The 144,179-nt window shown below is 35.7% G+C and overlaps 1 pseudogene; it reads left to right on the plus strand.

Annotated features, from left to right (window-relative positions):
• Positions 1-37,201: 37,201 nt before the first annotated feature.
• On the plus strand, positions 37,202-94,682 carry LOC140512103 (telomeric repeat-binding factor 1-like; annotated as a pseudogene).
• The last annotated feature ends 49,497 nt before the right edge of the window (positions 94,683-144,179 follow it).

Genomic DNA, 144,179 nt, shown 5'->3' on the forward strand with positions numbered 1-144,179 from the left:
ATGAGACTCTGGGTAGCTGTTAAAGAGCCCACCACTCCTCCCAGCTATGAACACCCAGATCTTGGTGCTTCTGTCTCCGGTGACTGTGTATGAATGCAGTGTCAGACAGTTGGATATGTCTGTTGATCTGTGATGTATGTGCTGCTTATGGTCAGACATTTAGAAGCCTTTTCTATTGGTATTTATTTCTCTATTTGTTTTTTTCTCTTTTGGTATATGTAATTAAAATAGATAGTTGACTGCTCAAAAGTTGCTTTCCCTTTAGAAAAGTAGATCTAAGGTCCATAAGATCTTATCTTATTGGATGTGTCCGGGTGGTTGCTGCTACAGCATCATACATACATATATATGTACATACATACATACATACATACATACATACATACATACATACATAGTAGAATAAAGGCAATTCCCCTCACTTGGCAGGAATTAGAAATGATATCTTACAGAAGCAAAAATTTGAGCTGATTCATGAAAGAAGTCAAAATAAATATAAAGTAGAGGTCATAAAGGAGAGCATTTCTGGCAAAAGGGCAGCCAGGACAAAATACTGTCTGAAAATGGCACATCATGTGGGAGAAACAGAAAATAGGCTGGTGCAACTGATTTATAGAGTGCTTGGATGGGAGTGAGTGTGAGACAGGAAAAGGAAGTGAAAAGCCAGATTACAAGGATTTAATCAATCAATCACTAAACATTTATTAAATGCCTATGATGTGCCAGGCACTGTGAAGAATACTGACACTCTAATGGGGGGAGGGGAAAGGAAGAAAAAAAACACAAAATGAATCTGAAAAGAGGAGGAGTGAAGTGCAAGAGGAAGTACCTTTCTCAGCAGTATAGTGGAAAAATCGGTCAAAAAAGGAAATGATACAGACATGAAAGTACAGTCATTGAAATCCGTAGTTTGGGAAGGCTGTTAAATATCAAGCAGTCACTTTTCAGAAGAAGAACCAGTCTGTTTGGTGACAAAATTCTGATTTGTCTTTGTATTATGGGAAAGAGTTGGGGAGGAAAACAAATTTACTGCTCTCAAATTTCTTAATTTAGTATCATCAAGCAATGCATTATCGTGCTATCTCATAAAAATGATCAGTACTTGATTAAAACCTAAGTATTTTATGGAGTTACATTTATAGTTCATTCCAAGTAGAGGTACCAATAAACTTAGACATTTTAATTCATTATCCTTCCAACTCAAAGCACTGGAAAATTTTTAAATGGACATTTATAGAGGCTTGAGTCAATTACCATTTTTGTATTTGATGCTCTAAGCCATGGATTTTTAACATTGTTTGTGTCATAGACCCTTTGGCAGTCTTATGAAGCTTAACCACCCATTCTCTTTGCTTTCAAATTCATAAAATACATAGAATTGTAAACAGCTACAATGAAATAAAAATTATAATTTTCCCATCCAAGTTTACAGACCCTCTGTAATCTATCCATGAACCGTTATGAACTCCTGTTCTAGGCATTTGAATTTATTTTGGATAGATGCCTTGGTAGCAGTTTTTTTTTTTTAATAATAAATTCTAGATAAGGGGGAAATAACGACTAAAAAATCCTGATAAATTGGAAATCTTTTATTACTTAACAATGAAATTGTGTGTGTGTGTGTGTGTGTGTAAGTACACAAAAATCACAGTGAGAGGGAGGAAGTTGAAACAGCAAGTAGAGTTAATTTTCTGAAGGAATTTAGCTTAGGAGAAAAAAAGTCAGCAAACCATAACTGGTGAGGACAGTACAATTAAGTGAGGGTATTTAAAAACATAGGTGCATTTGTGGACAGCAGGGAAGGAGTGAAGATTAGAGATATATTGAAGATGTGCAGTGAAAGAGGGAGAGAGACAAGGAAAAAACCTGTGAGGTTTCATGGGAAATTGATAGGAAAAATCCATGTAGATACCTCCTCCTTCTTTTTCAAGAAAACTCGTTAATATTTGGTTCCTGGTTTTTCTCAAAGCCAGTTCATTCTCACAGCTGTTCATTATATCAGGAAAGATGCCTTTTCTTTCTTCTGTATGAGAAGAATTGCTTTTTGCTTCATGAGGAACGAAAAAAAAAATCTGCTTGGTAAAGAAACAAAAAAGAAATGATAGAAAATCATAACGTCAAAAAGAAATAAAAAGAAAAAAGAAAAAGAAAAGAAATATGAGATAAGATGATATGAATGTATGAAATGATCATACCATAACAAGGTGAATATTTCCTATTGGAAACCTTCTGTGACACCGAGAAACATTTGAGAGGTAAAAAGTATCTTTCATAGTGGATGGTGTGTTGACCTTGAAGTCAGGTAGACTTAAAGTTCCACGTCAGACATTTACCAGCCTTGTGACTCCAGGCAAGACACTCCTCAGCCTCAGTTTTCTCATGTACAGATGAGGAAAATAATGACATCTACCTGAGGATTTCATGAGGATCATATGAGATCATATGTAAAGGACTTTGTAATCCTTAAAGCATTATATAAATGTTAGACATAAATATTATAATCTCATTTCCATTAAAAACAGCACAAAAAAGTTATATTGCTTATGTCACTGTATATTTATCTAAATCTTTTAAGGGCTATTTATATATCACTCTACCAAATCTCAGGGAGAAAAAAAAGGTCACAAATTCTATAACAGTATTCATATGGAAAAATGAATGTCTTTTACTTTTCATAAAAATATGTAAAGTCCTAAAATGTATTGGCCTTCTTGATGATTAAGTGCAAATTCATTCTATACGTAAGCCTATACGTATTCTATACATAAATGTATTATATACACTTCAGTACCATTATCTCTTTGTTTTACCTGCCCTGAATAAAGAATTCTAAAATTTTAGCCTTTTCACTTATCAGGGCTTCTTAATCTCTTGGGTCGTAGTAATTACATTTCTTTGAATTTTATTTTTTAGTTATGAATATTTTCCCTTAAGGGAAATGGCCAAATCTCAGCATGCAACTTTATGCATGTAAAGCAATGGATACTGTCTTCATAAAGCAGACCACAATGACTTCAAGATTCCTTTCTGGAGTTACATGTGATCATTTGTTCATGATCTTCTAAGTAAAGTTGGATATGTTCCCTCTAAGTATATTATCTTAATTCTCCTAAAGGAAGACCTATTTTGATATGTCCAAATATAGAGGCAATTTTGGCTTCTTAAAAATTATGCCATGTTTTTTGTGACTTCACAAATATAATTGATATCAAATTGCTTTCCTTTTCAAGAACGGGAGAGAGGAGGGAGAAAAAAGAAATTTAAACTTGGAATTTTTAGAAAATTAATGTTAATTTTTTTTTACCTATAATTGGGAAATATATTTATATTTTAATATATTTAAATAATAAAATACATTAAATAAAATATATTCAATTAAAAAGAGAAAATTATTCTAGCATCACACAAATCCTGGTAGATTATATCAAGCTAAAAAGGCTTGAAGCATAGGTCTACAGACTTATGTCAGTCTTCTGAGAGTCACCTTAGCTAAATTAAAAAAAAAACAAAAAACTAATTGCCAGAAAAGTGACCTCTAGTTGACTCTAGCTGGCTATTAAGATGGGGAGTGTTTGTGATATGCGTGATTTACCCTTAGTATGAATATTAGTATTATCTTTTTATTATCTTTTCTTATAGGTTTGTGATGCCTTTTCACAGTTCTCTGCTCTACATTCCCCCAGTTCCCAATATTAAGCTAGGCATTTAAAAAAAATGATTTAGTGTCTTTTGCAAACATGAAGAATTAACTTTTTACTCATCCCTTCTTCCAAGTATATGGATATATGTTTGTGTACATGTATATTAGGATTTTTTTAACTTATATACCCATAAACATATGCATATATTTATTTACATTTATGTATCTACTTTTAATAAAGTTTACCTTTGAGATTCTATTGGAATAAGCACTCATGTATCATGATTCCTTATTTTGTTTGGTCATGTGTTTGATTTTCTTTTTTCTACTTGTGACAAAATATTAGCCTCAAACCTGTGGCGACTAAAAGAGCACCAGCTATGTTTGCATGTGTCTATTGAAACAAAGTGAATTATAGCCAGTCATCTGAAATACTAATTGCTGAGACCTTGATTAATCATGTTGTAATTTACCTTAGATTTAGAAAATTGGTTATGCCCACAGTCCATTATATTCATTTTCATCAAGAAATAGCTTTATTTTTAGCCTCTGATTCAAACTTCTTCCTGTGGCTTAAAAAACAGAACAAAATAAAATCTTCGATTTCCTCCACTATTTTCAGGATGTTAACATATATTGGGGAAGAATATATTCCTGCTAATTATTTTCTGAAAGAATCAGAATCAAAGGATTTTTTGCATTGTAGACTGAGATCACTGCAGTAGATGTTGGGGGGAGGGTGATGGGGTCATGGAAGAGAGCTCTTAGTCTAGGTGGTACTACCAAAGAGAAGAAAGTTACTCTGGGACAATTGGGATATTTCCAAACTATTACAGGGAAAGGAAAGTCAGGCCATTGCTGGATGGTACAGGGGGAGGCTGGATACTGCTACTGGGTTAGAGTATGCCTCCTCTGGTACTATTACTGACACCTCACAAATTCTACATGCTAATTCAAATATCTAGTCACTGTGAACTAAACAGCTCTTTTCCAGGAATTTTCCAGTTCAAGCCACTATTTCTATATCAGGTCTAAGAACCCTCATTTTAAATAGGTTTTTTAGTATCCTCTCATTATTCGCATTCTCTCCTCCAACACTTCAAGGTACTATGACTTTGAATCTATGGGTAATGCTTTCACTGACATAGACTGTAAAACTTATCCTTAGAATATCTTCTGGAGTTAGTAAGGCCACAAATGAGCTTCAAATGATGGCCAGCTTTCCAGTGATAAAACTACTGACTAAGTTAAACTAATCTCTCTGTGACACATACAAAAATAATTGCTAGGCATATTTGGGGTTTAGGGTTTGGGATCAGATATAATGAGGAAGGTCCCTCTACAAGTTAAAAGGTTATGCTACAGATATAGCCTTCTAGTCTTAAAGAGTTGCCTGGGGAACCGAGAGAGCTAGAGCTCACTGCCATGACATCATTAGATATTAAAACAATTCGTTTTTACCATATAGTATGATTGATTGCATCTTATATGAAAGATAATCCAGAGTTGATTTCCTATGTCTTAACAACACTTCTTTCTTGTTTTTGCCTTTCAGAATACCTGGTTTATTCCAAGGCATCGCTTAAGTGCCACTTGCTGTATGAGGCATTTCCTGATTTCACATTGATTGGTATTGTCTTCAGATTTCTTCATATATACTTTATATTCACTTACTTGTGTGCATGTTATAGCCACCAGTAGAATATAAGCCTCTTGAAGGTAGGAAATCTTGATTGTGAGTAGATGGCATAATGTCAGGATTTAGAAGAACTCAGATCTTCAACAAATATCCAAGAACAGTAAATGTACTTCAAAGAAAAATAATAAACAAAAAGATAATTAGTTATAAATTCCTGCAGCCAATCCAAGAGGTTTCAAAAGGATGGTAAGAATTTTGCGTAAGAATGGAGAGAAAACAAACTAGGGTAGGTTTTGAAACACAAGTGGAGAAAAGCCCAGTTCTACAGCAGAAAGCAAGGCTACATAGTTAGGAGAGATTCAGAGACAGGAAAACTCCAAGAGCTTAGTGATCCAGTGGTTTCATTTATAGCCAATGGAACAACTAGAGTAGTACCTAGGCAATCTAAACTTGACCAAATCTTCAGGTAACCCCACCTCAATATAATGTCTGGGCAGCTCAATATAACGTTGATCTTAATCCATAGTAGAAGATAAAGTCAGACAATTCCTACAGAATCCAGGACTTATGCTCAGTCACTGAACTCCAGGATCAAGCTATATTTACCCATACCATCCTGAAGTATAAAAAATGTTGTTTGACCTAACTATGAGCTAACCTATCTAGAGACTGAGGCTAGAGATATGAGTAAACAAAGGAAAACACTGACTATAACAAAGAAATGTATTAGACTGAGAGAAGCCCCAGGGTTAAAACCTACATAGGGAAGGGAACGTTTCATTCTTTTTCCTCACTAGTGCCTTGTATATTGCAAGTGCTTAATATAGGTTTACTGAAGGTTTGGAAAATGAATTAGGTTGTCTTCAACTTCAAACTCATATTGTCTATAATTCAAATTAAATTACTCTTTTAGCATTGTGCTAAGCTCATTATTCTTGTTATTTTTCTAAAATCATCTCTTTATTCGTTAATGAAATTTTTCATATTTTCATTACCAAGAAAGTTATCTTCCATTTCCTCAATTAGATTATATTACATTCTTTTTTATTGGTATGATTTCTTTATGTTGAAGAAGGACAGTGTTTTATTGTGAAAAGAAAAGTGAATGCTTACGAAAACTACAAGAAGCACTTTGAGAAAACTAGACTTTAAATATTTCTTTTGAAATATAGACATTTATATATCTTCTATAGGTTGTGTTACAATTACAGCTAATGGATTTTTTTTTTCTAGTTCAGCCCTTAAAACCTCATCAGGCTAATGTGATTTGTATACTTAAAGTATATGCATTTCATCTAAATTTCTGTTATCTGCCAAAGAGTAAACTATGTAATGAGATAGAAGGCTTTATTCTACCCTACCAGATAAATCATAGCCATTTTGACAAGCATTTCCATAATATGCATGAGTACTGTATTAAATACACTGGAAGCCAAGGAGCCTTGCATTGGGTGACTTTGATTGTGGCTACCTATCCTTTGTTGATTGATAAAAGTTTTATTCCGGCATTTATTAACTTAATTTTTGTCCTAATGATGAGCTAAAGTAATATTTAAGCATGAAGGAACTACAAATTTCAAAGATACTTTGATGAAAGCTATTCAAATTGTCATCCAGGGGACAGATACCTTGTAGTAATATTGAAAGACTTCATATAGTATAGGAGATGAGGGTGACTCAGACTTGTCATCTCTGCTACCAAGCAAGATGTGAATGGTATATTGCTTAAGCATGGAAGTTCTGAGCTACAGTAGGGCTAAAGCCAAGCAAATGTATGGACTGAGTTTAGCATTAACATAGTGAATCCCTGGATATGGGAGTCACCTGGCTCCCTAAGGAGGAGTAAATTAACCCAGTTAAGAAACAAAGCAGGTCAAAAACAAACAAAAAACCTCTAATCCAGATCTTTGGCAAGTGGCTGTTGCACTTCAAAAATGTTTGAAAAAGAGACAGTCTGAAAAAGGAATTGCCACAAGGTAGCTTATGTTTTTTGTTTTTGTTTTGCTTTAAATGGTATTTTATTTTTTCCCATAATTATATATAAAAATAGCATACATTTTTTACAAAATTTTTGGTTCCAAATTTTTTATCCTTCCCTCCCTCCCTTCTTCTGAAAATGGTAGGTAGTTTGATATAGTTTACTCATTTAAAACACATTTCCATATGCATCACAGTTGTGGAAGAAGAAACAGATCAAAAGGACAAAAAAAAAAAAGAAAGATAAGAATAAAGTAAGTGAAAAATATGCTATGTTCTGAATTCTATTGTTTACCTAGATATGAATGACATTTTTCTTTGTGAGTCTTTTGTACTTGTCTAGGATCATTATATGGTTGAGAAAAGTTGAGTCACTCATAGTTGATCGTCACAGAATGTTGCTGAAACTGTGTACAATGTTTTCCTGGTTCTGCTCATTTCACTTTGTGTCAGTTTATACAAATATTTCAAGGCTGTTTTTTTACTGTTTTTCTGAAATGAGCAGATTTATCATTTCTTATTACATAATAGTATTCCATTACATTCATATACCGTAAGTTGTTCAGCCATTCTCCAATTGATAAACATTCCCTCAATTTCCAACTCTTTGAGGCCACAAATAGGACAACCTATAAATATTTTGTTTTTCACATGTAAGTCCTTTTCCCTTCGTTATTATCTCTTTGAGATACAGACCCTGTACTGGTATTGCTAAGTCAAAGAGAATGTACAGCTTGGTTGCCCTTTAGTTATAGTTCTAAACTGTTCTACAAAATGGTTGGATCAATTATCAACTCCACCAGCAGTCCATTAGTATCTGAATTTTCACACATCTTCTCCAACATTTATCATTTTCCTTTTTTGTAATGTACGACATCCAGATTGATGGGATGTGGTATTTCAGAGCAGTTTTATTTTGCATTTATCTAATCAAAATATATTTAGAGCACTTCTTCATATATTTCTAGATATCTTTGATTGCTTCACCTGAAAACTGGCTGTTCATATCCTTTGACCATTATCTCATAAATTTGACTCAGTTCTCTATATATTTGAGAGATATCAGAGACTCTTGCTATAAAGATTGTTCCTCATATTTCTGCTTTCTTTCTTGTCTTGCCTGCTTTGGTTTTGTTAGTGCAAAAAGCTTTCCAAATTAATAGGATCAAAATTATCTGTTCTCCATTTAGTAATGCTCTCTATCTCTTCTTTGGTCAGGAATTCTTAACCTCTCCATAGATCTGCTTTTTTTTTTTTTTTAAGCAAGATGCAGTTTCCTCCCTTATATCTTTTAATTAGGTCTGTTTTTGCTTTTACCTTCTCTAAGATCAGGATTGCTACTTCTGTTTGTTTTTTTTTTTTTTAAATTTCAATTAAAGTATAAGAGATTCTTCTTCAGTCACTTACCTTTACTCTGTGTGTGTCTTTGTTTCAAGTATGTTTCTTACACCCAATATGTCGTAGGATTCCAGTTTTTGACTCACTCAGCTATCCACTTCCATTATGTGGGAGAGTTTTCTGGGATGGCAAGCAAAGTAGGATCTTTTGCTGTTTTTGTTTTAGTATAATCAAGTGTCTCTGATTGAACCTTGCCTTTATCAACCAAGAGTCTTTACTAGGAGTAAAATACAAAAGAAGAGTTTCTTTAATTAGAAACAGTATATGTATTTATATTGTTAATTGTTTTAATGTGATTAAAGAAGATCTTCCCCACCCATTAATGAGCCTGGGAAGATGTGTAGGAAGGCCCACACCTTTAATTAAGAAACTTTAATTAAGTTTCTAAATGAGGCAATGGTTCTCAAGAGTTGTGATGCCCTCTGGCTCTAAAAAAAGATGTATAAATGCTCTGAGGGTGAGGTTTTATTTTGAGGCTTAGCTTTGGAAGAAAGTTTGTGTGCTGGATGAGACTCTAGGAAGCCACTGAAGAGCCCTTGGCTTTAAAAATCCAGATATTGGTGCTTCCTTCTCTAGTAACTATGTATGTATGTAATGGTCAGACAGTTGGACCTGTCTGTTAACTTTTGATTTCTCTGTATTTTTTCTGAAGTTCAGGGTGCTGACATTTTCCCCCTGAACTGAGTGATACATATACATGATTAAAGTGATTGTTGACCCCTCAAAAGTTGCCTTTCCCTGTAGAAAAGCAGATGTAAGAACCTGTGATAGCAGGCCTTACTATGTCAGGATGCTTGCTTTTGTATTATCCCATTCACATTTATAGCTATGATTACTGCCTATGTATTTCCCTCTATCCCGTTTGTTCTCTGTCTCCTTTCACCCTTTCCAACTTTACCAGTGTTTTGCTTCTGCAAATACCTCCCATGTTCTGTCCTCCTTGGGTCAGTCTCCACCCACCACCTCCATTTAATTAATCTCCTCCTCTCTTACTTCCTTGTTAGGTACGTTAGATTTCTATATTCAGATGATCACGTATATTATTCTCTCTTTGAGCCAGTACTGATGAGAGTAATGTTTGAGCAATGCCCATTGCTCCCCCCTCCCATTCCGCCCTCCACTGTAAAAGGTTTTTCTCACCTCTTCATGTGAAAAATGTAGTCCTTCCTACCTGTCCATTCCTTCTGGACCTATTATTCTCCTCTTAGTATTTTTGCTTGACCTGATAGTTCTGAAAATTGGCTATAATCTTCTTTGGCGTTTTTATTTTGGGGATCTGTTTCCTGAAGTGCTCAGTGGTTTCTTTCAATGGTTATTTTGTCCTCAGGTTCCTGGTTCCTGAACCTCCAGGTTCATCACTTTGGTTCTTGATCATTTTTTCAAAGATATTATCTAGGACCTTTTGAATATGGCTTTAAGGTAGTCTGATGATTCTGACATTGTCTGGGATTTATTTTCCAGGTCAGTTGTTTTACCATGAGGTATTTTACATCTTTTTGCATTTTGTTGTACTTTTGAAGTTGTTTGATCAGTTCATGGTGTCTCATAGCATCTTTAGCTTCTACTTGATCAACTCTGAATTTTAAGGTGTCATTTTCCTTAATGAGTTTGTACTTTCTTTTCCATTTGCCCGATTGTACTTTTTTAAGTAGTTGGTCCCCCACCCCAGTGGATTTTTGTATCTCCTTTCCTACTTGACCAATTGCACTTTTTTAACCAGTTTTCCAAACTGTTGAGTTTTTTTCATAATTCTCTTGTATCACTCTCATATCTTTTCCCAATTTTTCTTCCACCTTTCTTATATGATTTTTAAACTATTTTTGGAGCATGAGTCCTTTCTGGGCTTGAGACTACTTCCCATTTTTCTTTGGGGTTTTGCCCTTAGGGGTTTTTGACATTATTTTCTTATTCTGAGTTTGTGTCTTGGTCTTCCCTGTCACCATGTAACTTTCTATAGTCAGATTATTTTTCTTTTTCGGTTTTTTTTTTGCTCATCTCTTTTAAAATACTTTTTTCTTTCTCTTAAACTTGATCTCTGCTGTCAGGATGAAAGGGGCTATATCTCAAGCTTCTTGTGCAAATGACTGCAGGCCCTGACTATTTACCTGGTGCTGTTCTGATTTTGCTCTGAAGCCCATGGGGCACCCTTTTGTCTCATGCCATGTTGCAGAGGTGTTTTGTGGCATGGCTGGCTCTGCTGAAAGTTGTAGGAGTCTTGCAGCTCACCTGGTGCTGAGTTGGGGTGTCCAGTGTGCTGAGGCCAGTTGGATTTTTTCTGTGTTTCCCTGTGGGGTAAACCGAAGCACATGGAGGTTCAGCTGCTGGGGGATGTCTGCTCTCCTGGAGCTACACTGAAGCAAGTAGTGGTTCTCAGAGTTGGAGTCTACTTGTTTCTCTGACCATGCTAAAGGTGTTGGTATTTACCTGAACTCCATACCGGATTTCAGGGTCTCCTACTGGTTTGCTGAGGTGACGCTTGCTCCTGGCTTGCTGGGTTGCTTCATGTTCTTGAATGCACTCCTTGTTTATTTAATTAGGAAATACTTTTCTTGCCAATCCTTCAGTTCTCCCAGACTCAAAGACTGCTTGCTCCATCCCATCTTTTCACTGTCTCTGTTACTCTAGGATTTGATATGAAGCACTGTGTTATGGTTGTTTGGAGGTGAATATGGGAAAGCTACAGCAGGTTACTGCTTACTCCACCATCTTGGCTAGTAAAAGTCCTCAAAAAATTTTTTGTATATTGGTTTCTTTTTTGTTTACTACATTCTACTGACTTCTTCCTGGGTACTGTGTTAAGAAGTCAAAGAGATAAACTAGGTTAAATTTTAAAGGTTAAAAACGAATGCTTATAGGCAGTAGCTCTGATTATTACTTTTAATTCGATATTTTCTTTTAAAGTATGTAATCCTATATTAATTTTGTTCACATCAGTAAAAGTATGTCTATGATTTCTAAAAGATTTCACACAAATGAAAAATGAGGTTTTGCTGTACTTATTATATCTATATTTAATTTCTTAATTATAAGTAATTTCCTATCTTTGAGAATTTTATTTTGGGAATCTGGGGACTAGACCTATGATTTCTTCAGTTTTATGAGCTCCCAGTTTCAGTGTATAAAATTTCCTCCTCTGATTCAGATCTGCAACTGGACTATAATATAGAGCCTTAGAGGTATTTCTTGGAATGGAGAGAGGTCAAGTGACTTGCCATGGGTCACATAGATGGTATATTTCAGAGGTAAGGGCACAAATCCATGCCATCCTAACTCCATGGCTATACCACACTCTCCTGGGAAAAAAATGCTGCCATTAAATGCTCTCTTTGGATCATTTTCTGCCTCTTACAACTTAGGAGAATTCAAACTTGACTATTTCCCCAAGGAAACATTTACAGACTATGGTCACCTTAGTTCTGATGTGTCCATTCATCTACTAAGCTAGATTTATTTCCTTCAGTTAAATACTGTTGAGTGACTATAAGTTAAATGTTTAGTGGGTGCATTATGATTTTCATCTCCCTAGGGTAAGATTGAGAACATTATTCCTTTCTTTTTTAAAGTTATGAGTAGGAACTAGAACTCCCACTGTGGTTATTCTCCACAAACTGCACTATATAATTTACCTCCAAATATTTGTTCTCTGAAACCTCCCAGGATACTCCTTGCCCTTTCACCCTTCCTCCATTTTCCATATTATTTTTTTTCTGTATAGAATTCAGGCAGAGTATGAACTTCAGTCACTGACAACTCATCAAGAGATCTTCTGTTTTCTAGAAAAAGTCATTTTAATGTATCAGTAATTAGGAGTCTGAGATGCTATAAGAAATAAAGATGAAAAGGTAAGAGTGTGCTGATAATTCTCACATCAATAAAAACTAACTTCTATATAGCTTTTTCTCATTTGCAAAGAAGTGTAATACATGATTTATTGTGATCCCATAACAACCTTCTGACAGAAACATTGCATATATTGTCAGCACCCTTTCAAAGCTGATGAAACTGAGTCTCAGAGAGATCCAATAACTTATCTTTGTTCACAAAGCTAAAAATTGGCAGAACCCGATTTATCCGGTTTTTTTTCTGATTTTAAGTCCAGTATTTTTTAATTATGCATCAAGTTTTCTTACAAGATCCTGAAACTTATCACTTCATGCCTTGATTAGTTCCAAGACTTAAATAATTTCGATAATATGCAGTTTAATTCTGCTTGATTGAACAAAGATTTGTTCAGCATTACTGTAAAATTGACAACCAAAAAAAAAATATCTGTGTTACTTCTGGACTGGATTAGCAATAGTCCTTCTGGAATATGGAGTGAAATAATTAGTATCACCATAGAAAATGTGTGAATAACGATGATGATGATGATGGTGGTGAAAGAAGAAAAATTATAGCACTTTAAAGTTTGGAAAGAGTTTTCAATATATTATCTCATTTAATTCACACATGATTATGACTCTCCATAAAAGCCTGCTACATACACATCAGCTTTGTTTCAAGTCTCTTCACCACTGTTGACCTCAGTTTCTTCATATGGAAAATGGAGATAATTATTTTACCCACCTCCTAGGTTTATTGTGAGGCTCAAATGAGATGATAGTTGCAAAGTTCTTGGCACAGTGCCTGGCACATTGTGAATACTGTTAAAAATATTGTTATTATTGTTGTTGTCTTTATTAATTAGACATGGAATCTATCAGGTACTGGAAAAAATTTTTCCTCTTGATACTAATTTCATCTCAGGGCTATGCTTTGCCATTCTTCCTCTTTCCCTCCTTTTTATTTTCTTTCCTTTTTTTATGGAATCCATATGCCTTCCCTGAATCTGTTCCTTCTACAGTCTATATGTTAGAACTGGAAACAAACCTCACCCTCTGCCTCCATCTCTAATAGCCCAGCATAAATCCTTCTCACAGTGCTTTCTGAACTTTTCTTCTTACACAACATGTAAGCAGGACTTAACTTTTCCCTCTATAGTCCTGACAAATCCTGACAAAAAATGGAGACCATACTGACTTCAGATCTTCTGAAGGACACTGGGATGCTTTTTCCTTATTTCCATCTCTTGAATTCACTTGTCAGCTACCAAATATTGGAGTCTATGCTGGTTTCAGGTTTCGTGTTCTGCCCTTTCCCTAGCCCTGCCTGCCCAAGTGATGCCCTGTAAAGTTTTCCCAGCAGTTCCCTTTTGGAAGCTGACTTTGGCCCCTGGGGCAACCCCAACACATCAGGGCAAAGAAACAGTAGGAAATAGTGTCATGTGGATGAATCATAGCAAAGCTTCAAAGATATATCAAGTGAAATATTTTCCTTCAGCAAGCTGGTTGCAAATTAATTAGAAAATAGTAGCACTGCCCTTGAAGAAAAATTGGCTAAGATTTCTGGCTCAAATAATGCATACGCAAAGATCCTCTCACATTCCAAAGGAAGAAGGACACTTGAATATAATGTTGATGGGCAAACAAAGCAAAAAATAAAGTGTGATTGAATCATATTTTCCCATTGATTTCTCCTCTCTTATCCATCATTCGCAATGTTGCCATATTAATCTTCTTACAATACTGCTTTCAATGCATCACATCTCCCCCCAGTTCAAAATGCTTTAATTATTCCTCATTACGTCTGAACTCTTCGGCCTGGCATCCTAAGCCTTTCACTTTCTTTTGCTGTCCTTGCTTCCAGACTTATTTTCCATTGTTACTCTACATTGACCGCTCAGTTCAAACTAGAGTGTCTAGGAATTGGTTATTAGCTGACTAACCAGATACGCAAGGCACTGTGTGGAACCAAAGGAGAAAAGCCCCAGAGACTGGTTCCAGTTTCAGAGAAGCTGGCCTCAAATACCTCCTCTGCCACTTACGCCTTGTGGCTTTGGCCAAGTCATTTAATCTTGCTGGGCTTTAATGTCTTTGTTTATAAAATAAGGGGTTGTGATATGTGGCCCCTGATGTCCTTTTTTCTAAACCCATAATTATATAATTCTGTAACATCTGAGCAGCAGCAATGGTTCTGAAAGAACATTAGAGAAATATATATATATATATATGTATGTATATATGTGTATGTATATATATATGTATGTGTGTGTGTGTGTGTGTGTATGTATATATATAAGGTGTAAGTTGGTGCCTGAGTGGCATAGAGTTTGGAATATAGGACTTGGGTTCAGGAAACACTGAGTTTAAATCCTGCCTCCAATGCTTCTTAGTTTTGTGATTCTTGGCAAGCCACTTAAATTCTCTGAGTCTTTTCTTCCTTTTCCATAAGAAGGGGATTATTATAGCAATCCGACAAAGTTGTGAGGATCAAATGAGACAAAAGAACTTTGTACTCCTTAAAATGCTGTATAAATATTAATTCTAATATGAAATACTTTATAAATACTAGTACTTGGCAACCTTTGGCAGTAGAGTGATAGATTTTGACAGCAAAGTCTGACTACCATTCATGAGAAGAAAAAGAAGTAGATGGGTATACACAGGGACTGGGATGGGCTGTAAAGCAGAACATGAAGGCCTAGGGCCAAGGGCAGAAGAAAAAGACCACAGAAAAAGGGGAGGGGAGCATTGCAGGTTCCAGTGGGAGTCAAGTAGACATAGACTGACTGTATTTTTTTTTGGTACTATGGAAGATCCTGCTATCCATCATGAATATGCATGTTGCTACTCACTCTCTGTTGCTTCATTCAGTGATTATTTTTATTCATGATCTAGAATTCCTCCATAATCACTCAGTGTTCATTAGCCTACTTCATCTACTATAAACATTAATGACTTGTCAGCAAGAATGCTGAACTCCTTTTGATACCTGTGTGTGTGTTTGTGTGTGTCCATGCAAATAAGAAAAACTCCCCCTATAGATAACTCTACTCCAGTCAATTTAATGTCTCCCAAGTATAAAACTGTGGAGCTGATTTTTTGGTGACTTTATGGAGTATAAGTGCTCCAACTAGTAGTCCTAAAGAACATTTGAGCATAAGTCCCATGTCCTACTGTTCATCTTCAAAGAAAGGCCCAAAAAGTGGCTTGTGATGAAAAGCCCCTGGTTAGACTTGGTAACACCAAGTGTTAGTATTGAGATCAATGATTTCCCCAGTCTGCTCCAATTAACGGAATCCTTCTAGTATTTGAAGAACAACTGCAATTCTCAGCTTTTTCACTGAATAAATCAGATTTCATCGATATTTCCCTCTTCATAAATCAGAAAACTAGACTTTTTTTTTATATTTGCTCATTCATTCCCATGGGACGTATTTTATATTGGTGAAATATATTATTGCTTCACTTTTTTTTCTGTTTTGTTTTTTAATTTTCCTAATTCCATTTTAAGATGCTTAAGGCCAGGACTATAAATGACCTAAAAGATTCTTAATAGTTCTGAATTTATAATATTTCTTAAAATCTTCCATAATGTTTGGCAGAATTCTATGATGGCTATAATTATTATTAAATATTTATTGAATGAAATGAAAAGAAAGCAGGTTAAACAATACAATGTACTGTATTGCTGATGTCCCTACTCCATGTATGTAGACAAATGTTCAATAAATTAAATGGATACACTTTTAGACCAAACAACAAGCTAGGGTTATATTAGGTCATTAATATGATACTTATGACTTAATAAAATGTAGCACATGAAAGTAATTTATAAAAAGTATCATCAACAGAGTTATAAGTAGTTACTTTCTCCATTGAATGAGCAATTGTAATGTCAAGCAAAGTAGGATTTTTTGCTGTTTTTTCTGAATTGAATTTCATCCGATCAAGTGGCTTTGATTGAGTCTTGCCCTTGATTGAATCAAGAGTCTTTCTTTGATGCAATAGTCTTTGAATTGAGTCTTTGATTAGAAACAGTACATATATGTATGTTATTATATATTATTATATTAATTATATCAATATTATATTATGATATGTATTATACAATATATTATAAATTATTATAATATAATATTATAATAATATAAAAATATATGGTATAATATAACATTTTATATATACATACATGCATATACACATACATACATACACATATATACATATATATGCATATATATATATATATATATATATATATATATATATATGATTGGTTGGAGAGAGTAGAGAGAGAAGCAGAGCTGAGAGGAATAAGCAAGCGTGAGCAAACTAGAGAACTTGCTTGTGGAGAGCCTAACAGAAAGAATATTTGTGATGTCAGGAGCCCTGTCTGTTGATGTGTGTTGATTTCTCAGACAGAAACCCTGTCTGTGGTCTTTATGAGTGAAATGAGATGATGGAATCGGTAAAGTATAAATATGGTTATCGTACTGTTAAGCTTTGCTTTCCTAGAAACAGAAGCTGCTGTCAAGAGCCCCTGGAGCCTGCTGTCAGGCAGAAGCAGGAAGAGTTTGGCGTGGAACAGTCCCCATGAGCTGAGATAAGGAGCAGGAGCAGAGAACTGCCTGCATGGGAACCCTGGAAAGAACTGAGAGTGGTCAGCCCACGAAGGAGGAGCTGGGGGGTTTGGAAGGCGTTCGCAAGTCAAGATGAGAGAGGACTTTACTTGGGCACTGTTGACAGATTAAGGAGATTGTTCTTACAGTGACCTGGGGTGGATGGCGTGGTATTTTCTGCTATCCCTTGAAGATGTTTCCTGCTAGAGAAGACCCTAGTTAGCTTAGGACCCCCTGACTTTGTGGATGCAGAGATATAACCTGTATGCCATATGACTTACTGAGTGTTATGAGATGCATATATGTATTAGATGATGCGTTTTGCTTAAGGATGTTGCTATGAATGTTATATTTGACTTTATTGAACAATGTTTAGTTTATTGCTGAATAGAGAGTTTGTTGCACTATGAGATTATACCCTTAAAATTATTCACACCAGCAGTCCTCAGGTGTGCTGCTGTGAATGGTGTTCCAGCAACAGAGTGGAGAAGACAGGAAAGATGCTATAGGAATATTGGTGGTGAAGTATGAAAGAAGGAAACTTGAGATGGCATTGATAGCTCAATATATATCAACATAGATATGCATAAATATGCATATATACATACATATATATGCACAAATACATATATACATACATACATACACACATGTATGTAAACACAAATCTACCTATCTGTCTTTCTATCTATCTATCTATCTATCTATCTATCTATCTATCTATCTATCTAGGACAAAGATCCTATGGCATTACCATAGTTATGGCTCTGCTTGTTGATTATTGTCCAAGTTAAAACACGTATATTGTATGTATGTATGTATGTATATATATGTATATATATATATATATATATATATATATATGTATATATATATATATATATATATATATATATATATATATATATATATATATATATACAGTGAGAGAGAGAGAGAGAGAGAGAGAGAGAGAGAGAGATTCTTCTATTCCCGATTTAGAACTGCTTTTATCCACATTTATACTTATAACTTGAGAGGTAGATACTCTCGCTACCCATATCTCTATTAACTCCCTCTCTTTCAAATTCACCTGATGCTCTGAAGTTCTTTTGGCTATCATTTTATTTTATTAAAAGTACACTCATAATAGAATTCTGTATTCATAAGTGGAATTATTGCTTAAAGTGAGGGTATTTATAAGAGTGAAATGTTGCTGAGTGATTCTAAATGCTGAGTTATACATGGCTTTAATTTTTATTGCTTTTTCTTCAAATGGTCTAAAAATTTCTTCCCCTAATTTCTCCCCAAATTCTTGATCATCTATTAATGGGAATGTTCACCAATTTTGTTCTTTTCATTCCAGTCCTGAAAACAGAAATGTAAAGCAAAATGTATTAGCATCGACTTCTGGATGGTTAGTTGTCAATGAAAGCATTTTTATGCTTATCCTGTAAATATATGTGTGTATCACATAATATATAACATATAACATGTTACACACATATATGCACAATATAAATATAATGCATATAAATATGACCATGCATGTATACATGTATGTGCATATTCGTGTATATTTATTTACACAGACATACATGTATATCTCGGCCTTTAGTGTTTTGATTACTAACAGTGTGGGACAAGTTAGTTGATTTTAATACTAACCTTCAATCAAGAAGGTATAAATTTGGTAATAATTCTTTATTTTTTCTTCTGTTTGCCATCTAAAGTTTTCAAAATGTATGTAAGTGTGCATATATAATATATTCATACATTTACCCACATACCCACATACACACATGTGTATTTCCTAAGATAATAGGTTCTCAGTCCACATATATCAACTTCAAATGGAGCCAAACCTGCTCTGAAAAAACTTTTGAATACATAGGGACTTTTTATATACTACCTCTTCCTCTCACATTATTTTGTTAACTTTTACCGGGAATTCCAACTATAAAAGCAGTATTTGTTCTGTCAAAACCTGAAGTTTTATGGCAAGAATTCTTGGACCACTACAGGAAGTGTTAAAGAAATGAAACCATTTGTGAGCTGTCAACTATTTCTCAGCTGATAAAGGAATATGTAGTGGGGAAGTGCAGGGAGTTCACCCTACACCAGGGTGGTGATAGGAATTTTGGACCAAATAAAAATCAGATGTGTGACTCATTATTTTCAGGTACACTCAACTGGATTCAAATGTGCTTAAACAACAACAAACAACGAAAACAAAAATATTTTAATGATACACCAGAATTTTCTGATTATCAAGTTAATGAGGTCATAACAATCTAAATGTCTTAAATTTTGAAATGGGCAGTAGAGTTATGAGAATTGTCTGCTATCCAGAAAATGGGTAAAATAGAGTTCTTTCTGTAGTCCAAGCACCCTATGTGTATATTTCTTAAGAAAAGAGTTCCATATTACATAAATTTAAGGAAATAGTGTATTTAACTGTCACTAGAATAATGAACACCTTTTTAAAAATTCACATATCTGAAACTAACATAGAACTTTATTCTTTTGTTGCCGTAGCAAAGGTGAGACCTCCAAAGAAAGAGAATGGAAATACTCTATTCTATACCCATCTCCCCATCTCTGTTTGCCAAGTAAAGTTGTCATTGGCTTATTTGAGAGATCCACATATAAAAATAATGAAACTTTGATTTTGATTACCTTAAACTGAAAAAACCAAGATTAGGAGGGAAGCAGAAAACTAGGAAAGAATTTTTGCAACTAGTGTCTGTGATAAAGGCCTCATTTCTAAAACATATAGAGAACTGAGTCAAACGTACAAGAATACAAGTCATTCCACAATTGATAAATGGTCAAAGGATATGAACAGGCAGTTTTCAGAGGAAGAAATTAAAGGTATCTATAGTCATATGAAAAAGTGCTCTAAATCACCATTGATTATACAGATGCAAATCAAAACAACTCTGACATACCACACCACACCTATCAGATTGGCTAACATGACAGAACAGGAAGATGATGAACGCTGGAGAAGATGTGGGAGAGTTGGAACAAGAATTCATTGTTGGTGGAGCTGTGAGCTGATCCAACCATTCTGGAGAGCAATTAGGAACTATGCCCAAAGTGCTACAAAAATGTGAATACCCTTTGATCCAGAAATACCACTTCTAGGACTTTATCCCGAAGAGATCATAAAAATGGAAAAGAGTCCCACATGTACAAAAGTCTTTATAGCAGCACTCTTTGTGGTGGCCAAAAACTGGAAATCAAGGGGATGCCCATCAATTGGGCAACGGCTGAACAAGTTGTGGTATATGAACGTAATGGAACACTATTGTACTATAAGAAATGATGAACAAGAAAACTTCAGAGAAACCTGGAAAGACTTATATGATCTGATGCTGAGTGAGAGGAGCAGAACCAGGAGTACACAGCAACAACCACAGAGTGTGAGGACTTTTTTGGTAGACTTAGAACATCATTGCAGTGCAAGGACTTAAAACATTCCCAATGGTCTTTTAAGGCAAAATGCCTTCCACATCCCAAGAAAAAACTATGGATTTCAATTCCAGATGGTAGCAGATCATTTTCTTTTGTATTACGTTTTGGTTTGTTGTATGATTTCTCCCATGCATTTTAATTCTTTTATAAGACATGACCATGGTGAAAATGTATTTAATAGGAATGTATGTGTAGAACCTATATAAAATCCTATGCTGTCTTGGGCATGGTGGGGAGAGATGGGGGGGGGCTAGGGAGGGAAAGAAAAAATCTAGGCTGTATGGTAGTGATTGTGGAACACTGAAAATAAATGAAAAAAATAAAAATCATGAAACCTGCCAAATACCCCAGGTATCTCACAAAGCAGACATTTTTTTGAGTTGCTTTGCCACTTGCAATGAGAGTGGGAAATGGATGCAGCCCTTGTTGTACACCTTTGAAATAACTAGGTGTCAGTAGCTGGTTTTGAGTAGAGGTGTATGTGTTTGTGTGTCATAACTCCCTGTTCCTTAACCCACAAGAGACAATAACTTTGAGAACACAGCACCCTATTCTGTGACCTGCAGTCTAGAAAAAGCAAAACAAAACAGAAATAATAGCTCCTCTAGAAACTGCAATCCCTTCAAAATATGTTGCTCTCCTGGCTTCAAGAAATTAATATAAAATTTGAGTTCTAACACAGTTTTCCTTTCATATTAGAAAATAGACCATGATGTGTGTATATAGACTTATATGCATAAATGCATGCATATATAGATACATAGAGATATGAGTATGTATAGATATAATACACAGATATGATTAATATATATATGCATGTGTTGTGTGTATATAAGCATGTCCATGTGAATTTACATATAGTATGTTTTTTTTTTCTGTAGGTGTATATAGATTAATAGTATGGTAGTTTACAATTTTATATATAGTGTATGCAATCTATAACAAAATAATGCATACATGTGTGCATGAATGTATATACACACCTGTATACATGCACATGCACATGCATATACATATGTGTAAATATGTGTACACAGTTGCTCGTGTGCATGCATTCATATACACACGTGTGTGTATATTAGACCACACAATCCTAGGACATAGTTATTTGCATGCTATTTCCTTCATTGGATTGTGAGCTAATTGAGAACAGGAGCTGTCCTTTACCTTTCTTTGTACTCTCCAATAATTAGCACAATGTGTCTGGCACACAGTAGGGACTTGAAAATGTATAGTTACTGAATTCCTGACAATCTAGAATTGGAAAAGACAAAAAAGGTCAACTCCATTTGGTTACAGATGATGAAACTGAGGAAAGTAGAAAATGTAAGTGATTTTTCTGGGATTACATAGGTAGTGTCAGTGGCTGAATTTGAACCGTCTTCCTTGCCCAGAGTCAGTGTTCTAATATTCTATTTATTTCATTAGAGGTTTGCTTTTCTCCCCTCATCCTGAGTTTACTCATCAAGGGTGAAAGTCAAAACTCATGGAGGTGATTCTATTTCTGTCACGTCCAGGAAACCAGGAAATCAGGGTTGAACGTTAAGAGTACACCCAAGTGTTGGATTTCTTTTTCATCACCTGCCAAAGTTTGGTTAAATGCATACACAGACCTGTTGGAATGTTTGGATTCTGGTGGGATGCAGGTGGCTTGATATCTGGTTCCATTCTTGAATGCTTCAGTGATCCAGAAGCATTGGTGTAATTGAATTTTTTTCAAAGTTTTTGAGGCAAGTGTGGGAGAGTGGAGAAAGTACTCGGTATAGAGTCAGAAGACCTGGGCTCAATCACAGTTTTGCTAATTATTATATGACCTGCAACATGGCATTTACTCACTCAGTGCCTTTAATGTCTTTTTTTTTTAAAATAAATACAGGGACTTTAGTTAGGTGGAATTATTGAAGATCAATTTTATGCTTAAATATTACACACTTAGACGTTTACCTCTATGCAAAAGATAGCGTCAGAAAATGAAAAAATACATTTTATTCTCTGAAGTAATTCCTGATATAATTGGGCAATGATATTTACATTTTCTCTTTCAGTCTTACTGTTTATATTTATTTCCATTCTCGTTAGTATACTTGCTAATAATTCATCCTTAACTTTAGCATATGATTATTCAGTAGCTGTCTATGCCTCATTGGTGTCACAGACTCTTTGGTTAACCATATCCAAACAGCTGCACTGGTCCCTAATGGGTCTTTTAAATTTAAATTTTAATTGCATTTTATGGCAGGCAAGCCTGGAATAGAAGGTTTGAAGACTCCAAACAGCCTCACTTAAAATCTTACACCTAGAATTTAATTGCAAATGCAAACCAGGAAAATTTCAATTATAATATGTTTAAGTTTTACAGTAGGAGTTTGGATCATGGTGAAAGCTGTTCCCCTAGACACACTCTAAAAATGAACTATATAAATGGAAAACTATAGGTTCTTAATGTATACGGAGGGGTGAAATAAATGAGAAGTAAGAAACTGCTAGGATAGAACCCAGCTGCCATCAATAAGATTCAGGCACCAGGCTCAGAAAAGCTTCATTTAAGGGTAGTTGAAGAATTAGTAGATAGAACTGATGAGCTACCTCTCATTAATATTTGAATAATCACAAAAAATAAAAGAAGTATAGCAGGAAAACATCAACTCACTTTTCCAAAATAGGGAACATAAGAAAGTAAATTCTGGAATAATAGTTTAGTGATTTGGGCTCCAGTTCCGGGAAAAAATTCTGGAACATGCTATTAAAGAGATGATTTGTGAACATTTATACAAGGAAGCAGTAATCATTCACAGTCTGTATGGATTTATTAAGAACAGGTCATGACAGGCTGATCTTATATCTTTTCTGACAGGGTTGCTGAACTGGTAGATCAGCAGAATTTGAAAACAAAATATGATATTGTAGAAGAAATATCCAACAGGCTTTTACTGCATCGTGGCAAAGGCATAATATGGCCATTATTGATTAACACGTTCATATGGGGAAAAAAACAGAGGCAATCTTCAAGTAAATCTTGCATTTTTCTTGTGTATGGGGGGGGGAGTTCAGTGAATCTGACTAATTTTGGAACTTTATGCATTTAAAAATTAATCTGAAAAGGTGTCCATGAACTTCAGGTTCCATGAGACATAAAAAAATAAGAATCATTGGTTTAGAGTAAGGGGGAGAAAAGAGGCACAGTTCCATTTATGCTCTGTCCCTATCATTGCTTAGCTATAATATTACATTACATACACCAGTTTTCTGTATTGTAGTGGCATACTAGAGCACAGTATTTTTCTTTTTCACCTAGTTTCCAGTTTCTTTATTTTGTAGGCCACCATTTTTGTAAGTGTTGACTTAGTCTCTTGGAACCTGTTTATTTTTCTTTTTTAAATTAATTAATTTATTTTCAGTTTTCAATACTCATTTCCACAAGATTTTGCATTCCAAATTCTCTCCCTGTCTCTCCCCTTCCCTCAACCCAAGACAGCAGGCATTCTGATTACTCCTTCCACCAGTCTGACCTCCCTTCTATTACTTCCTTTATCCTCTTCCTCCTTACTTTCTTCTAGGGCAAAATAGCTTTTGATACCTCATTGCCTATATATCTCATTTCCCTGTTTCATGGAAAAACAATTTTTAACATTTTTTTTTTAAATTTTCAGTTCCAAATTGTCTCCCTTCTTCCCTCCCCTTCATTGAGAAGGCAAGCAATTCAAAATAGGTTATACGTATGTAGTTATGTAAAACACTTCCATAATAGTCATGTTTTGAAAGACTAACTATATTTCCCTCCATCCTATCTCACTCCCCCCACTTATTCTATTTTCTCCTTTGACCCTAGCCCTTTTCAAAAGTGTTTGCTTCTGAATAGCTGCTCTCTCAATCTATCCTCTCTTCTATCATCTTCCCCTCCCCCTTATTTCCTTCCCTCTTACTCTTCTGTAGGATGATACCCAGTTGACTGTATGTTATTCCCTCGTCAAGTCTAATCTTATAAGAGTTATAGGAATCTTTGTTCACTCATTTCCTCTCACCTCCCCCCTCTTGCCTCCATTGTGAAACATTTTTCTTGCCTCTTTTATGTGAAATAATTACCCCATTCTGTCTATCCCTTTCTTCTTCCAGTATATTACTTTCACTCCTTAATTTTATTTTAAAGATATTATCCCTTAATATTCAACTCACCCTGTGCCATCCATCTATGTATCTATGTACCTATCTGGCTTTATGTATTTCCTCCAGCTACATTAATACTGAGAAAGGTATCATGAGTTATAAATATCCTCATTCCATGTAGGAATGAAAATGGTTTGACTTTAATAAGTCCCTTTATGATTTCTTTTTTCCTATTAACTTTTTATGCTTCTCTTGATTCTTATATTTGAGAGTCAGATTTTCTGTTCAGCTCTGCTCTTTTCATCAAGGATGATTGAAAGTCTTCTATTTCATCGAATGTTCGTCTCCCCCCACCCCCAGCAAAGTATTATACTCAGTTTTGCTGGGTAAGTGATTCTTGGTTTTAATCCTAGCTCCTATGATCTCTGGAATATCATATTCCAAACCCTTTGATTCCTTAATGTAGAAACTGCTAGATATTTTGTTATCCTGTGTCTCCACAATATTTGAATTGTTACTTTCTGGATGCTTGTAACATATACCCCTTATCCTGAGAACTCTGGAATTCAGTTCTAGGAGTTTTTCTTTTGGGATCTCTTCCAAGAGGCAATTGGTAGATTCTTAAATTTCTATTTTATCCTTTGGCTCTAGAACATCAGCATAGTTTTCCTTGATAATTTCTTGAAAGATGATATCTGCACTCTTTTTGTAATTATGTCTTTCAGGTATTCTAATAATTTTTAAATTATCTGTCCTGGCTCTATTTTCCAGGTGAGTGGTTTTTCCATTGAGGTATTTCACTTTGTCTTCTATTTTTTTATTCATTTGGTTCTGTTTTATAATTTCTTGATTTCTCATAAAGTTATTAGCTTCTATCTCCTCTATTCTAATTTTTCAGGAATTATTTTCTTCAGTAAGCTTTTGAACCTCTTTTGTATTTGGTCAGTTCTACTTTTTAAGACATTCTTCTCCTCATTGGCTTTTTTGACCTCTTTAACCATTTGGGTTAGTCTACTTTTTTAAGTGTTATTTTCTTCAAAAATTTTTGGGGTCTCCTATAGCAAGCTGTTGACTCATTTTTCATGACTTTCTTGCATCACTCTAATTTTTCTTCCCAATTTTCCCTCTACTTTTCTCATTTGATTTTCAAAATCCTTTTTGGACTCTTCCATGGCCTGATGACAATATTTTTCTTGGAGGCTTTTGATGTGGAGCTTTGGCTTTTTGTCTTCTGGTTGTATGTTTTAATCATCTTTGTCACCAAAGTAAGATTCTATAGTCTAAGATATTTTTGTATACTGTCTGCTCATTTTCCCAGACAAATACTTGACTTTTTAACTCTTTGTCAAAGTAGGACTCTACTTGCAGTGAGAGTGGGTGTACTCTCTGAGACTTCAGGAGTTTTGTATCAGCTGCACAATTCCCCAGAGTCTGTGGGCCCAGCACTCTAGAAACAACTGTTGCTGCTGCTGCTGCCATTTTCCCCATAGCCACACTCCCCTGCCCCCCACACCAGGGCTGAGGCCAGACCACCTCTGGACCATATGCTCCTCTTTCACCCAGGTTCCACAGTTTTCCCACTGACCTTCTACATCATTGGTTGAGAAGTCTGAATACTTGCACAGTTGAAGTGATTCAGTCCCCTGGCATCTGCTGTAGCCCTGTCTGTTCCAGTGCAGCCCACACTCCTTGCCTTGTGTGATACATCCTTCCTGTTGACCCTCCAGGTTGTCTTGGGCTAGAGATTTGTTTCCCTCTGTCATTTTGTAGATTCTGAAGCTATAGAATTTGTTTAGAGTCATTTTAACAGGTATTTTGAGGAGTTTGAGGGGAGAGCTTAAACTAATCCCTGCTTTTATTTTAACATCTTGGCCCTGTCCCCTACATTGCAGAACATTTTCAAGGGTACAACTAGTATGTTGAGGAGACTGGAAGTTATAGGAAAAGCAATTGTACAACATGGTATGTTTAATTCAGAAAAGACAAGAAATAAGGTGAGGAGAGAGAAGAGTCGATGGACTCTGGGGTTTGCATGATTCTACTCAGCCAGAGATGACAAAGTCAGGGGCAGTATGTAGGGAAAATGTGTAGAAAGAGAAATTTCAGTTGAGTATGAGGGGTAAAACATGATGGCTTTCCAATAATTTGATTGTTCCAAAGTTAGAATGGAATGTTTTGGAAAATAGTAATTTCTCCATCACTGGAAGTCTTTAAGTGGAAGCCTACATCAACTGTGTAAGAGATGTTCATTAAGATACGTATAATAATAGATTACTGCTGTGAATCTTTCTAACTGAGATTTCGTGATGCTGACATTCATATGGTAAATCATGACAAGAACATTTTGGTTGCATCATATTTTATTCTCCCTATGTCATACATATAATATTTGTCTGAATAGAAGGAAAATATAGATAATAATATGGCATGGAAAGAGAACATGTGGAATGTATCCATGTCAAGTGTTTATGTAAGGTTTTGCATCATCCCTACCTTCAGGTTGAGTAGATGCCTCTGGGCTATGTTTTCATCTGAATAAGTACCTCCATTTCCTTAGCTTAGCTTGGGTGGCCAGGCAACAGAATGAGGTTATGAGGTAGGGAATACACAATGATGCATTTAATTCCAGCAAAATAAGACTCTAATGCAACGTCTTAGAAGTTCATGAGTATAACACTGTGCAAATCCAAGAGTAGAAGAAAACATGCAGAGGGCAAAGCAGTAAATAAAAACAAACAAACAAACAACATTTTAAAGCATCTACTATATGTCAGACACTATGCTAAGACCTGGAGATGAAAACACAATAAATGAAATAATTCATCCTGAGCTTGAATTTTAATGAGAGGAAAAAATAAGGATATATATAAGCATGTAGAAAATGAACATACAAAGAAGTGAATTCCAAGATGGGGATGGCACTAGTAGTTGAATGCTTGAGAAAATTAATCACACTGAAGGTGATGGTTTTGGTGCATTTTAAATGCATAGTTATGCTATGTAGGCAAAGTAAGATATGAGTGCTTCCAAAGAATGGAAGATGGCTAGTGAAATTAAGGAAAAGGCATAATGAGTCTGTGGGGCAAAATTTTACCTCAAAAAAAAAAAAAAAAAGGAATAGCAAGTGTCAGTGTGTCACTACCTATTCCAGCCTCCAGGTGAGAAAATCACAAGATTCTGGAACTGAAGGAATAATGAAAACTTCTTTAAGGGAAAAAATCCCAACAACTCACCCATATCATATTCATTTAATCTGGAAAATATTTTAAGCTTTTATCCTTCGATTTTGGTTGCCTAGGAACAAAGCTCCAAGTTACAATATTTTCCTACAAAATTAAGTGGCCCATAAATTACTGTCTCATCTAATGTCAATTTCTCATCAAACCAATTAATGTTGTTATATATTATATGCCCGTATACCCCAGCAAATTGTACACAGGACTGTATCACTCATTCAGTCAAAAGAATTACAGGTTATTAGGTGGGTAAACTTTCTAGGCCCTGACTATGTAGTTGCACCAAGTAGTTTAGGTCAATTCAGATTAAATAGAATTTATAATTGCAATCCTATTTTTAAAGGTTGTTAAATGATTTTTAAAAAAAGGAATACTTCACAAAGATGTCATATAGTTCAATAAATATTTTATTTCATTTTAGTTCTCCCCTATGCCCTGCTATAGATTCCAACTTCCCAACCTTCAACATCTATAGTTTAGTAAAGTCTTGATGTGTTTCTATGATCCATAGTATTAGTAGTCACATGCAGATGATGTTTCTCATCACCATAGAGGATGCAACATTATTTTATATAAAAAAAATCAATTTTAACTTACATTAAAACATTTTAATTTAGTGTACGTTTCAAAAATACTGTACACTTCTTCTTGAGGACAGTGAAAGGGAGTTACTTTTAAAAGAACTAGCTCACTGATCAATGTATAATAAGTGCTCAAAAAACGGAATTAAATTGAGCTAGGAAGCTATTTCCTTACCCCCCCGCCCCTTACATGAAGATGTTCTACTGACCCAAGGGCCTTTTTGGTAATGCTTCAATGTTCAATACATTGGAATAGTTGAATATTTTTTTTTAATTTAAAAATATTGTTTATATTCAGTGTTCTACAGTCACTACCATATAACTTAGATTTTTGTCTCCTTCCCTCCCTTTCCTTCCTCCCTCCCTCCCTCCCTAAGATGGCATACAATTTTATATAGGTTCTACACATACATTCCCATTAAATACATTGTCACCATAGTCATGTTGCATAGAAGAATTAAAATGAAAGGGAGGAATCATACAACAAACTAAAACGTAATACAAAAGAAAATGATCTGCTACATTTTTCAGTTGAATTCCATAGTTCCTTCTCTAGATGTGGAAGACATTTTGCCTTAAAAGATCATTGGGAATTTTTTAAGTCCTTTCATTGCAGTGAAGTTCTAAGTCTACCAAAAAAAATTCTCCCACACTATGGTTATTGCTGTATACAGAGTTTTCCTGGTTCTGATCCTTTCCCTCAGCATCAGATCATATAAGTCTTTCCAGGCCTCTATGAAATTTTCTTGTTCATCATTTCTTATGGCTCAATAGTATTCCATTAAAATCATATTCCACAGTTTTTTCAGCCATTCCCCAATTGATGGGCATCCTCTTGATTTCCAGTTTTGGGCCACCACAAAGAGTGCTGCTATAAATATTTTTGTTCATGTGGGACCCTTTCTCATTTTTATGATCTTTTGGGCATATGTGCTGAGAAACTGTATTGCTGGGTCAAAGAGTATGCAGATTTTTGTAGCCCTTTGGACATAGTTCCAAACTGCTCTCCAGAATGGTTGGATCAGCTCACAGCACCAACAACAATGAATTAGTGTTCCAATTCTCTCACATCTTCTTCAACATTTATCCTCTTCCTGTTTTGTCATGTTAGCCAATCTGATAGGTGTGATGTGGTATGTCAGAGCTGTTTTTATTTGCATCTCTCTAATCAATAGTTATTTAGAGCATTTTTTCATATGACTATAAATATCTTTAATTTCTTCCTCAGAAAATTGCCTGTTCATATCCTTTGACCATTTATCAATTGGGGAATGATTTGTATTCTTGTACATCTGACTCAGTTCTCTATAAATTTTAAAAATGAGGCCTTTATCACAGATACTTGTAGCAAAAATTCTTTCCCAGTTTTCTGCTTCCCTCTTAATCTTGATTGCATTGGGTTTGATTGTGCAAAAGTTTTTCAGTTTAATGTAATCCAAACTATCTATTTTGTACTTCATAATGATTTCTATCTCTTGTTAAGTCAAAACTTCTTCCCTTCTCCATAAATCTGATAAATACACTATTCCTTGCTCCACTAATTCATTTATAGTATTAACATTTATACTTTAGATCCTGTACCCATTTGGACTTTATTCTTGTGTATGGTGACAGGCATTGGTCTATGCCTAGTTTCCACCACATTGTTATCCAGTTTTCCCAGCAATTTTTGTCGAACAGTGAGTTCTTATCCCAGAAGCGGGGGTTTGTCAAACAGCAGATTGCTATATTCATTGACTACTGTGTCTTGAGTACCTAGTCATTGGTCTATCCTTCTGTTTTTTAATCAGTACCAAGGGGTTTTGATAATTGCTGCTTTATAATACAATTTGAGATCTGATAAAGCTAGGTCACTTTGCCTAGCATTTCTTTCCATTAGTTCCTTTGATATTCTGGACCTTTTGTCCTTCCAGAAGAATTTTGATATTATTTTTTCTAGGTGTGGAAAATAATTATCTGATAGTTTGATTGGTATGACACTAAATAAGTAAGTTAATTTAGGTAGAATTATCATTTTTATTATATTAGCTCAGCCTACTTATGATCATCTAATGTTTTCCACTTACTTCCCTTTATTTGTACTAAAAGTATCTTGTAAATGTATTCACATAGTCCCTGGATTTGCTTTGGTAGGTAGACTCCCAAATATTTTATAGGTCTACCCGAGCTTTAAATTGGATTTCTCTTTCTATCTCTTGCTGTTGAGCTTTGTTAGTAATATATAGAGATGCAAATGATTTGTGTGGGTTTATATTATAACCTGCGACTTTGCCAAAGTTGTTTACTATTCAAAGTAGATTTTTTACTTGAATCTGTGGAATTCTATAAGGATATCATCATATCATCTGCAGAGAGTAATAATTTAGCTTCTTCTTTGCTTATTCTAATTTTTTCAATTTCTTTTGCTTCTCTTATTGTTACAGGTAACATTTCTAATATCGTATTGAATAATAGTGGTCATGATGAACATCCTTGTTTCACCCCTGATCTTATTGGAAATGCATCTAACTCATTATCTCCATTGTGTATAATGCTTGTTGAAGGTTTCAGGTAGATACTGCTTATTATTTTATGGAAAGTTCCCTTTATTTCTATGCTCTCCAGTGTGTTTAATAGGAATGGGTGGTGTATTTTCTCAGAAACTTTTTCTGCATCTACTGAGGTAATTATGTGGTTTCTGTTAGGTTTATTGATGATATGATCAACAATGCTAATAGTTTTCTTAATACTGAACTAGCCCTGCATTCCTGGCATGAATCCTACCTGATCATAATGCATTATCCTCGTGATAAGTTGCTGTGTTCTTTTTTGCTAAAATCTTGTTTAAAGTTTTTGCATCTATATTCAATAGAGAAATTGGTCTATAGTTTTCTTCCTCTGTTTTGGCTCTTCCTGGTTTAGGTATCAAAACCATATTTGTATCATAAAGAGAATTTGGGAGAACTCCTTCTTCCCCAATCTTCCCAAATAGTCTATATAGTATTGGAGTTAACTGTTCTTTAAATGTTTGATAGAATTAGCTTGTAAATCCATCAGGTCCTGGAGATTTTTTCCTAGGGAGTTCATTGATGGTTTATTCAAATTGTTTTTCTGAGATGGGATTATCTAAGTATTCAGTTTCCTCTTCTGTTAATCTAAGCAATTTATATTTTTTAAAATAACCATATATCTAATTTAGATTGTCAAATTTATGGACTTAAAGTTGGGTAAAGTAATTTCTAATTATTGTTTTAATTTCCTCTTTATTGGAGGTGAGGTCATCCCTTTCATTTTTGATACTGGTAATTTGGTTTTCTTCTTTATTTTTGTAATCAAATTGACCAAAGATTTATCAATTTTATTGTTTTTTTCATTAAACCAATTCTTACTTTTATGTATTAGTTCAATAGTTTTCTTAATTTCAATTTTATTCATCTCTCCTTTGGTTTTCAGTATTTCTAATTTGATATTTACTAGGGGATTTTCAACTGGTTCTTTTTCAAATTTTTTCAGATGCATGCCCAATTCATTGATCTCCTCTTTCTCTATTTTACTCATGTATGCATTTAAAGATATAAAGCTTCCTCTAAGAAGTGCTTTTGCAGTATCCCATTAGATTTGGTAGGTTGTCTCATTATTGTCATTCTCTTGAATGAAGTTGTTGATTTTTTCTATGATTTGTTGTTTAACCCACCCAATATTTAGGAGTAGATTATTTAGTCTCCAATTAATTTTAGGTCTTTCTTTCCATGGCCTTTACTGCATATAATTTTTATTGCATTATAATCTGAGAAGGATGCTTTGACTGTCTCTGCCTTTCTGCACTGGATTGTGACATTCTTATGGCCTAATACATCGTCAATTTTAGTACATGTGCCATGTACATCTGAGAAAAAGGTATATTTCTTCCTATCACCATTCAGTTTTACCCTGGTGATCTGTCATATCTACCTTTCCCAGAGTTTTATTCACCTCCTTAATTTCTTTCTTGGTTATTTTAAAGTTAGATTTCTCTAGTTCAGAAAGAGGGAAGTTGAGGTCCCCCACTAGTATAGTTTGCTATCTCTTTCTTCGTGTCACCCCCTTATCTTCTCCTCTAAGAATTTGGATGCTATACCACTTGGAGCATATATGTTTAGTAATGATATTGCTTCGTGGTCTATGGTACCTTTTAGAGGATGTAGTTTCCTTCCTTATGTCATTTGATTAGATCTATTTCTGCTTTTGCTTTGTCTGAGGTTAGGATTGCTATCCTTGCTTTTTTTATATCAGCTGAAGCACAATATATTCTGCTCCAATCTTTTACCTTTACCCTGTTTGTATCCCCACATTTCAAATCAAATAGTGAGATTGTGGTTTTTTATCCATTCTGCTATCAGTCTTCATTTTATGAGAGAGTTCATCCCATTCACATTCACTGTTATGGTTACTATCCATGCCTTTCCCTCCATCTTTTTTCCCACTGCTTGTGTTTTTAGTTCTCCCTTCTCCCTTCCCCTCCACAGTAGAGTTTAAATTTTTGACCACCACCTCTGTCAGCCTTCTCTTCCTTCTTTCAGGCCCACTCCTTTTTATTCCTCTTTTCCCTTACTACTTCTTCCCTCCCTTTTAGCCTTCCCTCCCCTTTCTTTCTCTCTTCCCCTCCTACCGCCAATAGAGCTAGTTACATTTATGTACTTAATCAAGTTTGTTTTTCCCTCCATGAATCAAATCAGATGAGAGTACCTCTCAAACAATGCTCATCTCTCTCCTCTCTTTTCCTCTGCTCTAATATAATTTTGTACTTTTTCCTGTGATGTAATTTGTCTTTTTCTGCTTCCTCCTTTTCACAACAACTGATACGATCCTTTTGCATGCTTAAATTACATTTTTATCATCACATCATTTACTTTATATCTTTTCCCTCTATCTATGTATATCCCTTTTATATTGCATAATTGATGTACAGTTCTCAAGATTAAGGAGTATCATCTTCCCTTATAGGGAGGTAAACAGTTGCCCACATTGGATAACAAGTTTTTATTTTCCCCTATTTACCTTTGTATGCCTTTCTTGAGACCTCTGTTTGAAGATTAAATTTTCTATTGAGTTCTGGCCTTTTTATCAGGAAGGTCTGGAAATCCCTTATTTCATTGAATGTCCATCTCCTTGACTGAAATATTATGCTAAACTTTGCTGAGTAATTGATCCATGTTTGTCCCAGTTCCTTTTCCTTATGGAATATCATATTTCACTTCCTTAGATCTTTTAATGTATAAGCTGAAAGGTCCTATGTGATCCTGATGGAAGTTCCTCAATATTTGAATGGTCTCTTATTGGCTTCCAGTAGTATTTTCTCCTTCACTTCATAGTTCTGGAATTCAGCAACAATATTTCCTGGTGTTTTGAGTTTGGGATCCCTTTCAGGAGGTGAACAGTGCATTCTTTCAATGACTATTTTGCTCTCTTGATCTAGCAATTCTGGGAAGTTTTCCTTTATAATTTCTTGGAAGATATTTTCCAGGATCTTTTTTATCATGTCTTTATTGTAGGCAATAATTCTTAAATTTTCTCTCCTTGATCTACTTTCCAGATCAGTTGTTTCTCCAGTTAGATATTGTACATTTTCTTCTATCTTTTCATTGTTTAGATTTTGTTTGACTGATTCTTGATGTCTCATTGAGTCATTTTCTTCCACTTGCCCTATTCTAATTTTTATCAAATTGTTTTCTTCAGTTAACTTTTGCATCTCCTTTTCCATTCATCCAATTACTCCTTTCAAGGAATTATTTTCTCCAGTTCATTTTTGTAGTTCCTTTTCCATTTGTTCAATTTTCCTTTGTAAAGAGCTGTTCTTTTCAATGAATTCTTTTTTCATACTTTTAAAATCATTGGCCAGTTTTTCTTCTATTTCCTTCTTCATCTTTTCCAAGATTGCTCTTTGTGCATGGGACCAGTTCATAGTCCCTTCTGAAGTTTCAGATGGGAGTACAGTCTCAATACTGATCTCTTTGGTATTCATGTTTTGATCCTTGTCCCCATAGAAAGATTCTATGATTTTTCCCTTCCTGCTTTGCTTCTTATTCATGGTGATGACACTTTGTGTATTGTGGCATCTGGTTCTTTCAGCTAGAAGCAAAGAACCTGATGCTGAGCTCACTGGTGTGAGAAAGCAAGGACCAGATGAAGTCCTTTGTGTGTTTTCCTGGATTAGCCCAGCAGCTAGCTTGTTAAATGTGAGGAACAGGTGGTTTGGTCATGGAAGGTCTCCTCAGCTGAGCTAGACCAAAGGCAAGCTCAGTAATTGGTGATCCCAGATGTCCTAGTGTCTTCTCATTTCCTGTGGATTGCTGAGGCATGCCTGGCATCCTGTTGTTGGTGGTTGTGAGGCTCCGTCCCTCTGGGGCAATGGATCTCCTCCTGGTTCAGTGAGGTAGCGCTGTCTGAAACAGTTCAAGTCCTTCACCTCAGTAAGAGGAATCCTCCTTAGTGATTTTCCTAGCCTCAGGTGCTACAAGACTATTAGTGCCTTCTGCTTATCCTGCTGATCCAGGATTTTTCTGGGGAAATATTTTATGGTTCTTTCAAGGTCAACAAGGGGAGGGGGAAAGAGAGCATTTACTGATCACTCTGCCATTTTGGTTCCTGGAAGTTCAAGTAGGTTACTAGTTGAATATTTTAAAAAACCAATGTCAAAGGAAAGGAAACTCCAAGAGATCCATGAAAATAAGTTTTTTTTTTTAATCTTATAATTTCAAGTTGATGGATTAGAGGCAGCAAGTTGAACTCTCTCAGTATCCCCCTCCAAATAATTTTAAAACAATATGTCAAATTGAATTCTAGAGTAGTACAGCCAAAAAAAAAATGTATGACGAGACATTTTTCTAATCCAAGGCAATTTAGCATATTAGTAGGAGAGTTCTGGAACACTGGAGGTGGAGGGACATACCAGGTAACACCCAGCAGCTCCATCAGTTACAGACTTGGAATGACTGTGACAGTGGTGGTAGAAGCTTCAAAAATTCTCAGACTAGAGATGGTAGAGAGATTGCAAAACTGGTTTGAAAAATATAACTGGAGACCAGAGCTGACTCTAGGCAATGGACCAGGAGTTTCAACTCCTTTGCCAAGTTCTGGATTCCACTGTCAAGGCAGAGCGGGACACTATCACTTGCAGATACAAAAGAACAGGGAGACTTATCACAGCTCCAGGGCCAAGAGGAGCACTAACACTTGTGCTGCAAGGGAGAAAAGGTTCTTTCTTGGCAAACACCAGAGAACAGACAAGGAGAACAATGACCATGTCTCTCCTCTAACTACACCAATTTAGAAGCATCAAAAGCATTCAGACTCCTAGAACTAATTTTAAAAAAGTAGCCAAAAAAAAAAAAAGAAAAAAGAAAAAGCCCAAAACCTGGGACAGTGTCTTGTCACCCCCTAAGTGAACAGAATCCAACTGTAACTTAAAGTTCAAGGTCAAGAAACAGGTTGGAAAAATGAAGTAAACAATAAAAAAAACAATAAAAAGCTACTATAATGGCAGGGACGATGAAGGCAGAAACTCAGAAGACAATGTAGTGATAAAAAGGTACAAGCAAGATCTCAAAGAATGCCAACTGGATAAAAACTAAACAAGAATTACTGGAAAAGTCTAAGAAATTGATAAGAGTTGTAGAGAAAAATTGGGAAATGAAATGAGAAGTACAAAAGCTTGCTAAATAAAATGATTTTTTAAGTATTTGAATCAAGCAAGTGGAAACTAATGGCTTCAAGAAACATTAGAAAACAATAAAACAAAGTCAAAAGAATGAGAAAATAGAAAAAAAATGTGAAATATCTCACCAGAAAGCCAGCTGACCTAGAAAAGATAAAAAGGACATAATTTAAGAACCTTAGACTGTCTAAAATTTATTACCAAAGAAAGAGCCTAGATATATATCAAGAAATTATAAAAAAATTATAAAAAACCTACCCTGGTATTTTATATCCAGAAAATAAAGTACAAATTGACAGAATCCACCAATTTCTTTCTGACAGAGATACCAAAAGGAAAGCTCTCATGAATATTATAGCCAAATTCTAGAGTTCTCATAAAAAGGAAAAAAATATTACAAGAAGTCAGAAAAACAACAGACAAGCAAAAGCAATCATTTAAATATCATGGAACCACAATTATTATCATGCAAGATCTAGTAGCTTCCACACTAAAAGAACAGAGAGGCTGAAATATATGAATATGGAAGGTCATGGAGGTATAATTCCAATAAGAATATCCTACCCACAAAACCTGACTTTGGTGCTTTGGGGGAAAAATGAATGTTTAATGAAATAAAGGATTTTTAAACATTCCTGATGAAAAAATCAGGGTCAAATAGAAAATTTGACATTCAAACATAAAACTCAAAAGAAGCATAAAAAAGCAAATATGAAAGGGAAATCATAAAGGACTAAATAAGGTTCAATTGTTTATAATCTTATATAACTCAGGGTGCTAGGAAAAAACTATTGTAGGATTTATTTCCCTTACCCATTATTATAGTTCTTAAGTCCCCAAAACTGTGATCCACATTTATATTAAGGTGTCCACTTAAAATAATGACAAGATTATATCTTAAATATAACCATTTATTTAAAATTAAGATAAAAAATCTATAATAATATATCACAGTTACTCAATATTATCAACTGTGTAGATAAGGAGTACGTTGCAGTATAGATATAAACCTGGATACACTCTCACACTAATTGTCTCATTGTCTATGAGTCAGAATGAGTACAGAATGTACAGACTTAAAGAAACCTGGCAGAGAGGTCTATAAATGGAAAGAAACAAACAACCAACCAAAAACCAAAACCATGCACACAAGAGTAAGTACCAAATCTGGCCTGATGGCCTTGATATCATTAGTCTACACAGGAACATCTACTTGACAGCAACCCACTTCTCTGACAGCTAATCTCCTTATGGTTCTTTCGATTCTGATGGGCGAATGTTCTTCCTACCAAACAGATCATGCATAAGCTTCATGAACTCATAATCACCATTAAAAAGGGTGTTAAACAGCAGTTTATAGACCAGCCCTCAAGGGCCATGATTGAAAACTTCAAAGAAAAGTACATCTCCCTGCATGTCATAAAAAGTAAAAGGGCAACTCTGCATCTGTATATCCAACACACTTAACTTTCAGATCAGTGAGGTGGAACCCAAATTCTATGCTGATGGAGAAGATGCCTATGCTAAGAGACAGAATCTGACTCAGAAGGCAGAAGAACTGAGGAAGCAACTGAAGGTAAAGGAGAAAGGCAAGTATGTGGTGCCTCCCTGGAGAACAAGATGGTCCCCAAAACGAACGATGTAAGGGACTACTGATGTGAGAAGGGCCTAGGACACACAGCCAAGGATATCAGTGATCTTAGCAAAGACCTTAACAAGGTCAGTGAGACCATGGAGAGCACTGACTTTAAGGCCTCTGACTCACTATCTTAGAGTCTCTAGGCTAGGATCCTGCTGTTCAGAAGCCGTCCCCATCTCTGTGTCCCTCTTCCCCTTGTCCCCCTTCAATTCTTCTAATTAAACTATTTGGGACCCAGGGGACAGTGGAAAAACAAAAAAAAAAGCATGCTAAAAGATTGCTATACTGTTACATTTGCTAGTGATTCCCTTTAATCCAGAGACCCTAATTCTCTTTAGTCTGCTTCTCTTTGGGCAGTGGAGAAAAACTCATTCTCTCTTTCACTAAATAGGATTCTACATCATTGAATTTGTGCTGTCGGTTAGCACACCTTTTGGCAATTCAACTCCAAAACCTATGTTTCCAGTCTGCTTTTCCCTCGCAAAAAGCAACAAGTTCCACAAAGACCTTGTAACTATTTCAAACCATAAATAGCATTGAACACCAAAATTTAAACTGCAGCAGAGTTCTATTTTCATCTAATGAGACTCAGATATTCTCTAGTCAATAAAAGAAAGGCAAGTTAAATGCTTTTTGTAAGATATCTTTCCTGCAAGTTTTTTTTGTTTTTTTTTTTTAATTTATTTATTTTTCAGTTCTCCACATTAACTTCCACAAGAATTTGAATTCAAAACTTTCTCCCCATCTCTTCTCACCCCTACCCCAGGACAGCATGCATGCCATACACCCCTTCGTCCAATCTGTCCTTCCTTCTATTACCCACCCTTCTTCCCTTCCCCTTCCCCCCTATCTTCCTGTAGGGCAAAATAGATTTCTATACTCCATTGCCTGTATAGCTTAATTTCCAGTTGCACGCTAAAACAGTTTTTAACAATCATTATTAAAGCTTTGAGTTCCATGTTCTCTCTCTCCCTCTCTCCTCACCCTCACTTATTGAAAAAGCAAGCACCTCAGTATAGGTCATTCATGTATCATAATGCAAAACACTTCCATAATAATTATGTTGTAACAGACTAACCTCATTTCCCTCTGTCCTACCCTGCCCTCCATTTATTGCAGTCTCTCCCTTCAGCTGACCTCCCACAAAAGTGTTTGCTTCCCTTTCCTCAATTTGCTGTTCCTTCTAGTATCTTCCCTCTCCTATCCCCTTCCCCCTTGCCTTGCTGCGGAGTAAAATAAATTTCCATATCCAACTGAGTGTGTGTTATTCCTCCTTAAGCCAAATCCCATGAAAGTAAGGCTCACTTTTTTCCTTTCATCTCTCCTCTTTACCCCTCCATTGTAAAAGCTCTTTCTTCTCGTTTTTATGTGAGATGATTTGCTAAATTCTACCTCTCCCTTTCTTTTACTCTTAGTTCATTCCATTCAACAGTAAACTTTATTTTTCCATGTATTCTCCCTTCATATTCAGCTCACTTTGAACCGTCTATGTGCAAGTGTATATATATATATATATATATATATATATATATATATATATATATGTGTGTGTGTGTGTGTGTGTGTGTGTATGTACACACACATACATATATACACGCATATATACATACACATACCCACACACACCCACATGCATATACACACCTACACATGTAACACACCCACATATATATGATGCATACATGTATATATGCATGTGTGTATATGCATGCATGTATAATGTGTATGTATACATGCATAATAATGCATGTATGTATAATATACATATATATTATCTCTAACTACTCTAATATTGAAAAAGGTTTCATGAGTTACAATTAGATCTTTCCATGTAGGAATGCAAAAATTCAACTTTAATGAGTGTCTTAAGGCTTCTCTTTCCTGTTTACCTTTTCATGTTTCTCTAAATTCTTTTATTTGAATGTCATATTTTCTATTCAGCTCTAGTCTTTTCAACAAGAATGCTTAGAAGTCCTCTATTTCATTGAAATTCCATTTTCCCCTCTGAAGTATTATACTCAGTTTTGCTGGGTAGATGATTCTTTGTTTTAATCCTGCCTCCTTTGGCCTCTACAATATTATATTCCAAGCCCATCAATCCCTTAGTATAGAAGTTGCCAAATCCTGTGCTATCCTGATTGTATTTCAACAATACTTGAATTGTTTCTTCCTGGTTGCTTATAATAATTTCTCCTTGACCTGAGAACTCTGGAATTTGGCTACAATATTCCTAGGAGTTTTCCTTTTGGGATGTCTTTCAGGAGGTGATTGGTGATTTTTTTTCCCGATTTCTCTTTTGCCCTCTGGTTCTAGAATATGAGGGTAGTTTTCCTTCATAATTTCTTGGAAGATGATGTCTAGACTCTTTTTTTGATCATGATTTTCAAGTAGACCAATAATTTTTAAATTATCTCTCCTATATCTATTTTCAGGTCAGTTGGTTTTCCAATGAAATTTCTCACAGTCTTCCATTTTTTCATTTTTTTGGTTTTGTTTTATAATTTCTTCATTTTTCATAAAGTCATTAGCTTCCATCTATTCCATTTTAATTTAAAAAAAAAACTGTTTTCTTCAGTGAGCTTTTGAACCTACTTTTCCATTTGGTCAGTTCTGCTTATTAAAGAATTCTTCTGCTCATTGGGGTTTTGGATCTCTTTTGTTGTTTGGGTCAGTCTATTTTCTTTTTCTTTTTTTTTCTTTTTTTCTTTTTATTAATTTATTTAACTTTTAACATTCATTTTCACAAAATTTTGGGTTCCAAATTTTCTCGCCATTTGTCCCCTCTCCTCACCCCAAAACATTAAGCATTCTAATTGCCCCTATCACCAATCTGCCTTCTCTTTTATAATCCCTCCTTTCCCTTGTTCCTGTCTTCTCTTTTGTCCTGTAGGGCCAGATAACTTTCTATACCCCTTTACCTGTATTTCTTATTCCTAGTAACAAGAATAGTACTCAACAGTTGTTCCTAAAACTTTGAGTTCCAACTTCTCTTCATCCCTCCCTCCCCACCCCTTCCCTTTGGAAGGCAAGCAATTCAATATAGGCCAAATCTGTGTAGTTTTGCAAATGACTTCCATAATAGTAGTGTTGTGTAAGAACTAATTATATTTCCCTCCATCCTATCCTGCCCCCCCATTGCTTTTATTCTCTCTTTTGATCCTGTTCCTCCCCAAGAGTGTTGACTTCAAATTGCTCCCTCCTCCCATTGCCCTCCCTTCCATCATCCCCCCCACCCTGCTTATCTCCTTCTCCCCCACTTTCCTGTATTGTAAGATAGGTTTTCATACCAAAATGAGTGTGCATTTTATTCCTTCCTTCAGTGGAATGTGATGAGAGTAAACTTCATGTTTTTCTCTCACCTCCTTTCTTTTTCCCTCCACTAAAAAGTCTTTTGCTTGCCTCTTTTATGAGAGATAATTTGCCCCACTCCATTTCTCCCTTTCTCCTCCCGATATATTTCTCTCACTGCTTAATTTCATTTTTTTCAGATATGGTCCCATCCTATTCAATTCACTCTGTGCTCTCTGTCTCTCTGTGTGTGTGCATGTGTGTGTGTGTGTGTGTGTGTGTGTGTGTGTGTGTGTGTAATCCCACTCACTACCCAGATACTGAAAAGTTTCAATAGTTAAAAATATTTTCTTTCCATGTAGGAATGTAAACAGTTCAACTTTTGTAAGTCCTTTATGACTTCTCTTTGCTGTTCACCTTTTCATGCTTCTCTTCATTCTTGTGTTTGAAAGTCAAATTTTCTTTTCAGCTCTGGTCTTTTCATCAAGAACGCTTGAAAGTCCCCAATTTCATTGAAAGACCTTTTTTCCCCTGAAGTATTATACTCAGTGTTGCTGGGTAGGTGATTCTTGGTTTTAGTCCTAGTTCCTTTGACTTCTGGAATATCCTATTCCATGCCCTTCGATCCCTTAATGTAGAAGCTGCTAGATCTTGTGTTATCCCGATTGTATGTCCACAATACTTGAATTGTTTCTTTCTAGCTGCTTATAATATTTTCTCCTTGACCAGGGAACTCTGGAATTTGGCCACAATGTTCCTAGGAGTTTCTCTTTTTGGATCTCTTTCAGGTGGTGATCAGTAGATTCCTTGAATCCTTATTTTGCCCTCTGGCTCTAGAATCTCAGGGTAGTTTTCCTTGATAATTTCATGAAAGATGATGTCTAGGCTCTTTTTTTGATCATGGCTTTCAGGTAGGCCCATAGCTTTTAAATTGTCTCTCCTGGATCCATTTTCCAGGTCAGTTATTTTTCCAATGAGATATTTCACATTATCTTCCATTTTTTCATGCTTTTGGTTTTGTTTTGTGATTTCTTGGTTTCTCATAAAGTCATTAGCCTCCATCTGTTCCATTCTAATTTTGAAAGAAGTATTTTCTTCAGTGAGCTTTTGAACCTCCTTTTCCATTTGGCTAATTCTTCTTTTGAAAGCATTCTTCTCCTCATTGAACCTCTTTTGCTAATTGAGTTAGCCTATTTTTCAAGGTGTTATTTTCTTCAGCTTTTTTTGGGTCTCCTTTAGCAAGGTGTTGACCTGCTTCTCATACTTTTCTTTCATCTCTCTCATTTCTCTTCCCAGTTTTTCCTCCACCTCTCTAACTTGATTTTCAAAATCCTTTTTGAGCTCTTCCAAGGCCTGAGCCCATGGTATATTTATTTTGGATGTGTGGGATACAGAAGCCTTGACTTCTGTGTCTTTCCCTGATGGTAAGCATTGTTCTTCCTCATCAGAAAGGAAGGGAGGAAATATCTGTTCACCAAGAAAGTAACCTTCTATAGTCTTATTTTTTTCCCTTTTCTGGACATTTTCCCAGCCAGTGACTTGACTTCTGAGTTTTCTTTCCAACCCCACCTTGCCTCCAGATCTGCCCAGCCAGTGCTTGGGTCTGAGATTCAAATGCTGCTTCCCAGCCTCGGGGCTTTGGGCCTGGGCAGGTCAGTCTATTTTCTATGGTGTTACTTTCTGCAGTATTTCTGTGAGTCTCCTTTAGCAAGCTGTTGACTCTCTTTTCATGATTTTCTTGCGTCACTCTCATTTCTCTTCCCAATTTCTCCTCAATCTCTCATACTTGATTTTCAAAATTCTTTTTGAACTCTTCCATGACTTGAGATTGTTGCATATTTTTTTGGAGTCTTTTAATGTAGAAGTCTTAACTTTGATGCCTTCCTCTGATGGTATGTTTTGTTCTTCTTCATCTGATAGGATAGAAGAATATACCTTTTTATCCAGAAAGTAACCTTCTATGGTCTTATTGTTGGGGCATTTTCTCAGCCAGTTACCTGACTTTTGAGTACTTTGCCAAATGTAGGGTTTACTGCCCTGAGGTTTAGAGGTTTTGTGCAGCTGTTCTCTGAGATATCTCAAGGGACCTGTAAGTTCTCAGTTCCTCCTAGGAGGCGCAATCAAGGGAGAGGAGTTTACATCTCTCCTGGCCTGCACTCTGCTCTGAGAGCAACCACAAGCACTCTTTTCTGCCTTCAACTGACAGTAATATTCCCTCTCAGTAGCCACCACTAGCTCCACCACTCAAGCACCAGAGCTCTTCCTCACCCCAGGATTGCCACTCACAACTGTGATCAAAGTCAACCAATTGATTCCTTCTGGTCTTTAGCCTGAGGGCTCCAAAAGTGGATTCAGCTGCTACAGTGGCTTCTGCACCCTGGGACTGGGGGTGGGACTAGACTAAGCTCTTACTCTGGTGAAAAGGTTTTCTTACTGACCTTTGAAGCTGTCTTTAGTATTTGGGGTTGAGAAATCTGATAACTGTAGCTTCTACCCATGACTCCATGTCCTGAAGCTTGCTTCAGTCCTGTCTTTGCCTTGTGCCTCAGGCTGAGTTACATGCAAATAAGTTAAAGGATCACAATGCTTGGTAGCCTCACAGATCATCAATAGTCAAAATAGATCTCAACATTCCGTGACTCTGAAAACTATTTTTTTCTGCTTGTATTTTAAAAGATTTTGGTACATATTTTTCTACTTCATTCACCCAGGAAACTATTAAATTATAAAAAGGGAATTATTATACATAATTTACAAGCTTATTTAAACCTTTTCATTCATTCAAAAAGTCATTTTCTGCTTTCTGGCAACTAGAATTCCCAAACTTTATCTGAACATTATTTCTTTACTGATGTATTTTAGCAGTTTTATTAAACAAAATAAGTTTTGTGCTGTTTTTGGCCAACAAACTGTTCTTACCTTATATTCTTAACAAGATGACTTTTTCTGTATGTAAAATTACTTTTTCTTCACTTGTCAACAACTCACTTTTTAACTAAGTACCTTACAATTTAAAAGCTGGGTTTTGGGTCTTTAATTTTTGAAGAGTAGAGTCTCTGCATTTATAGGTTAAAAATAGGTATGAACATGTATATGAAAATTTAACCAGACCACAGTTATCTCTGTACCATGGCAAAAAAAACAATAAATTTTGAAGAAGGTAACAAATTAAAAAAAATATTTCATTAGCATTTTATGTTGGCAGGTATACAAACATAGTTAAAATATTTTGTACATTTGATTATTTAGAAAGATTTACAAAAATAAGAGAAGATACTATAAATACCTCAAGAAATGCTTTCAGGTATAAGGATGCTTTCTTTTCATAACAATTCTATGGAAGCAAAACTTGATTATTTAAGTTGGAAGAAGCTTGGGATCTACTGGCATCACCTAGTTTTCTAAAGACAATTCAGCCTATACTCTTTCACCTTTTAAAATTTTGCTACAACCACAGTATCTAGCTTAGATACGTATACTAATAGTCGAATCCTGTGAGTAGTTAAACTATTAGCCATAGACTCATCAGTAAACGTTCCTCATTTATCCATTTGGCTTTTCCTGTGCTATTAAATATGATATATTCTTTATTATTTTTTAACATTCACTTCCATAAGATTTTGAATTCTAAATTTTTTCCCCCTCTTCCCTCTCCTGCTCACCCCAAGATAGCACGTAATCTGATTTAGAAATATTTTCATGTTACTCATATTGTAAGAAGAATTATAACCCCAGAGAGAGATCACTAGAAAAAAGAAACAATAACAACAAAAAAAGAGAGCAGATAGTGTGCTTGAATCTACATTCAGACTCCATAGTTCTTTGTCTGGATGTGGATATATGCTGTATCATTTGAAGTTTTAGGCATCCAATTTAGGAACCTATGTGGTTTTCATTTAATCAGTATGTCATATATAAATTGGAGCATCTAGAAGATCTCATCTATAGATAGTTTGTCTTTCATTTGGACTCTGTCTTGACCACCATTTTTATTTAAAATATGTCTTATTCTTTCATACTTCCCTTGATATTATTCATTAGAGAGCCAAAAGTAATCTCTGTTTTTACATCTTCCAAATAATCTTACATAATAGTCAAATATTCATAACAGATACAACTTTAGAAGACCACTTTTAAGGCAATGTTTAGCTCTCTGGGATCAAATCTGTAATGCCCAGAGAATAATGATGTAAAATGTATTATGATTTTGTAAATAGTAAATATAATAATCAAACGATAAACACTGTCTGGGATTTTATTTTCTCTTGTCTTCTTTGTCATTTCAATCATGTCAGAGATACAGTTTGCCAAGGAACACAATTCACATAAAGCACACATGTTCCTTAAGAGAGTTGAATTAGAAATGGGCAGTAGGAATTGGTTACTACCTGATAACAAAAACAATTTCTCTTGTTATATTATTTTGCTTTCTTAATAAAGATAAAGGAAAACTCGTTTAGGATTCAAGTTTTCAGGAAACTTTTCATTTCTAGCATCATTCTTGGTTAATGATAAGACGCACTTAGTCACTATCAGAGTTGCACTCTTACTTTGAAAATTTTGTATGACTGTTCCTCTAACTTTCAATAGCTTTCTGAAAATTTTGTTATTGTGAATTAGAGAGAAGTCTAAGTATTTAGAGTCATTAAATATCTCTAAAGATCTAGAAATGTTGTATTTGAATACAGTACATTTTTCTGATTATTTGCTTCAATTATGGAGAAGAAATGGGAATGAGAGAGAAAGAGGGGAAAGTGTGATAAATGTTTCATTTTGCTTGTATATTACCTGAAGTATCTTTTTACAAGTATTTCCCCAGCCCTGAAAAGTAATGTACCCATGTTCAAATAGTTAATTAGATAGCACATACTCAGAATCATACACCAGAAGTCATTCGTGAATTTACTGTCCAGTTAGAGAACATATTAATAGAAAATTCTATTTAGTCATATAGCCTAATGAATAATATAGCAATGAAATTCACCCATGATGGCATGAAAGTATTTTCCTCAGGTTGCCTTAACACTAGTGATAGGGAGCATATGTATAAGACATACAGAGAATATTGTGTCCAAGAGTATATGATTGACCAGAGAATTCACTTCTAAGTTAACACAGCGATATCAGTTATTCTTTGAATGCCATCATGTTTCTTTCAGCTGTTGGCCATTATATGGTGTGAATTTTATCTCTGCTTGCCATGTCAGATAATTACATTATTTCTGAGTTTCTGTCTGATACATATTTCTGGGTGTCAGTTACCCATAAGCATTTCTTAAACTCTTTCTTGTGTGATAAAATGCAGTGACTTGAAAGCCTTTTACTGGCAAAGACAAACACTTCTTTGATGCATAGCGAACAGTTATGAATCACCACCTAATTAAGGAAAAAATAAAATAAAACCTAGTCAAAATCTCCAAGGCTAAAATTACCTCTTCCTTTGGTTTCTTGCATCTAGCCCAAATTGGAATTTCATACTCCTCAACACCTATCTGATTGAAGTTTAAAAATTCCTTGTAATTACTGCTTAATTATTGACGAATCTCTCTACTCTTTGCCATATAAAATATGTGGAGACTCCAAAATTATTTTGCCCCAGATAACCTCCCCAAATGACATGTAGATAAAGTTGAATAAGTACAAAAGCTAATCAAGAAATAAAATGTCGTATTTTGCATTTTTTCCTAGTTCATATTACTGCTTTTGTTAAATATATCTGCCATCAAAAAAGAACTTGACTTTTTTTTTTTTTACTATGAACTAGCTAGAAGAAAACTTCATGCCTTCTCCACATTTTAAAGAATTGTGTGATTTTAGTATCTAGGGCCACATGATGTTTTCAAAAAATATTCATTTCTGGACTTGAAAAGGAAATCGTTCTTCCTTTGCTCCTTCACTGGATTCCCTTGATACAGTCAAGCTTATATCTAGTTACTGCCAGAGAAATGTCTTTTCACCTCCTAGAGATACACTATTGGCTTAAGGTCAGTTCCAGAAAAAAAAGAAATAAAAATAAAAAGTAACCCCTCCTCTGTGGATATCTCACCTCAGATATATTGACTGTTTGCCTTGCTCTGAGAGTAAAAGCCAGATCATAAAAAATGAGAACTTAAATAGAAACTACAGAAGTCTCTGTACAAATGACAAAGGTTCTAAGAGAAAAAAAAAAAAAAAGATTTTCCCTATCCCTCACAGTTCTGGCTTCATAACTCCTCCCTCAATTACTTAAAATAATTTGCCTACTGGCAATGTTCTATGCTAGTATATTTGGGCCTTTTGTATCTGATAAAATAGTCACAGGGAAAGATGGTTATTTTAGGAGAAGAATTTTTAACTAAGTATAGAGAAAAAGAAAAGTTGCAGATGGAAACAGAACTCGTTCTAATTTCTCAAATGATTAATTCATGGTTGAAGGCTTTAGCAATGGAAATACAGCAGAAGATGATTTTAGAGAAGTTATGGTCTGCAATGTGATGACATTTGGCAGTGATTTGTATTTTAGGGCCATATTAATCAAGTTCTGAAAGCAGGCAAAGATTTACAATAAGAAATGTCTGCAATAAAAAAACAAAATTTAATCTGTATGACATAAATAGTGTCATAACCTCTATTATAATTATGAAGTACAGCTTATTGGAGATGGAAATTTCAGTAACATCTTATTCAGCTTTTCTTTTGTTCCTTTTCATAAGCAGACAGCCCTGATTGACCCACGGTTTGGTGCTAAGCGAAACAATAAGAGGTACCTATAAAAAAGTTTTTTTTTTTTAAATTTTATTTTCCAAGTTTATGCTATTTTGGTGTCATTAGTACAGAATCATCAAGTCTTAGAAAGAGAGGGGTTCATCTAATCCAATTCACACACTTTGCAGATGAGGTAATATAGATCCAGACAGACTTCCCCTGAGCTACACAGTGAGTAGCAGAACATTAACTCAAACCCAGCTCTTCTGATTTCAAATTGTGTGTGTGTGTGTGTGTGTGTGTGTGTGTGTGTGTGTGTGTATTTTCATGCACCACGCCTTTTCATTTGTTTGGTAAAGTAAACTATTCCAAAGTCTCTTTTAGTTATAATTTTTATTTGTAAATATATTATCACTTGTTCAACAAAGAGTTCCCTGTTTGTCACAAGCATCCAGTTCTTCTGTGCAGATAGTAAAATTGCCCATTAACTCTAACTTCTCAGAGTTAACTGAATTTTGAACATAGTCCACTTATCATTTAATCAGTCCCTAGACTTCTTCAAGAGAATAACTCAGAAATTGTGGATTGGGGCATGAGTTAATGTCAAGTCAAGCTACGCCTCTCCTACAACTGTAGGTCTTTATATTCTCCAGAGCCCTCTGAATCTCCAGAACTCACTGAATTCGCATGTAATAATAACAACCAAACTAATAACTCTCCAGTAATAGGAAATGATAACTTCCTATAAATTATTTTTCAACTTCCTGTATCTTTAATTACTTGCTATTTTGTTTTTGGTTGGGAAGAAGAGGTTAGAGAAGAACATCAATGGAAGGTCTTCCTTTTTATTTACCCAGCTCTCTTTTTCTACAGAATTAAACATTTCTCAAATAATTCAGCCATAGCAGGATTTTTGTTTGTTTCTTTGATTTGGAATCTGTCTATCCTATACTTCAAAGGTAAGTGTGTTCTTTATTTTTTTCTCTCCTTTCAGTTTTAAATTTCACTAGAAGTATATGGATATCTACCAAGAAATGATAATACAATACAAAATAGGTCTTTTTCATCTAATTTCAGTCTACAATAATAGGTAGAAATTATAGTGTTTTAAAATTTACAAAACACTTCACAAATTTCTTATTATATCTTCACCAAAACAAACAGACAAACAAAAAAGCAAACTGTGGGGTTAGGCACTTTTCTTATATTCATTTCAAACATACATCAAGAAAGTGAGACAAATTGATATTAAGCAACATGCCCAGAGTCATACAGCTAGTAAGTACCAGAAGGTGAATTCAAACTCAGGACTTCCTTACTTCACATCCAGATCTCTATCTAGTATATAACCTAGTTGGACAGACATGATTCAGATTTGGAAGTGTGCAAACATGTAATTATATTCTAGATATATAGCGGATTGATATAAATTTAAATAGCCTTCATATAATATTAATTCATATATTGATCTGTTGCATATGCCATATTAAGTTGATCTTCTAGTCAAAGACTTACTCAAACACATTTTCATAACAAAGAAATGAAATATTTCTCAATAGACTGTAGGCCTGTGTTACATGAGCTCTGGAGAATCCTATTACAGTAATTTCAAGATGGAATAAGCCACCTGGTATATGTCTAGACTCTGACATGAAAATATGTTTTTTCTCATCCATTTTTCCATCCTTGCAATGTGTTGATCACCCACTTAACTCTGCCCCTTCATTGGCGCTACGAGGATTGCTGATCTTCCTCGTATCTCCTCGCTGACATTTAATATTTCTTGTCACATTAGATGGTTTTAAGAACTTGAATCATCAGGTCAATTTCATATGTGAAAAGATTCATAATTGTTGTTTTCACTTTATAAAACAGAATAGAGTAGGATAAACAATGCCACCAACACTATTTCCCCAAAAGCTCTGAGGTTTTTGACTTGTCTATATTATTTGTAAGAGGAATCTTCTTGAAATTGAAAAAGAAGCCAATTTTCATTACATGGTGTAACATATAGCTACTCACCTAATTCTGGGCAGATAATGCAATCATATAAAAAAAGAGACAGACCAATGAAGAATCAAGATTATACTTCTTTCCCAATTAATGGTTTGGATTTTTACCATTTATAGCGTTTAATCATGGAAAAGCATATATCTTTTTTAATAATTACATAAGCTTTCACACTATTGAAACTGAATGACATCCATCAAAAAGGGTGGCAAAATATGGTAAGAACAAAAAAATGAGTAAGATTATGTGCCTGTGTGACATTTTCTGTCATTTTAATGGGGAATTTTATAATCTTAGCTTCCAAAAAAAGTTCATATAGCATTCTGAACTAAACCTGGAATTAAATATCACATAAAGCCACCACTAACGATAATGAATGAAACCCAAATATTTCAAGTACCAAGACAAAAGCCAAACCAATTGTTTTGTTTTTCATTTTAATTATTTTAAATTGAAATATTAAAACTTAAATATAAAATTAGAAAAGACAAAAAAAGCATTGTCCTGTGCACAACAGAAGGCAAGAGTGGCTTCAAAATATAGAATAAATTTCCATTTCAAGAAAGGCTATATAGTAGGCTTTGTGTTCAGAGCTGTTCATCTTTGCTTCCTTACAAGTTTTCTTTTGTTCTGTCATGTACCCTTTTTACTTTGAAGTTTTTTAACCCTTCCTCCTCCAGCCTCCACTATAAAGAAGACTTGTAGAATAGATATATTTATATTCACGTACACATGTACACATGTACATACAAATACACACACATATATATACATACATAGACTTACATATACATATACTTAGATATCTATAATCATGCTCGTATGTAGACATATATATTCATATGCATCTAAGTAAGACCATATTATACTTATTTGTCCTCTTTCTCTGAAGGTGGATAACATCTTCCTTCATAAGTCTGAGTCTCTTCATATTTTTCCAAGCCCACCAACTCATCATTTCCTATACCAAAGCAATACCCCAGCTTATACTCTCTAGCTATTTTAAACAGTTCAAAACAACATGGATACATACGACTGACTTCCAAGGTAGTTTCTCTATTTTTCCCTTTTGATAAAATCTATTTTAGTATTACCATTGTCTGAGATGATTGTCATCCCTTCTCTTTGTTCCCTAACAAATTCTACTCCTAGTCTTTATTTTATGTATTATGCATATCTCTTATTTCCCATCTCTCCTGATTCCTCTACTTTACTCCTACCGACCACCTTGCCCTCCTATTATTTAACCTATTCCACTCCAAGGATCCCTCCCTTGTAGTTCCATTCCTGTTAATCCAAACAGACTTCTAGAGTCCCAATTATTCTATTCCTTTACTCTTCCCTCTAAAAAAGTATCCCTTATCTTCTCCCCCTCACTGTCATCTTAGACTTCTATTTCTTTCTGAACATAGAAAACTTTTATACTCTTCTAGATATATATGCATTTTTCCCTCTTCAAATCATTCTGGATAAAAGTAGGTTTTCAGAACTACAAGCCCTCCTCCATCTAATTCCTCTTTGTCAGTTCTTCTTCTGGCACCACGTTTGTTATTTTTTTTCACCTGTTCCTAACTGTTTTTTTTTGTTATTATTATTAAATTTATTTATTTAACTTTTAACATTCATTTTCACAAAATTTTGGGTTACAAATTTTCTCCCCTTTTCTCCCCTCCCCCCCAAACACCAAGCATTCTAATTGCCCCTATGACCAATCTGCTCTCTCTTCTATCATCCCTCTCTGCCCTTGTCTCCATCTTCTCTTTTGTCCTGTAGGGGCAGATAGCTTTCTATACCCCTTTACCTGTTTTTCTTATTTCCTAGTGGCAAGAACATTACTCGACAGTTGATCCTAACACTTTGAGTTCCAACTTCTCTTCCTCCCTCCCTCCCCACCCCTTCCCTTTGGAAGGCAAGCAATTCAATATAGGCCATATCTGTGTAGTTTTGCAAATGACTTCCATAATAGTTGTGTTGTATAGGACTAACTATATTTCCCTCCATCCTATCCTGTCCCCCATTACTTCTATTCTCTTTTGATCCTATCCCTCCCCATGAGTGTCAACCTCGAACTGCACTCTCCTCCTCATGCCCTCCCTTCTATCATCCCCCCCACCCTGCTTGTCCCCTTATCCCCCACTTTCCTGTATTGTGAGATAGGTTTTCCTACCAAAATGAGTGTGCACTTTATTCTTTTCTTTAGTGGAATGTGATGAGAGTAGACTTCATGTTTTTCTCTCACCTCCCCTCTTTATCCCTCCACTAATGAGTCTTTTGATTGCCTCTTTTATGAGAGATAATTTGCCCCATTCAATTTCTCCCTTTCTCTTCCCAATATATTTCTCTCTCACTGCTTGATTTCATTTTGTTTTAAAGATATGATCCCATCCTATTCAATTCACTCTGTGCACTCTGTCTCTATGTATGTGAGCATGTGTGCATGTGTAATCCCACCCAGTACCCAGATACTGAAATGTTTCAAGAGTGACAAATATTGTCTTTCCATGTAGGAATGTAAACAGCTCAGCTTTAGTAAGTCCCTTATGACTTCACTTTGCTGTTCACCTTTTCATGGTTCTCTTCATTCTTGTGTTTGAAAGTCAAATTTTCTTTTCAGCTCTGGTCTTTTCATCAAGAATACTTGAAAATCCTCTATTTCATTGAAAGACCATTTTTTCCCCTGAAGTATTATAGTCAGTTTTGCTGGGTAGGTGATTCTTGGTTTTAGTCCTAGTTCCTTTGACTTCTGGAATATACTGTTCCATACCCTTCGATCCCTTAATGTAGAGGCTGCTAGATCTTGTGTTATCCTGATTGTATTTCCACAATACTTGAATTGTTTCTTTCTAGCTGCCTGCAGTATTTTCTCCTTGACCTGGGAACTCTGGAATTTGGCCACAATGTTCCTAGGAGTTTCTCTTTTTGGATCTCTTTCAGGCGGTGTTCTGTGGATTCCTTGAATATTTATTTTGCCCTTTGGTTCTAGAATCCCAGGGCAGTTTTCCTTGATAATTTCATGAAGGATGATGTTTAGGCTCTTGTTTTGATCATGGCTTTCAGGTAGTCCCATAATTTTTAAATTGTCTCTCCTGGATCTATTTTCCAGGTCTGTTGTTTTTCCAATGAGATATTTCACATTATCTTCCATTTTTTCATTCTTTTGGTTTTGTTTTGTGATTTCTTGGTTTCTCATAAAGTCATTAGCCTCCATCTGTTCCATTCTAATTTTGAAAGAACTATTTTCTTCAGTGAGCTTTTGAATCTCCTTTTCCATTTGGCTAATTCTGCTTTTGAAAGCATTCTTCTCCTCATTGGCTTTTTGAACCTCTTTTGCCAATTGAGTTAGGCTAGTTTTCAAGGTGTTAATTTCTTCAACATTTTTTTGGGTCTCCCTTAGCAGGGAGCTGATCTGCTGTTCATGCTTTGACTTCATGTCTCTCATTTCTCTTCCCAGCTTTTCCTCCACCTCTCTAACTTGATTTTCAAAATTCTTTTTGAGCTCTTCCATGGCCTGAGCCCATTGGGTGGGCTGGGACACAGAAGCCTTGATTTCTGTGTCTTTGCCTGATGGTAAGCATTGTTCTTCCTCATCAGAAAGGAAGGGAGGAAATGCCTGTTCGCCAAGAGTGTAACCTTCTATAGTCTTATTTCTTTTCCCTTTTCTGGGCATTTTCCCAGCCAGTGACTTGACCTCTGAATATTTTCCTCACACCCACCTCACCTCCTGATCCTCCCAGCCAGTGTTTGTGGTCTGAGATTCAAATGCTGCTTCCAGCCTCAGGGCTTTTGGCGGGGGCAGGGCTGCTATTCAGTATGAGATTATGTTCTCGTGCTGAGGTCGGGGCAGGGCCACCTCTCAGGCTCAGTTCCCTCAGGGGGTTTATGCGCAGACCTTCCGCAATGGATTCAGGCTCCCGCCCGCTTGGGGAGCCCCTGTCTGCAGCCGCCTCTCAACTTCTACCTCCCGGGGGGGGGCTGAATTATGGGGGCACCCCACTCCCCTCTCGACCCTCCAAAGAGACTCTCTCACCCACCCCTGTCACCTGTGGGTGGAGGGACTTGTGCGGCCGCTGGAGATCCCGTCCCTGAAGCCTTCTCGGATCTTTTTCTCTCGGTGCCGCAGCCGTGGCCGCAGCAGGTCTGGGCTGGGCTTTGTGTCTGCAGCGCGACGGACCTTTTGCGGGAGGTTTGCAGATCCCTCTGTGGGTGGAGGGACCCGCGTGGCCGCTGGAAATCCTGTCTGTGAAGCCTGCTCGGATCTTTTCCTCTCGGTGCCGCGGCCGCGGCAGGGCTGCACTCAGCTCCCAGTCCCGGCGCCCAGTCCGCAGCGCGAAGGACCCCCCCGCGAGAGGTTTGCAGGTCTCTCTGGAACAGAAATCTCCCTCGCTCCAATGTTCCGTGGCCTCTGGGTGCGGAATTCGCCGTGAGTTACTTCCCTGTAGCCATTCTATGGGTTGTGGGTTCAGAGCTATGTGTATGTGCGTCTTTCTACTCCGCCATCTTGGCTCCATTTTTTTTTTTTAATCATATAATACTCAGATCTATTCCAAGGTATCTTATGAACTACCCAATTATTGTTAACAATCTTAGGCATAAATTTTACATTCCCTCATGTAAAATGTCAACAGTCTGTCTTTGTTGAGCACCTTGTAATTAGTGTTATTACATTTGTTTTGGCTCTTTTATGTCAAATCTTCTGTTACATTCAGGTGTTTTATTTTTTTTAACAAAATCCTGAGAGTCTGACAATTAATTAAAGGTTATTTTTTTTTCATTCAGGATTGTGCCTAGCTTTGATGGACATGATATGTTTGGCCATAAGCCCAGTTCTTTTGCTCTTTGTTATAGAGTGCTACAAGACCTGTGGTCTTTTAGCGTCATTGCTGCTATGTCTTGTGTGATTCTAACTGCAGCACCATTGTATTTGATTTTTTTTTCTCCTGGCTTAAAGTGTTTTGTCCTTGACCTAGGGTTTTGGAATTTACAATTTTCCTATAGATTTTTCTCATAGGATCTTTTTCAAGTATTAATCCATTTTTTTTTCTATTTCTACTTTCTCTTCTTCTAAAGCATCAAGACAGTTTTCTTTATTTCTTGTATTACTGCATCAAGATTTTCTTTTTCATTATCATATTTTTCTGGCAGTATGATTATTCTTGTTTAATCTTCTTAATTTCTTCTCCAAATCAGTTGTTTTTCTTATGGGATGTTTCACGTTGTCTTCTAATTGTTCGTTATTTATATTTTGTTTTATTATGTCTTGGCCTCTTAAAACTGTGCTGATTTTCCCTTGCTAAATTCTGATTTTCAAGGAGTTGTCTTCCCTTAAGATTTTGATTCTCCTTTCCTAATTGGTTAACTTATAATAATCTTCATGTTTTACTTGTATTGTTGTATGTCTATATCCACACACACACACAAAACATCATATATATGTATACACACACATATATATACACATATATACATATATATATATATATACATATATATCTGTTTTCCCCTCATTCTCATTTGATTTTTTAAATCTTTGTAAAATTTTTCTATGAATTCTTTTTGAGCAGGTGATCATTTGATGTTAATCTTTGGGGTAGGAGAGACCTTCTTTGCTTCAGTATCCTCTGAAAATGAACCCTGATCTTCTCTATTCACATATTATCTTTTTATGGTTGGATTCTTTCACCTTTGTCTACTTTTTAAAAAAAAAAATTTGTTGCATTTTATTTTTTCTCATCACTTCTAGTCCTGAGGTATGAGGTATGGTGTATGGGGTATGGGGAATGGTGCCTTTAGTTCTCCCTTCTAGCCTGTAAACCAAACCAAGGACCCCCACCCTCCTATAAGTGTGCTTCTGCACTCAATGGATGTGTGCTGGCTTCTTTTCACCCAGGGCATCTCCATAGCCCAGCTGGGTCTGGAGATCCTTGTCGGTAGAAATTCACTCATTCTTCCTCAGTTCTCCTTACTGTCTGAAGTTTGAATGTTTCTTTACTCCAAATTCAACTTAACCGTCTGTACCATCAACTGTCACCACCCCGCTAATTTTCTTTCAAAATTTGCAGAATCAGAAGATCTTAGTGCCCACTTAATTCAACCAATGCCTCATTAAATATTGCTTCTTACAAATGGTCAGATAGCCTGTGTTTGAAGACTATAATAGGAATGTTGGAGGGTGGATTTACTATCTCCCAAGGCAGCCCATTTCACTTAAGCATAGCTTAAATTGCTATTTTCCTGATATCGAACCTAAATTTGGCTCTGTAATTTCAATCTATAATAATTGATATGGAAACTTTGTCATTTGTAATTGGATTACTCAGTAATAATCTCCATGACAATGTTATAATTCTGTCAGGAATCAAAATTCAGATCAGTGAGAAACTTTTCTAATTAAATCATCTGACATCTCTTCTATTCTTCTATCGTTGTTGTTTAGTTTGTTCTGTTTTGTTTTTTTCCCCAGATATCAGTGACAGTCAATCAGCAATCACATCCGCCTATCATTTCTTTACTATACATAAGGATGTAACTCTTTTGGGTGAGAAGACTGTAGCTTAGCAATATTCTCTACTAAATATTTCCTTACTTATTTTACATATCAAAAACATATTTGTTATATTTCTTTTATTGCTTCCAGCTCAAAGGTAATCATTCTAGAAATTAAAATAACTTAGCAGCTGTGCTGTAATTTATGATTGTTCTATCCAATGCTGACCAAATACAACAAAACAAAGCAAGACATATTTCTCCCTTCTTTGAGCCTTCACAATTTCCCTAAAACCAATGGATATGACATTTTTAATCCTCAGTCTAAGTTTTAAATACTTATTTTAAAAAATTTAAATTTAAATTAAAATAAATTTAAATTAAAAAATGTTTATTTTAAATGTTATTTATATTATCTTATAAGAATACTGTGCTTTTAAATTCATTCTCAATTAGAAGACAATTCTAAATTCTCTATTTATTTTAAAAATATAATTACTTCTTTCATATATTTCTGAATGCTGACGCATCATGTGGTTATTACATATTAGGTGTTTCCTAACTTGAAGGAAATCCACATACATGCATGGGCTCAAGAACATATTAATTGAAAGAAAGTAATGTTTATGTTTCTAGTTCTGCTTATTTTCATGTTTTGGTTTTTTCTTCATTCCAACCTTGAAGAAACTGTTGAGTAAAAAGGAGACCAAATAAGGCATAGCATTGGTATGTTTATAAATTTGCTCTCATATCTAATAAACTACTATTCCCTCTAATCAGAAGACTATTCACATTGGTATTATTACTATTATTTTGGTGGAAGAGAGGAGATAGAGACAGAATCCACAACCAGAGAAAAAGCTAATTCAAACTTCTCTTTATCTTTCATTTTATACATTAAAAAAACAAAAACAAAACAAAACAAAACAAAAAAGCAAAACCCAAGAACCAGCAAGTTTCAAAGATTTGCCTGGAGTTACACAGCTCAGAAGAGCAGAATAGAAATTCTAACACAGCCAAAAGTTCAGAATGTTTCCTATACCAAGATTCCTTTTCTTTCCTTCCATATAATTTCTGCAACAAAAGATTATGGTGTGATTCACATATTGTGGTAAAGTTCACTTATCAACCAACTTCTTGCTACTGGAATGACTACAAATGCAAGCTGCTTTATCAGTTCCTTTAGAAATTGTTTTCTTAAATAGGTGATGATGTAGTATAAGAAACAAAAGCATTTCTTTTTTGTCATTCAGATGATTTGTAACCTGCTTCATTGTAGTCAATGACCCCTTTTATTTTTTAGGTATTTTATATAGAGACATATGCATACATGTATTTGTGTGTGTGTATTATATACATATATATATATATATACACACACACATATGAGTGTGTATGTGTAATTGAAATTTTCTCTTGATTTTCCCCTAATTTTTTGTTTTCATATATTCTTTTGACATCCTTTGTTCTCTTTTCTTCCTTTAAGTCCTCTTCCTATTCCTTATTAGAAAAGTAAATCTACTTGTGAAAGAATTATTATGATAGTACTGCAGTAACCATAGATTTCTTTAGGTTCAGGTCATTGTTGTGAGCTATCAATGAAATCAAAAATGGATTTAAATATATAGTACTTCAAACTGTAAAATAGTAATGCATTTCCATTTCTTCCTTTAAAAGTTGCTATTTTGAACAATTTCTGTCTTCATTGTCAGCTTACCCCTTGGCCTGATCAATAATGAAGTTAACAAAAATGATATATTTCTATCACAAAAATTACTAACTTTATTTTATCTTTATTAATTTAGACTACTTAATTCAGTTTTATTATCATGTTGTATGGATAAGGGACAGACTTTTTTCTATTATTTCAACAAGTAAAGCATTATTTAATCGTTTTTTTCAAAAATTCCCTTTTATCAAATAGCATTAAAACAATTCTTCCATTATAATCTCAGATATATCGTCGAATATATTGAACTTTATCTTTTTAAAAATTAAAAAAATCTAGAATTTCAAAATAGAATACCAAAACACAGTTTTGTTATCTCAATTCTCCAAATACTAAGTATAAAAAAAGAAGACATTTAAAATCTCTGGACATCATATAAATTCCTTATTCTCTCCAAGTAATCATTTACAAGTCATACAACTTTGGTTTACTCATCCAGTATGTTTATGGTATCCTTTATTCTCCCTCTAAGCATATGTATATACAAGCATTCAGGAACGGGGGCATGGATGTTTGAGATATTTTGTGAGAGAGACAGGTGCCACATTACAATTTATTACAGTATCAATGTTACACAGAGGAACACACAAATATGTAGAATTCAGAGATAAGAGTTTTGTGGCATAAACCACTTTAATCCACAGAACATGAAACCACTTGTTTTGGTTTTTGTTTTTGTTTTTGTTTTTTGTTTTTTCTCTTCATCTATACCAGAGGTTCCCAAATTTATTTGGCCTACCATTCTCTTTAAAACAAAACAAAACAAAACAAAAAACAAAAAAACATTCTCAGCATCCCTATGGAAATCTACTTTCTTAAAGCTTTTATTGCTTTTTTTTTCAAAATTCTCATCGTGGGTGTGTATATAATATAAAATTTCGTAGTTTATTTTAAATTTGTGGGATTTTTCATATATACATATATATGCATACAAATATATGTATATATGTGGGTGTATCTATCTATCTATCTATACATAAATAATTAATTTTCAGTTTTCAACATTCACTTTAACAAGATTCTGAATTCCAGATTTTCTCCCCATTTATCCCCATTCCCACTCCAAGCAGTGTGTACCCCAAACAACCTTTGCCCCAATCTGTCCTCCCTTCTATCACCCTCTTTCTCCCCTCCATTTTCAGGTAGGGCAAGATAGATTTCTGTACTCCATTACCTGTACATGCTATTTCCCAACTGAATGCTAAAACAATTTTTAACGTTCATTTTTAAAGCTTTGAGTTCCACATTCTCTCCTTTCCTCCCTCTTTCCCCAACCACCCTCATTGAGAAAGCAGGCAATTTGATATAGTTCATATATATGTAGCCATGCAAAACACTTCCATAACTGTCATGTTGTGAAAGATTAACCACATTTCCCTCTATCCTGTCCTGCCCTCCTTTATTCCTGTCTCTCTTGACCACAATAGTTATTTTCTTCACCATTTTCTTGGGTCTTCATTGGCAAAAAATGTTGATTCATTTTCTGTGATTTTCGTTCTCTTCCTTATTTTTCATGTACTTCTCTTACTTGATTTTCAAAATCCTTTTTTGAGCTTTGCCATGGTCTGAGACCACTCCATATTTTTCTTGGAGGCTTCTGATATAGGAACCTTGACCTTGCTATCTTCCTCCACTTGCATGATTTGAATTTCTTTGCGTGGAAGGGTGGGACAGGAGCACGCTGCCTTGTAACCCAAGTGAGAGAACTTTCTCACTGACCTTTGAAGATGTCTTTGGAGTTTGTGGATTGAGAAATCTGGAAACTTCACCAGCTGCCAGGGATTCAGTGCCCTGAGGCCCACTCCAGTGCTGTCTCTGCAGGTTTGGTCCACTGTGATATATGCTGTGCTCCAAACCCAATGCAGTAGACCCTTTCTGTTACCCTTCCAAATTGTCTTTGACTCAAAATCTTTCTTCACTCTGTCTTTTTGTGACTTCTGTTTCTTTATAATTTGTTTAGAATCATTTTTACATGTATTTTTAGGGGTTTGAGAGGAGAGTTCAAGCAGGTCCCTGCTTCTTCTCCACCATATTAACTCAGCCCCCTTGGTTTTTTCTTGCATTGCAATGTTGACAACAGGATATTTTGTGACATAACTATATAGTATCATATTGTAACAAGTCATTGCAAACATATTTCAGCTGATGCATGCTGGACTTCCTGACATGTGTGATACACTCACCTGTGAACATTTACTTGTTAAGATCTGTTGGCAGACTTGAACACTGATGGGTTATAATCTTCATTTTGTTTGTTTATGTGGAAAATAATGTAATCAGAAACCAAGATAGGGGACAAGAAGCAGGGACCTAAGTGATCTCTCCCCCCAAAATCCCTCAAAATACCTCTAAAAATGACTTTAAACTAATTCTAGAGTATCAGAAGCCACAAAAATGACAGAGCAAAGCATATTTCCAGCCCAATATAGTCTGAAAGTCCAACAGGAAGGATGTATTGCATCAGGCTCAGAGCGGAGTGCAACCGAGTGTTGGGTATGCCAGCAAACATAGCACTGGAACAAGCCTCAGGGCACTGAATCACTGGCAGCTTAAGTGCTTTCCAACCTTCTCAACCCACAAAAACCAAAGAGAGCTTAAAAGATCAGTGTGAAAACTCTTTCACCTGGGTGAGATAAGAATGTGGTATGTCCCTAATCCCAGCCCTAGCCACAAAGTGGCAGCAACCACTGTTGCTGAGGTATCTGCTTCTGGAGCTCTCAGCCTACAGAGGGTGGGGGAATTGAGCTTCTGATCTGGGTTGCAGTACTGAGTGGCCATCCTGGGCTAAGAGGAGCACTGACATGGCAAAACTGGTGGCACCTATGGAGAAGGAATCCTACTCACAATTCCAAGGCAGAAAAAATGCTTGTGTTTGCTCAGAGACAAGAGTGCAGGTCAGGAGAAAAGTAAACACGTCTTCTTGTGTCATATCATTTTGGAGGAACTGAGAATTTAGAGGTCCTTAGAGATATATCTGAAAGCAGCTGCACAAAACCCCTGAAACTTGGGGCAGTATACGCTTCACTTAACAAAGAACCCAAAAGTCAAGTAATTGGCTGGGGAAATGATAAAAAGGAGGAAAATAAGACTATACAAAGTTACTTACTTTGTGAAAATGAATTTTTTAATGATGAGGAAGATCAAAGCATGCAAACGAATGAAAACAACAAAGTCAAGTCTCCTACATCCACACCCTGCTAGAAAAATATGAATTTGTCTCAGGCCATGGAAAAGCTCAAAAAGGATTTTGAAAATCCATTAAGAGAAGTAGAGGAAAAATTGGAAAGAGAAATCAGAGTGATGCAAAAAAATCATGAAAATTGAATCAAAAGCTTGTTAAAGGAAATCCCCAAAATGCTGAAGAAAATAACACCTTTAAAAATAGACTAATCCAAATGGCAAAAGAGATCCAAAAAGCCAATGAGGAGAAGAATGCCTTAAAAAGCAGAATGGATCAAATGGAAAAGGAGGTCCAAATCTTACTGAAGAAAATAATTCCTTAAAAAATTAAAATGGAACAAATGGAAGCTAATGACATTATGGGAAATCAAAAAAATTATAAAACAAAACAAAAAGAATGAAAATATAGAAGACAGTGTCAAATATTCCATTTGAAAAACAATTGACCTGGAAAATGGATCTAAGAGAAATAATTAAAAAATTATTTGTCTACCTGAATACCATGATGAAAATAAGAGCCTAGACATCATTTTTCAAGAAATTATCAAGGAAAACTGTTCTGATATTCTAGAACCACAGGGTAAAATAGAAATAGAAAGAATTCATCATTCACGTCCTGAAAGAGATCCCCAAAAGAAAACTCCTAGGAATATTGTAGCCAAATTCCAGAGTTCTCAGGTCAAGGAGAAAATATTACAAACGGCCAGAAAGAAACAATTCAAGTATTGTGGAAAACGCAATCAGTATAACATAGCATTTAGCATTTTCTACACTAAGCATTGGAATATGCTATTTAAGAGGTCAAAGGAGGTAGACCTAAAACCAAGAATCACTTGCCAGCAAAATTGAATATAATATTTCAGGAGAAAAAAATGGAATATCAATGAAGTAGAGAACTTCCAAGCAATCTTGCTGAAAAAACCAGAGCTGAATAGGATATTTTCCTTTCAAATAGAAGAAGCAATTGAAATATGAAAAAGTAAACAGGAAAGAGAAGCCATAAAGGGCTCATTAAAATGGAACTGTTTACATTTCTGCTATTTGTAACTCATGAGATCTTACTCTTTATTAGGAAAGTTAGAGGGAATACACACACACACACAAACACACACACATACACATACATATATACACACAAAAATATATGTGTTTACATGTATATGTATATATGTGCTTCTCTGTGTGTATGCATGCACATATTTCTGTGTATGTTTACACATATATACAAATAAATAATGTATATATGCTTATTTGCATATGTATGTTTGTATATATATGTGTGTGTGTGTATAAGGGCATATTATATGTGTAGGTATATGTAGGTATGTGCAGGTGTGCATGTATGCAAATAGATGATAGATAGATAGATAGATAGATAGATAGATAGATAGATAGATAGATAGATAGGTAAACAGATAAGCAGAGGACACAGGATGAACTGAATATGAAGGGAGGATATGTAAAATATAAAATTAAGTGTTAAGAGAAATGTACGGGGAGAAAGAGAAAGGGAGAGGTAGAATATTGTAAATCATCTCACATAAACGAGACAGGAGCTTTTAAAATGGTGGGGAAGATGGGGGAGATGGGAGAGAAAAAGTGAACTTTACCCTTTACCTGATTTCCCTTAAGGAGGGAATCACACACATTCAATTGGGTATTGAAATCTGTCTTACCCTGCTGGATGGCAGGGGAAATGGCATAAGAGAAGGAAGATAATAGAAAGGATGGAAAATTGGGGGAAGGACTTAATCAGAAGCAAAGACTACTGTGGGGGAACAGGTCAAGGGAGAAAATGGAATAGTTGAGGGCAAGACAGGATAGAGGGAAATATGATTAGTCTTTTGATACATGACTTATAGAAGTGTTTTGCATGGTTACACATGTGTGATATATTGAATTGCTTTCTTTCTCAATAAGGGTGGGTGGGGAGGGAAGAAGGGAGAGAATATGGATGAAGCTTTAAGAATTACTGTTTTTGCATGCAACTGGGAAATAAATTCTATGAGAAATTGTGGTATAGAAATCTATTTTGCACTACAGGAAAATACAGTGGAAGAGGATTGGAAAAAGGGGGTCACAGAGGGAAGGGCAAACTGGGTCAAGGGGTGGTTGGTGTGCATGCTGTTTTAGGGTGGGGGAGGGGAGAGATGGAGAGAAAATTTGGAATTCAAAATTTTGTGGGTGTGCACATTGAAAACTGAAAATAAATAAATTGCATATAAAAAGGAGAAAAACAATCTAATCACCATGACTTTTACTGTGTTACACAACAGATAAATGTATGGATAATTTTTCAAAATTTTCTTCCCTTCTCTTTTTTCTTTATGTTTCCTTATTTCCATTGTCCCTTAATTTTTATCCAACACCTCCCAATTGCTCCCAAGGATACTACCTGTCTCAGATTGTTCTAGCACCACCACGGTGTGGTATAGCCCACTTTGGGAACCTCTGTTAAATTCCACAGTATACATAGGTTCACATTGTAAATCTTTGTAAATGTATAATGACAATTTGAATTTAAAATTCTGCTGTATTATAAAAAAAAAAATTAAATGTTCCTTTTTTTAAAATTCTAAATCATTTCCTTCCCTTTCTTTCTTGAATGACTTCTATTCCTCTGTCTAGTTTTCTAAACATTAATGAGAAATGGACAAGAAATATACCAGTTATGTCCACAAACTTGAGCCGAATGGGATATATTCATAAGTTATTTAGAAAGCAGAGGTGCCTCATTCACAAACATTTAGCCTGCTGTTCCATCAACAAATACAGTTGAATTTGCTTCCTTTAAAGAAGAAAGATCTATTGGGAGCGGGGGACTAGTGGGGGAAGCAATGCCTATTTGTTTAGTAGATGGTATGATTCTACTGTTTTCTTTTTTTCTTTATTTAGTATGTAAGTCTATCATACATATTTTTAATGTCAGTTAAATCGTTTTGATTCTTTTCTAGTGATTGGTAAGTACTCCATGCAGTCTCTTAAAAGATAAAACAATGAGACAGAGACAAGTTAATTGATTCATTCAGGTTACCAAAGAACAGTGATAATTAGATATCATATTCTTATAATTTTGTTTTAATTTTTTTTTGGGGGGTGAAACACTACTCTAGATATACTGTGTTATTCCTTAATTTAAAAATAAAGCTTCCCCATGATAGAGCTGTATCTGTGGTCATATTCTTCAGTAGCATAGAAACCAAGTTTAGGATCAAGTTAACAAGAATGATTCGTTACATTAGAAAACATTGTTAATAATACTCATCTATGAGTCATTATTATAACTCATTACCCAACCTCCTCACCTGAATTTATCTTAATCATTTCTTTTATCACTTTTACTTCATGAATTATATAGTGGTTCTGATGACTTATTTCATGCTCTTTGTCCTAGATGCAAAATTGCTTGTCTCTGTCCCAAAACATGTTTGTTTTTTATTGAGTATACTACATTTTTCCTTCTACTAGTCAAACTCTTAAAACGATATCCTGGATGAATTAAGAAAAGGCTGTATTCAAAAATTCTCTCTCTTCAACTTTTACTTTGTATTTTATTAAATCCTCTTGAATCATTGCTCCTTTCCCTTTTCCATCTTTTCGCTGTCCTCTTACCTTTATTTTCCCTCCCCTCCTTTCTTTTCTTTCACTTACCCCCTTTCTTTTCCTTCCCCTCTGCTGTTTTGTTTCTTCTTCTCTCCCTTCCCCTTGCTCCCTTCTTTAAAACCTCCCATCCTTTCCTTCCCTACTCCTCTCCTATAATGTCCTCTCTTATCTCTTTCCTTTCTTTCTTTCCCCTTTCCTCCTGTACTCTACTTTTCCTTCCTTTTCCCTCCTATTCCTTATCTTCTTTTTTCTTTTTCTTTTCTTCCTTTATTTTGAAGATGACTGTCTTTCTTTCTTACTCAGTCTAGAAACACAAAAACCACTGACACACTCATGGCCCTGATACCATTAGTAATTGACACTACAACTTTTTGATTTTTGTTTAATCTTCCAGAAAGGACTCCTTTATTCCACCTTAGTCATCCTTCTGCTGAGGTCTTCACTGTAATTTTGTAACCTAAAGGAGCTGAGAATTCCTGAACACAAATAATCCAATAGTCTCCCAGCCATCAAGGACTAATGGTGCATACCAGGACAATTGATTCTATCTATTTTTTTTTAAGAATTTCAAATTCTAAGATAGTAGAGTAAGGGAGACACTACAGCCAACTTTCCCAACATTTCCCTCCAAACAACTTCATAATAATGTCTCAAATTGAGTTTTGGGGTAACCACACCAATAAGAGGTCAGGGTGAGGCATTCTACCAACACAAGACAACTTAAGAGGTTATAAAGATATGTTAATAACACCATGGGCTGGTCCAGATCCCATGTGAAAGCAGCACTAGTTATGGGCTTTGGAGGTAACAGTGACAGTGATAATAGTAGATTCAGAAACTCTCAAACTAGAGACATTAAGGACATCAGGCAAGCTTGGAGCAGACCACTGTGCTGGTTCTTTGCGTAGAATTGTGTTTTGTTTGGCACCTCCATTGCCTATATGCACTTTTGAGTCATAACTGAAGGACAGAGACTAGTGCTTGTGCTAAGAATGGAGCAGGTGCTATGAGGAGCAGTACCATTTGTGGTCCTAAAGGAGCAAGAGCTATTGCCAGAGAGCATACCAACAAAGCAATCATCACACTGCTCCCTCAATCACACCACCTTGGAAGCACCAAAAACTTACAGTCCTTCAGAACAACAGCTAAAAAATGCCAGGAACTTGGAACAGTACACCACCTTCTAACCCCAGCACCATTTACAAAGCCTAAATTTAACATAAATTTCAAAGTCAAAAAATAGGCTAGCAAAATGAGAAAAAAAACTGATCAGAAAAAGCTACAATATTAATAGAAAAAATGGTCAAGACACAAACTCAGAAGAAGACAGCTATGTCAAAACAACTACAAACAAAGCCTCAAAGGGAAAAAAAAATAATTGAATACAAGAATTCCTAGAAGAGTAAAAAAATAATTTTAAACATCAAATAAAAATTGTAAGGGAAAAAATAGGGAAAGAAGTCAGTAATAAAAGAAAATTATGTAAGGACAATTAACAGTTTGGTTGAAGATGAACAAAAAATTACTGAAGAAAATGGTACTTAAAAAAAAGAATTGACTAAATGTTAAAAGAAGTGAAAATTTCAATGAAGAAAATAATTTCTTAGAAAAGAGAAATTGGCCAAATTGGGGAAGGGTGGAGAGATTAAAAACGCCACACTGAAGAAAATAATTCCTTAAAAATTAGAATTGGGTAAGTGGAAGCCAATAATTCCATGAAACATCAAGAAACAACAAAAGAAAGTCAAAAGAATGAAAACAAACTAGAATTATGAAATATATCTTCAGAAAAAAACAACTGACCTAGAAAGTAGACTGAAGAGGAATAATTTAAGAATTGTTGGACTACCAGAAAGCCAGGATCAAAGAAAGAGTTCTCAGGTCAAAGAGAAAATACTTCAAACAGTCAGAAAGAAGCAACTAAAATATAATGGAACCTTAAGTCAGAATCACATAAGATTGAGCAGTTTCCACATGGAAGAAGCAGAGTGTTCAGAATATATTATTTTGGGAGACAAAGGAGCTAGTGTAAGAATAACATGCCCTTTAAAATTGAGTATAATGCTTTAGGGCAAAAAAATAGATATTTAATGAAATAAAGGCCTGTCAAGCATTTCTGATGAATAAAAAAAGTGATGAATACAAATTTGACTTTGAAAAACAAGACTCAAGCTTAAAAATATCTTCTTCTACTCCTGGCTCTGATACTGATTTTCTGAACTTCAAAAATTTTAGCTCTACTGCTGTAGCATTCTGAAACTTTCTTCAGTTCCTAGGTCCTCCTTGACCTTGAACATCTAACCACCCTTGTAGCTTTCTCAACACAGAATATCCATACACCAAGTAGGCTGGCTGTCATAGCAATTTAAATGAAAAGATCTTTCTCCTTCATTAACAGACCCATGTGACCTGTTTGAATCACCTGGAAGCCTAAGCCACATATGTGAGGAGCTTGCTGGACAGACAGAACAGAAAGGGTGGAGCAGAACAGGGGGAAGAGTGAGTGTGGTCCAGCAGAAGAGAGAGGATGCAGGCAGTCATGGCAAGGCTCAGACTCATGGTGTTTGCTTGTGAGGAGGCCCGGGCTGAGGTGGGGTGACTTGAGACTGCCTGCTACGGTGATCATGTTTATTAACTTCTTGTTCACCATGACAGATTTAGCTTTCTGGTTCTAGAATTTGGCTTTCTGGTGTTTAAATCATTTTTTTTTCTTCTGCCTTCTATACGGAGAGTCTTTTGCACTTTGGGACTGAGAACTATGATGACATAGTCATAGTCACCACCAGTGCTGCAAATATTGCTTTGGCAATACACTTTTCCACCAAGGCCCGAGTGACCATCTGAAGAAACACTGCTTCCCAGATCCAAGATTAGGCAGGACCTTCTCTCTCCCATTCAAACATAAGTTTGGCCTGTTTTGAAATCAGATTGTTGCTAGAGTAAGCTGAAGCATGCAGTCAGCTTGCTCTTTTTGCAGTTTCTAAGCTACAAATATTAGAGGATTTGATGAACCTTTCCAATGTTTGAGGCAAAATGGAAAATATTTTCTAAGAGTAACTTTCAGAAATATCAATGCACCAGAAGAAGGTTTGAGGTGTTCTACTGCCCTGGAGCATTTTTTTCCTCATAAACTTGGACTCCTGTTACATTAACCTACTGAAAATTTAGCTTCTCCACCCTCCCCACACCAAGTGTGAAATTCTGGCAGAGGTCCAGGATTTGGATGTAGTCCAAAACCAGGTTTTATATGTGTTATATTCGTATGTTTTATATTAATTTTCCTTCTCTTAAAAGACAAGATCACAAGTTTAGATACCATCTAGTCCGACATTTCCATTTTACAATGGAGAGAACTAAATCCAAAGTAGTAAACTGATGTACTCACAATCACATAGATAATAAGTGGCAGTTATCATCAACCAGTCAATCAATAAGCTATTATTGTGTGCCTACTGTTTCCAGAGCACTGTGTTAAATTCTGGGAAAGCAAAAAAAGGTGAAAGTTAGTGCCTGCTCTTAAGGAACCTGTGGTCTAAAAGGGGAAATGGTATACAAACTAATATATAAGATGCAGGCTTCAGATAGGATAAATAGGGAATAATTAAGGGAGAGAGAATATTTACAGGATGTGAACCCAGACTGTCTCACTCCAAATCTAGTTCTGTTTCCACAGTGTCAAACTGTCTCAAAGCATGGTGGCTCAAATTTATGTGTGTTTTAACTATTTACTAAGCACTTTCCTCTTATCAATTCTATAAAGTACCTAATATGAGAAATATTATCCTTGAGTGAGAAAACTGATGTGGATTGGCCAAAGTTACAAAACTGATAATGGTAAAAATGGAATTTAGAACTAGTCCACCAGCACATTGTATTTTCTGAGAAACCTTAATAAAAGGTTTTGTTTGTTTGTTTAGAACCAGTCCCTAGAAATTAGTAACTAAAATCCCATACTGTACTTTGACCATGACTGGTCCTTTCTTCTTTTCCTCTATCAGGATAAATAGATGTGGGACCCATTGTATGAGTCCTTGTAAATTTGCATTGACTATAGTCTCTTCCATTGGGAAAAAATAACAATTTGCTTAGAAATAGGATTAAAACAACAAGAAGAAGATTAATATAGGGCAATTTATAATCAAGCTCTCAGTCATCTGCTGGACAATATTCAGTTCTTCGTATAGTCTTCTATTTCATTGATATTGACACTCCTTTCACTGATTTACATTATAAATTGTGTAGATATAGATATTTATATAATACAAGGCTCATGATAATTTATCACCAGATGCCCAGTGTTTAAGTGATCAGCCTCTTTAAACTTAGATAGATTGGCCTCCACTTAAGGGTCACAAGTCTATTGCTGTGCTTATGTTTGAAATGCTTCCACTTTTATTCAGCCTTTCAGAGTTTAGGCTATAATATCATTCTTCGAGAACCTACAGTCACTTCAGTGGCATGATGAGTTAATGGGGTAAGGATTTGCTGGAGTTTGGTAGAGATTATAGTTCAACACATTTCTGGAGAAAAGGTGAGGCAATAAAACCTGGAATAACCAAGAAAAAAATTATGGAGAAGTCATTCTATTTAAGGAAAACTTGTTTGTTATTTGTTTAAGGGAAGTCTGTTTATGATTTGTCTAAGGTTTGTGGGAAGCCTGGCAGTGGGAAGGCTTGGAGACCATATTGTTCTCTGCATTGTTATTGTGTATAGATTTTTGTTACTATAATGGATTTGGCTTTCTGTTGTCTGAATAAATGTTTTGGTTCTGCCTTCCATGCAGAGAGTCTGTGGTATTTTGAGATTCAGAATTGCACCAAGATATTCATGGCTACGGTAGGCACTGTGAATATCGCATTGGCGCTATAGTATGTCAGTAAAGAAATGACAGGAAATTGGATTGGATTAGGACTGTGGGCCTAGATTATGAGGAGAAGTGAATATGAGAAGTGCTCTAAAATGTATTTTTAGTGGTATTTTTTATTTCTACATCATTTACATTTAACCCAGTAATAGGTAAAAAAAATACAAAAAACAAGCTTGGTCATTATAAGTTCTCAACATTCACTTTTGATTTTGTTGCTCTTTGTTTCATTTTCTAAGTTCTACGTGCTTTGCATACATATAAGTTCATATAAAGTTTTCCATACATTGTCACACTTGCTATTATTTATAACAGAGATGTCACATCCACAGCCCTAGGCTACGTATGACCCATACTGCTAAGTATGACCCATACTACTATGATTACAATGAAACTTGGAAATATTTATTATTTACTTAGTAAAAATAAATAAAGATAAAATTAAACAGATAATATTACACTATAAAATTAAGTATGTGGTACACAAGAATGCTTAAGTATGGATTAGTGGCTCCCATTCCTATTTGACTTTGACAGCACTGATTTACAGCACAATAATATTATTCCTTTTCATTTATGTACAAAAATTTGCTTAATCATTTGACAATCAGCAAGCATTTACTTTGTTTCTAGTTCTCTGCTCCTACAACTAAATAAATAAAGTGCTGATGTAAATATTCAGGGTTATGTGAGGCCTTTCGTTTTGTAACTGGCCATCCCATCAATAGATACACAATGTAATGATGTGTGTAATTCAGGTCAACAGAATATTGCTAAAAGGCAGGATATGAAATACAGCTGCATATTCAACCTGTATTAACTAATAGAAAACAATCAGATGTGCATACATGTTGTATTACCTAGGTTTTTGTCAACAATATTTTACTATGCTGTTGATGACACAGAGCATTTACATATTTATGCAACTGATCTGCCTCCTTTCAAGAAGAAAATGTATCTAGTAACTATAGCAACTGTTCAATGGAATGCTATTTGCACTAGCACAAAACTCTGTATATTTAAATTGTCACTCTAGAGAAAGACCTAAAAGTCAGATTTTATGAAAATGAAAACAATGAAAACTGTGTGTTCTATCAAGTAGAACCTTCTATAACAAGCTGTTTTGTGACAAGGCTTTCAGTAATCCCCTCCTCCCCAATTCAGAAGGGAAGGGAAATTTAGTTGAACAAGTAAGGAGAAGATTTCTATAACCTCAAAGAGAAAAAAATTCTAGAGCAAAGGAAGGGATGAAAGGCTTAGCTGCTTTTCAGCCACTGATGGGGTATTTTCTTGGTTAGACGTGGTATGGGAAGTCATCATAGATTGCTAATTTCAGTAGCTTCTCAGAAGTAGACTCAGAAAAATGATAACTTGACTTAGGGAAGGAGGATGCTATCTATAATGGAAAGAATAATAGATTCACCAAGAGGCTGGAAGAATAGATACTTTCTCTGATCCTCAAAACCTCTCAAACATCCTCAGCAATCTTAGATGTTTTCCTGGTTTAAGACACCAAAAAAAAAATAATGAAGCAAAAAATCCTATACACCAGTGGTGGGGACCTGTGGCCTTCAGGCCACATGTAACCCTCTAGATCCTTAAGTGTGGCTCTTTGACTAAATCCATACTTCAGAGAACAAATTATCCTAATAAAAGAATTTGTTTTGTAAAATTTGAACTCAGTCAAAAAATTGCACCCAAGGTCCTAGAAGGCCTTGAGGCCACAGAAGTCCTCACCTCTGCTATAAAGTAAGAACAGAAAAGACTGTTTGCCAATTTCTAAAGTCTTTATTTAGCACTGCCTTCCCCACCAATTATCATGGTCTATCAGCGTCGTGCAGCTGAACCCAAGGGCCTGCAAAAAAAAACCAATACTCTATATTTCTCACCCTCTTATTTACTCCCACCATGGAAAACTAAAAGGTAGGAGCTACTCTGGCTGGGACTGTGGTGTGTTAGTGATCTGTGCTGGAACTATAATCAACCAACACCTCAGCCCTTTAGAGGAGGACCAAGAATATCCTTTTCCAGACTTCTGAAAAAAGAATGGGCAAAGTCTATACAGCATTTCCAGAAGAAAAGAAAAGCTGTGATATTGTTATGAAGTGGTAAGAAAAGCTAAATGTAGAGCCATGATGCTGAATAGCAAAGCTAGACCTCACCCTCCTAGTTCATGAGTTATTTGCGTGTTTCAAGTCCAATGAAAAATGCTTTTGCCATATAGCAACCACAAGTCCACATCTTTTCAAGGAGTGTCTCAACCATATAGGAAGGATAGACTCCACTGGAATAATGGAAAGTGTCTTCCATGTTTATGGAGTTCTTTAAGTGCTTTCTATTTTTGATTCTTTTTTTTTAATATAATTTATTTATTTGCAGTTTTCAGCATTCACTTCCACAATATTTTGAATTCCAAATTTTCTCCCCATCTCTCCTCCAGTCACACCCAAGAACAGTATACACCCTAATTACCTCTTTCCTCAATCTGCTCTCCCTTCTATCACCCCTACTTCTCCCATCCTCCTCCCCTCTATTTTCCTGCATGGGAACATCGATTTCTATATAACATTACCAGTACAACTTATTTCCCAGTTATATGCAAAAATAATTTTAGCATTCATTTTTGAAACTTTGTGCTCCTCCCTACCTTCCCACCCTCATTGAGAGAGAAAGCAGTTCAGTATAAGTCATACATGTGTAGCCATGCAAAACACTTCCATAACAGTCATGTCATGAAAAGTTAATCATATTTCACTCTATCCTGTCTTTTCCTCTATTTATTCCATTCTCTCCCTTGACCTTTCCCCCCACCATAGTGTTTGCTTCTGATTACCCCTTCCCCCACATTGCCATCCCTTCTATTATCCTGCCTCTCCTGTCCTTTTCCCCCTGCCTTCCAGCAGGGTAAGATAGATTTCAATACCCGATTGAATGTGTGTGATTCTCTCCTTAAGAAATAAGATTAAGAGTAAGGCTTGCTCATTTCCTCTCACCTTCCCCCTCTTCCACTTCATTGTAAAAGCTCTAACTTACCTCTTTTATATGAGAAGGTTTACTACGTTCTACCTCTCCCTCTCCCTTTCTCTTTCTCCCAGTATAGCCTGCCCCTCAACACTTAATTTTATTTTTTAGGTATCTATCTTCCCTTTATTTTCAACTTACCTTATGCCTCCTGTCCAAATAGACATACATATATGTACATATATATATATATGTGTGTGTGTGTGTGTGTGTGTGTGTGTGTGTGTATGTATGTATGAATAAATATATACACATAAATACACACACCTATATACACATACACAGATTCTTATATGTGTGTGTATGTGTATCTGTATCTGTATGTGAGTGTATATGTGTGTGTGTGTGAGTCAATTATGTTCTGTTCTTTTCAACAAGAATGTTTAGAAGTCCTCTATTTCATTGAAATTGCATTTTTGTCCCCTGAAGAATTATACTCAGTTTTGCTGGGTAGGCAATTTTTGGTTTTTAATCCTACTTCCTTTGATCTCTGGAATAGCATATTCCAAGCCTTCCAGTCCCCTACTGTAAAAGTTGCTAAATCCTGTGTTATCCTGATTGTGTCCACGATACTTAAGTTGTTTCTTTCTGACTGCTTGTAATATTTTCTCCTTGATCTGGGAACTTTGGAATTTGGCTACAATATTCCTAGGAGTTTTACTTTTGACATCACTTTCAGGAGGTGATTCTTTCCATTTCTATTTTATCCTCTGGTTTAGAATATCAGGACAGTTTTCCTTGATAATTTCTTGAAAGATGATATCTAGGCTTTTATTTTGACCATGGTTTTTAGGTAGACCAGTAATTTTCAAAATTTTTCTCCTGGATCTATTTTCCAGGTCAGTTGGTTTTCCAATGAGATATTTTCACATTATCTTCTTTTTTTCATTCTTTCGGTTTTGTTTTATAATTTCTTGATTTCCTATAAAATTATTGGCTTTCATCTCTTCATTCTAATATTTAAGGAATTATTTTCTTCAGTGAGCTTTTGAACCTCCTTTTCCATTTGACCAATTCTCCTTTTTAAGGCATTCTTCTCCTCATTGGCTTTTTGTATCTCTTTTGCCATTTGGATTAGTCTATGCTGGGGATGGAAGCTCAATTCCATGTGGACAGTCTCGGGCAGGTAAAGGTGGGAACTTCTAAATCTTAGAGTTCTCACAAGGCCCCCCAGGAAACGACTGGGAATTGAGGTGAACCGAGCTATCTCGTGTATTTCCGCCTCTTCCCGTGAGAAACGTGATGGGAGAGAGCTCTCCTCGCCCTCGAGATTGTCCCGGATCTGGGCACACCTATTGTTATCTAACAGCACAGTATTCAGGTGCAAACTATGCGGCTGGAGAGCTTAATTAGGATCAGGAAAGCCTGAAAGCGCTCTTAGCGCGGGCGGGGCTTGGACAGGACAGAAGGCTCCGCTTTTCCTCTCTCCGCTCTTCCCTCCCCCTCTCTCCCCACTTACACTTCTACTTCCAATCTCTTATTGTAAGATCTTTGCCCCCTTGGGAGATTCTTCGCTCCCTCCTAAGGAAGAATTCCCCTGCATGTGTAACCAGAACCCTGAATAAAGCTCAACCCTTGTTCGACTCTGATAGGTCTCTTCTCTCATACGCGTATCCGATTTGGCCAGCCAAAGACCTCCGATAGAGGTAAGGTAAGACTCGGGTAGCCCACAGGCCTCTAGGCCTGGCAAGTCTAATTTTACAGTCTTATTTTCTTCAGTATTTTTTGGGGGAGGGGTCTCCTTTAGGAACCTCAACTCATTTTTCATGATTTTCTTGCATCACTCTCAATTCCCTTCCTAGTTTTTCCTCTTCTTCTCTTACTTGCTTTTCAAAGTACTTTTTGAACTTTTCCATTGCCTGAGACCAATTCATATTTTTTCTTGGATGGTTTGCATGTAGGAGTCTTGACCTTGGTATCTTCTTCCATTTTTATGCTTTGATCTTCCTCCAGTTCTATGCTTTGATCTTCCTCATCATAACAAAATACATTTTCACCAAGTAAGTAACTTTCTATGGTCTTATTTATCCCCTTTTTTGTCATTTTCTCAGTCAGTTACATGACTTTTGAACCCTTTGTTAAGTGGAAGGTTTATTACCCCAAGTTTCAGAGGTTTTGTGCAACTATTTTCCAAGATATCTCTAGGGATCTGTATATTCTTAGTTCTTCCAAAGTGTTATGATCAAACGAGAGATGCTTACTCCTTTCTTGGCCTGCACTTTGGTCTGTGAGCAATGACAAATGCTCTTTTCTGCCCTGGAATTGTGAATAGGATTCCCTTTCCACAGTGGGCAACAGCTCTGCCATGCCAGTGTTCCTTCTCACCCGAAGCCCACTAGAAGCTTGATTTCCCCACAATCTGGAGGTTGAGATCTCCAGAAGCAGCCACCTCTGCAGCAGTGGCTGTTGTGACCCTAAGGCTGGGACTTGGGCCCGACCATGTTCCTTTCTCACCCAGGTGAAAGAGCTTTCTTACTGACCTTTGAAGTTATCTTTGGCATTTGTAGGTTGAGAATTTTGGAAACCACTATAGCTGCCAGTGATTCAGCTCACTGATGCCTGATTCAGTCCTGTCTGTTCCAGCGTGACCCATGCTGGGCTGCTCTCCACTCCAAATCCTGTGTAAGAGACCATTTCTCTAGGAATTTCAGACTGTCTTGGGATGGGAATCTGTTTCACTCTGTCATTTTGTGGCTTGTGCTGCTCTAGAATTCATTTAGAGTCATTTTCACAGGTATTTTGAGGGGAGAGCTCAGGAAGGTCCCTACTTCTACTCTGCCATCTTGACTCTGCCCCTCTATTTTCCACTCTTTAGGTGAGGTGAAGCAGATGTCTTTTATTCTCTATGAATTATTAGCTTTAGTACTTGCATCGATTTGTTTCTCTCTTTACAACTCTCTATATAATTATGTTACACACATATACACATATAGATGCATATACATATATGTGTCTATGACTATGTATATATGTATATGCACACATGCATATATATGCACATATACATATATATGTATATATACATAAACATACATACATAAACACACATACATATCCATGTACACAATACAACTATATATCTATACACACATGTATGTATGTATGCAGTTGTGTTCATGCATGTGTATATATGCGTGCATGTACACATATATGTCTAAATAGATATATTTATATAGGGTGCATTCATATGGAGGTATAATTATTTTTGAATGGCAGAATGTTCTATAATTTTTAGAATAGATAAGGATGCTATAACTTAGCAAAGTTAAGTACATCTCCTAAGATTACATACCTGGCTAGTGAAATAAAAAAGAATGGAAAGTGAGTCTCCTGTTTCTCCATTATTTTGTTTTCAATAGTAAAAAACATTCACACAGCCTCTTTAGTTTAATTTTCTGTTATTTATTTGAATATTCACAAAACCATTTGAGATGAAAAATATTAGGCAATGAGAAGTTTAAGTTATTGATAGAATCAGATTATACCCTAGATCCCAGAAAGGCAAACTCTCATTTTCTTTTTAGTAGGATGTCCCATTCCACGTCACTGTCTCATAGAATATAAAAGAGTCAGCAATGAACAATGAAAGCCTTTGATATATGGATTGGTCATATAAATTCATGGTATAATCACATATTTCTAGAACAGTGACTTACACATATTTCATCAACGTGTCAAGGATTTGTGATATGACTGAAGTGGAGATTTCTTGTCTGGTTAATCCTTCCACTGACACAGCTCACAATCCACTGAAGTCATATTCTTAGCTACCTGAAGATAAATGTGGTTAAATGATTTTTTTCCAGTACTTAACACCCATAATGATATTTGCAGATATTTCAATTGAAGAGAAAACAAAAGTCTCTTCTATTTCCTTCTTCTCATTAATTTAAGAGCTTTCCAAAAGCAATTTTGAAATTCTTTCTTTCCAATTCCTGTCTCCATCATTTTGACTTTGAAGGCTTCTTGTGCCACCTTTTTTAAACTTATTTATCATCTCCAAATAAAGCTTTAAATTTGTCTTCTTCATTTCTACAATGAGACTAGTGTTTCATTTATTTTGGATATAATCATGAAATTTAGCACTCTGCATGTTTAGTAACTGAGCAACATTTAATATTTCTATAAGCATCCTAACCTCCCCATCTCAGGCTACCAATATATTGCAAACTCTGGCAGTAGGAACCACATCTTTCTAACTTCCCTTTCCCTTCATCTAGTGCTTTTCAATTATTGGTATTTCAGACAAGACTGTTGAATAGAGGTAAGGGGATCTGGTAACTGTGAACAGTATTTTTATATTCTAGTAGAAGAAAATTCATTGTTGCTCTTCTATGCACAAAAATGAAGGAATCACCTTTTCCCCAGATGTACTAGCTTAATTCTAAAATTAGCACTGAGTGATGCACGCGCACACACACACACACACACACACACACACACATGTTAAAGTGGAAGTATGTCTAAAATCAAAGTAAAATCTATGACATAAAAAGTCATTTCAAGGAATCATTTGCTTTCCAGAGACATATTCAAAGAAATCTACTTAGGCAACATCTTCAGGTTAACTTGTTAAAGTATGTTAAAATTAGCCATGTCTCAATGCATTATAATTTACCCTTTGTTTAAAAAAAGAGAAAGATAAGCATCCTATTGTCAAGTAAAACTGCAAGTGTGGTACTGTTAGTTTGAATAACCAACTAAATTGATTTTTTAAAAAGGAACAAGCACATTTAAAACAATTTGAAAGCCTTTTATTCTGTTCTGGTATTTTTGTTTCCAGAGATCTCAAGTTTTCAGAGTACTGTGGGTGTGATTAATTGCCTTACCTTGAAGTGGAGTGGTTTGGGAAATTTGCATGTAAAGTAAAACAGATTATTGGTGTCTTTTTTTTTTTAACAGAAAAATATGCCTTACATTAAGAATAACAGAATTTCCTAGACTTGGAAGAAACTCAAGGGTCATATGCAATTTAGTCCTTGAAAAGAATTGCCTCTATAATACACCTGATAACTCTCTGTCCAGCTTTTCATTAAAGGATTCCAATGGAAAACCACCTATTAGTTAATTAACTAATAAATCTATAATTACCACCTATGAAGTCTTTGCATTTCAATATTAGTCTAGCTCTAAAATATTTCATTAGATATGCCTCTTTATTTGTGTATTCCCTCTCTATTTCTTTTATCATCTCTTCAAGTTCTTCCCATGTTGGCAAGTCAGGGCCCCAAGGACTGAGGTTTCTAGAACTGTTGCTCATAGATCCCTAGCAAGATGTTTCCTATTGATTATGATTCAGTATCTCCAGTGATCAAAGCAAAGTGATAGAGGAAGAGCACATGTCCAAAACATTCTGTGGGGGGAAGCAATTTAGGTTAAATGACTTGTCCAGGATAACCTAGTAAGTATAAAGGGTGAGGCCAGATTTTAACTCTGGTCCTCCTGACTTCAGGGCAGTGCTCTATCCATTGTACCACCTAGTTGTCCCTCTTAGGTATATTTTTAGACAGTTACACAGTTGGTTCACTTTAAGTTAGATGATGATGTAATTAAGATTGATATGTAGAGAAAGTTCGTGATCATAGAGTACTAACTTGTAGTTTCTTGAAGCCCTAAGTCAGTGGCTAGCCCTAATTTCTGCTAGAAAGGGTCACATACTTTGAAGTTACTTCGTGTCTCAAGATGTTGTCTTCTGCATCCAACTGTGTCTGTATTTGCTTCTTTGCCTGCGATGTGTTTCTCTTTGATCATTTTGAATGTGTTTTCTTCTACTGGTCCAGTCTTTCTTATGGTGCGAGTAGGGGTGGGAGTGGGAAGAAATTTTGATAGTCCCTCTTGGATCACTTCTTTATCCCCACTTCTTCCTTATAAGGGCACAAATTTCTGTCTCCTAAATACATTTGAACTTGAGTGCTTGGTTTGTATTCTCAACTCCTGTGATTCCTCTATTATTTATAGCAACAAGAAATATGATGAACTTTTTTGATCAGTTAATCACACTAATCCCTTGTTGACTTATTCAAAGGGAGACTAACCTCATAATGAATCCTAAAGTAAAAAGAATCACATTCACACTTTTAAAACCTCACCATATCCTTTCACTGATTACATTACAGGCCTATTCACTGAATGGGCGTTACCTCATCCTAAGTGAGTACCTAAATAGACCTTGACCTAAAGGGGCCAAGATCTCCTATTGCATCCTGGGCCATCTCCAGTCATCCTGAGGAATATTGAGTCACTGGATTCAGATGACTCTGGAGGAGAACTGAGGCTGGTGACCATGCAGCCCTTCCTCACTCAAAACAAAGTCAAGTGCAAGTCATGTCATAATTTCTCTGATGGTATGGTCTTCTTCAGCAACAAAGAACAAACACAACAACAATACAGTAAAAGAAATGGACTGTGTAACTCTATACTTTAGCTTATAAACCACACCTATATTTATCTCTTTGCAATGTCTACCCAGTACTAGTATTTCTGACCTTTATGAGTTAAAACAAATCTAATTCCATTTTATTTTATTTCATAAGATCATGGATCTAGGATTGAAAAAGACTTTTGTCTTTTTCTGACCCAACTGTATCTAAGACTTCAAGAAGTACTTTTACAATTTCTTAAAATTAAAATGCATTTTCTTTTGCTTTAAGAGGAGAGATTGGCATCCTGTTCCCTGTTTCTAATGATACAAGACATATTCTCAAATTCTAATATTGTGACTCTGATGTCACTGAATAGAGGGCACGAAGGTCCTCAGAGTACAAATCAAAGAGGTACAACTATGCCTTTATATTCACAACATAACATTGCATTTGGGGATTCTGTACATGACATCCTGTGTCAGTGTCAGGGAACTTTAAAAAGAAAGTGAACAGAAGTTATGTTTGTTCTTTGTCTTCTCTCTCAATCAGCCTCAAAAATTCACAAAAGGTACAAATGTCAAACTCATCTCCACATGGGACAATTGGAAGATGTAAGATTTGTTAAATATTCTCTGCATTTAAGATCTGTCCAAATGGAGTCAATATGATTTCTGTAAGTTTTTAATGGGTCATATAACATCAACCTTTATCTCCACTAACACAGGAGATATTCAATACCAGGATTAACCCACAACTAAAAGTACAAAAGATAAATCTCTTTCTAACTGGTTATATTTTGTTATTTTAATTAAGAAAATATGGGCAAAATATCTTGCAAAGGAGAGAACATTTAGTAAAATCAAGGAAACCACCAGTTCACTTTGCTTTTCGTAGTTTTACTTGGTTTGCTTGAAGATATGGTTCATTTGATAGAGGTCAACCCTTGGAGACAAGAAGATGGATTTAAGTTCTGTCTCTGACACTCACCACCTGTGTTAGTTATCAGGTTACTTAAACTCCTAGATGGCCAAGAGATCTCTTTGAAAATGTAAGTTACAGAAAAATTAGTGATCTATGTTAAGTTTCCATGTTTGAGAGTTTCCTACGCTGATCAAGTCACAAGTTGGCACCCCACCATGACTATGCCCCTTCCCCCAAAATTAAATGGTTATGTCATCACAGATGTGTGAATGAGAAGATGTGGACTCATTTACTGCTTCTTTGGCTTTAAGTAACTCCATCTTTCTGGGTCTGCATTTCCTCCCTATATAATGAAGAGATTTGATTCAATAAGTTTAAGGTATTCTTTTACTTTAACTATGATTCATAGCAAAATCTGCTAGTCAGATATATAAATCAAGTCAGCATTCTTCTTTTGGCTATATCCAAATTTTATACCCATATGAATTGGAAAAGGAATTTACCAAGTTGGGTTTTCATATTGGTGAAGGGTACAAATCAGATAAAAATATTCCTGTACCCAGGAAGTCCTCAAAGCATCATAAATGATTTATTTTTTCAAGTGTAAATAATTTAAAATGAGATGTTATTATATGTTGTTGAGATTAAACAAAATGACTTCATTGAGGAAAAATGCTCCCATGCAGTGTGTGGAAGATTTCCTATAGGGGACTTTTAGTTTTTGTATGTAATTTGTAACCAGTGAGACTTTAAAAAAAAAATGTTTCATTGAACTCAATTTTATGCACTAAAACTTGAATACATACATTGATCTGCAGTCTTACCAATGTGGATGCTTTCTCCAATGATACAGATTGCATATCTTCTAGGCCTTGTCATACTGTGTAATTCTCTTCCATGTTCTTCTGCAAGCCATTTACAGCAGGTCAATTTTTTTGTGCTGGGGACCTTACTCTATTTCACTTGACAGTGGCTTGATACCCATGGAACATGAAGTCCTTCCAATCTTTGCTTTCACCATTTGACAGGAAAACATTAAAATCTGTTGATGTAGGAAAGAAAACGCAGTTATTACCTACTTTTCCCCATGATAAACATTTTGTATAAGTTGTGTTTATTGTTATTTTTCTTTTGTTGTTCGTTGACAAGTTGGCTTGTTGGTTTGAAATTGCATGTGGAGATAGGGAACTGGGAAATACCTGTTAAAATATGTGACCACTCTTTGTAGTATCAACTATTTGAAACCCTTAACTACATAACCCTGTAGTCATGACCAATTTGATTATAGATCCAGGATGTAGGATTTAGAATTAGAAGAAAACAGGGATCATCTTGCCCAAGTCCCTCAGTTTTTAAATGGAAAAAAAAAAAAAAAAAAACTAATAATCAGAGATGGAAAATAATGTATTCAAGTATTCATAGATAATAAATAGCAATGAGAGACTAACCCAGACCCTCTGAATCGAGGTCCAGGTCTTTTTACACTACATTAAATTGCGAAAAGTATTAGCCTTGACATTCAAAGTTCTACATGATTATTCAGAACCTATTTGTCTTCTACTGTCTCCTTTAGTGTATACCAAATTCCTGACTGCTTGGGATATTCCAGGTTCCAAAGGGAACTTTTCTGTCTCATAAGGTTTGTTCATGTTGTTGCCTCTGATTGGCATGGCCTTCTTTTAATCTGTGTATGTGAAAATGTTAGATAATTTAAATAGTTGTTTATTCTGATTAGTAATATTTTCATGGCTATGAATAAATACAGTACATAATTAGTGCTTTCATCATGCTATGATGACCACAGCTGTATAGACACTCCCATACCAGTCTTTCAATGAGGCAGTCAGGCAGCACCAAGTCAAGAAATCTTCTATTCAAAAGAGTAGATAGTTATTATCTTGACTATCTGATTGAATAGGCTCTATCCATGCTTATCCCAGATGCATCATACCCCTTGCAACTTCCGTTTGCCTCAGTAGAATCCTTTGCTCTTAATTTTTGCCATCGTTTCTAGTCCCACAAATGTGTTTGTCTTCCTCACTTCTCATTCCATATCTTACCTCTGATGTTTACTTTCTGTGTGACTTTGGGGAAGCTATGTAACCTAATTACAAGATTACCTTTTAAAGAAATAGATGACAAAATATATGAAAGCAAGCTGAAAAATTAGGGGTAGATAGATGATGGAGGGGAAGGTACTCACAAGTGAAAAAGGTTTAGAATATATGGAGAGTCAGAAATGGAGCAGAGAGAAACTGAGAAAGAACTGGTCTGGGTAGTCAATAGATAACAGATGAATGGCAATGGGTAAAACTGCCTACAAAGAGCAACATGGTGTAGTTGACAGACAGCAGTGCCTACAGTCAGGAAAACCTGAGTTTCAATGGGCCTGACCCACCTACTTTCTGTGAGGCTCTGGACAAGTCATTTAACCTCAATTTCCTTGTCTATTAAATGGGAATAGTAATAGTACCATTAACCCCACAATTGTTGTGAGCATCAGACAAGATAATAATTTTAAAGTGCTTAACATTGTACCTAATACATTGTAAGTTTTAAATAAATGTTAGTTATTATTAAAATGAAGCATTTGCTATGTTCTCTTTATATTGGCAGTAGTTCTAGGTTTTCACATTAAGAAAGAACTGTCTCGTCACAAAAGACCAAAGAGGACATCCTTCAAAGAATGCGTCATTTTCCCATGGACAGATTTTCTTTCGAAAATTGTCTGTTGAGAACATTGATTACACCGACACTAGATTATTCAATTTTTGCTTTTTAAAATTCTGCTTTACTTCAGCATCTGTTCAACTGTAATGAAAGAATGAAGGTAACATTATCCCTGATCTGTCATTTGTGGATATCCAGTCAAAGGACTGCTGAGGTCCTCAAGCTTCTCTTGGTGATGGAGGTAGCAAGGACGAAGTGAAATAAATCATTCATGTCATCACACAGGCCATCCATGCTACCAAAGCATCTGACAGAACAGCTTGTCACTTCTCTTCATCAATATTCATATACAGTTCAGCTTCTATTATGGACACTGAAGAACACGACAGACTATTTAGTGATTTTAAATTGAAACCAAGCATGGGAATTGATTGTCAAAATGAAGTAATCACATCACAGTTTCTCATTTCAAAATTCTGACTAAACTTTGGTATCTGATTTATATCTTAGATTGCTCAAGTCCAGCATCCGTATGGCTAGCATAACTGAATTTCCATCACACGTTCTTTTTAAGAAAGACCTAAAAAGTTGTCGATCTGATTCATTAATAAAAGAAAAATGAACTTTTTTTCCCAGTGGTGACAAAAGATAACATGAAAGCTTGATTTTCCAAACCTGTAGTTTCGTTTCTGTCCTCTAGATATTTTTGGTTAGCTGCTATTGTGGGAGGTTCATTGAGAAATATATAAATGTTTCATATGGACGATTTTATGACAGTAAACACTTTCAGCTTTTTTTGGAGCATACCAAAGTGAAATGGAGTCATTAGTCCTGAAGAAACTGCTGTTCATCCATGTCTCCTTCATGGAATAGACAGGGAACAAATAACTGGATATCTGGTAATCCTAGCAGGAGTGAATATGTATCAAAACTGTAGGTTAATCTCCCAGGAACTTTATGAGAGTTGGACAAGGAGCGGGCTTGAATCCCAGGGACTTTAGGCTAATAGAGAGAGAAGGCTAAGAATGAGAGATAACAAAACAAGACAAATTCATACAGTGATTCAGGGAGCAGGAAGAAAAATGAAAAAGGACATATAGATTTAGTAAGGATCAAAATTCCCAAAGAAAATCATAAAAAAAATCAACATACTGAATCAATCAGGAAGAGTGAAGCAGTACTTGGTAGGTGATTCAGTTTTAAATTGAATTCGAAGAACAATCAGTTATTAATTACCTGCAATACATAGTCTTATTTTCAGTCAGAGATGGAAGGATGAAAAAATAATGTAGCAACAATTGCCCTCCTTCATGGAACTCACAGTATCTCAGAATCATCATTTTGTTTTGTTTAGTTTCTAAAAAGGAAGGGGTCCCAATGAAATTCATACTCTGAAAGAATTTTCAGATTAATATTTCAACAAGTGATAATCCTACCTCTGCTTGAAGAGAGGGAACAACCATCACTCCAAGCATTTTTTAAAGCATTCCACATTTTCTTAAAACAATAATCATTAAAATGCCCTTGTATTATCCTCATATCCATCACATCAACAACCATGGACTCTACATCTCATCTCTTATAGGACCATCTGGCTCATCTTGCTGTAGACAAGTACTTTTAGTCACTATCTTTTTAATAGGCTTATATGTGCATATTTTTCAACCCCAGTTTTTCAACACTTCTTTATACATTGTCTTCTCTCACGAAAATGTATGATGCTCAAGTGTCAGAGACTGTCTTGCTGGTAGTTGTGTTCACAGCACTTAACCTAGTATCTAGCACTAATAAATTATTGAACTATTTATGTATCTGACATTAAGTATAATTTGCCTTGATGAGAACCCATTTATTTTTGCTTCTTTCCCTATGGAGTCAAACAGAACAAGACTATTCCCGTTTAACATGACACCTTTCAAATACTTAAAGATAATTATTATGTTCCCCAATATATAGCATCTCTCAATCAATCTTCTTTTCTAGAAGCCAGTTACCTCAACCAGTCCTCATATGATGTACACTCAATGAAAACCCTTCAACAACATGTCTACCCTCCTCAGGATGTTCTATAGATTATTACTGGTCTCCTCCTCCCAAAACTATGGGATGAAGAAAATGAACTCAAATGAGATAACAATTGTAAAGTGCTTACTACAGTAACTGGAGCATATATATATATATATACAAGTATTATGTGCATATATATATACACTCACACATACATACATAGATGTGTATATACATATATATGTATATGTATACACATATATAAATTATTAGTTGTCATTATCACTGTCATTATTCCTATTATACTTCATCTTATATGATTCATCTTAGTGCTCTAATCTAAGCCGTTTTGGGGGTAATAACTCTATCCCTTAGTATAATGGCTATCCCTTCCAATTTGGGGGTTAGAAAATTTGATAAGAATGATATCTACCATTTTGCACTGATAAAAGATTTAACAGCACAGGGCCAGACACTGACCCTTGTGGTACCTACTCCATGGCAGACACCCTGCAAGAGAAATGTTAAAAACTACCCTTTAAGTCTGGCAGATGTACCGTTGTCCAATTCACATCTCTCTCCCATATATTTAACATTCATTTCCACTAGAATAGAATACATTCCAAAAGAATAGAATGACTTATAATATGCTTTGCTAAAATATAGGTAAATGACATTTATAGAAATCCAATTGTCCGAAAAGCAAGCTTAAATCTGCTTTTAGTTTAGAGTCTGTCGGTGACATGTTTTATTGTCATTACAAGTAATTGCACATAAAGCTGTTTCCTGACAAGGATTTCCATGCCAGCCAAGTAGCTGACTATGAGAAATTATATCAAGTATTTATAGAATAAAATTAAGAACTAAAATAAAAGGCATATAAGTTGGATCACAAGCTATTTCTAAATACAAGAAAAAATAATATTTCACTCTAGCAGAGATATATGCAGGGTATACAATTCTTAAAAATGGTAGTTTAGCATATTGTAAAACTGTCATACAAAGAAGATAACTGATGATGATGATACTACATAATGGCAGACTTGGTCAAAGGTTGACTTTCACAGGGAAGCCTGATACGTATTTCTTCAAATTAAGTCTGTATAATGGTAAACTTTAGTTAATTAACAGGTTTCTTGGGTTTTAAGGTTTCCTTAATCTCCCCTTTTTTGCTTCCAAGAACAACAGAACACCCACTGGATTTTAGTACTAGAAAGGCAGAAAAAAGTATGAATAAGCAAAAAAAAGTGAAACAGTTGATAAATGATAGAAGGTGTTGTCTCTAATAAAAATACAGATTACGATGCCTCTCTGGAATAGGAAAAGAAATTGGTTTAATAAAAAAAAATTTTTGAGAGCCAGAAATGCTATTTTAGATAGAATTTGAACAGTTTGGGACAGGAAATGAAGTGGTAAACATGACAACTAATCACTTTGCAAAGATATAGAATAATGCCTTATTGGTATGTGTATTAGCTTGTATAAAGGAGTCAAAGGAAGTACTTTTATTTTTCAAAGAATGAAAAAAAAATGAGCCCAAATGGCACAATGAATTCTGGATTGGGTTGGTGTCTTATGTAATGCACTATCATTTTTAAACTCTTTTGCATATAACTATTTTAAGATTTAAAAGAGTTAAATCCCAAAGAATTTTTTTTAAAAAAGAAATAACTGAAGATTGAAGAATATTTAAGGTCTTTTGATTTCCTAGGGGAAATTTGATGGGTTCTTCATAAGTAGCAGGTGAGTGAGTGCCATCATTTCTTATGTAATTAGTTGATGTGTATAAAAGGCTAAGACTTAGGAGCTTTATGGTGAAAAGACTGAAGAATTGGTTGAATGACTCAGCAGGGTATGAAAAGCAGTTTTATTTGAAATGTTTGAAGAGAACAGTTTCATGAAGTCAGCTGACAAGAAAGCTTTGTTTGCTAATCTCTGATTGTGTGTATATAAACTTGAAATCCAGCTGTTGCCCTTCTGTGCCACCTAGAGTAGAAAGGAGGTGAAATCTCCCAATTTACTCTTTGTCTTTGATAAATCAAACTGGTTTTAGGAAGAATATCAGAAATGGGAAACACAAGTGAGATCTAATTGGACCATATAGAATCCTGGTGAGCAAAGACTGGACTAGGTTGCTTTGTTTAGCTTAGGGAGTCAACCTGAACTATATTTTGTTTTGATCTGTGTTCACTATAATTTAATTGGGCTCAGTAACCTGGTGAGTGAAACAACCAATTGAACTCTTCTTATAACCAAGAGATAGGCAGCCTCTTCATTTTTTTTTCTTTCGTGTAAAAAGAACAGCCACTCAAGGATGAGTATAAGTTGAAAGATCTTGTAGATGCTCCATCAATTTGATAATAGAAGAGCTTTTGCCCAGGTGGAGATAAGTGAGAAATTAGTAAAGAAGTAATGGATATTTCTGGATTAATCAAAGAGCTCAACTATTGTAAAGTGTTGTGCTACCTCCAAGCACATGGTTTTTCATTCCTTATGCACTTCCTGATGGGTCCCTGAATATATGTTCTCATTTTCTTCTGCAGATAGTGAGTCCATTGGGTGGGGCAGCTTGACTCAGGTTTATATGTGGCATGTAATATATTTACCATTTCTCCATTGGTGTTAATATGTGAATACTAGTGATTAATTATTTTACCTTATTGTTAAATACATGGTTATGTTTATGATCTCAGTGATAATCTTTGTGAGTGGCTATTTTGTGTGAATTGAAGAAAAATGGACAGTGCTTGAGAGCTAAAGTGATAAATAGGGGGATGGTAACATCTTCGCTTCATTATTACCCCTAAGTTGTTAAGAAAATTTGACTTTAACTGCGTACTGTGAACCTATACATTCCAGTGTAAGGGAAGATTGGAATGATGGACCTAGCCTCCAAGTCAGTAGATACCCACATACCCATAAGGAAGGTTTATATACTCGTGTGGGTCTAGCCAATAATCACAGTCAATTAACATTTATGGACCCCCTTATTTGTGTCAGGTTCTGTGATAAACACTGAGGATACAAATAAGAAAAACAGAGACAGTCCCTGCTCTCAAGGGAATTACAGTCTAATGAGGAAAGGCAATTCACAAAAGGGAGCTGAATGGAAGCTAGGCACCAGACAGTATGAAATATGGACATGAGGTTGTCAGAGTCAAAATCAAACAGAGAAAAAGATCAATGAAGGCAGAGGAATTCAGGCACCATCTACATTACACAAATACAATTTATGTTCATTATTTCCAGGATTTCCTCCCAATTCACACAGTAAAAGTTTCCCTCTCTTTCCTTTCCCCCACTTTTCTTTAGCCCTGACATTCATATCATCATCATAAAAACAACAAAATATTGTTATTCCCTTAACACTGAGTCATATCAATCATAAGGTGTGTTTGTCCTTCACTGCCGAAGAAGACCATGCCATCAGAGAAATAAGGACATGACTTGCACTTGACTTTGTTTTGAGTGAGGGAGGGCTGTGCTGGTCACCAGCCTCACTTCTCCTCCAGAGCCATCTGAATCCAGTGGCCAGATACTCATCAAGATGACTGGAGATCACCCAGGATGAGTAATTGGGGTTAAGTGACTTGCCCAAGGTCACACAGCTAGTGAGTGTCAAGTATCTGAGGTGAGATTTGCACTCAGGTCCTCCTGACTCCTACGCTGGTGCCCTACACACTGCACCACTTAGCTTTCCCATCAATCATAAGATATGCTTATTCTGTAACAACTGTATCATGTCATAAGCCTGAATTAATCAGATCAAGAGACTCACTATCAAGAACCTGCCATAAAAAGTAAATGCTTCCATCCTATAGCCATGACCAATTGATGGAGAAATATTTTCAATGCTTGTGGAAACAATTGTGCAGCTGTTCTTGTATAATTAAGGAACTCAAAGGCTCTTCGTACTAGTTGCCTTCCAGCAGTAGGGGAATAATTTTTTTATATAGTGATCCTCATCGGAGAATCTCCTCTGCCAACTCATTTTATATGCAGAACTGTATTCTCTTCATTTGTGTGTGTGGGGGGGGCATTCTGCTAAATCATAGGCATCTTTATATCATCAGTGTTTCTAACTGAATACATTCCTATGCACTGATCACCTTTTCTTTGTATCTCTCTGTGTGGGAGAAAACAGAGAAATAATTCTGAAACTGCTCAAGTTCCCAAGGTTCAGGAGACAGTGATGTAAGTTGGTTTCACTGAGGACTACATTCTAGAACCTTATTAGTCTAGTTTTTTATTCTTATTGAATTCTTAGCAATTTATTTTCCCCAATTAGATGTGAAAACAAAATTTAACATTTGTTTTTAAAATCTGAGTTCTAAATTCCATCCCTTTCTCTTTCCCCACCTCCCAACCCCTTTTGCAGTTTGATATAGGTTATATATGTTTAATCATGCAAAACATCTTTCCATATTAGTTATGTTGTGAAAGAAAATATAGATTAAAAACAAAAGCATACAAAAACATCAAGAAAAATAAAGTATATAAAAAAATATGCTTCAATCTACATTCAGATGCCATCAGTTCTTTCTCTGAGGATGGATAGCATTTTTGACCATAAATCCTTCAGAGTGATCTTGGATCATTGTGTTGCTGAGAATAACTAAGCCTTTTCGAACTGATCATCTTGCAATATTCCTGTTATTCTGTATACAGTACATTTCACTTTGCATCAGCTCATGTAAGCCTTTCCAGGTTTTTCTGAGCATATCTTGTCCATAATCTGTTACATCACAATTGCATTCTGTCACAGTCACAAAGCACAATTTGTTCAGTCATTCCCCAATTTATGGACATCCCCCCAATTTCCAAACTCCCAGTCATCAGAAAAGAGTAGCTATAAATATTTCCGTGTGTGTGTGTGTGTGTGTGTGTGTGTGTGTGTGTGTGTGTGTGTGTGTACGTATGTCCTTTTACCTTTTTAAAAAATCTCTTCTTGGATACAGACCTAGTAGTGGCATTGCTAGGTCTGAGAGTATGCATGGTTCTATACATAGCCTTTTATGCATAGCCCCAGTTTGTTCTATAGGATGGTTAAATCGGTTCACAACTCCACAAACAGTAAATTAATGTCCCATTTTCTCTACATCCCCTCCAATGCTGGCCATTCTCCTTTTTCTGTCCTTTAGTCAATCTAATAGACATGGGGTAGTACCTCAGATTTTTCAGTTTGTATTCCTCCAAACAATAGTGATTTGGAGAACCTTCTCATATGACTACAGGTACCTTTGATTACCTCATCTGAAAGCTGTTCTTAACACTTGATCATTACTCAATTGGTAAATAGCTCCTATTTTGTGAATTTGACTCCGTTCTCTACTTATTTGAGAAAATAGGCCTTTATCAGAGAAAATTGCTGACTCTATTTCCCATCATCCTTCCTCTCCCTTGTTTATTCTATTCTCTCCCTATTTACACCGTGTCCCTCCTCAAAATGTTTTGCTTCTTACTGCCATTTCCCCAAATCTCTCCTATCTTCTATTATCACACCCTTCTCTTATCTCCTTCCCCTCTACTTTCCTGGGGCGTAAGTTAGAATTCTACAGCCAACCGAGTGTGTGTAATGCCCTCTTTGAGCCAATTCTGATGAGGGTAAGATTTACTCATTCCCTTACCTTCCCCCTCTTCTCTTCCACCACGAAAACTTCTTCATAACTCTTTTATATAAGATATTTTACACTCTTCTATCCCTCCATTTCCCTTTTTCCCAGAATATTCCTCTTTATCATCCATTATTTTTTTTAGATATCATCCTTTCATCCTCAACTCACACCTGTCTCCTCAGTCTATATATACTCCTTACTGGCCTAACCAAGTCAGAAAAAAAGAAAGTAAGGCTGGTGACTCTGAACAACCCTATCTTAATTAAATTCAATTCACTTGCATATCCTGGCATCATCTCACTGAAGTCATGGTCCTTTTCCAGAACTAAGGAAAAGGAACTATCTCTATGAATATGAGAAGAAAGTAGGAGCTTTGGGGACCCAACTGGAGCTGGCCAATTGGGTAACATAGATTTGTTTTCCCTTCCTTCCTTCCTTCCTTCCTTCCTTCCTTCCTTCCTTCCTTCCTTCCTTCCTTCCTTCTTTCTTTCTTTCTCTTTCCTCCTTTCTTTCTTTCTTCCTTTCTGTCTTTCCTTCTTTCTCTCTCTCTCTCTCACTCCCCTGTCTTTGTCTTTCTTTTATTTCCTCTGTCTACATATGGAATTCTACCTTTATCTATAGGTGCTCTTTTCTTAAGAACTATATCTTAAACCCAAATCATTCTGACTCTCATTAATTGTCCTTTAGGTCTCAGGTCAAGCCCCACTTGATCACTATTTGGGCTCTGATTGACTCAGAGTGAAGGGAAATTACAATTGTTTCTGTTTTTGTGAGAAACCCTGAGGGTCTTTCCCTCTCAGATCAATTTTTTTTTTTTGATGATATAAAGAAGCCTTTCTCTGACTCTTTTCTTATCTAGTTTTAGACCTGTTAAAGGCTTTAGCTGAAAAGATCAAGGTCTCCTACTTCATCCTAGGCCTTCTCCAGCATCTATATCTCTCCACTCAACTCGGATGACTCTGAAAGAGAAAATGAGGCTGGTGACTTTGCATAGCTTTCACTTGACTACAATTCACCGCATGACATGACATCATGAACCTGATGTCATGATTCTCTTCAAGAAATAAGGACAAACAACAACAAGAAAAATACAAGAGGTATTATGAGTTAAAAGTATTATGTTTTCATGTTGGAATATAAACAGTTTAACATTATTAAGCCTCTTATGGTTTCTTTTTCCTTTTTATTATTGTCTTGGATCTTGTACTTGAAAGTTAAATTTTCTATTCAGTTCTTTTTTTTTTCCTCAAGAATGCTTGAAAGTCCTCTAACTCTTGAATTTCTATGTTTACCTGAAGGGTTGTACTCAGTTTTGCTAGGTAGATGATAAGTGAACGTAATCCTAACTCCTTTTCCCTCTGCAATATCATATTCCAAGCCCTCCAATCCTTTAATACATAATTTAATACATAAGCTACTAGATCGTATGTTTTCCTGACTGTGCCTTCACAATATTCTAATTGTTCCTTTGTGGTTGCTTGCAACATTCTCTCCTTAACCTGGAAGATTTAGAATTTGGTTACGATATTCCTGCAAGTTTTCATTTTGGGATCTCTTTCAGGAAGTGATCAGTTGATTCTTCCAAATACTATTGTACCATTTGGCTCTTGAATATCAGGACAGTTTTCCTTGATAAATTCTGGAAAGATGATGTATAGGATCTTTTTTTTTTAAACTATGACTTTCAGTCCAATACTTTTTAAATTATCTCTCATGGGTTTATTTTCCAGGTCATCTTTTATCCCAATTAGATATTTCACATTGTCTTCTATTTTTTTCATTCTTTTGATTTGGTTTTATTGTTTTGTTGTTAAGGTCATTAGCTGCTATTTGCTCAATTCTAATTTTGAAGGAATTTTTTTTCATTTTGTTTTTGTACCTCTTTTCCCATTTGGCCAATTTTACTTTTTAATGATATATTTTTTTCTTCAGTGAATTTTTATGCTTTTTTTCCCATTTGGCCAATACTGCTTCTCAAAGGATTCTTCTTCTCTTTGGCTTTTTGTACCTTCTTTGCCATTTAACTAATTCTGTGTTTTTAAAGTTTTATTTTCCTTAGTATTTTTTATGTGGCCAATTCGTAATTTTCTTGAGGGCTTTTGATGGTGGAGCTTTGCCTTTTTTATCTTCTTCTGTGTGTGTGTTTTGATCTTTCTTGCCAGCATAGTAACTTTCTGTGGTCAGATTTTTTTTCTGCTGTTTACTCCTTTTTTATGTTTATTTGTTGACTTTTAACTCTTTCTTAAAATGGCACTCAGAAATTGCTACAGAGAGGGACAGGGACAGAATGGTTCCTTGGACGCGGGAAATTAGAAGACAAAACCATGGTGATGAAGTCACCACAGGAACGGGATTCTATCTGGGCCTTGAAGTGGCAGTTCATCCCTTTCTAGGAAGAGGAGGAAGACAAGCCTGCGCCCTACACTGTGGATCTGGGGCCCTACTCGCTGGCCTATGGATGGATGCTGGATTTCTTCTGCCTTAACCTCTGTCAGGCCTCCCAAGAATATCAAAGAATTCAAGTGCAACTGCAACATTGTGGAGGCCATTACTCATGGACTATCCAGACTAACAGCACATCAGGTAAGGACTATATATGTGTGTCAGTTTTTAACAAAAATCATGGAAGGAAAAACATTGGATGCACAGTTTGAAAGTGATGCGCAACTTACTTCATTGGAATCAACCTTGATGATCTGGGATAATATCAGAAAGGAAAAAGAAATACTTCATGACCAAATCCAGAATTTACTTGAAATTCAAGCTATAGGAGTTTGCATGGAGAAAGCAAGCTATAAAGAAGCAGAAGGGTCTTTGAAAGAATATTTGGAGACACAGAGTCTAGATGATAAGCCTCTAAAAATGAAATTGTTGATGATAATCAATAAGAAAGAGCTATACCATCCTTTTTTTTCAACACTTCACTTGTAAGTGCATGATAAATAGAATCAAGAGTTATGCTAATCAAATGTTAATTGAAAAATCATCAAACTTTCTACTGAAAGCAGCATTAGAAGTAGAGAAAAGCACAAAAGGTGAAGAAATCGTTGGTCACTTTGTTGAAAGCACAGACAATGAAAGAGAAAATAGTGAAAAACAGGATGGAAAATCAGAATCTCCGGTAGGTTCAACGTCTGTAACCAGGTCTCATGGATGTCTCTTATCTTTGTCACAAGCTATACTTGAGAAGTCACAATACCAAGATTTTGATGAAACAAGAATAAATATAAGAAGTCAAGGAAGTAAAAGGATCATGCAAAGTCTTAAAAATAGTAGCAAAGGACTAAAAAACATATAATAACCACTAAAGACAGTAACCAAAACAAGGCAAACCATGGAACAAACAATTCTGAAGGACCTAGATGATGGGGAAGGAGGACAAGGAGTTGGGATGAAGACAATAAACTGAAATCAGGGGTGAAAAAGTGTGGAGAGGACCTTTGGCAGAAAATTCTCTCAACTTCCACATTCTGCAATTGAACGAATGTTATGGTAAAGAACAGGTGACAGACTTTAAAGAAGTTAGAATTAGCTTCTTCAAACAATGAGGACTGAATGCATTTGTAAAAGCAGCACTGATGTCCAGCCACAAGGTGACTGCTAATGATCAGATGGAACTATGATCAACACAATGACCCCCAGTTTCAAAAAGCTTGTGATGAAATATGCCATCTACCTCTAGAGAGAGAAGGGATGAGTGCAGATTGAAACATATCTTCTTTTTCTTCCTTGCTTTTTTTGGGCATGAATAATGTGGGGATTTATTTTCCATAACTGCATATTTGTAATGGTTTTACTGCTTTTTATTTTGCTTGTCAATAGGTAGGGATGGGAAGAAAGTTAGTTTGGAACTGCAAATAAAATAAAACTGAACTTTTTTTAAAAAGTAGAAGATGAGGTAGGAGTTGCTAGCCATAATGCAAGGAAGTAATATCATTTTATTATGATCCTATGCACACAAATTCTTTAGTTGATGAAGGGTCATTTCAGTTATCTCAGGATGCTAGGGGGATGATATACAGTTCAAAAAATTACTTGGTCCCCTAGGTGGCCCAGTAAGTAAAACACTTGACCTGGAGTCAGGAAGGTATGAGTTTAAATGTTACTTCAGTGACTTTCTAACTATGCAACTCTGGGCAAATAATTTAACCCCTGTTTGCCTCAATTCCTCATCTGTAAAATGGGGACCCATTGGAGAATGGCAAACCACTCCAGTATCTTTGTTAAGAAAACACTGAATAGGGTCTGAAAATGTTGGACACGATTGAAAACAACTAAACAATAACAACACAGAACATGAGCTTTGAGATATCCACTAAGCATAATGTAATTTGCTTCTTGATTTCTGTTTATGTTGGTAGCTGAATGGCACAATGGAGAGAGCACTGAGCCTAGAATCAGGAAACCCTGACCTGAGACCTGAGTTCAAATGCAGCCTTGAACACTTATTAGTGGTATAATTCTGGGTAGATCACTTAACCTCTTTCCTTTTCAGTTTCCTCAGCTGTAAAATACCATCCACCTCACACAGTTGATGTGTTGATCAAATGAAATCATTTGTGAGCATTACCCATAATACCTAGCCTGTAGAATACTCACAAGTGCTTATTCCCTTCCCTTTACATTGCCACTTTTAGCATGATTGCAACTTCTACTTTTTTTTTGATTCACCCAGTACATAGTAAATTTTGTTCTTACCTCTCATTTTTAGTCAATATGTGCTTTTGTTTTAGAGGTGCGTTTCTTGTAACCAATAGCTTGTAAGGTTTTGCCTTTACTCCATTCTATGACCTGCTTTCATTTTATTGCATTAATCCATTTTTATTTTAAATTATGTGATAGGTTTATATTTTCCTCTGTTTGTTTCTGTTGTGTTTTCTTTTCAAACTAATTTTTTTCTCTTCTTAAAAAAATGACACTCTGCTTCTAGAGTTGAGGGTACACTGTCGCCAGCTTCAAGGATTTTATGCAGCTGTTTTCAGAGACACTTCTAGGGCCCAGTAAGTTTTCAATTCTTCTAAGGTGTTATGACCTAAGGAAGGATGTGTGTTACTATCTTCTGGCCTGTGCTCTTGTTTGTGAGACACCAGAAGCATTGTTTTTTCTGCCCTGGAACTGTGATGATGGTCCATGCTCCACTGCAGCCACAAGCTCAGGTTTGCTAGTGCGCTTCCTCCCCCTGGGATTGCCACCCAGCACTTTGACCCATAAAGAGTATAGATAGGCAAAGTACCAGAGTCCTACTCCTAGTACCAGCAAAGATAGCCTTGTAATCTCCTTCTGATCATTTGCTCCATCCCCTTACCATCTGTGGGCTGAGAGGTCTGTAGGTAGTCATTGCCAATGTTGACTCAGTGGCTTCCAAGGCCTGCTCCTGGTTTACTTGGGCCATTTTCTGGGGATTAGTCTGCACTGGCATGGCTTGTGGTAGGTTGTGCTCCACTCTCATCTAGGTGCTACTGACTTTTCCTGCGGACCTTTTAAGTTGTCTTTGACTGAAAATTTATTTCAGCTCATTCTTTTGTGTGTTCTGCTGCTCTAGGAACTGTTTTATGGCTTTATTTAAATGTATTTGCAGGGTTTGGAGGGAGAGCTCAGGAGAGTCACTGCCTGTTCTCCACCATCTTGTCTCTCCCGCTCCTGATTAGCCAAGTCTTAGTGACAAGATTCATCTAAGATAGGGATTATCAAGAACATACTACTGAATACACATATTCATCACAGACTCCAGCCAATTGAGAAATTTTAGTCTGATCTCACACAAAACAACCTTTGTGGAAATACACATGCTACCCTACTTTCCCGGTTGCAATCTAACAAAAGCTGGGATCAAATTAAGCATGCTGATATATACAGATAAGGAAAGAAATGTGAAGACCACTACTGTCCAGATGTTCTTTCACAACTGTGCTCCTATCCACTCCTTTACTCCTTATACCTTGCAAATAATTGCTTTATCCTCACAAGACTTTACAGCTGCTTTGAAAAAACTAATCATCTACATGATTTCTTTCTGTAAAATGTGTTTGACGGAATAATAATACTAACCTTAATTTATATAACACTTTAAGCTTCATATGACACTTTCTTCTGTAAGTAGCAAAGATATTATTATACCCAACTTGCAGATTAGTATTTTGAGCCTCAGAGATCTTAACAGCCTTGTTCCTAGGCACAGAACTATCATGTAACAGAGGCATAGTTAGCAACTTGGTTGTTCTGATTCCAAACCTTATTTTCTTCAGACTATAATATCCCTCAATTTAGTTTCAGTAAGGAACAGTTGTGCACTCCATAGCAATATTGCATATAATTGCCCCCATCATCTCTCCCATCCATTACTCTATGGAAAACAATACTATTTTTACCTGTTGTGCTAGCAAGTACTTTTCTTCCTATTTTTTTCTTTTTTTTTTTAACATGAGATATCAAATTTTGAAGTCCCACCTATATCCATCAGGAAAGCAATCTTGAAAAGAAGCAAAAATATATTCCAATTTATTCCCTTCTTTAAATTCTGTGAGAACAAGGAATACGTCTCATTCTTGCTTTTCATCTCCACAGTATTAGAGCCATAACATATGCATAATGATCACTTCATAAATATTTTCTAAATTAAAAAAATGAATATTTACTATTCCTTCAATTATTTTTTGCCAATTCAAACAAAGAACTAGTACAGTACCCATCCCACTTTCCAAGTGGTAAAAATCATTTGACTAAATTGTTCAATCAGTTCCATTGACCCGTAATGCTGTTATTTCAAAAGCTGATTGTTAGTATTAAAAAATTACCAGCTCAAGATTATTTTATTTTTCACACAGTTCCATGTTGCACACTCAAAGCCTAAGTAGTGGAGAGGTTGTGTAACCTAACTCTCAATGCCATAATTAAGGAACAGAATTAGAGGTTGAATCAGCTCCCCAGGGTTTTCCTCTATTGTTTAGCATCTTGAATACCCTTCATCAAAACCAATGAGCAGGTGTTACTCTGAATGTTGAGGAATTAAAATGATAAATAACAAGTGTTTGGTTGCTACAGAATTCCCTATTAGCTAGTTACTTTTTCTTGAAACAAACAAACAGGATATTCTGAATTCCTTTTCGCCTTGTTCAACTTAAAACAGCATTTTCAAAACAGTGTTTCAGAAAATAAGGTTTGCTCTCTCCTGTGATCTTTATAATTTCTTTTTTCTTGAGTCTCTGTCTCTTCCACTGAACAGGTCAGTGACAACTGAGATTGTATTTTTTTAATGAAAACATTATCTAAGTTATTGAAAAATTTCAATTATACAAAACATAATAAAAATTACAATTTTATCAAATTTGAATGAACATGGTAACTGTACAAAAGAACAATTAAAGTGTTAATTAATAGAATTCCTAAAGGATTTTTTTCAAATTAATATCTAAAAATGAGCTGTACATTTCAGGAAATTAAGGTATTTGAACACAATTTAATCTTAACTTAGTATTAAATATTCTACAAAAATTTCTCTTAAAAAGTTCTTGTGATTAACAAATTCTTTCCTTATAGATCGTCAACAGTAAAATCAGAGTAGTTCTTGTCTAATCTATTAAAAATTCTCAATAAATAGTATCTAAACAAATCATATTTCCTTGTATTTTAGGTGTTGAAATGTGGTAATATTTGGTTCAGACACAAAATTATATCTTGGCAAATACTTAAGGATGCATGTTGGTTTAGATAGACATGCTCAAATAAATGCAAATTATGAAAAAATACATAGAGTTCTTTCAAATTTCTTGTCATCAAAATTCTAGCAGGTTTTAGTAATTGAATTAATAAATTAAATAAATAAAAGGTTAATTAGTAAAGGGAAGAAACAAAAGGCCTAGAATGTAAAGGAAAATTTTTAAGAAAATCAAAATAAAAGGAGGCCAGCAGTACTAAACCTCAAATTATATAATAAGGTAGTAATAAGCAAAACAATTGAAAGTTGCTTAAAATATTAAAAGATATGAGTAGAACAGATTAGAGAAACAATAACTACAAAAATCCAAACTTAGGGGACCAGTTTTAATAGATTCGAAACCTCATTATCACTAGGGGACCTGGTGAAAAGTGGAGAGTATCTTGGAAGAAGTTAGGTTTAGATCATCTCCTTCACCATATACAAAAAAATCCAATTCGATTAACCACCAAAATGTAAAGGTATGTGTGTATGTATGTATGTATGTATGTATCTCTCTCTCTCTCTCTCTTCTGTCTATCTGTCTATCTACATACCTGTCTATTGATTTCTCTAGTCAGAATAAAAAAGAACTAGCTTTCAAACTATTGATTGAGATGTTTATGGAATCAAACCAGAGATAAAGGCAAAGATAAAATATAAAATACATAATACATAAAATTAAAACAACTCATGTTTCTCATTATTCTAGTCAGTTTGATAAGATAATTTTAAAAATGTTATCAATCATAGATAAAATTGAGGAAGTTGAACATACTAATATACAGTTGGTAGACTTTGGATTTGGTCTATGCATTATGGGATTGAATTAAGCTCTTTAATATAAAGGAAATAGAAATCAAATAAACCCATAAAACTCATCAGAAATTCAAGTTTTGCCAAAGATTGCCTTCCTTCTATTATTGTAATGGAAAGGGGAAAATCATTAGACTAATGATCACGGTGGAATGATTCATGCTTGACTGAATAACATAGGGTATGGTTTTCTTTTTTCTTCTTTTTCTATAAGGAAAAAAGGAATACTCAGAAAAATAAACTATCATCATTTACTAATATACATTTGTCACCCAAATAAATTTTCCTCTCATAACAAAGAAAAAATGGGTAAACAAAATGAGCTGCATCCAATAATATATGACATTTCAAACTCGCAGTCTCCAATGCCCATAATCATGTCTCCATCTTCCACTTTCTGAAAACAAGACAGTTTATTGCAATTGACATAAATTTGGCTATCTAAAAATTTAGAAGAGTTTTTAAATTAGTTTTTTAACATGTGTGGATCAAGTTTTTGATTTCATAGTGATTTTTTTCAGGATTGCATAAATTACACACGCACATGAAATATTTGTGTATACACATACATACACATATATTCATATTGTAGCAGTAAGCACCCCAACATACACAGGGGGATCGCTATCACAAGTTCTTAGATCTGCATTCATAAAATGAAAACAACTTTCAAGGGATTAGTAATCACTTTAATCGAGCACATGCATCATTCCTTTAACCAAGTACGTATATTTTTCAGTTAGTTCAGGAAGTCAGCACCCTGAATTTCAAAGAAAAAAGAAATCAGAAAAATCAAAAGATCAACAGACATGGCTTCCTCTGACTGAATTCAACAGACAATTGATCCCCAACTGTCTGACCATCATTACCAGAGAGGAAAGTGTGACATCTGGGTTCTCAAAGTTGGGAGGTTCTTTAGGGACTTCCCAGAGTCCTTATCTGGCCAAACAAATACTCTTACAAAAATTAAGCCACAAAGTAATCAACAGACATGGCTTCCTCTGCCTGACCATAATTCAGTAGAAAGGTGCAACTGTCTGACCAGTTACTAGAGAGGAAAGCATGACATCTGATTTCTCAAAGCAAGGGAGCTACTTAGAGGCTTCCCAGAGTCCTCATCTGGTGCTCAAACCTTCTCACCAAAAACTAAGCCCCAAAGTAAAACCTCACCCTCAAGTATTCATACCTTTTGCAGAGCCAGAGGGCACCCCAACACTTGAGAACCAGCACTTCATTAACAAAAGCTGTGGGTGTTCCTACAATTCTTCCCTAATCAAACTCCCTTTAATGGGCATGTCCATTAATGTGTGGGGAAGATCATTAATCACACTAACAATACAAATTCATATACTGTTTCTAGTTAAATACTATACTATACTGTATTTTACTCCCAGTAAAGACTCTTTATTGATAAAGACAAGATTCAATCAGAGGCTCTTGATTATACTAAAACAAAAACAGCAAGGGATCCTATTTTGATTGCCATCACACATATACATCTATCTATCTATCTATCTATCTATCTATCTGTCTGTCTGTCTGTCTGTCTGTCTGTCTGTCTGTCTGTCTATCATCTATCTATCTATATGTATGTAAGTATATATTCTCTATCTATTTATACCTTTAAATTCTGGAGTTTGGCAGTTACATTTGTATTTTAAATTTGTTTCTTTATGGGTTATGATCTGCTGGTACTATTTTTAATTACCCTCTAATTCTAATACTTCCTGATTTTATTCTATTACTTCTTGAAATATATACATTAGGTTTTTTTCAATAATGATTTTTTCAAGGACCTCAGTGTTATTTTTTTAGTTTATTTATTTTTAGTTTTCATCATTCACTTCTACAAGATTTTGAGTTCCAAATTTTCTCCCCATCTCTTCCCTCCACCTACCCCAAGACAACAAGCATTCTGATTGCACCTTTCCCCGATCTGCCCTCACTTCTATCATGCCCCTTCATTTGCTTATCCCCATCCCTTCTATTTTCTTGTATGGAAAGATAGATTGCTTGCCTGTATACCTTACTTCCAAGTTGCATGTAAAAACAATTTTTAACGTTTGTTTTTAAAACTTTGAATTCCAACTTTTCCCCCTTCCTCCCTCTCCACCCTTCCCCACTGAGAAGGCAAGCAATTTAATGTAGGTTATACATGTGTAGTCATGCATAATACTTCCATAACAGTTGTATTGTGAAAGACTAACTATATTTCCCTCCATCTGTAATGCTAATGAGAGTTAAAGATCTCCCTCATCGATTAATATGCTTGCACATTAAGGAAAGTTTGATTAGGGTAGATTTTATTGTTATCATTGTTGGAAGACCTACACATTTTGTTAATTTCTAATGAGGTACTGGTTCTCAAGGGTTGTGATGCCCTCTGGCTCTCAAAAGCATATGTATAGTCTGAGCTGAAGTTTTACTTTACTTTGGGGATTAGCTTTTGGAAGAAGGTCTTTGTTCCAGATAAGACTCTGGGAAGCCACTGAGGAAGCCCATGACCAGATGTTGGTGCTTCTCTCTGTGGCAACTATGTATGTATTGCTTATGGTCAAACAGTTGCAAGCTCTATCTGTTGATTTTATTTCCCTGTATTTTCTCTGAAGTTCAGGATGCTGACTTTTCCCCCTGAACTAAGTGAATGATATATATGCTTGATTAAAGTAGATTATTGATGCCTCAAAAGTCACTTCCCTTTTGGAAAAGCAGATCTAAGAACCTGTACAGCAGGCCCTCCTGGGTTTGGGTCCTTACTGTTACATTTATGTCATATTCTCAACAGGATCTGAAAATTATAGGGCCTGGGATAATTGTTCATTGTTTCTCAGTTGTGGTGGTTATGGTTCTCTGAAGCTTCAGGTGTGTGCTGGGATGGTATTGTGTGCAGAGTTCAGGCAAGAGTGGTGAGAGCTTGAAATGGAAGCCTGGAGCAGGAGTGGAAAACTGGCTGCATACCAACCCAGTACATGCATATAGAACTCCCTGTGTGCTGACCTTGGAGAGGTGAACCATTGAAAGGTAGCAGAACCAGGTGGGAGCTGGGAGTGGCTGGCTCCTTCTGGAGTAGGAGGAACCTAGTAGTCTGGAGTTCAACCCTGGGGCAAGAATAGTACTGTGCAGCAAGGCACTGAGTGTGCTTTTTAGCAGCATTCTCCTGGAACAGTTTGGAACCCAGGGGTTGGAGTTGCTTATGGTGGGTGGGGTGAAGTGCCCTGTACACCCAAGGACCCCACTTTGATGGCACTGTTGCCAAGCTGCCCCTCAGGACTTGGAAGCAGGTATTGGAACATTGTTAAGACTGGGACTTGGCTCTCTAAAGCCTGCAACTGAGGGTACTTGCAAAGGTAGTGTGGGGAGAAGGACACATCCTTAGGAGGACTTTATTTGAATATTTTGTTTTGGATTGAAGAAGATGGAGCTTGCTGTTCACTTCCCAAAGACTGACTCCCAAAGAATGATGTTATGTTTATGTTATGTTATATTATGTTATTTTACGTCGTTATGTTACCTTACTTTACCTCATGTTGAGTTCTGTATTCTGCAGATGTGAAGTCCATGATGTATTTGTGGGAATTATGTTGTATTTAGTTAAGAAATGTTAATGTCTATTGCTCACGTAATGTATATGAAAGATCTTGGGGCCCAGTGTAATGCTAATGAGAGTTAAAGAGCTTTCCCACCCATTAATGGGCCTCCCCATTAAGGGAAGTTTGATAGGGGAGATCTTTTTTTTTTGCTGGAAGGCCCACATCTTTTGTTAATTTCTAATGAGGCACTGGTTCTCAAGGGTTGTGATGCCTTTTGGCTCTAAAAGGTGTATATGTGTGTGTGTGTGTGTGTGTGTGTATAGTTGGTTGGTTGGTTGTTGTCCTTTGTCTTCTCCTCTTCTCTCCTCTCCTCTCTTCTCCTCTCCTCATCCTGTCCTATCCCCATCCTGTCCTGTCCCCGTCCTGTCCTGTCCCCTGTCCTGTCCTCTCCCAAAACCTTTTTTTCTTGACCTCATTAAAGGGGCCATACCCTGACTACTTCTTAACCAGGCCTATTCAATGAATGAGCATTGCCTCACCCTAAGTGAGTGCCTGCAAAGACTTTGAACTAAAGGGCCCAAAGTCTCCCAGTGCATCCTGGGTCATCTCCAGTCATTCTAAGGAATATCAGGTCTCTGGATTCAGATAGCTCTGCAAGAAAAGCAAGGCTGGTGACCTGCACAGCCCTCACTCACTCAAAACAAAGTCAAGTGCAAGTCATGTCATCATTTCTCTGATGGCATGGTCTTTTTCAGCAATGAAGGACAAACACAATCACAGAGTACCAAAATGAAATCACCATTGTAAAGTCAAATTTTAGTGTGTCCTACTGTGGCTGAGCAGACCAACACAAGCTCAGAATGCTCTACCACAGGTTGGGCACAGATAGTCCATTTAAATATTTGCAGTAGATATCCCAAATTTGCACATCCTGAGTTTACTTTGTGCTGTCTCAATTCTGCTTTGCTCAAAGAGCACAGCACCTTTTCTTATGTGGGTATGCCATGCTGAGAAGTCCTGTGCCAGTGTCTCCCCTGTTGCACAGTCAAATCCAAAGTTCTTGAGAGAGACCTTGAGAGTGTCCTTGTATCGTTTATTCTGGTCACCATGTGATCACCTGCCCCATGCAAGTTCTCCATAAAATAGTCTTTTTGGCAAGTATACATTTGTATATGCATATATACTCTGACATGAGGTTTTACTTTGGGGTTTAGGTTTTGGAAGAAGCCTTGTTTGCCAGATGAGACTCTGGGAAGCCACTAAGAAGCCCCCCAGGCTTTGAAAATCCACATATTGGTTCTTCTCTCTCTGGTAACTATGTATGTATTGCTTATGGTCAGAGATGTGGAAGCTCTGTCTGTTGATTTTTATTTCCCTGTATTTTCTCTGAAGTTCAGGGTGCTGCCTTTTCTCCCTCAACTAAGTGAATTATAGATGTGCTTGATTAAAGTACATTGTTGATCCTTCAAAAATTGTTTTCCTTTTAGGAAAGCAGACCTAAGAACTTGCACAGCAGGCCTTCCTGTGTGTGTCAAGGTCCTTGCTGTTACACCATCTTATACTGCCCCCCATTTATTCTATTCTCTCTATTGACTCTGTCCCTCCCCAAATTTGTCTACTTCTAACTATCCCCTCCTCCTATGTGCCCTCCCTTCTATCAATCTCAGCTTATACCCTTCCCCCCACTTTCCTGTAGTGCAAAATAGATTTTCATACCAAATTGAGTTGTGCAGTTATTCCCTCCTTTAGCCAAATGTGATGAGAATAAACTGCACTCTTTCCCTTTCCTCTACTGCCATTCTCCTCCATTAAAAATTTGTCTTGTCTCTTTTATGTGAGAGACAATTTACCCTATTCTACTTCTCCCTTTCTCCTTTTTCTAATATATTCCTCTCTCACCCCTTTATTTTTTTAAATATCATCCCTTCATGTTCAACTTACCCTGTGTGCTCTGTTTATATGTATATAATCCCTCCAATTACCCAAATACTGAGAAAAGTCTCAAGAGTTACAAATATTACTTTTCTGTGTAGGGATATAAGCAGTTCAACTTTAATCATTCCCTTTTTATTTCTCTTTCCTGTTTACCTTTTCATGCTTCTCATGAGTCTTGTGAATGAAAGTCAAATTTTCTATTCAACTCTGGTCTTTTCATCAGTAATCCTTGCAAGTCCTCTATTCCACTGAATGACCATTTTTCCCCCCTGAAATATTATGCTCAGTTTTGCTGGGTAGGTGATTCTTGGTTTTTAATACTACCTCTTTTGACCTCTGGAATATTATACTCCGAGCTCTCCAGTACCTTGCTGTAGAAGCTGCTGGATCTTGTATTATCTTGATTGCATTTCCACAATACCTGAATTGCTTCTTTCTGGCTACTTGCAATATTTTCTCCTTGATCTGGGAGCTCTGGAATATTCTTAGAAGTTTTCTTTTTGGGATCTATATTACGAAATGATTGATGGATTCTTTCAATAACTATTTTACCCTGTGGTTCTAGAATACCAGGACAATTTTCCTTGAATAAATTATTGAAAAATGATGCCTAGGCTCTTTTTTTTTATCTTGGTTTTCAGGCAAATCACGAATTTCTAAATTTATTTTCCTGGATCTATTTTCCAAGTCACTTGTTTTTCCAATGCAATATTTCACTTTGCTTTTTTTCATCCCTTTGGTCTTGTTGTATAATTTCTTGAGTTTTTATAAAATCATTCGCTTTTATCTGCTACATTTTAATATTTAAAGAATTATTTTCTTCAGAGATTTTTGGACCTCCTTTCCCATCTAGCCATTTCTGTTTTTTAAGGCATTCTTCTCCACATTGTCTTTTTTGGATCTCTTTGGCCATTTGGTTTAGTCTATTATTTAAAGTGTTATTTTCTTCAGTATTTTTTGGGTCCCTTTTAGCAAGCTGTTGACTCAAATTTCATGATTTTCTTGCATCCTTCTCATTTCTCTTCCCAATTTTTGATCTACTTACTTGATTTTCCAAATCTGTTTTGATCACTTCCATGGCCTTAAACCAATTTATATCTTTCTTGGAGACTTTGGATATAGGAGCTTTTACTTTGTTGTCTTCTTCTGTTTGTATAATTTGGTCTTTCTTGTCACCAAAGTAAGATTCTATAGTCTAATTCTTTTTCCAGTTTTTGCTTATTTCCTCAGCCATTTACTTGACTTGTGAGTGCTTTGCCAAGGTAGTTCTCTGCTTCCATTGGGGGTGGGGTGGGGGGTGTTGTCAGCCGTTTGATCCCCCACAATCTGTGGGCCTAGATCTCCTATTATGTATAGAAGTTTCCCCTTCTGTTTCCCAGAAGGGAATATATTGGATCCTCATTCTATATCATTGCATGAAAAAAAATTCACAATCTTGTTAAATTACATTTTTCTCCTAAATAAATTTATATAAAACAATTTGATTTAGGAAAAAAAATACTTTCCTTTTTTGGAAAGCTAGATAAGAATTTCATAAAAAAATAACTAAAACTCTAAAAAGAATAACTGCTGGTAATTGAGTTATGAAGAAAGACTCCAAATTCTGGGTTAGCGTGCCTATAGTTCACCCTACCGTTTTGTAGCAGAGCTGATTTCTCTGACTGAAAGAACAAGAGTTGACAAGTGTCAATGCAATTCCTTCTTGGACAAGGAATGTTACTCCACTGGGGTCTGGTAACACTAAGTACATTCTCCTTAATGTATCTCTTTATATCCCCTGTATGCTATGAGGAAACTTTGTGGTCCAGGCTATCCTTAAAAATGACTGAAATGTTGGAAACAGAAAATGATGAATTGTTAAGGCAATGATGACTCCAGTTTATCTGGTTCACCAGCAACTGTGCTTTTGACAACTGTTTCTGTACTGGAAGTCATGAAGTAATGGCATTTACAGATCTGGGGGCCTTTATTACTGAATTTTAGCTTTGCCTTACAAAATAAACTCATTCATTTGGAATGTAGCTGTGTACTAATGTTCTTCTCAAGTTAAATATTATTCAGATTAGTGTTTTAGAGTGCAGTCTTCACTTTTACCCTTCAGTTATATCCAAAATCAAACTGTCGTTGTAAAGACAAATGTCTAGCCCCATTATTTAAACTAACCTTGTAACACTGTTTTCATAACCAAATTGCTTTTATTATAGTGCGGCAGCATTGCAATAATTTGTAAAACATGTTGTAAGGTTTCCAAAAGGATGGTATGGTAAACATTTGTTTCAGTTATTCACACATACACACTTAGAAAATGAGAACTAGGATCAATATTTTAATTTGATGATAGCTTTTTTGATTTATTATATTCTCAGAAATAATTGCAGAAATTCTTAAGATGTACTTATGCATACCATAATTCATACAAAATAATTGATTGGTTGATGACTTACCCTCTTCGTATCAGAGTTTGTTTTGTTTTAATTAATTTTTAACATTTATTTTCACATAATTTTGGGTTACAAATTTTCTCCCCTTTTATCCCCTCCCCCCCCAAACCCGAGCTTTCCAATTGCCCCTGTGACCTATCTGCTCTCTCCTCTATCCTCCCTCCCTGCTCTTGTCTCCGTCTTCTCTTTTGTCCTGTAGGACCAGATAGCTTTCTTGACCCCTTAACCTATATTTCTTGTTACCCAGTGGTAAGAACATTACATTTGGTCCTAACACTTTGAGTTCTAACCTCCTTAGCTCCCTCCCTCTCCACCCCTTCCCCTTGAAAGACAGGCAATTCAATATAGGCCATATCTGTTTAGTTTTGCAAATGATTTCCATACTAGTTGTGTTGTATAGGACTAATTATATTTCCCTCCATCCTATCCTGTCCCCCTTTACTTCTATTTTCTTATGGTCCTTTCCCTCCCCATGAGTGTCGACCTCGTATTGCATTCTCCTCCCTATGCCCTCCCCTCCATCCTCCCCCCCACCCTGCTTGTGCCCCTGTCCCCCACTCTCCTGTATTATGAGATAGGTTTTCCTATCAAAATGAGTGTGCATTATATTCTTTCCTTTAGTGGAATGTGATGAGAGTAGACCTCATGTTTTTCTCTTGCCTCCCCTCTTTATCCCACCACTAACAAGTCTTTTGATTGCCTCTTTTATGAGAGATAATTTGCCCCATATAAATTCTCCCTTTCTCCTCCCAATATTTCTCTCTCACTGCTTGATTTCATTTTTTTTTAATATATGATCCCATCCTCTTCAATTCACTCTGTGCACTCTGTCTCTATGTATGTGTGCGTGTGTGCATGTGTGTGTATGTGTACTCCCACCCAGTGCCCAGATACTGAAATGTTTCAAGAGTTATAAATATTGTCTTTCCATGTAGGAATGTAAACAGTTCAACTTTAGTAAGTCCCTTATGATTTCTCTTTGCTGTTCGCCTTTTCATGGTTCTCTTCATTCTTGTGTTAGAAAGTCAAATTTTCTTTCCAGCTCTGGTATTTTCATCAGGAAAATTTGAAAGTCTTCTATTTCATTGAAAGACCATTTTTTCTCCTGAAGTATTATACTCAGTTTTGCTGGGTAGGTGATTCTTGGCTTCAGTCTTAGTTCCTTTGACTTCTGGAATATCCTATTCCATTCCCTTCTATCCCTCAATGTAGAGGGTGCCAGATCTTATGCTATCCCGATTGTATTTCCACAATACTTGAATTGTTTCTTTCTAGGTGCTTGCAATATTTTCTCCTTCACCTGGGAATTCTGGAATTTGGCCACAATGCTCCTAGGAGTTTCTCTTTTTGGATCTCTTTCATGCAGTGTTCTGCGGATTCCTTGAATATTTATTTTGCCTTCTGGTTCTAGAATCTCAGGGCAGTTTTCCTTGATAATTTCATGGAAGATGATGTCTAGGCTCTTCTTTTGATCATGGTTTTCAGGTAGTCCCAGAATTTTTACATTGTCTCTCCTGATTCTATTTTCCAGGTCAGTTGTTTTTCCAATAAGATATTTTACATTATCTTCCATTTTTCGAATCTGCATGGTATGTTCTGAGATATCTGTCTTTCTCGAAAAGTCCTTAGCGTCCATCCGTACCATTCCAGTTTTGAAATATCTATTTTCTTCAGTGAGCTTTTGAATCTCCTTTTCCACTTGGTTAATTCTGCTTTTGAAAGCATTCTTCTCCTCATTGGCCCCTTGCACCTCCCTTGCCAGCTGAGTTAGGCTAGTTCTCAAGGTGCCAATTTCTTCAAGATTTTTTTGGTTCTCCTTTAGCAGGGAGCTGATCTGCTTTTCATGCTTCTCCCTCATCCCTCTCATTTCCCTTCCCAGTCTTTCCTCCACCTCTCTAACTTGATTTTCAAAATTCCTCTTGAGCTCTTCCATGGCCCGAGCCCATTGAGTGGGCTGGGACACAGAATCCTCGATTTCTGTGTCTTTGCCTGATGGCAAGCATTGTTCCTCCCCATCAGAAAGGAAGGGAGGAAGTGTCTTTTCTCCGGTAAAGTACCCTTCAATAGTTTTATTTCTTTTCCCTTTTCTTGGCATTGTCTCCCCCTAGTGGCCTGACCTCTGAATGTTCTCCTCACACCCACCTCGCCTCCTGGTCCTCCCAGCCAGCGTTTGGGGACTGAGATTCAAATGCTGCTTCCCGCCTTAGGATTTTTGGCGGGGGTAGGGCTGTTATTCAGTGTTAAATTAGGCTCAGGTGCTGAGGTCAGGGGCAGGGCCACCTCTCTGGCTCAATTCCCTCAGGGGGTTTATGCACAGACCTTCCACAATGGATCCAGGCTCCCGTTCGCTTGGGGAGCCCCCGTCCGCAGCCGCCTCTTAGTCCCCACCTCCCGGGGGGGCCCGAGCCTTGGGGGCACCCCACTCCCCTCTCAACCCGCCAAAGAGACTCTCTCACGAACCCCCGTCAGTCACCTGTTGGTGGGGGGGCCCGTGCCTCCGCTGAAGATCCCGCCTCCGGAGCCCTCTCAGATCTGTGCCTCTCAGAGCTGTGGCCACCGCTGCTGCCACTGCAGGTCCGGGCTGGGCTCTGCGTCTGCAGCGCGACGGACCTTTTGCGAGAGGTTTGCAGGTCCCTCTGTGGGTGGGGACACCCGCGTGGCCGCTGGAGATCCTGTCCCCGTAGCCCTCTCGGATCTCCTCCCCTCAGTGTCGCGGCCGCGGCAGGGCCGCACTCTGCTCCCTGTCCCGGCGCCCAGTCCGCGGCGCGAAGGACCCCCCGCGAGAGGTCCGCAGGTCTCTCCGGAGCAGGAATCTCCCTCGCTCCAATACTCCATGGTCTCTGGGTGCAGAATTCTCCCTGGCTTGGTCCCCTCTAGCCATTCTGTGGTTTGTGTGTTCGGAGCTATGTGTATGTGCGTCTTTGTACTTTGCCATCTTGGCTCCGCCCATATCAGAGTTTTATGCACATATTTTATATGGAATGTGATGTGAAACATAATGTAACATAATGTAACAAGACATGGCATGACATAGTACAAATCCCTATCCCTATTTTATTCATATTTTTCTGAAGAAATAGTTTCATAGAATAATCACAATTTCAAAATGAATAACCTCACAAACAAATGCACTTCTTCATCCTATTGGAATTTTTTAAACTCTAATGAAATTTTATACAATACAATTATCAGTTATATAAATGTGTTATGTTGAATCTGTGAGACATGCATTCAGTTCCTGCTTACGGCATATCTAGGTAACCATGAGCAATACACTGAGACTCTCAATGCACTTTAGGAAATTCTGTGCATACGTTGTAAATCTGTATGGGTGAAGGAAGCTTCCACAACAAAGATATTCTACTGACAAAATCACAAGTGCAGATAAAAACAATTATTATATAACTATCTGTAATGTGTTACTATACATATTTTCAATTGGAAATACCAGTTTACATTTATTAAAGTAAAATATCTATGTCACTTGATGAATTTATATGTCATCTTCCACCTAGACATCTAATAAATGAATGCAGGGATCTTTATAGAAGCTGTCAATCCAAAATTTCAGAAGAATTTCTTCATTAACAAGTAATCAATTAATCTAAAGAACTTACTGAAGCATTTGAGGGGAAAAATCTAATGATGAATTGAAAATGAAGCACATAAAAGGAACAATGACTCATGCTTCAGTACTGTCAGTTCAGCAGTTTCCTAGGGTAGGCATTGGTTTTGTCAGAAACTGACAAGCATTCTAGAGTTAGTGAAAAAACATTTAGTGGAAAAGTGACAAAATAAGACAGGGGGTACAACCTCTATAATTTTACACATGTGCATGTTTTAACTTTTCAATCTTTTATTTAACTATTGTGAATAAAATTCTCATGCTACCCCATAATTGTGAATCAGATAAAGATCCAATCCATTACAGAGGGTGGAAGATAAAGAGAAATGTTTAGGCTTACTGAAAGAATTGTTTTAAAAATAATTAAAACTTTCCAAAACTTGAATGTCTTTTGTTTAGAAATATGGGTATCCCCTAACTGAGTCATCAAGTCTCTAGATACTACTAGTCAGACAATTTGCAGCTGGAATGGGTCATGCAGTATGGAATAGGTCAGATGGATTTTAATGTCCCTCCTCACTCTGAAATTCTGTGATTCTGTGACATAATGGCTGAATTATCCAGAAGAGAAACTTCTGACAAAATATTGGAAATTTCATAGATATTGTAACATTTTGGGGTGCTTTCAATGCACTGACTTGGATCACTACTTGACTAATTCAGCACCAAAATAGTCTAGTCCTTTAGGCATATCAATATAAGTTGTACATTCTGCTTTATTTTGTTTTCTAATGGCTTCTAGAAACTTTTGTTCACATTTTTCAAAGACCACATTTGGTGTTTTTGTGTTAATTTAAAAAAAAAATCAAAACTTATCTGATATATAAAGAGCACCTAATCAAAAATCAAGAGATCTGAGTTAACTATGTCTCAAAACTTTGTAAGTCTAATTGTCTTAATTATGAAATGGGAGTAAAATTATTTTTATTATTTCCATAATAGTATTATTATGATGATGATTCGTTAAAGGCACTTTGTAAAACTTCCTATACTGTACAAAATATGTAATAGATAGAGCACTGGCATCAATATATTGAAGACCTGGATTCACATCTCACTTCTGACATATGCTGGCATCAGCCCTCTGCAAGTCTAAATTCTCAGTGCCCTAAACAACTCTCAAAAATTATTCTTTGCAGAACAGTTGCCTCTGCTATGGTACAGGGGATAGTTATAGTAGGAGTTCCCTACACCAACTAAAATGTAAGTTTGGAGACATATATGACTAAGAACACATGTTATAAAGCACATTTATGAGGGACATGTGTGTTCAATGCACATGTTTTGTGGTTCAGTTGTAAGGAAAAGTTGTGTTTAAGAATGTTCTACCAAATAGCTTTAAGATTTAGGCGCCTAGCTGTATAAATGTTAATTCTCTTCCATTCTTTCTTGTAGATGCATAGATGGAAAAAGGGTAAAAGACAAGTTAAGGAGGGGAATAAAATAGATGCCATTCTAACATCACTGCTAGCCTTTCATGTAGAGATGCCATCATCATCTCATCTTAGAAAGGATTTGAGGCACACCTTTAGGTATATGTTTGTGTTACGTGTGTGTGTGTGTGTGTGTGTATGTGATAAAAAATAGAATAAGGTGTATTTTCTACTTCCTTCCTTAAGAGACTGACATATACTCCCATTTCTGTAATCTTAGATGTGAAAGGGAGTATCTGGTTCCCTCATTTTGTTTTTTTTTCACATACTTTCTGATTTCAGTTTTTCTTTGAAAAACTTTTTCAGTTCTAAAGGGATATTTTTTTTGATGTATTTACTCTAAGCTCTCCAAACCCCTTATGAGAGCCAACAATCTAATGGAAATTAGTGATTTGGAGGAAAAAATTAAACTTATTTTTTGTTTATTTTTTTAAGACTAAATTGCTTGATCATTTAGGAAAAATGGGACAACTATTCACATGTGTTAGGCCGATCTACAGTGCAGTGATGGAGAAATTCTTGTAGTATGTTGCAAGTCCCAAGTAACTATTTTTAGACTAAAACTGGAAAAATACTTCTTAAATAAATGAATGAATAAAATGTTGTCAAATTCTCATCCAGTTCTATTCATTCTTATCAACATATGTGGATGAACTGTTTTTCATCATTTGAAAAATGACTAGAAAAGGTGATCAAATGAAGCCAATTTGGGGGGAGGAGCTTAAATTTTTAGTTTTCTCATAGCAAAACATCACTTATCTTCAAAATGCAGCATTGGGGATGGAAAATAAACATACCTTGAACTTCAGAGATGGGAAAAGGAACTGGACCTATTATTTGATTGAATGAAGGAAGGATGATCAGGTAACTCCCTGTAGCAAAGTCGGTTTGGTTATGTCCTCTGCAATTTAGTTTCTCAGAAATTTGACAATTAGCGAGCAGACAGACTCCCTTAACCTTACTCCTTGCTCACCACTAATGTCGTTCAGTTGTTTCAGTCACATCTGACTCTCCATGACCTCATTTGGGGCTTTCTTGGCAAACGTATTAGAATGGTTGGCATTTTTCTTTTCCATCTCATTTTATAGATTAGGAAACTGAAGCAAATGGGGTTAGGTGATTTGTCAGGGATCACATAGCTAGTAGTGTCTGAGACCAGATTGGAACTCAAGTCTTTCTGATTATCCACTGTCACCTAGCTGCCCTAACCTTTGCTATTGATAGGTAAAGATATACTCTCAATGTTTTTTCTGCCACATTTACAAATCCAAACCAATTCTATTCTCATAGCAGTTTTGTAACCACTATAGTTGCCCCATTATCTTTTGATTGTTTTTTTCATTCCAGACCTCTCATTACTTTTGTTATACCTATTTTCATGCTTAAATTATACATGATTTTATGGGGATGAGTACTCCCTCCACTGAAGCCAGGTGCAACTTCTCAGTACTACATTACGTTTTGTGAGTCACTATAATTTTAAAAAAATCCCCACCACGTGGTTAGCCTTCTGGAGATGAGCATTTTCAAGATGATCCTCCATCGATAAACATGCATTTGGCACAATAAGAGCTTGGTTGAAATGGGTAGCAATTGTGCTCCAAGCACAAACTTCAGAGAATCCTGGATCACTCAATCCCTGACATTATGAGGAACTAGAAGAGGACTTTTGTGAAATCGAGTCAATGTGACATATTTGCATATTTTCAGTGTCCTCTCATTTTAAGAAAGCTCCATTATGCCATCAGTCTTATGAAAATAACAGTGAATATAAGAGATTCTAATTCCAGCATGTTATTAATGTTGTGTATTGTACTAAATCTTTCAACAAATAAGGAAGTGCTTCTTTAGTGCTAGGCTGGGAGAACACATAGAAAAAAATAGCAGTCCCTGTCCTCAAGTACCTTACTGAGATAAGAGGTTGTGTGTGTGTGTGTGTGTGTGTGTGTATGTGTGTGTGTGTGTGTGTGTATGTGTGTGTGTGAGAGAGAGAGAGAGAGAGAGTGACAGAGAGACAGAGACAGAGAGAGACAGAGACAGAGAGAGAGAGAGAGGCAGATATTCACATACTAATTTACTGTGCTAGGTCTTCGAGGGACAATTTAACTAAAATGTTCAGTTGTCTCCATGCCTGGAAGGACTATGTATTTCCTTACGCTCATGTTTTTTTTTTTTTTTTTCACCTTAAGAATGAAAATGCACTGAATTAAATGTTTGATGCCTTCTTGAGATGAACAAGGTAAAATGATAACTGGCTATATTCGTGTCTACTTCCATAATGCTAAAAAAAATTTACTATATTATTTATAGGTTGATAAAAATATTGCATACCTTGATGATCTGGTGAGAAAAAAATATTCCCTCGACTCAATTAATTAGCTAATGTAGATCTGAAGGTTGTCCAACAGACATGCAAAGATATAATATCTTTGTTGAAATAAAAGAGCTTAGAATAGATATGTTCAAATTTCTGTATTGTAAGTAATGGCTTGCCTTACTATACCAGTTGTAAAGTTGTCATTTTTTACAAAGTATCTGGATTTAGTCCAAAGCTAGTAATTATTTTCTTTCATATCGATTGATGAATGAGTGTTCTTGGTTATTAATTGGATTATTTTATTTCATTCCTTTGTGTCTTTATGATTGATTTGTTTGTGCTTTTATGGATTCATTCTTGACTCAAATTTACTTAACTATTCGGAGATGTACCTTCAAGGTCCCTGACATTGTGTGAGTAATAACTTAGCAACTTTGAATATTTGTATTGGTATATATGCAATAAAGTTAAAACAATATTAAGTTATATGCTGTGCATACAGAAACTTAAAGCAACTAGATAGACATAAGAAAAACTATATCAAGGTGTTTTTTTAACTTAATATTGTTACCACATAAACTGACCATCTTAAAGAAGAATTTACTTTTTCACTTTCCATCAAAATGTTTTAATTGTATTTAGCTGGGGTCATTGCTAGCACACATATTGATTGAAGGATTATCAATATACATTTGAAAAAGTCATGAAAAATTAGTTGAGGATTGTTTTGAATTTTACAGCAGTTTGGTGTAGGTAAGTAAACAGAAAGTCAAGTGGTCTTTAGGAAAGCTTCCTTGAATTATGAAGGTCTATTAAAATTTCAGCTAAAATGAGAATACTAAAGATTGACTTCTATGTAGTTTGGAAAGTGCTTTCTAGCTTTACTTAAACTGAAAGCATCACTAGGTCTTTCTTAATGTATTTTGCTTCTCTCGTTTCCTAGATACAATCAGCCATAAGCAGGGTTTAGACTAAGAATTTTAAGCTGAATCAAACTCCAAAAAAAGAGTCTGTACCAAGTAGCACAAAAGGCACCTTCAGATGGGTGCAGGGGGAGGAAACCAGAAAGATGGATTAGGGGGAGGGGAACTCCAATGTACCATGAGGGTTCTTCAGGGTCAAGTGATCATTCCCCCATTATCTTCCCCAAAGTAATAAGGTCCTTTGGTAACTTCCTTTCTTCTTGGCAACTAGGTATTAAGGTCACTGTTTATGCAAGAGTAATCTGTTGCTATGGAAATGGTTCATATTAACCAAACTAGATAGAGATTTATACATGAAAATGCCAACTTATTACTTTGCAGAGGATGGGAGATGTAAATGTAGTTATGATACACACATATACATGTTCATATACATATGCAAATATACATATACATATATACATAATGCATACATGTCATTGATGTTTATTCATTTTTCAGTTGTGTTCACCTCTTTATGACCCCATTTGGAGTTTTCTTGTCAAAGATAATGTAGTAGTTTGCTATTTCCTTCTCCAGTTCATTTTACAGATGAGGAAACAGAGGCAAATAAAGTTAAATGATTTACCCAGGGTCACACAGCTTGTCACTATGTGAAGTCATATTTGAACTCAGGAATTCTCATCTTCTTGACTCTATGCCTGGTACTGTTATCCACTGTACCAACTACCTGTCATATATTCACTTACATATATATAGGCACATCTACACAGATATATATGTATGCATAATTTATAACTTCTGCTTGTTATTCCACTTTATTACTTCTTAACTGGCCCGCATTCTTTTCTGATGATATGACTCCTCCATGAAAGATTTTGTAATATTTCTTACATAGAAGTTAGAGTAAAAAAACTGAAAATTTTGTTAGTTATGAGTACTGTTTCACATCCTACATAAACTCATGGGCTAATCTCTCTATTGCCTTATGTATGGCCCATGTTTTTGATTCTCTGGAGATCATGACATTTGATAACACAGAACACATCCTTAGGGGATCTCTTAGTTAGACACAATATTTCCCTATTTCTATTCCTTTGTTCTTTCATTATTTCCACTTGGAAAGCTCTCCTCACCTGTCTCTGCCTATGGAAATACTGCCTATTATTCAATTCTATTTCTCCTTGAAGTGTTTGCTAACATCATATATTGCTGTTATTTGTGCTACCCATTTTTCTCTCCTTAGATCTACTGCAGTCCAGGGTGCCATCATCAGTCATCTTGAGCTTTTCCTTGCCTTTAGACTCTGATGACTCAAGGAGAGAGGGAGGCTGATGACTCACTCAAATATAGTTCAAGCAACTCTCAAGTCAAGCAACAACAAGGGTTGTTGCTTGAAGTCTCTACAAAGAGAAAAAGAGTCCCAGAATAGTTGATATGAGATAATCCTTGTCACACATATTTCTTACATGTGTGCCACACTACTAGTATGATCTAAGTATAAGCCCATTCCTCCTATGATTATTGGGTGTATTTGTGGGAAGGATTAACCAGGTTCTCAGGAGAAGGTTTTGTATTAACTGGTTTTGTCATGTCATCTAAGAGTAATGGCAGCTACCCTCTGAGGACCCAGTCAAAGCTGGGAAATGCTATTATCATTCCTCTTCCTCTTCTTCTTCATCATCTTCACTTCATTATTTTTTTCTAAAAACTGAGACAATTTACTTCTGTACTAAACAGTTTTCATTTCTAATCTCTTGAAATATGGCTCTGAAAAAGTCTTTTTAAAAATCCCCTTGTGTCTTAAGTAGGGTCTCTTGATGAAGCCTTTAAATCCAAATTATTCTGACTTTCATCAAGTGGCAAATAATAAGCCCAACCGAAGCCTCAGTGGCTCATGTTTTTTTTTTTTTTTTTAATTTTTGATGGCTAAGAATGAGAATAAATAACAATTGTTTTCTATTCTGGCCAAAATCTCTGAGTCTTCCAATCCTATATTGATCTCTTTGGGATATCAAATAGACCAAGTTTTGTCTCAATTCTTACCTAACACTTAATCATTGAATGAGTGTGGTTTCACATAAAATGAGACCAGTGCATCCTGAGTCATGCCCAGTCATCTAGACCTTTGTCTTGTCACTGGACTCTAGTGATTCTGGAGGAGGGAACAAAGCTGATGACTTTGCACAGTTCTTTTAAATTGAATTGAATTCAAATGCAAGTCAAGATGGTTCACTTCAAGAATAAAAATTGAGCAGCCCAAGACCAGGGTTGATCATGAAGTGTCAGACATTAATCAAAAATGACTGAACATTGGGTGGAGCCAAGATGGCAGAGTAGAAAGACACACATACAGAGGCTCTCCCCACACAGCCCATAAAATACCTGTAGAGAGAGACTCAACAAATTTTGGAGCAGCAGAAGTAGAGAACAATGAAGTGGAGGAGATTTCCAGCCCAGGGGGACCTGAAAGGCCCATGGGAAAAGTCTGTTGCATGGGACGTGGAGCAGATCCTAACCTACCCTTGGCCTTGCAGTGCCACGTGACTCTGGGAGGAGGATACATTGGGGGCAGAATCTCCAGTTACAGTAGCAGCAAATTCCCAGTCCTAGCAGCAGCATTAAGATCCCTCAACCCACAGGCACCAAAACTCAGTGATGGGATTTTTTCAGCTGGCTGGAAAGGGAGAAGGGTCTTCCCATAGCTTTGACCTCAGGCAGGGGCCAATAGAGGCCACATGGGGCTGCGCAGCAACCTCGTAAGTCACCCCCATACATTGTTGGAGTGTAAAAACACCTGGGGGCACTGGGTAACTGAATATTACCTCGGCCCTGTGTAGAGGCCCTGAGGGAGCTGGTCTTTGTCTCACACTGAATGGTGGCCCTGCCCTCAAAGCTTAACTGAAAATCAGCTCCCAGTGCTGACTTGGTGGAACTGGAGACCAAGTCGCAGTGGAGAGGTAACTGCTAAGATTCTGGGCACAAAAAAAAAATCTCTCCCTAATGCCAGATCAGTGTACACGCTTGATTGTGCCACCTTGGAGGAACTGAGATCTTTCAGATTCCCAGACTACACCCTACTCTTGACAAAGGACCCCAAAATAAAATAACTGGTTGGGAAAATGCCCAAAAAAGGGGAAAAAAATAAGACTATAGAAGGGTATTTTCTTGGTGAACAGATATCTTCTCCCATCCTTTCAGATGAGGAAGAACAATGCTTACCATCAGGGAAAGACATGAAAGTCAAGGCTTCTGTGTCCCAAACATCCAAAATAAATATTCAGTGGTCTCAGGCCATGGAAGAGCTCAAAAAGGATTTTGAAAATCAAGTAAGAGAGGTGGAGGAAAAACTGGAAAGAGAAATGAGAGAGATGCAAGAAAAGCATGAAAAGTGGGTCAACACCCTGCTAAAGGAGACCCCAAAAAATGCTGAAGAAAATAACACCTTGAAAAATAGGCTAACTCAATTCGCAAGAGAGGTTCAAAAAAGCCAATGAGGTGAAGAATGCTTTAAAAAGCAGAATTAGCCAAATGGAAAAGGAGGTTCAAAAGCTCACTGAAGAAAATAGCTCTTTAAAAATTAGAATGGAACAGATGGAGGCTAATGACTTTATGAGAAACCAAGAAATCACAAAACAAAACCAAAAGAATGAAAAAATGGAAGATAATGAAATATCTCATTGGAAAAAGCAAGTGATCTGGAAAATAGATCCAGGAGAGACAGTTTAAGAATTATGGGACTACCTGAAAGCCATGATCAAAAAAAAGCGCCTAGACATCATCTTTCATGAAATTATCAAGGAAAATTGCCCTGATATTTTAGAACCGGGGCAAAATAAATATTGAAAGAATCCACTGATCACCTCCTGAAAGGGATCCAAAAAAAGAAACTCCTAGGAACATTGTGGCCAAATTCCAGAGTGCCCAGGTCAAGGAGAAAATATTGCAAGCAGCTAGAAAGAAACAATTCAAGTATAGTGGAAATACAATCAGGATAACACAAAATCTAGCAGCTTCTACATTAAGAGATCGAAGGGAATGGAATATGATATTCCAGAAATCAAAGTAACTAGAACTAAAACCAAGAGTCGCCTACCCAGCAAAACTGGGTAAAATACTTCAGGGGAGAAAATGGTCTTTTAGTGAAATAGAGGACTTTCAAGCATTCTTGATGAAAAGACCAGAACTGAAAAAGAAAATCTGACTTTCAAACACAAGAATCAAGAGAAGCATGAAAAGGTAAACAGCAAAGAGAAATCAGAAGGGACTTACTAAAGTTGAACTATTTACATTCCTCCATGGAAAAACAATATTTGTAACTCTTGAAAACTGTTTTCAGTATCTGAGTAGTTGGTGGGATTACACACTCACACACACACACGCACATACATAGAGAGAAAGAGAGACAGAGAGCACAGGGTGAATTGAATAGGATGGGATCATATCTTTAAAAAATGAAATTAAAGGGTGAGAAAGAAATATATTGGGAGGAGAAAGGGAGAAATGGAATGGGACAAATTATCTCTAATAAAAGAGGCAAGTAAATGACTTTTCAGTGGAGGGAAAAGAGGATGTGAGAGAAAAAACATGAAGCTTACTCTCATCACATTCAACTAAAGGAAGGAATAAAATGCACACTCATTTTCGTATGAAAACCTATCTTACAATACAGGAGATTGGGGGAGAAGGGGTTAAGCAGGGTGGGGGGGATGATGGAAGGGAGGGCAATGGGAGGAGGGAGCAATTAGAAGTCAACACTCTTGGGAAGGAACAGGGTCAAAAGAGAGAGCAGAAGAAATGGGGGGCAGGATAGGATGGAGGGAAATATAATTAGTCTTACACAACATGACTCTTATGGAAGTCATTTGCAAAACTACACAGATATGGCCTATATTGAATTGCTTGCCTTCCCAAAGGGAATGGGTGGGGAGGGAGGGAGGAAGAGAAGCTGGAACTCAAAGTTTTAGGAACAACTGTTGAGTATTGTTCTTGCAACTAGGAAATAAGAAATACAAGTAATGGGGTATAGAAAGTTATCTTGCCCTACAGGACAAGGAGAAGATGGGGATAAGGGAAGGGAAGAATGTTAGAAGGATGGGCAGATAGAGGTAATTAGAATACTAGGCGTTTTGGGGTGGGGGCGAAGAAATAGAGAGAAAATTTGGAACCCAAAATTTTGTGGAAATGAAAGTTGAAAACTTAAATAAATTTTTAAAAATGACTGAACACAAACAAAAATTTTCATATGAAAATCAAGTTTTTCCCCCACTTTTGTATAAATTGTCTTAACAGCATTCCTCTTTGTAAAAAGTCCTTTTTTCACCTAAAACAAAAGTAATTGGATTAGGAAAACAAAACTTTTGAATAGTAAATGTACATAATTAGACTGTACAATATGTAAAATGGCTAAAAATTTGTTTATATCACTTTCACATATTTTTAACTAAAAAGCTGCTTCAATTTTCTATTGCTTAACAAACAAAAGTGGCTCAATAGATAGTTATTCTTGGAATTAATGAATTAATCCCGAGATTTGAAAAGAATAAATAAGTACTGATGCTCCATTTATGTTCAAATATGTCTAAGCTAGACCTGAGCAAAATAATTCTTGGTTTGTGAAGTGGGTCTAAGTGTGTCCTTTCAGAAATATAGAGCTACAAATAATTTAATAATCTGACATAAACTTTTGTGTTTTAAGTTCTGTATTTAAGAAAAACTCATAAAATATTAGGGAAAAAATTATAGTAACTTATCATAAGGATAATACACTATTACCAAGTAGAATTTATACCAGAAATGAAGGACTGGTTCAATATGAGAAAAATTATCAGCATAATTGATCATATCAATAACAAAACTAACAGAAACCACATGATTGTCTCAATAGATGCAGAAAAAACTTTTGACAAAATACCACACCCATTCTTGTTTAAAACATTATGGAGCATATGAATAAATGAAACCTTCCTTAAAAGTATAAGTAGAATCTCCCTAAAAACATCAGCAAGCATTATATGTAATAGGGATAAGCTAGAAGCATTTCCAGTAAGATTGAGGGTGAAACAAAGATTTCCATTATCACCACTGTTATTTAATATGGTATTAGACATGTTAGCTCTAGCAATAAGAGAAGAAAAAGAAAGTGAAGGAATTAGAATGGGCAAGGAAGAAATTAAGTTATCACTCTTTCCAGATGATATGATAATATACTTAGAGAATTCTAGAGAATCAAGTAAAAAACTACTTGAAATAATAAAGTTTTAGCAACATTGCAAGATATAAAATAAACCCACATAAATCACTGGCATTTCTATACATTATTAATAAAGTCCAGTAGCAAAAGACAGAAAGAGAAATTCCATTTAAATTTATTATAGAAATTATAAAATATTTGGGAGTCTAGTTGCCAAAACCAGTACAGGAACTATATGAACACAATTACAAAACACTTTTCACACAACTAAAGTAGGATCTAAATAACTAGTAAACCATCAGATGCTCATGGGTAGCTAATATAATAAAAGTGACAATCCTATCTAAATTTAGTGTCATACCAATCAAACTACCAAAAATTGTTGTGTAAAACTAGACACAATAGTAACAAAATTCATCTGAAAGAAGAAAAGTTCAAGGGAACAGATGAAAATAAATGCTAAGGAATGTGGCCTAGTTATACTAGATCTTGAATTTTATTATTAAGCAGCAATCATCAGTATTTGGTACTGGCTAAGAAATAGAGTGGTGGATCAGTGGAATGGATTAGCTACACAAGACACAGTAGTCAATGACTACAGTAATCTACTGTTTGATAAACCTAAAGACACTAGTTTCTGGAATAAGAACTCATTATTTGGCAAAAACTTCTAGGAAACCCGAAAATAGCATGGCAGAAACTGGGCATAGACATCAATATCTTATACCATATACCAAAATATATTTCAGATAGGTAGATGATTAAGATATAAAAGTTGATACTATAAACAAATTAGGAGACCAAGGAATATTTTACCCATCAGAGTTATGGAGAATGAAAAAGTTTATGACCAAACAAGAGATAGAGAATATTAGGAAATTCAAAATGGATAATTTTGATTATGTGAAATTGAAAAGTTTTTAACAAAAAAGTCAATACAAACAAGACTAGAGGAGAAGCAGAAAACTAGGAAAGAATTTTTACAACCAGCATTGCTGCTAAAAGCTTCATTTCTAAAATATATAGAAAACTGAGTCCAATTTATAAGAATACAAGTCATTCTTCAACTGATAAATCGTCAAAGGATATGAACAGGCAGATTTCAGATGAAGAAATTAAAGCTATGAAAAGTCATATAAAAATGCTGTAAACTACTATCAATTAGAGAAACGCAAATGAAAAGAACTCTTAGGTATCACATCTTACCTATCAGATTGGCTAACATGAAAAATAGGAAGATTGTAAATGTTATAGAATATGTGTGATGATTGGAACACTAATGCCTTGTTGGTAGCATGGTGAACTGATCTAACTTTTTTTGGAGAGCATTTGGAACTATGCCCATAGGTCTATAGAAGTGTGCATACCCTTTGTCCCAGCAATATGACTTCTAGGACTGTTTGCTAAAGAGACCATGCAAATGGGAAAAGGACCCATGTATACAAAAATATTTATAGAATCTCTTTTTTGAAATGGCAGAGAATTGGAAATTAAGAGTTGGGAATGGCTGAGCAAGTTGTGGTATATGAATGTAGTGAAATACTATTCTGCTGTAAGAAATGATGGGCAGGTGGACTTCAGAAAAACCTAGAATTATATAAACTGATGTTGAGTAAGGTGAGCAGAACCAGGAAAGCATTGTACAAAGTTACAGCCACGTTGGGTGATGACTAACTTTGACAGACAAGGCTCTTCTCAGCAAGGCAAGGTTCTAAGACAACTCCAACAGGCTCATAATGGAAAATGCTATCCACATCCAGAGGGAAAAAAAACAAAACAAAACTATTAAGTCTGAATGCAGAACACAGATCAAAACGTACTATTTGCTCTCTCTCTATCTCTTTGTCTCTCTCTCTCTCTCTCTCTCTCTCTCTCTCTCTCTTTTGTTTTGTTTCTTCATTCTTGTTGTTCATTTCATTGGTTCTAATTCTTTACAACATGGCTAATGTGAAAATATGTTTAATATGAATGTATATGTAGAGCCTATGTCCAATTTCATGTCCTCTTTAGGATGGGGGAGGGGAGGAAGGCGAAGAAAATTTAAAACTCCAAAAGCTTGTGACACTTAATGTTGAAAACTAAAAATAAATTAAGTTTTTTTTTTAAAAAAAGAAAAGCTAATCTTGTTTGCTCTGGGAAGAGAGAAAAGGCCCTGAAAATCCTGAAAACTGGAAATCAATAATGTAATATTCAGAAGATTTCTTTACACGTTTCTTGAAGTAAACAAGCCTCCATATAAACAAATGATGACTTAAACGTTTCTATATTCTTGCCATAATCAACTTATATAGGAACACATCTATTGATATAGATGTTTATTAGGCAGTTGCTGGATGACATTCGAGAGATCTGAAAGGCTATTAATATACAGACTAAGGTGTCTTTTCCTTTTATATTCTTTTAACCATGTTTCAATGTAGTGTCACAAATAGCCTTTTATCTAGAATCTCTCAGGTTGAAGATTAAGTGACATGCTCTTTACTTTACCATGTTTAGCAATCTCAAAAAAGGGAAAGGTTTAAATGTACAATGTAAATCCTTTGGTTTAATGATATTGTAGTGTTTGTTCTGACATAGTCAGTAGTTTCTGAACCCAAGTGTATTTAATATAAAAAGGTCACACATGAATCTTTGATGGGTGGACTGAAAATTCAGAGAGGATTGATTACATTTACATTTTAGGAAAAAGAAATCCATCCTCATGAACTTTTTTTTTTATCTTAAGAGTAAGGTCATTCACAGATGGACAAAAGAAAGCAGGTTCACATAATCTACAAGCTTGCAAAGGCACCTAACTTAATTTCTACTACTTCTTGAGGGACTTTGAAAGCCTAAGTCATCAAGAAAGGTATTCAACACATTAGTTTCAGAGATAATATTTCCAACTTTTTATTCTCTATAAGTACAATTAACGGAACCTCCACCTCTTGTATTCACCCTACCTGCTCCACCTCTTGTACAAAGAGATGGGTCTTTAAACAGCTCAGAGATTCTGAAATTTACCAAAAGGAAGAATATGTATAAGACTTGAAAGGCATAAGAACAAATTGCTCTTTAAAAATAATAATAGCAGGTAGAGTGAGTTTGGATTTTTATTTTACTAATATAGGTAACATCTCATATAGGTCTATCTCAATAGGGCTGGAGGCTGGCTATGCTACTCCTAAAAAAGAGCAGATACAGCACCAGAATGTTGCTTGAAAGATTTTGTTAGCCCTGGGCACATATGCACATATATGTGTGCACAAACATACCTATGTGTGTGTACACATTTATTGATAAAATAACAGAAATTCACTTCAATAAACATTTATTAAGCACCTACTATATGCCTGATACTGTGCTAAACTGTGGGCATAAAAATAAGAAAAAGAAATACAGTTCTTAACCCTAAGGAATTTATAATCTAATGAGTGGAGACACACAAAATAAACCTAGAAAAGGAGGGTGAGACATAATATTGTTCTGTGGAATTCAGTTTAAGCGGAGGTGAAAAAGAATAGTAAAGGTGAAAAGTCTAAATTTTGTCTTTTTTGAAGGAAGATTTTGGGAGGAATTTAATGGTTAGCACTCTAACCCTCAAAGCAGAGAGAAAAGGTTGAGGGATTTAGGAAGGTATTAAATTTCCAACACTGAGTCAGCAGAATGGTGATGTTATTATCATACATATATGTATATATATATATATATATAAAAACATATGCATACGCATATGAATATGTGTATGTCTGTATAGGGTAGAACCACAACTTTGACTTAGGTTTTATGGTTCCAAGTAAAATGGTCTTTCTACCATTAAAGACTGTCACAAGACTGGTCAATTTCCTTTTCTGATTCTACTTTTCTGGATAATATATTATATGCTATTTCTCATGTACATAAGTTATTTAACTGTCCCTACTTTTTGTTTTATTCTATTTAGAAAGAAACTTCAGACATACTTAAATGTGTATTTAAAAATTATAACAATAAAATTAATAAAAACACTTCTTTTAATAGTCTCCTTCCCTATCTTATTAATTTTGCTTATTTAAATATGATCTTTTAAGAAGAGTTACAAGGAGCTAGGCTTAATAACTTTTAGAAGTTAGCATTCTAAGTTCCTCTGAAGGCTGCATTCTGGACCTCCTTGACCATTCTCCAGCTCTTTATCTTGAAAGCTCAGTTCAAACCTGGAAGTTCACATGTAAAAGTTTTCTCCATCCCTTCACCTATTCCTCTGATTGGATAGCCCCTCCAAGATTCTACATTTAAGGAGGGCACTACAGCCCATTGAATCTCATTCCTTTTCATGCTGCATTACAGTCTTCCTCTAACATCCTTCTCTTTTCATTATAGCCAAGTTTGTGCCTATTAGAAAGTATATTTGTTTTGCCTATTAGAATGTAAGTTTATTGAGGAATAACTTTTCTTTGAACATTTGTATTTTCAGAATATAATACAGTATTTGACACATAATGCTAAACTCAGAATGTAATGTAGTGTTTGGTACAATTCAGAACAACTGCTTTTTTGACTGACCAATTAGTAATGAGACAATTAGGTAGGCAGTCAAAGAACATGAATCCAATTCACTGAAAGACTTTGCAAACATCCTCCTTAAATCATGTCAAAAAATAAAGATATATTGATTAGAAAAGTGTTTTTTTAATTTAAAAGAAAATCAGTGTCTTACTAAAACTTCATCTTCATATGAAAAAACATATATAATTCTATATTCAAACACCATCAGTGCTTTTCTGGGGATGGATAGGATGTTTTTTCATAAGTCCTTCACAGTTGTCTTGGATCACTGTATTGCTAAGAATAGCTAAATCATTCACAGCTGATCAAAGTTGTTCACAGCCTATCATCTTATTCCTGTTATTTTGTAGACAGTACATTTCACTTTGCATTAACTCATGAAAATCTTTCCAGTTTGTTTTTCTGAGAACACTCTGCTCATTTCTTAAAATACAATAGGATTCCTTCATAATAACATCTCACTATCTGTTGAGCCTTTCACCAATTAATGGGCATCCTTTCAATATCTATTATTTTAGCTACCAGAAAAAAGATACTATAATTGTTTTTGTATCTAGAGGTCCTTTTCCTTTTTTTTTGTAATCTCTGTTGGGATACAGACCTAGTAGTGGTATGCCTAGGTCAAAGGTTTTATAGACCTTTGAGGCATACTTGCAAATTGCTCTATAGAATGGATGGATCCGTTCACAATTTCATCAACTGTTCATTAATGTTCATTTTTCCTACATCCCCTCAGAATTGGTCATTTACTTTTTCTGTCCTATTAGCCAATCCAAAAGATGTGAGGGAGTATCTTAGATTTTTTTTTTCATACGCCTATAGATAGCTTTGATTACTTCATCTGAAAACTGCACATTTTTCAATTGGGGAATGACTTTTATTTTTATGAATTTTACTCAGTTCTCAATATGTTTAAGGTATGCATCTTTTATCAGAAACACTTGCTTCAATATTTTTTCACAATTATGATTGCTAACTGTATTTCCCTCCATTCTATCCTCACCACATTCATTCTGATCTTTCTCTTCTTTCACTGTGTACCTCTTCAAAAGTGTTTTACTTCTGACTAAACTCTCCAGCAATCTTCCATTTTTTTCTATCACCTTCCTTTCTCTTATTTCCTTCTCTTCCTACTTTCCTGTAGGATAAGATAGATTTCCATAACCAGTTGTGTGTGTATGTTATTCTCTCTTTGAGCCAATTCCAATGAGAGTAAGGTTCACTCCCTCCTTACCATCTCCCCTACCTTCAATTCCATTGTAAAATAACTTTTTTGCCTCTTTTTATGAGATAATTTACCCCATTGTATCTCTCCCTGTCCATTTCTTCCAGTACATTGCACTCTCACCCTTCCTTGTTTACTTTTTCGTTCTTCTCTTGAATCTCTTATTTGAATGTCAAATTTTCAATTTGGTTCTGGTCTTTTCATCAAGAATGATTAAGTCCTCTATTTCATTGAATATTCATTTTTTGCCCTGAAGGATTATATTCAGTTTTGCTAGGTAGGTAATTCTTGATTGTAATCTTAGCTCTTTTACTCTATGGAATATCATTTTCCAAGACTGCTGATCCTTTACCATAGAAGCAGCTAAATGTTGTGTTATCCTGACTATGGTTTCATCATACTTGAATTTTTTCTTTCTGGCTGCTTGCAATATTCTCTCCTGATCTAGGTCCTCTGAAATTTGGCTGTACTTGGAGTTATAATTTGGGGATCCCTTTTAGGTGGTGATGAGTAGATTCTTTCTAATACTGTTTTAACTTTTGGTTCTAGAATATCAAAGCAGTTTTCCTTGATAATTTCTTGAGCAATGTCTAGGCTTTTTTGTTTTACCATAGCTTTCAGATGGATAGATAATATCTCCTAGATCTATTTTCCAGTTCAGTTGTTTTTTTTCAATGAAATATTTCACAATGATTTTTATTTTTTAATGTTTTTGCTATATTTTTTTAATTTCTCATAAAGTCATTATTGATTTCCATTTGCTCAATTCTAATTTTTAAGGAATCATTTTCTTCAGTGAGCTTTTCTACCTATTTTTCCATTTGGCCAATCCTTTTTAAGGCATTATTATTATCATTGACTTTTTGTACCTCTTTTTACCATTTGACCTATTGGGGTTTTTTTGAGGGATTATTTTCTTCAGACTTTCTTTTTATCACTTTCACCAAGCTCTAGATTCTTCATGGTTTTCTTGCATCACTCTCAGTTCTCTTCCCAATTCTTTCTCTGTCTCTCTTAACTGATTTTCAAAATCATTTTTGAGCTCTTCTATGCACTGAGATAATTAATATTTTTTTTTCTTGGAGGCTTTGGATGTAGGAGCTATGAATTTGTTATCTTCTTCTGAATGTGTCTTTTGGTCTTCTTTGTCACCATAGTAATTTTATGTGATCAGAAATTTTTTCTGTTGTTCATTTTTCCAGTCTATTTCTTGACTTTTAATTCTTTGTTAAAGTGGGGTTCTGCCTCCAGGGAGAAGGGCACACTGTCCCAAACTTCAGCTGTCTTGTGCAGCTCTTTTTAGAGATATTTTTTTAAAAATTATTTATTTTTAGTTTTCAATATTCATTTCCACAAAATTTCATGTTTCCAGATTTTCTCGCTGTCTCTTCCCTCAGCCCACCCCAACATGGCATGCATTCTGATTACTCCTTTCCCCAATCTGCCTTCCCTTCTATCACACCCCTCCCTTCCCTTATCCCCATCTCCTTCCTCTGTTTTCTTGTAGGGCAAGACAGATTTCTATACCCCATTACCTGTATGTCTAATTTCCAAATTGCATGTAAAAACAATATTAACATTCATTTTTAAAACTGAATCCCTATCCCCACTGAGAAGACAAGCAATTGGATATATGTCAAACATTTTTAGTTATGCAAAAGACTTCCATAAAAGTCATATTGTGAAGGATTAATTATATTTTCCTTCATCCTATCCTGCCCCTGTAATGGCAAGTGAAATAGGATCTTTTGCTGTTTTTGTTTTAGTATAATCAAGAAGTATAATTCTTCTATTTGAATGTGATTAAGAAGGATCTTTCCCACTTATTGTTGGGCCTGAAAGATTTGATCATGCCTTTTGTTAATGAGGCACTAATTCTCAAGGGATGTGATGCCCTCTGGCTCTAAGAAATGTATAAAGACTCTGGGGTATGGTTTTATTTGGGGGCTTACTGATTGGAAGTGTTTGTTTGGGCAGATGAGGACTCTAGGAACTCACTAAAGTAGTTTCCCTGCTTTGAAAGTCCAGATGTCAGTGCTTCCCTCTCTGGTAACTATGGTCAGACAGTTGGGATCCAAGCATTGGGTGAACTCAGGCAGAGGAAGCAAAGTCTGTTGATCTTTAATTTCTCTGTTTTCTTTGAAGTTCAGGGTGCTGACTCCCCTGGACTAGCTGAATAATATATGTGCTTGGCTAAAGGAATAATACATGTACTTGAACAAAGTGATTGTGAACTCCTCAAAAGTTACATTTCTCTTTAGGAATGTATATTTAAGGACCTGTGGTAGCAGGTCCCCCTGTGTATGCTGGGGTACTTACTGTTATAGTCTCCCATTTGTTCTATTCTTTCTTTTGACCTTGTCCCTCCTCAAAAGTTTTTATGGCTACTTACCTCCTCCTTCAATTTACCCTCCCTTCTATCATCACACCACACACTGCAGTTATTCCCTTCTTCCCTTCTTTCCTGTAGGGTAATATGGATTTTCATAGCAAATCAAGGGTGCATGTTATTCCCTTATTAAACCAAATGGGATGAGAGTAAGATTCACTTTTTCTCTCTCACCTCCCCCCTTTTCTCCTCCATTGAAAAAGTTTTATCCTCCCTCTTTTATGTGAGAGATAATTTGTCCCATTCTGTTTCTCCCTTTCTCCTCACAATATATTCCTCTCTCAGTCTTTAATTTAATTTTTTTAAATATCATACTTTCCTTTTCAATTCGCCCTGTGTCCTTTGCTTATATATGTATATAATCTATCCAACTACCCAAATACTGAGAAAAGTCTCGAGTTACAAATATTAGTTTTCCATGTAGAAATGTAAATAGTTTAACTTTAGTAAGTCCCTTATGATTTCTCTGATTTATGATTTCATGCTTCTTTTGACTGTTGTGTTTGAAAGTCAAATTTTCTATTTAGCTCTGGACTTTTCATCAAGTGTACTTGAAAGTCCTCTATTTCATTGAATGACCATTTTCCACCTTGAAGTAATAAACTCAGTTTTGCTAGATAGGTGATTCTTGGTTTTATTCCTAGCTCCTTTGACCTCTGGAATATCATATTCTAAGCCCTTCAATTCCTTAATATAGAAGTTGCTTGATCTTGTGTTATCCTGATTGTATTTTCACAATATTCTATTTTTTTTCTGGATGCTTGCAATATTTTCTTCTGGACTTGGGAGCTCTGAAATTTGGCTACAATAGTCCTAGGAATCTTCCTTTGGGGAACTCTTTCAGTAGGGGATCAGTGGATTCTTTCAATATTCATTTTACCCTGTTATTCTAGAACATCAGCATTTTTCCATGATAATTTCTTGAAAGATGATGTCTAGACTCTTTTTTAATCATGACTTTCTTATAGTTCCATAATTTTTAAGTTGTCTTTCCTGGATCTGTTTTCCAGGTCAATTGCTTTTCTAATGAGACATTGTCTGCTATTTTTCCATTCCTTTGGTTTTATTTAATAATTTCTTAATTTTTCATAAAGTCATTAGTATCCATCTGCTCCATTCTAATCTTTAAGGAATTATTTTCTTCAGTGAGTTTTTGGACCTCTTTTTCCATTTGGTCAATTCTGCTTTTTAGGGCATTCTTCTCCTCATTGGCTTTTTGGATCTCTTTTTTTCATTTGAGTTAGCCTATTTTTTAAAGTGTTATTTTCTTCAGCATTTTTTGGGTCTCATTTAGCAAGCAGTTGACTCATTTTTTCATGATTTTCTTGCATCATTTTCATTTCTTTTCCCAATTTTTGCTCTACTTCTCTTACTTGATTATCACAATTCTTTTAAGCTCTTCTATGGCCTGAAAAAAATTCATATTTTTCTTAGACACTTTGAGTGGAGGAACTTTGACTTTGTTGTCTTCTGTTTGCATGTTTTTGGTCTTCCTTGTCACAAAAGTAATATTCTGTAGTCTGATTCTTTTTCCAGTTTTTGCTCATTTCCCTAGCAATTTGCTTGACTTTTGAGCACTGTATCAAGGTAGTTAGTTCTCTGCTTCCAGTGGAGGCGGGGGGGTACTGTCATCTTCTGGATCTCCCCATAATCTGTGGGCCTAGAACTCCAGAAACAGTCACTCCAGCTGTGGCTGCATCTGCTGCTGCTGTGGCTCCTGTGGGTTCCTCTACCTCTCACCCCTTCAGCTGCTCTGGAGCTGGGGTCAGACCACTCTACTCTCTCACACTGGTCTTTCAGGATTTTTCTACTGACCTTCCAATTTGTACTCAGCATTTTGGGGATGTAAAGTCTGGAAACTACCACAGATGCGTGACCATCAGTCCACCCAAGGCTTGCTCAGGTTCCATCTGTGCCAGCATGGCTCACACTGCACTGCCCTCTGCTCGCAGTGCAACCTGACAGATACTTCCCAGCAACCTTCCAGGATATCTTGGGAAGGAGATTGGATTTACTCCATCATTCTGTGGTTTCTGCAGCTCCAGAATTTGTTTACAGTCATTTTTTACAGGAATTTGGCTGAGTTTGTGGATAGAATATGTTGTTACTTTGCCATCTTGGCACCACCCCTTCATCCTTCCAGGAGATATTTTTTAGGGATTTGTAAGTTTTCAGTTCTTCTATGATGGTATAATCTAAAGAGAGTAGCGTTTGCTACTTTCTGGGTCTGTATTCTGCTCTATGAGTGACCAGAAGCACTTTTTTCTGCCCTGGAACCATGAGAAGAGTCCCTTTTCCACTGTGGCTTCAAGCTCTGGTATGCTAGCACACTTCCTTCCTCTGGATTTGCCAGCCAGGACTGTAACTCAGAACTGAGTATGGGGCAAATTAATAGAGTCCTGCCCCTATTGCCAGAAAAGATACCCCTTTAATCTCCTTCTTATCAGTTATTTGACTCCCTTATCATCTGTGATTGACAAGCTCCAGCAACAGTTTCTGCCACTGCTAATGAAGTGCCTCCTGAGACCTGCTCTAGATTTTTTGACCTAGGTTTGTTCTGTACAGCCTATGCTGGATTTTGGTACTCTCTCACTCAGGTCAGACAGACTTTTCCTGCTGACTTTCTAAGTTGCCTTTGGTTGGAAAAAAAAAAAAATATTTCACCCTGTACTTTTGTCTATTCTGCAGCTCCAGGAATTGTTTTAAGGCATTATTTAAAGGGGTTTAGAAGGGTTTTGGGGAGAGCTCATGTGAGTTATTCCCTTTTCTTCGTCATCTTGGCTCCACCCTGCCCCCATAGTTCACACTTGCCAAATGATCAACATGTCTGTTCCTACCATTTAATTCATTCATGACAGTTTTTACTCTTTTTATCTTTTGGAGTTCCTTATTAGTTACATGTGGCAGCCTCCAAATTTCTACCATTCTTTTTTTCATCCTCTGCATAATAATTATCTTCAATTCTTTAGAGAAAATGATAACATATATTGCTGATATAGGTACACTCTAGTAAAATATTTAGTATTGAAAAGATGGACTTAAAACTTGGACTGAATGAAACAATTTTGCATTTTTTTCAAAAATTTCTTAGGGACCATAGAAACAAAATCCCTCATTTTGGAGTGAAATCCAAGACACAGAGACTTTAAATACTTTGTCCAGGCTCACATAGGTAGTAAGTGTTGGAGGTGAGATTGAAATCCAGATCAACCTGACACTAAGTCTAGCACCTGACCAATTGTACTACACTACTGGTCAAAGATAACAGCCTTAAAATACTTTTCATCTTACAGTTGATATTTGAATGATTAGTAGAAGTAGTAGAAACATACAGAACATGTCAGCCAGAATCAGTTAATAAATGTTAATAAAGTACATACTATTTGCCAGGTTATTATGTTAAATTCTGGGTATACAAAGAAAGGGAAAAATCATATACTCAAAAAACTCATATTCTAATGGGGGAGAGGATGTGCAAGTAAGTATATTCATTAAAAATAACGATAAATATCAGGTAAAATGGAGTCAACATTAGGGAAAGTGCACAAGCGTTAAGGAGACCAGGAAACGGTTCTTGTAGAAAAGGATATTTTCACCAAGGCTTGAAGGAAGCTAATGAAGCCATGAGGGGAAGGGGAAGAAGGAAAGCATTTCAGACATTAGAGATAGTTAATAAAAATGCATGGAATCACTTGACGGATCATCTTTTGTTATGAAACAAAACAAAACAAAGAAGTCCATGTTGAAGATATATTTGTTTCAAATTTCTTTGATTTATGTCCCTATTAACTTTTTTCTTATTTGTGTAAGTCCATCACACCAACATACTGAGATCATTTTGAGTCATAAGTATGCCCTTCAAATTATTAATGAGCTTTCCAATTCCTGCTCTCAATAGAATTAGTAACTATTTCTTCTATGTGTTCACTGAAGATAATGATTTTTAACATGTATTATCCATTCTATTGAGGTTGAAATCATTCAGTTAATCAATTCCCTTTCAATGCATTTGTTCAACTATCTCTAAATATACCTATTTGTGTGACAATTTAATACGCTCCCATTCCCTCAACCTTTGTATTTCACATATACCATATTATTTCAGTTAGAATACTAAAATGACATTATGTTTTTTATTTTGGAATTTACTCAGATATATTAGAAAGAGATGAACTTCCATTTTTAAAATTAAGTATAGAACTGGAATGTATATATTAATGAAATCAAATGAGGTAATATAAGAACTTAATGGTGTATGTATATGTGCATAAATTGCACACACAAAAACATAAAATGTAGATATAAATATAGATAACTATAGTAGAACATAATATACATTGACATTATCTATATGACCATGATACTTTCTTTTTGGCAAACATTGTACAAATGAACAAGAGCTTCCATGTAAAACTGATAGAACTAGAGCCCTCCAACAGATACACTCACATACATACAAATATATGTGTATATATGTGTGTGGATGTGTATAAACACACATGCATATACATATACAGAAATATATGTATATAAAAAGATACATAGATAGACAGACAGACAGACAGACAGACAGACAGACAGACAGACAGACAGACAGACAGACAGACAGATAGATAGATAGATAGATAGATAGATAGATAGATAGATAGATAGATAGATAGATAGATAGATAGATAGATGGATGGATGGATGGATGAATGGATTGACAGACAAATGTTCTATCAAAACAGCCTTTGTGTCAAGTCAAAGTTAGTGCAAGTGTCTGGCCAGATGGTTAAAAGATTTATTGATTTAGAATCTAACCTTTCCTTTTTGTGTTTTCTCCTGACTGACATCCTGATTGTGTGAGTTTGTCTGAATGACAGTTAGTTCCTGTTAATGGAACTTTATTGAAACAGAGATGAATGTAATAAGCACAAAAAGACGAATAACATGTTCAATATGCAGAGTCTTCTCTTCCTTCCAGTTACCCCTCTTCAAGGTCACAGATTCTGACCTGTTCAATAATGGTATAATGACGACTCAGTATATATCTCAACATCTTAGAGTGAAAGTAGAAACATTAGCATCATAAGCTTTGAGCTGAAGGAAGCTCAGAAGTCTTGTAGTTTTAGGCTTTCACTTTACAAATGGGGAAACTAAGACTCAGGGAATTCAGTTGGTTTGCCAAGGTCACACAGGTTCTAAGAATTCCTTGGTAATAACAAAAGTTAGGTTTTGACGTAGAATTTTCAGACAGCAGAACCACAGATGTTTCTTTCTACAATACCATAGGATTTCTTGCTCTAGTTTTGGAATTTTGTAACAACCTGACAATTCAAAAGCAGAAGTAGACACCTAAGACACATGAAAAATAGAACCAGTCATAGTATCTACATTGGTAGGATAATATCCCTCATATTCTTGTGGGAAAATTGTGTGAAATGTGGATGTTACTCGAATTATTATTATCATTAATTGGGATTCTTATATATAGAATGTCCCCTGACTTATTTTAGTTTTAAGCCAATAAAGTTAACTATTATATAAAAGTTATTAAAGGGACAGTCAAGATGGTCATGGGGCAGAGCCAAGATGGCAATACACAGGAAGCAATACACCTGAATTCTCACCACATCCCCCTTCACACAGCTTTAAAATAGCCCCTCAGATCATTTTGGAGAAGAGGAGCCAATAATAGGTCAGAATGAGGCATTTTTATAGCCTGAGATAACTTAGGAAGTCTGCAGGAGAATTTAATGATACCATGATAGGAGCTGGCCTAGAGTACTAGAACAAAAGTAGGCTTTGAAGGAGTCAGTGACAACAACAGCAGCGACAGCCACACCTTCCAAAACTCTCAGCTCAGCGACTCTGAGTTCAGAAGGAGATCACTGGATCACTTGCTGATGCTGGCTGCAACTGTCAATAAAGGCAACTCTATTTCCCATAAGCAGTTCTGGATCATAGTTCCATGCAGGAAAAGAATACGTGTGGTTCATCTCCATTTAAAAAATATTTATTTATTTTTATTTGAATGTATTTATTTATTTTTATCTTTAGGATAAAAATGAAATTAAGAGGCAACTTATGATGGTTCTATGTCAGTTTCATCAATTACTTCTCCCCTGTGGAATGTAACTTTAAGGTTAGGGATTTTTTTTTCAATTTTGTCTTTGTATCCACTGAAGTTACTACAGTGATATTTCATCATTTTAGATTTTTGGTAAATTAACAGACATTAATATTCTATCCCTCTTCTCTCTTCCCTTATAAAATAAATCTCCAAAAAATATGAATGGTCAAACAAAAGAAATTCCTACATTAGTCAGTTCCAAAGTCATATGCCTCATTCTGTAAATTGAAATAATCATCTCTCAATCAGAAGGTGGATATCATGTTTCTTCACTGGCTCCTTTAATCATGGTTGGTCATTGTCCTTTTCAGAATTTTTATACCTTTCAAAGTTGTTTGTTATTACAATTATGATATTCTTATATGAATTGTTCTCCCTCTATGAACTTCACTTTCTTCACTTCATACAAGTCTTCTCAGATTTCCCTAAAGCTATCCCATCTATAAGTTCTGACTTAGCACAGAGACTTACATATAAGAAGTAAATAAAAGCTTTTTGCTGCTCCTATCCAATTCCATGATAGAGTCAGCATAATATTCACACTTAGTTACACAATCAAAAGTTTTTGGAAAGGAAAATTACCTATTTCAAGACAAATTATAAAATCAAAATCACAAGGAAAAAATAAGTAAAAGGAGCGTTATTTTCTATGACACTTATAGTGAGAGAGATCATTTAAATAGTTATTGTATTAGATCAAGAATATAACAGTTGACATTTATGTATTGTTGTAATGTCAGTAAAACACCTTACAAAATTCTATAAATGAAATGAGACACATTTTTCAGATATTATCTTTATTAATCAATTTATTAATTAGGTGTAATGCCAATCACTCATGACACACTTGAGAACTGCTGCTGTGAATGATTTCAAGGGTCTAATTGCATAATTATATAAGTATAATAAACTCTCTATTTATGAAGCAACAAACTAAACATTGTTCAATAAAGTAAAGCATAACATTCATAGCAACATGTCATTACACATACACACACACACACACACATCATGACAATAGCAAGTATCCAAGTAAAACCCTTTTCCAAACACCACACCATCCACCCCTAGGTCACTGTAAAACAATCTCCTTAATCAATACACAGTGTATAGGTAAAGTCTTCTCTCATCTTACCTTGATGATGACTTCCAAACCCCACACCTCCTCCTCTGTGAGCTCCTCCTTCATGGGCTTGCTGCTCTCAGCTCTCGTCTAGGTTCACACACAGGCAGATCTCTGATCCTGTTCCTTGTCTCAGCTTATGGGAACTTGTCCACTCCAAATTCTTCCCTGTTTCTAGGAAAACAAATCTTAACAGGGCTATAACAATATTTATACATGTTACCAGTGCCATTGTCTTAATCCACTCATAAAGACCATCAGACAATGCTTCTGTCTGAGAAATAACACAGATCAACAGATAGAGTGCAGACATCATAAGCAGTCTGTCTGTTAGGCCTTGCCACAGACTGTTAGCTTGTTACCATTCACTTCTCTCTCAACTCTGCTTCTGTCTATTGTCTCTCTAATCAAAGACTCATGATTGATTCAATCAAAGGCAAGACTCAGTCAAAGGCACTTGACTGGCTAAAAGTTAAACAGCAACAGATCCTACTTTGCTTGCCTTTGCATTAGACTAACCAATAATCAATAAATTGATGGTTAGTGGGTGCTCCTACAACCAAAAATATCAAGGGTAGTTCTGAAACACCTAAAACCACATGTGTACCTTCTGTCAGGGAACTCACCTGGAAAGTGAAACTAAAACCTTGATTGAGGGACATTTAATGAGGATATGGGATAAAAGTTTTTCACTCTTCCTGGCTATAATGTGGCTTAATAATTAGACGTAACAGTCTTCAGTAATCTGGGAATGGGAAGCCATTTCCATTCATACTTTTCTAGTTTTCTTCTTCATGAGCTGAGTAGTCATAAACTAATGGAGGGGATGAGAGACAAGGATACACGTCCCAGCTATCTATTACTCTTCTAGTCTTATTAAAAAATGTCTGAATCTAACTAGCTCTATAGGTAGTAGGAGTAGAAGGGAGAAGAAAGAGGAGGGGAAGCTTAAAAGGAGGGAAGAAGTAGTAAGCATAAAGGGGAGTAAAAGAGAGAGGGGCTGAAAGACAGAAGGGAAGATTGCAGGAGGTGGTGGTGAAAAGTAAAAACTCTGTTGAGGAGGGGAAGGGAGATGGGAGAACTAAAAGCACAAATGGTGGGAAAGAGGATGGAGGGGAAGACAGATTGTAATCATAACTGTGAATGTGAATGAAATGAACTCTCCCATAAAATGGAGATGGATAGCAGAATGGATTAAAAGCCATAATCCAACAATATGTTATTTACAAGAAACACATTTGAAATGGGGGGATACACACAGGGTAAAGGTAAAAGATTGGAGCAGAATATATTGTGCTTCAGCTGATGTAAGAAAAGCAGGATTGGCAATCCTAATCTCAGACAAAGCAAAAGCAGAAATAGATCTAATCAAAAGACATAAGGAAGGAGGCTATATCCTGCTAAAAGGCACCATAGACAATGAAGCAATATCATTAGTGAACCTATATGCTCCAAGTGGTATAGCATCCAAATTCTTAAAGGAGAGGTTGGAGAAGATGAAGGAAGAAATAGATAGCAAAACTATATGCTATCTCAACCTCAACCTCCCCCTCTCTGAACTAGATAAATCTAACCTCAGAATAAAAAAAAAAAAAAGATGTTAAGGAGGTAAATAAAACTCTGGATAAGGTAGATATGATAGATTTCTGGAGAAAATTGAATGGGAGTACATGGCACATATATAAAAACTGACCATGTTCTAGGGCATGAAAACCTCAAAATCCAGTAGCGAAAGGCAGAGATAGTCAATGCATCCTTATCAGATCATAATGCAATAAAAATTATATGCAATAAAAGGCCATCGAAAGATAAACCAAAAATGAATTGGAAACTAAATAATCTAATCCTAAAGAAAGAGTAGGTTAAACAATAAATCATAGAAACAATCAACAAGAGAATGACAATAATGAGACAACCTACCAAATCTTATGGGATACTGCAAAACAGTCCTTAGGGGAAGTTTTCTATCTCTGAATGCATACATGAATAAAATAGAGAAAGAGGAGATCAATGACTTGGGCATGCAGCTGAAAAAGCTAGAAAAAGAACAAATTGAAAATGCCCAAGTAAATACTAAATTAGAAATACTGAAAACCAAAGGAATGATTAATAAAATTTAAATTGAGAAAACTATTGAACTGAAAAATAAAACCAATAGTTGGTTTTATGAAAAAACTAATAAAATTGATAAATCTTTGGTCAATTTGATTAAAAAAAAAAGAAAACCAAATTACTAATATCAAAAATGAAAGAGGTGAACTCACCTCAAATGAGGAGGAAATTAAAACAATAATTAGAAATTACTTTGCCCATCTTTATGCCCATAAATTCAACTATTTAAATGAGATGGATGAGCATTTCAAAAAATACAAATTGCCAAGATTGACAGAAGAGGAAGTTGAATACTTAAACAACCCCATCTCAGAAAAAGAAATTGAACAAATCATCAATGAACTCCCTAGGAAAAAAGTCTCCAGGGCCGGATGGATTTACAAATGATTTCTATCAAACTTTTTAAAGAATAGCTAATTCTAATACTATAGAGACTATTTTTGAAAATTGAGGGAGTCCTCCAAAATTCTTTTTATGATACAAATATTGTTTTGATACCTAAACGAGGGAAAGAGAAAATGGAGAAAGAAAATTATAGACCAATTTCTCTAATGAATATAGATTCAAAAATTTTAAATGAGATTTTAGCAAAATGAATACATCTTATCACAAGAATAATACATTATGATCAGGTAAGATATATACCATGAATGCAGGAGTGGTTCAATATTATGAAAACTATTAGCATTATTGATCATATCAATAACAAAACTAGCAAAAACCACATAATTATCTCAATATTTGCAGAAAAAGCTTTCAACAAAATACAACACTCATTCCTATTAAAAACTCTGGAGAACATAAGAATAAAGGGAACTTTTCATAAAATATTAAGCAGTATCTATCTACAACCTTAAGTAAGCATTATATGCAATGTAGATAAACTAAACACATTTCTAATAAGATCAGGGGTGAAACAAAGATGTCCATTATCACCACTGTTATTCAATATGGTACTATAAATGTTAGCTGTAGCGATTAGACAAGATAAAGAAACTGAAAGAATAAGAATAGGCAAAGAAGAAACTAAGTTATCACTCTTTGCAGATGATATGGTGATATATTTAAAGAATCCCAGAGATTCAAGTAAAAAACTACTTGAAAAAATTAAGAACTCTCGCAAAGTTGCAGGTTACAAAATAAACCCACACAAATATTCTTCATTTGTATATATTAATAACAAAGTCCAACAGCAAGTGATAGAGAGAGAAATACCATTTAAATGTAGAGTAGACACTATAAAATATTTAGGAGTCTGCCTGCCAAAATGAACCCAGGGACTATATGAACACAATTACAACACACTTTTTGCACGAATAAAGTCAGATCTAAGTAAGTGGAAAAACATCAGTTGCTCATGGGTAGGCTGAGCCAGTATAATAAAGATGACAATTGTACCTAAATTAATTTACTTATTTAGTGCCATACCAATTAAACTATCAGATAATTATTATCTAGAGCTGGAGAAAATAGTATCAAAATTCATCTAGAAGAACAAAAGGTCCAGAATATCAAGGGGACTAATGAAAAGAAATGCTAGAGAAGGTGGCCTAATGGTACCAGATCTCAAATTGTATTATAAAGTAGCAATTATCAAAACCACTTGGTACTAGCTAAGAAAAAGAAGGGTAGACAAGTGGAATACGCTAGGTACTCAAGACACAGTAGACAATGAACACAGCAATCCACTGTTTGATAAACCCAAGGACTCCAGCTTCTGGGATAAGAACTCACTGACAAAAATTGCTGGGAAAACTGGACAAAAGTGTGGTTGAAACTAGGTATAGACCAATGCCTGACACCATACACAAGAATAAAATCCAAATGGGTACATGATCTAGGTATAAAGATTGATACTATGGACAAATTAGTGGAGGAAGGAATAGTGTGTTTATCAGATTTATGAAGAAGAGAAGAATATTTAACTAAAGAAGAGACAGAAAGCACTATGAAGTGCAAGATGGATAATTTAGATTAACTTAAACTGAAAAGTTTTTGCATAACCAAACCCAATGCAACCAAAATTTGGAGGGATGTAGAAAACTAGGAAAGAATTTTTACAGCTAATGTTGGTGAGAAAAGTCTCATTTCTAGAATATATAGAAATATATTCTAGACTGAAATATACTAAAGTACAAGTCATTCTCCAATTGATAAATGGTCAAAGGATATGAACAGGCAATTTTCAGAGGAAGAAATTAAAGATATCTATAGCCATATGAAAAAATGCTCTAAATCTCCTTTGATTAGAGAGATGCAAATCAAAACAACTCTGAGGTACCACATCACATCTATCAGATCAGCAAACATGACAGAACAGGAAGATGAGGAATGTTCAAAAGGATGTGGGAAAATTGGAAAACTAATACACTGTTGGTGGAGCTGTGGGCTGATCCAACCATTCTGGAGAGCAGTTTAAAATTATGTCCAAAGTGCAACAAAAATGTGCATACCCTTTGAGCCAGCATATTGCTTCTAGGATTCTATCCTCAAGAGATCATGAAAATGAGAAAGGGTCCCACATGTACAAAAACATTTATAGCAGCACTCTTTGGGGTGGCCAAAAACTGGAAATCAAGGGGATGCCCATCAATTGGGGAATGACTGAATAATTTATGGTATATGAATGTAATAGAATACTATTGTGCTATAAGGACGAACAGGAAGACTTCGGAGAGGTCTGGCAAGACTTATATGATCTGGTGTTAAGTGAAAGGAGCAGAACCAGGAGAACTTTGTGCACAGGAACTACCACAGTGTATGAGAGTTTTTTTCTGGTAGACTTGGAACTTCATTGCAATGCAAGGACTTTAAAAAAAATTCCCAATTGTCCTCATTCAGAGAAAGAACTATGTAATTTAATCGCAGAATATAGCAGATCATTTGTGTGTGTGTGTTTGTGTGTGTGTGTGTGTGTGTGTGTGTGTGTATTGCGTTTTGGCTTGTTAGATGATTTCTTCCACTCATTTTAATTCTTCATCACATCATGATTATAGTGAAAATGTATTTAATAGAAATATGTGTGTAGAATCTATACAAAATTGTATGTCGTTTCAGGGAAGGAGGGGGGAAATAGTAATCTAAATTATATGGTATTTATTGTAGAACACTGAAAATAAGTAAAATTAATTAATAAAAATAAAAATAAAAAATGTCTGTTTTTCCAATTTTACCAATATTTGCTGGGAATTCACTAGTACTCTATTCAAACCTGATCCTCAATGACTTTTGGACCTTATTATGAAGTACTGCAAAATAGTTCTCCCCTACTCAATTTTAAGTACCAATACTTCTATCTTTAGAACACAGCCAACTAAAAATGGGACTTTTAGGTGAAAATTGAGATTGCTTTGTGGTGTCCCTTGGAAGCTGATTGAATGTATTTTCTGATTTTCAGTATATAAAATGGATGTAGCTAAGGAAGCAACTCCATGGGGAACAAGTTGTGTTGGTCACTGTTAAATTAGGTTCTTTGAAATATTGACCTGTTTCAGATGCTTGGACATCCACTTAGATTTTTAAGAATCACTCTTTCCACATTAAAAACTGTCCAGTATTTCAAAGATGAATTCCTGTCATACCACTAGAGTTCCTGTAATACAAATTTCCACATTTTCTGATGGAACAAAAATCCAGAAAAGCTTTTATAGCTAAGGTTGAAAGACTGAGGCCAAGTTCACACAATAGTAACACAGCCAATTAATTGAGTGAAGTTGATTAACATATAAGGAAAGTAACTATCTATTTCAATTATGTTTTTAAGTTTTGCCAATGATGATATGTAGATATCTACTACCTCTCACCATGGCCAGCTCTCTTTCCAATTCAATTCAATTTGATTCAATAATCACTTATGGTTTGTATTATGTGTTAATCACTGTTGTGTAGCAGGAGATTCAAACAATGAAAAACTCTTTTGCAAAGGCTGTTCCCCACAATTGAAATTAACTCTCTCCCAATATTTAAGAATCCTTCATTTTCTTTAGACATTACCACCTTCTTCAGGCACTATTTTCCAGTTCTCCAAACTGCATGCGACATCACTTAATGGCTTTATTTTCCATCTATTTGTATTTATCTTGTAGTATTTATTTATTCCTGCAATTACAATTAACTCTTCTGAGAGAAGTAACTCTGCTCCTCCCCTTTCTTTATATTCTATGCTTATTGCAATGCCTAGCACATAGTAAATACTTATTAAATGCTTGCTAATTGATCAATGTTTAATCATCATTCTTAATGTAGCTAGGTATTTCAGTGGATAGGTTCTTTGAAATCTATTGATGAGCAGGTGGGATTTATGTCAGGAAAGCAGGATTGATTGAATGTGAGGAAACCTATCTGCATAATTGACCATATCAATGACAAGAACAATAAAAATCATTTGATTATTGCAGTAGATGCAGAAAAAGCATTTAAGAAAATATAACACCAGTAACTATTTTAAAAAATCTGGAAATCATAGGGATGAATGCAGACTTTCTTAAAATGATAAATACTATCCATCTAGAACCAAGAACAATTGTAATCTATAAGGGGGATACACTTGAAGTCTTCCCAATAAGATAAGGGATGAAGCAAGATTATTCATTATCATCATTATTCAAAATTATATTAGAAATGCTAGTTATAGCAATGAGAAAGGAAAGTAAAACTGAAGGAGTAAAAATAGGCAATGAGGAAACAAAACTATCACTCTGGGGAAAAAAATATAATGGTATCCTTAAAGAATCCTAGAAAATCTACTAAAAACCTAATTGAAATAATTAGCAACTTTAACAAAGTTGAGGGACATAAAATCAGCCCATGCAAGTCATTAAGATTTCTATATACTACCAAGAAAATCCAACAGCAAGAGATAAAAAGAGAAATTCCATTTAAAATCACTATAGACAATATAAAATGTTTGGAAATTCACATGCCAGAACAAGTCCAGGGATCATATGAAAACAATTACAAAGCACTTTTCACATAAATAAAGACAGATCAAAGCAATAGGGCAGCTTGGTGGCATAGTGGATAGAGCATTGATCTTGAAGTCAGGAAGATCTAACATGAGAAATTTAAATCATTTAACTCTGTTTCCCTCCGTTTCCTCATTTGTGAAGCTATCTGGAGAAGGAAATGGTAAATCACTCCAGTATCTTTCCCTAAGAAACCCTAAATGGGTTCACAAAGAATAGTATATGACTGAGCAATAACAACAAACAACTGGAGAAGTATTTATTGTTCCTGGGTTGGCTGAGCCAGTGTAATAAAAATGACAATTCTACCTACTTTACTTATTCAGTACAATACCAATCAAACCACCAAAAATTATTTTAGAAACCTAAAAAACACTTGACAAAATTCATCTAGAAAAACAGAAGTTCAAAGCCATCAAGACTACCAATGAAATGTAATATGAAGAAAGATAACCTAGCAGTTTCAGATTTCAGACTGTATTTCAAAGCAGTGATTATCAAACAAGTTGTTACTGGATAGTATTATCTATTATCTAGTATTATCCAATAGAGTAGTAGATCAGTAGGTTATATCACATACATAATACTCAGTGTTAAAT

The sequence above is a fragment of the Notamacropus eugenii genome, chromosome 6, assembly GCF_028372415.1.
Source record: "Notamacropus eugenii isolate mMacEug1 chromosome 6, mMacEug1.pri_v2, whole genome shotgun sequence".
Taxonomy (NCBI): domain Eukaryota; kingdom Metazoa; phylum Chordata; class Mammalia; order Diprotodontia; family Macropodidae; genus Notamacropus; species Notamacropus eugenii.